Genomic DNA, 144,179 nt, shown 5'->3' on the forward strand with positions numbered 1-144,179 from the left:
CTAAAAGCAGCCTTATTTTATGGAAGTTTTGGTGTATGCTTCGTAAACATTACTGATTTAGAAATTTTTAGATGGAAACTCCAGAGGAATAAAAATAATGTTAATTTACTATTTACGTCTAAAGTGGATCACTAATGACAGCAAACCGCATCATCCTCAGTGATGTGGTGAAAGAAGGCACTAAGACTTTCTCAGATGATAGAGCCAGTCAGCATCAGAATCAAGATCAGAAGCTTTGGATATCTCTCTACTGCAAACAGAGGTATAACTGTGATACTTTCAGGACTCAAAAACTAGCTTTAGAGTACCTATTTAACATATTAACAATAGCAAACCACAGCAGCGTTGACTACAGTAGGATTAGCTGCTTGAGAAGCTGTGGAGAGACTTTGGGAAGCCTCGACAGTATAGGCTAAAATCTTAGCTCTTCATCTTTAACTTGGGACGTCATTTTTCTTTGGCACCTGAAGAAGCTAGCGTAAAGCCTGCTCAGGTTCTTTTACATGTGTTGTGGTGCTAACTTTTAACCTCAGCATCAGCACATCATTTGACTCTTCATTCACAGTTCCTATGACTGAAATGAGGCTGCCTCATTGCAGAGAATTATATAATGCCTAAAAAAAGGACATAAGGCAATAAACATAAAAGAGAAATACTACTATGGTGCCTGAGTTCTACTGTCCTACTATTTCTGGCACTGCAGCAGCAGACAGCATGTCTTTGAAGCTTCAATCTTTGAAGCACTAGAATGTAGATTATGTATTAGATGTATTAGATTCAGTTCTAGGCCACCAGTCCGTTATGCTCTCTTGTAGGATGAGCTTTTAATGAAAGGTGCATGAAAAAATAAAAGAATGGCAGTAGCTCTCTATCACAGATAGATATTCTGTGAGGTCCTTGGGGTTTGATGTCAGCCAGGGTGGAGGTGATAGGGCATACAAGCTTAGCAAGAACAAACATAGCACCAATTTCTTTTGAATGCAGTTATCCAGTGAGATATTTTTATACATTTCTGCTGAAAGAATATCTATTTGTAAACTGACTGCAGATAGTGTAATGTTGTCCTCTGAAATTCACAGGTAGGTTCCCTTTGAAGTAAAGAGGAAATCGGAATTTGGCCCTTTAAGTCTGATTCTGTAGGATGCCGAGTTCTTCTACATTTTCTTTTGGCATCAATAACATTTTGTGTCTTTGAGGAACAATGTCGATAGATCTTGTAATAAAGCCACATCTCTTAACACCCTTACCACTCAGCTCGTGAAATTCACTACAGAGAGGCATATAATCACACTGTTCGGGAATCAGATTTCAACTCTCTCCTTCAAAGATTAGACTTTTTAAAGACTGGCGTAGCCCATGAGAAGTTTATGATTTCCTAGCAATGAAATTTGGCTCTCTTCAGCAATGAAATTTTATCCCCCTTGAGTACTGAATACTTTGCAATAGTCTGGTTAATTCTCCTATTGATTAAAGTGCATGTTTCTAGAAAGGTAATAAAATAAATAAATTTATATTAGAGAGTGAAAAAATATCATATAATGAAGGCTATATCATTACAGCTATAATTTCTGTGGCATAATGCTCCTAAGGCAAAGTCATGCTTTAGCAACAAGGCAACTCCCTTATTGACTTGTCAGTGTTTACAGATTTGGCTCTGCCTGTCTACTTTATTTGAACAGAATTTTTTAACATCATTTTAAGTGTTTATACAAATTATAAACCCATAAATTTCCAACCCATATTTCAGAGAGTTGAATTTCATACTTAATGAGATTCATCTCTCTGGTATGAGGAATACCCTGTATTCTTTCCAAAATTATAAGAACAAGTGTACAATGAGTCAGAGTATAAAGTTTGTATATGGAATATATGTGAATAAATCAGGTTATGATTTGAATTAATTTTAAAGTATATCTTTAAAAAATGTGCTCTTTTCAGTCTCCTCCAACTTTTCATGTAGCTAAAATTTACTGTTATTTTATGGACAAGCAGCATTGAAATACAGTAGGTTGTACTTAAGAAAGTAATTAGTAATAATCCAGCTTTTTATCCAGTTATTATGCTTATATTTCTAGGTAAAAAACATGTTGTCATGAATGATAGCATGTATCAAGACCTGATTTTAAATATACTAAAAGATTACTGTGCTGGCCTTAAGATACATTATATACACAAGAAGCTCAGAGTTTAATCTGGACATTTTAAAAAGTCTAAAGTACACAGTGAGGGCATCTTATCTCCCCAGATTATTTCCTTTTTTTTTTCTCTAAAATATTCATACAGATATGATTACAATATTATATTACGTTTATTTTCAATACAGTTTTTTCTGTATTTCCCCTAAGATTATCAATAACAGTCATTAGTGTGGTGATAGCAACAACATTCCCTTAATTCAATTTTAACTACATTTTAATATATTTTGAGAATTTATTGTTGAGAATTTACTTCGGTTTTGAATTTTAAATGTTATAGATGAATAGTCTATATAAAACCAATATATTTAGTTGTCATTTCTTAGTATGAAATTTCTATACTATATTTTGATAAGCTTAATTTGTCTTATGGAAGAGTACTGTTCTTCAAAACCAAAATATAACCTGAAGCATTAAACCAGAACTGTCATCAACACAATAGATGCAGTCAGACCCTGTCCAAAGCTCACAATTACAGACTGAATTGATCACCTTCTTTCCTCTGTAGCCAATTGCATGTTACAGTTTTGTGGATTGTTATGAATCAGATGCAAAACAAAACAGGGTTAGGGTTCTCACTGACAGACGGTTTGGTCCCAGCTTTCAGTGCTTCTTCAATATCTCCTAACTACATAGTCCTAGTTATTTTGGAGACCAACACCTCTCAAAATCTCCACAGAGTATTCCAAATTACAGGGTTTGGATTTTTTTTTTTTTTTTAAAAGAAGCAAACAACATGCAGCCTTGAGCAACAAAAGATTGTGATCCTCATGTGAGAATTGTTCATTTAGGAATATTTAAGTGTAGACACTCTTGAATGGGGCAGAATTATTTCACTGATCCCAAACTGTCTGTAGAGACCCAGAATCAGTTTAATACGTATATACTGTGCAATAATCTTGTGCCTCTATAAAAAGCAAGCCCTATCTTCCCATTTCAATTCAGAAATGATTCTGTACATCAAATACTTAATCTGTATGCACACTAGGATAATTTTAAATTTCAAAAACATCTTTACATTCACATTTATAACTATATAATATTTAAGTCCATAAAGGAGATCAGTTAAGTATTTTCCAGGAGATACCTCCTACAGAATGCAGAGAGATGATTCCGGCCCTGGTTCAGGTTCGTGCCAAATACTGTCCCTGCCACCATGACTCAGGGAAGTCAGAGGCAGTGAGTTTGATGCTAGCTGCATCCGTTCCTTCTCTACCTGTGACTATAGAAAGTGTTCTGCCTTCGTCATGTCCCATCAATATACTGCTAGGCTTGGGACAGACTGTTCATAAGTTCTGTAAATTTACTTTGGAATTATCATTGATGATTTCAAAACTATAGCTCAATCCAAATGTTAATATTGGCCCTATTTTTAATGCCCCTAATTTTGTATTCCAAGTTTGATTTATTGCACAGCAAGTCCTGAGATAGGCTGCAAGAAATTTTCTTAGGGTATTTAGAATACTTGATATTAAAAAAGCATTTGTCTTGCCCTTACTCAGATATTATTTGTGTTTTAATTTACTTCTAGTCTTCAATGAATTTTCAGTCTCTTTTGATGAAGTTTCTTGTGTCATAAAGATATAAAGATACAAATTCATCACTGGGCTACTCTTAAACATAAGGCACTTCAAAGCACCATGTTACTGTAAGTTATTAATCTTTGAGGGGTGGAACTACAGGAAAATCAAGAAATAGGATAGACAGACTGATTTTATCTAGGTTGAAGTCCTCACCTGGGTGTGTTCTGAAATTAGACTATTTGATATGTTAATTAACCCATTGCCCAGCACTTCATGTCAACTAAAAGAATGCTGACTAAAAATGCGTTTTTCTAGCTGCTTTTCATTCTAAGAGATCTTTAAGAATTAGCAAGTGTGTCTTGCTAATCTGCCTGCTATGGACCCCTCTTCAGCCCTTAAAATCAGTCTATATTAGCCCTCCAACACCCTAGAAAAATGTCACTTCAAGTTCCCATCTTTCCTGGCATTCGATCAGCTTAGATTTGAAAGCAGATTGCTCGACATCTTGCAGAATAGCACCCGAGGTCCTCAGGCTAAGTCACTTCTTCCAAAATGGTTTTTTTTTTCCCCCACTTCACCTTGCTGCCACTGATACAGGAAGTTTTGCCGTTGGCTACACTGAAACAGGATTGGGTCGCCTTGGTTTTGGTCATTTATTTACAGGATGTGCTTTTAGACTATCAGGCAGCACTTGAGGCCTAAAGAGGACTGCTAGACATAGCTAAGAAATTGGAGTACAACAGCTGAAAGGGATAGAAGGCTACGAAAAATACTGTATCTAGAGAAAGTTGGCTAAAGACCCCTCTAGTCTGCTCTGGTGAGACCCCACCTGGACTACTGCATGCAGCTCTGGAGTTCTCAGCACAGGAAAGACATGGACCTGTTGGAGCAGATCCAGAGGAGGGCCACAAACATGATCAGAGGGATGGAACACTTCTCCTATGAGGAAAGGCTGAAAGAGCTGGGGTTGTTCAGCCTGGAGAAGAGAAGGCTGCAGGGACACCTTATTGCAGCCTTTCAATACTTAAAGGGGGCCTACAAGAAAGATGGGGATAGTCTTTTTAGCAAGGCCTGCTGCAACAGGACAAGGGGTAATGGTTTTAAATTAAAGGAGGGTAGATTTAGACTAAACACAAGAAAAAAACATTTCGTGATGAGGGTGGTGAAACACTGGACCAGGTTGCCCAGAGAGGTGGTAGATGCCCCATCCTTGGAAACATTCAAGGACAGGCTGGATGGGGCTCTGAGCAGCCTGATCTAGTTGAAGATGTCCCTGCCAATTGCAGGGGGATGGACTAGATGACCTTTAAAGGTCCCTTTCATCCCAAAGCATTCTATGATTCTATGATTTTTATAGACTTGTGTGTCATTTTAGTGGTGCGTCCTTCAATGCAGCACTAGAAGAAACAATTCCTGGTCTCTAAAGTTGCCCTTGAAAGTGACTGATGGAGATTCAGATACTTCCACACAGTGTAGTGGTTAAATTAAGCAAAAACAGTATTAGCATTCATGTGTTTTCATGTGCAGTGGGTTTACATCAGCTTACATGTACTGTTATGAGTAGACAACTTTTTCTGGATATAGTGGTGCAAATGGAAGAGGTTACACTCCAAGCCCCCTCTCACTCGCCTGTCAGTACAAGCCTACACTTATACTCTCTTAGTGAGGTTAGTGGCTGAGGTTAGTGGCTGAGGTTAGCAACCTCTCAGATTTGTCAGAGGACCTACTTATGTGGCCTCTCTCTGGCTCACTCATGTCAAAATCAATTAGTCACCTCTAGTAGAGGGGCTGTGATGGGCATTTATGTCCAAACCATAAATAGGCAATACATCTTTCTCAGACCAACTGTTTCCAAAATCTGCATCTGTTTACACCCTTCAGCAATTTAAAAGCTGGTTAAGTTTCCAGCTAGGTATTTTGCAATATACAGATAGAGTAATGAAGCAGAACTGGATATTCAGTCAGAAGAAAGACAAGCCCTCTGCAAGAACAGCTTCCAGGCAGTAAAAATTGAAAGGCGTTTCTGGTTTGACAGATGCCTTTCCAGTTCACAGAATGCTTGGTTCCTACCCAACGTTAATCCTTTGTTGTTGTTGTTATGTTTATACACAAACTTTTTGCCAAAGTTCTCATTTCCAGTTGTTCTTCAGGATGCCCAAATGGGGCAAATCTGTTCTTGCTTCATGCCTTTAAAAGTAGACCAGGAACAAACTTGACCCCATATTTTCAAAACCTATATGTGATTTGTCCTTCCTCACCATCTTATTTACTGCTGTGTCCTATGATCTCCCTTTTTCATCTGTTTTTTCACCATCATCCAGGTAATGGATGACTTTCATGCTATAGAAACTGATTCTACAGCTGAACCAACTCCCCAGTGAACTTCCTCTGATAGGCTTGCATGAAAAGGGCTATCATTTAGTTAGGAATCCAGATGCCCCATTCCCCTTGAGGGTGTTTAACTCATATGACTGTGTTTGATAAGGGAAGGTCAGTTTCCATACAAAAGTAATGGGCTTTAGTTCTTTTGTTGTCTTTATACAGTCAACAAAGCAGCAAAAGTAAAAATGAAGGTTGACAAAAGCCAAGTTGCTCCCTTACATTTTACTAAATAAGATTGCCAAATCTAATAAAGCCAAATTGCACGTAAAGTGACCCTGGTATATGAAATTACTAATGCGTGATTGTTATTAAGTGTTAAATTCAGATGCAAAGCTGTAGTTCATGATCTTTTATAATCAATTCCTTTCATTGACCCTAGATTTCAATGAGTGTTTGGACAAAAGCTTGCACATATGATAAAACAAAGTATACCAAAATAGAATAAAATAATTTAGAAAGAAATGTGATAAATAGGTGGATGTTTGTGGCAAAATGATGTGTTGGCCTCACCTCAGTGTACCTTTCATATATATGCAAAAAGAGTAGATTAAATTCTTCCAGGGGAAAATCTGTTGATTTAAGACAGTCCCCATAATGAATGAATGTGTTGCAAAGATTAAAATGGGAAGGATATTTTAAGGCTAATTTTCCTGTTTGGATGGCACTACCTTCTTCCGTAGAAGACAGCAGAAGATTTGTCTTTGACCTCAGAGCACGAATTGGCACTGAAAGCCCTTTGCTACTTCTTCCAGGCACAAAAACGTTAACCTCTATATCCTGGCCAAACTCCAAAGTGGGTGATTACATTCTGCTGCTCTAATTTTTCCCTGCAGGCTCAACTAGATCTAGGATCATTTCCTGATGTGTAGTGTTACTGTGAACAATCAAATCGCTTTTGGCAAGGTTACTGTTAACTTTTTTCTCCTTGCCTCCTGATTTGTCTGCTTTGCCTTATCAGTTGTAGCTTGCTTGAAGGTCAAAATTGTTCAGTTCTGGATCACAGCTTTTATTAAATTGAGGGACCATGAATATATGCAGTGCTACAATGATAACAGTATCTTTATATCACTTTTACTCTCCTATCATATACATAGCATAGCCTGGCTATAAAAGGAAATGAAATTTATTTTTTTCCCCAAGCACTCACACAGTTATGTTTTTGTCAAATATCACATCATGCTGGTCATGAAAGCCAAAAGTCAAAAATACAGCTCAAAATTACAGGGTATTCTGAGTGTGTTTAAAAATCAGTTGCCAATTTGCTTGTAAAATAACACGACTTAACTCTACATTGCATTAAAACAATAATTTATTACACTTTAAAGATATTGCGATTTCCATGGCCATACAATCTAGTAATGTTTGGAAGAAGTTTGCACATCACTGCGAGCAGAATTCATTTAATTCATACTTAGTATTGATGTGAGACATTTACTTTTACTCTTAGAAAAAGCATTCACTAAAAAAGTTAAGCAGCTCTGGTGTAACTGCTGATTTCACTTTGGCTCTATAAAGCTGTAATGCCTGCACTCTGGATAGTTGCTTATTGAGTAACTTAAGCTAGTTAGAAATATCACTTGGTATAACTGCTTCTATCTAAAATAGAGGATGCAGTGCTCCTTCCCCCAGCATGGTCTCAAGTAAAACAGCACTAAGTACAGTCTGTTGGATTACCCATATGGAGAAGCCACACAGATTCTAGCTCTGGGGACATGAATTGATTGCTTAGTCCCAGTACCACAGGGTTAAGTGAAATGCTATCATCACAGTAATTTATTATTAAGAGAAATGGTGATGGCTTAGATTAAGAAGATTTGTCTGTCTATTCTAATTAAGGTTAGGTTCTTAAGAAGCTTTACTATCCTTTGAAGCTACAGAGACTAAAATTAGGACTCTGGTTCTGTTTAAAATGTCACTAGGTTGGTCCATAATCCCATAGTGATTGCAGCAAGGGATCATTCTTCCAGCATTGTGATTCCTTGTTTGGAAGCTAGTGAGCCAGGACAAGACCCCATGAATCAAAGTCTGAGTAGTCTGTTAATCAGCAACAAGTTGGTCCTGCAGAACATTGTAATGCTCTTGCAGTGACCCCTTGAAGACTGCATAATAAATGGGAAGCTGGCAAAGATATCAGGTGTAAGGCATAGTAAATTCTGTTGCAGGCAGAGAGCAAATGGTAGCAGTAAGTAGGCTGTGTACAGAGGGGGAAGAAATTGTTAGGGGGGAAGATCTGTTTTCAGGCTGTAAGTGAAGTCATTTTACAGTGGTATTTATAATCCTGTACATGACAATAGTATCCTAGGCTCTAGTGTCCTCACTTGTTGGTCTACAGACAATGTCAAAACCGCAAAGTAATAGATGGATCACTTCCAACTTTTCTCATTATGCCCCTATTTACACAGCATACAATGAACCTATGGAGCTCACTGTTACAGGAGAGTAACAGCAAAAGCGTAAATTAAGTTCAAAAATTTTTAGCAAATTTCATGCTTGGATTCAGTTTTCCTTACCGATGTGTAGACCTAGGGCAGCTCTGCCTAGATATAGTAAATTACAGAAATGTAAAACTGGTGAAATGGAAAAATCAGAGCCATTTATGAAGAACAAAACTTTCTTTGCCAATATTTAGTATGATAAAATATTCAGAGGAAAAGAAGCCTCAATACTTCAAGTCACAAATCAGTTTCTAGTTGGCTGGGATTAGGAGAATACTTTTCCAATAGGTAAAACATTAAATTATGATTTACTACAGGATGCCTTTCTCTAAATGATCTGATGCTGCATTGCAGCTGAGACAAAACAGGGAGAGTGTGTGGACTAAAGTTCTTCTGCAGTACACCAGGTCTTACGAACCTGTTGGATAGGACAGTGTGCTTGGAGGCACTAAATTGCTATTCAGCAGCTCACAGAGGGAATCATCTTTTAATTTGGTTTAGTGAAACAAAGCAAGTCGATATGTATATTGGTACGGATGAACTGCGAGTTCTGAGTCTCACGTATCTGACCAAGAAAGTCTCTCATCAATGAATTCAGTAAGAGTCTACAAGCTTTTACTGATCAATCTGAGCAATGAATGAAACTCAATTGCTCTGTTGGACTGTGTTTATAAAGCTTTCATGTTACAGTGCATCTCTTTTGCTTTGCCATTCTTTTTCTCTTAGATTAAGTCTGTCATGTTTTTATAGCCAAGAGCATCCAATTAAGCAGCAAAATCAATGCCCTACCATTCAGATGACCACTCATAAAGTCTGAACAGCACATATTCATGAAGGATCTCCTGAGTAAAAACTGTTTGCCCCACAGAATCTTGTGATTAGTTTCAAATGATGACTAGAAGGGCTCAAAAAGATTACAGGAAGTCACTTAGTTCAGTCCCTTTTATGTACTCTTGCTCAGATTAAGATAGGAATGAATGATACCTACCTTACGTGAAGAAAGCAGCAGGGCAGTTCACAAAATATTTCTTATTGTGAGAGAAGGGTACAGTTGTAATCAGTATGGTTTGCTTTGAGCAATTCAGTCTACTTTAGTGTGTCCAAAATCTGGTTTCTATTGCAGCAACCATGAGCAGTTCCTGTGTGACACTGGCTGAGGTCCTGTGGGCAAAAGGAAGCCCTTTGGAGGAAGAAGAAATATGGGCACTCTTGTACCTGGCCACAGTGCAACTTCTGGAGGACCTTCACAAAGGTGAGGTGAAAAGTATCTTCTTATAGTTCTTACTGTTGGAAACTCATTTTTGAGTTATTTTAGCTCTTTTGAGTTTTTGGGTGTTTTTTTTTTTTTTTGAGACAAAAAGCACTAATGGCAATAATAGCATATTGCTAATAAAAAAGAGAAATCTTTCAGTGCTGCTGGGATTACATGCAGACTGCACTGCCTTCATAAGAGAGCTTCACACAGTTTGGTTTTTTTTTTTCAAATTACGCATCAGTATTAATTCATCTAAGTACAACTGTACACGGTGGAACAGGACAGAAGAGTCCTTCCTAGAGTCTGAATAACATGCACACACAGAAAATGCAGTGACAGCTAGGATCATATCCTTCATGTACTGATAGAGGACAGGCAAATCCACATGGCTCCTCATTCAGCTAGTAGGAGACTTTTATCCTTGATGATAATAATGTGACTTATCATAATGGCTAGGCAAGTCATCATGAGGAATGCTTGCCAAGCAGGCCAGCTGTACAAGAGAGCTCTGCTATCTAGTGTAACAAGAGGATAGAACATCCCAGACAGGACAGGCAGTAGGAATGTGCAAAGGAGTGCAGCACAGATACTCACCTGGATAGACTCAGCTCAGGTCCATCACAGCTTATTAACTCAGTGCCAGTCACTAAGCTGACACCATGCTCTCCTGATGTCTTGTTTAAAAAACAAAAAACAAAAAACAAAAACCCAAGACTTCTTGGATGTCTATTGAATTGAGATAATCAGCCTATGTGCCCTATGCTGCACCAGATAAATTTAGGGTATTATGATCAGAAGATGAAGAGTAAAACAAGAGGAAGTAGGGATGTAGAACCAAGCTGGTCTATAGGTCAAGTGCAAGGCTGCTCAAACATGTCTTTAGAGAGCTCGAGCCCAGAAGTGATGCCAAGTTGGACTCATTCTGAAGCTGAATCCCCAGTGCTCCTGTTTCTTGGAGAGCAGCGAAGGTGAACTACCTCTGCATAGCATCATCCCAGCTGACTAAGGCATATCTCTGGCTCCACATCTCTTAATTACAGCTATATTGCTTCTGGAATCAGCCTCTTCTCAGGGCTAGTACTGCCGCGTTTGTGCTGCACTGTGCTTGATGTAATAAATCCTGCTAGACCTGGTGATGGTCAGCACCACTTGCTGTAGCAATATTTCCAATGTGTTTGGGCACTGACTGGTTAGGCAGATATGCTTATTCATTGGCTGGTCAACATTATAGAAGGCCGGGTAATCTTCATCGAGGCTAAAGTATAAGCTGGCTATCTGTTTCTAAAACAGACAAATTTCCCAGCATGTGTTAGTTGTATTTACATACAGTACTACAGAAAATGGGGAAGGAACGAAAGAGAAGGCTAGCTGATAATTCTAAGACCTTCAATTTTCTAAAGAAGTAAATGCCACAACTGTTGCAAATGCCAGTGGTCCATAAGTCTTGAATCTCTGGGTCCTCGGACTATACAAACCTCCTAGGTGTATATGAGTTCCCTGCTTAACATTTTACACATTTTTACCATCCATTTTCCTCATGTAAAAGTCACTATTCATAAGAACTAAGTAGCCTTTTTTTAATATATAATTTTTAAATGCTAAAATACCAAAGCATTTAGGGCATGTTTCAGAGCTCTTCTCCAATGGAGATCTGAATGGTCTGTTCTCATGGTCTAAACTGAACAGAGTGGTTCAACAGCCAACATTTTTTTTTAAATTACCTTTATTTCCAGGAACCCTGTATCTAAATATTGCCATAGTTAATGCAGATTTTCCTCTTTCTAAAATAAACAGATTGATCTCAGATGCTTTTTATTATGCTTTTTTAATGAATATTTTAATGAAATCACTTGGATGTCTTTCTTTGTTCAAATTCACTTAATGCATGTATGCAAGTGCAGATTGTTTGCAGAAGACTGGGACCGACCTCAGTGGATGTCTGCAGTGATATTTTTTAAGAGTACTCAGCCCTTCACAAGAAGAATCCAGTCCCTTACTGAGACACCTTCAAATAGATTTTTTTTGGAGTACAGCAAGGGCAAGCTGATCCCTAAGGAATAGGGACAGACCCAAGCATGGTTACAAGGGAGGCCGGGCAGGGGCTGTGCCAGCCAGGGCTCTATCCCACAGTACACAAATAAGGCAAGCAGGGCAGGTCTGGGGTTGACAGCTGAGAATCCAGACCACCACACAAGTTTGTGGTGACAAGGCAGGTCTGAGGTCAAGCTGGGAAGCTGAGTTAGGATCAGGTCTGGTGTGGGCAACAAGAGTCAGACAGCCCCATGATCACCAGGCAAGTCCATAGTGACAAGGGAAGTCTGAGGTCAGTCTGGGAAGTCAGTCTGTGGGTCAGGATCAGTGAGGTCCACAGTCAGGCAAGGCATGGCTGTGGCTGAGCTGGAGACAGGCACTCCTACACCATCCCTCAAGCAGGGACTCAAGGCCCTGGGCTGAGCTTAACTGGAGCCTGGGACTATGGGCAGAGGTTGGGCGTAGGTCCCAAGTGAGGCTGGTCAGAGCCATTAAGGCCTATTAGAGTCCTCAGGACCTTGTCAAGTTTAGGAGTCTACATTTATCATTTGAAAACACTTCTTTTGAAATATCCCCTCTCTTTTAACAGAACTGACATGCAGACAGAAAAGACAATGAATAATGCTAAACTATCATGGCTGTTCACTTCACTGGCAGAATCTAGTCTAAGTTTTAGTTTGGATAGTTTTCATATTTGCACTCTGGTAAAAAAAAAATCCCAAAGTTCAGGTTAGTTGGAAATGATGTTTCCTCTTAAAGAAAAGCTTAGTAAGTTATAGCACTGAGACTTGGGAAGTTTGTTTCTACTGCTACCTCAGCTTCTGTTGACTGTCATGGTGTAGTCATCAAAGCTGGGCTCTGCATCAGTTTCTTCATCTGTACAATGGAAATAAAAAGATACTGACTCCTGACACTGACTTTCTGGCAAAGTAACTTGGTTTTGCTAGACACAATACACTGAAAGAGAGGTTACTAAAATGCAGAGCTGACTGACTCTAAGCAGCACACAGAACAAAAAAATATCACCACAGAGAAGAGATTTGTACCATGGTCATGCAACTTAATGGAAGCTAACTTAAGGTCTTTTGCAAATGCCAGCTTCAAAGTATTCATGTTTTATTGGAAGGAGTGTTCTACTTTTCTGATATTCTCTTGTGCTTTGCACAAAAAGATCTACCAAAAAAGTCAAGATCTCCAGAATCTACGTATGGAATGTAAAGAATTACATTCTTACATAGCCTTTCCTTAGGCTTCAGAAATCCATTGAAATCAATATATTGTTTATATGTGTGAAATGATGTGAGAGAGAAATCAAGTCTTTAACCATCGCTGAATTCCAGCTGACAAAATCAGCCAGGCATAAATGAATATGATTCCACTGACTTCTGGGTACATCTCCAGGAAACTTCAGTGATGGGTTTGGCTATGCAGGTGAGACACCAGCAATATGATTTTCTGAGCGCAGTGAGTCCAACACTAAGAACTCCATTATCTTCTTCAACATTTTTCAGACCGTGCCATCTGTGTGATTTGTCCATGGTCAGTACTACTGTCTGCTGAAGGAAATTTGTCCTTCCAAAACAATGCATCTCAGATGGAAGATGTCCCTTTCAGTGCACCAGAATTGCTCCACAAACAAAGTAAAAACCACCGCATCAGACTAACAAAGGTGAGGTATACTATGAAATAAATCTTGACAGTACCTCATGAAGACAAGCTTGTGGGTTTTAATGCAGCATACCAGGTATCTACTGTCAAACTCCATTTCTAATAACACTAAACAAATTAGGCTACAGTTAGAAAGATTTACATGTATCTTGCAGCTCAAATTAGATTAGAATGCGTGTCAACATCAAAATCAATTTTGAACATCAGTCCTCAAGGTCTGCAGAAACGTATTATTTGTAAAGGACCACAGAAAGGAAGAATATTTCTTTGAACATGATGTTTGACCAGATATGGTAATTGTAATCCCCAAAGCAGCAGGACTGCAGTATCTGTACAATCAGAGAGTGGAAGCACTCCCAGGAAGTCAGAGATATGTTCAGCTTTGTTGACAATATACTTTTCTTCTCCCTGCCAAATGAGTCTCTCTGGCACGACAGCGAGATACAACACTCAGGTACCTAAAAGTTTTAAATACCACTAGGACCACATCAGTGCATACTTCCCCCAGGCAGAACACAGTAGTTTCAGACTCACACATAACTGATCACTTAGATGCTATGCAGAAACATGAAGCTTTGGAATAGATGGCCCTTACCCCAGTAATCCTCTTCCTGGACACAACTGCTAGTCAGTCCTGCAGGTAGGGGAGACCTTTAATTGCCAATGGGAGAGTTTCAAAACTAAGAAAGGAGTTCAAATTTCTTTACCTACTCATGGCATCACTGGAGAGAGGGCAGCCTGGCTCAGCCCCTCAAGCTGAACAATACTCATTGCATGCTATCTAGTCCATAAGCCAAGAGTCACTATTGTACCTTTATATATGTTTCCTCTAGTCTAGTTTTTAAAAAAATGAACTGTTTGGCTCCTGCCATTTTGTGACCAAAGACACAAAAAGATGGTCTCTCTAGTACGAGGCTTTTCTGTACTTAATGTTGACTTCATAAAGGGTTTCCTTTTCTGTTTTGACAGATGTTGGTGTATTCCTTAGGAATGACCCTCTATTGGTCAGCAGACTACCAGGTTCCTCCAAACCAGGCCAGTAACACAAACATTTTTGTTTTCTTTTATTCTGTTTTATATTGGTAGGTTCAAAGATTGAGAGGCATAATCTCAAGTCTCAGTAATAGGGGCTTTATGTTTTGGACCACTAGAAAGAATTGGAAAGCTTGTGTCAAGGTCCAGACTTCACTAAAAATACCAGTTCATCCAAATCAGGAATTTAGTTAGGCCTCATCTTTCCTTTCCTTTTTTTTTTTTTTCCTTTCTTTCTTCAAAAAACAGAATTATTCCCATTAAGATGAATTGTACCTTGCTTTTAAGAGTCAAGATTATTTATTCCAAGACTGTAATAAGGAACAGGCTGCCCAGGGAAGTGGTTGAGTCCCCATCCCTGGAGGTATTTAAAAGATGGGTAAATGTGGTGCTTAGGGACATGGTTTAGTGGTGGACTTGGCAGTTTTAGGTTTACGGTTGGACTCAATGATCTTAAAGGTCTTTTCCAACCTTAATGATTCTATGATTCTATGATAGGAGGGGCTAAAAGAAAAACATCATGTCAGCATGACTGTGGTGCTGTGCACATTTACGTGCTTTTTCAAAGAATGGGATGCTGGAATAAAAATAAATACCTCTCCTTATTCCTGAGCAAATTTTACCAGCATCTCTGCTAATTGAAATTTCACATTTCATGCTTAACCAGAATCCTTTCAAAGATTTGTAGCACACATTTTGCTTCATTTCTATATCCATGCCTTTGATTGCATGTTTCTGATTTGGAGAGCACAAGCTTTTAGTAGATTTAACCTCCCTTTCACTGGTATACATGGTCTAAGAGTAAAGGCTCTATAAGCTAAATGACTCTAAAATTTATGTATCTGGTCTCTATGGCAACAGTTTTGGCTGGTATAACTCCTCACCTTTTTGAAGCTAATGCTGCCACATGTCTTACTTGCATGAATCTTTAAGATTCACAGTCTAATTAGCAAAGCTGTGGAGCAGACTGACCTGTTGTCTGTCACCAAGAAGCCCCTATACGGGCTGATGACCCTCCTTGTAGACGTCAGTTACCTCCAAGGCTATCCTGGATCCTGGATATTAGAGGCTCCATTTAGTGCTGTTATGCTGCCTGTCTGGAATTTTCCCAAAGTCTAAAGGAATTCAGTGCCCATTTCTCACCCAGGGTGAAAAGCTTACAGAAATTCCTGATCCCAGATTACCCAGGATTTCAGGGAGCTGTACATTACTGGGAGATGTAATTTAACAGTACCTCCATTTTGACTCAGTCCCTCCAGCTGAGTGACCAACTACACATGCTCTTGCTGACACTATGTGAAGATCTGCCACATAAAAGACTTTCTCCTGAATCAATTCTGGAAGCATGTGAGGCACATCAGAAGGAATCTGCTTCCTTACCAGCAAATGTCTACATAAAGAAAATGGTCCAGTTTGCTGTGGGAAGTGTCAGTGAGGTAGGTACTACTCTTATACTCTAATCATCTCCTTTTCTTTGGCGACAGAGGTAAGCAGCAACATGGGATACAGGTGAGCAATTGCCTGAAATTAATGCTTTTATGAATTAAGGAAGTGAGATTTGGCTCTAGACTTCTAAGCAGGAAATTTAGTGGGCATGTGTACAAGCAAATGAGGCAATGAAGCCATCTCTTACACCACTCTTACATTCCTGGAAAATGATACAAATTCAGCTTTTGCACTTACAGTATCTTCATTTCTTTGGTTAATACTGAAGCAATTGTAACCTTTACAGAGACTTCATATCGGCCAAAGGAATGGACTTTACACAAGAGAAAAGATTTCCCTATTGCCACTCTGGTTTCAGACTTTCTTTGTGAAATTCGAAGAAATCATATTTACATAATATTGAGGATTTCATTCATCATCCTTGAGTGGAACCGAACATTTGCCGGGCAATCATGCCTGACCACGTAAAGGCTTTAAAAAGTGAGCACCTGAGTCTATTTCAAGACTCGAAATATCAACAAACATTTTTTGTTGACAAGCTGAACGAAACTGGAAGAAAACACACTGCAAATATTTTTTTTTCTGTTTTCAACCAGTATTCAGTAACATTCCGAGATAACCTTTTCCTTTGCACTCTCTTTTACTCTATTTCCTACTGTAAGAGAGGGTATCCCCTCTTAAACACAGCTAGCATGAGAGCATGAAGCCATCAAAACTCAATCCTGCTTTGTGTTAATCTGAGACGATGAAGGTGCTTATACCAAGCAAATCAGCAGCCTCTGACAAGCAGAGGGCAAGGATCACTTCAGTATGAGAGTCTGAAGTCCATATATCATATGACATTGACTTGCAGTACTACTGTCTTCTAGATAGAGCGGGTAGTCACCGAAGACAGCACAGCCTCTCAGCTTAACAGAAGTCATGTGATAAGGAAAAGACTGCATGAGAAAATATCAGACACCTCACCACTGTCCTCCCAGATGAATTTTCACCAAGGTAAAGAAAGACTTATAATCTGAACTGTCTAATAAGGATACAGCCAGCCTTTTCTGAGTCTTTTCCAAGCTAGGTGAATCGTTTAATTTCATGCTGTAGTGATTACATGTAGTGTTGGATAGGATATTTATTGCTTTACATATAAATGACTTCATAATGGAAAGACTCTGAGGAAAGTCAGCAAGGTTTCTGTTCCTTATTTCCTCAAAGGACAGTAGTCTGAGGGCTGTGAAGCAACGATAACGAATCAGCTTGCACAGATTCGACTCTTAAAGCACTTTGCATAAAACCTGTGCATATGAAAAAAAACCCTACTTCCAAAACGTGTTTTGTACTTTGCATACTCCAGTGTATTTTCGAAGGTGAAGAGTGGGATTCTGTGAAGTTATCCTGCTGCCATTAAGGAATATATATTCATCCTTCCTATTTGATTACTCAAGCAAAGATTTGTGGTTTCTTTTTGATTTTAGTTCTGTTTTTCTCTTCAAAAGATGTTTTATAAATTCACACATGGATTGCTGGAGTGATTTCAAGACACAAGACCAAATCCTGCTCGCTATATAAATAAACCAGCATACACTAATTTCACATTTCATTTGACTAAGATCAAGATTTTATTATCCCCTAGAGTAATTCTCTAACTGTAACTAAATGTGGACTTCAGGTTCAGATAGTTCTTTTTTCTAGTCTCTCTATTGTACTGCTCACTTCGACAGAAATCTGATTTTGGGGCACGGGAAAGGTTGTCCCAAGCTACACACGCTTTTTTTGGATACGCTCAACATTAGGCATATGAACAATCCAATTCCTATTCAGCAAATCACATATATGTTCCATTAACTTCAGCTAGAATTAAACACATGCTTAAATACCTGTGGAACATTTCTATTAAGTATTACTTGTCATAAGAAAAGGATATTCTTTTGAAAACACACAGACAAACCACGCCTCAAATCATATTGGCTCGCTCACTCATTCAGAAACTGAGTTTATAGATTCACACTTGCATAATCTGGTGAAAACTCTGCTGCTGCCAAAAGTGATATTCCCATCTTCAACCCCCTATTAGCCACAAATTCCTGCCACTTCCCTTCTACTGGTTCTAGTGATTATGTAGCTGGGGTGATCTCTGGGTTTTCTAGGGATTCAAGTCACGTGGCTTACACTTGCTGAAGGACTTCAGTGAATCAGGATGTCGACTACATTGACAACATGTGAGCCACACTTTTCAAGGCAGCATTCCATTTCTTTTATTTTTTTTAATTAAAAATTATCACCTTCAGAGATTCTGGAAAAGGACAAGAGACAATGCAACCAAATTTAAGTTAGCGTGCAACAGAAATATGTACTTCCTAATGACTTAGGGTGACCCCTTAATGGAATTTCTGCAGCTGACTCTGGCAGTGGATTGTCTGGGCACTGTCCATCTAGCACACCGAAAAAATACTTTACAGCTGAAGGTTTTGGGCCTCAGAATATAAGGAGAACTTTGCAGGTTATCTGCACTTTGAAACCTCTCAGTTAAACATGCAGAATAGAATTAACATATTAGATTTGTTTAATTTGGAATGGTTGAGGAGAATTATGAGAACTATTTTGGGTCAGAATAAGATTATGAAACTAATAGAATGAAATTACCAAGCTTTCCCCGGTCCTTAAGGAATTGAAGTCAGGGTTAGAAGACAGACAGATGGACGTGGACTATATAAAAATTAGCCAAGCCAAGTATTATTTAAATTGTCATGCAGATACAATGATTTATAAATGAAGTATTTGAGTCACCATATTTCCTTTCTGTTTCCAGATAAAGGGTCCAGGTTAATGAATTACAGTTGGTCAACAGAGGATTACAGACAACTCTCTGTGGACTACAGTGACTCTAACAGTATTTCTGAAAGTACATCTTTGATACTGTCTAACCGAGGACACAGGAGAGGTAAGATTTTCCTGAAAGATTATGTTTATAAATAATGTACTCATCTCTTTTGTCCTCTGAAATGTGAGACTACACACATATAGTCAGGTGGTAGGTGGTTACATGACTAGAGAGGTATGTTTGTGCTAAGCTGCAGAGAAGAAAGACCCTTTTATACTGGATCCCCTTTTACTTGTCTCCTACTGTAAAGCTATGTATTCCCTGGCTACCATGCAGCACCTTCACATCTTTCTTGTTCATGCCCCTTTTGCCCGTTGAATCTGTTCAGCAGATCACAGACAAAGCCTGACAGCATGTTTCTGGCACACGGGGTCTTAAAATGGATGAGAAATGGTGGACTTACCCCACAAATATGATGGGCAATGTCAAGATGGCAGCACTGAAATCAGTTATATCTATGAATAATACCTGAGATTTGAATTGTGGGGAATAATGCTTCTTCAAGCCCATTCAAAACCAAAGGGACTAATTCTGAAATCAAGAGGAAAATAAACAACTGAACAACCCTTTGTTTTCTTTCATTTTTGTCCTAAAGCCATTGTGTATTCCTGCTCAGTGTGTTGTTTTCGTTGTGATAGATGCCAGGTTGCAATGCTGCTTTTCTGATTTACTTTTTCCAGAGAGATCAGAGTGGAATATTAGCTCCACTTTCAATCCTTTTATGGCAGGAACAGCATGAAAGAAACTGTTTGGGAGAGGATCCATTCAGTGAAGACATCAGTCAGGGTCCTTCCCAAGCCACTTAAATCACAGTGTAGGGGGATACTATGAAGCAAAGAAGGGAATTCAGCAGGAAGAGGAGTACTGCTGTGCATGTGTATCTTCATGTTTAAATTGGAACCTGAGCTAGCGACACACAGACGGGACGTTCACACTGCCCAAGAGCAAAAAGTTCTGTTGCCCAACGTCATCAGTGTCTCCTAAAAAAACAAGCTTACCATGTCAGCTCCCCATTCTCAGACTCCTGCCCGTTTCTATTCTCCATTCCACAGTTACCCAGCCTCCCACCTGCTTTCAGCCTTTTTTTTCCATCCTGCCTGGGGCACTTCTGAGCTTCCAGACCCAGAGGTGGAAGTTTACTTCTGTACTTCAGAGTTTACTTCCTCCCACTATGAGCTTCCATGAGAAATGAAGTACTAGGTCCTGCTGTGGCATGGATTCAAACGTGCTCTGTAAGCATGTGTGTTTTTTTTATCCCAGAAACTTCTTCCCTAAGGCAATAACCCTAGCATGCACTACATCAGTTACGATGCAACAAGGTATGCACGCTGACTGGTTAGTTCATTGATGCCATAAATAACAGAAAACTGCTGAGTAGTCCTTGCTTGTTCTCACTGGGGAGCGTTAATTTGGGTTTATGATATCCAGCTGCTGATTGTCATGAAATTTGTAGGAACATATTACCCACGCTCTTCCAAATTTGAAAGGTTTAAAATTTACTAGGCAAAAATGAAAGGCATAGAGCATGATCTCAAGGGACTAATTTCCCTAGGAAAGGTGGCAAAAAAAGTGGGTGCACACTGCATTATCACAAGTCTGCCAGGAGATAATTCACAGAGAGAAAGCAAATACATCCTGGGGAAAAAAAACCACCAACGTGTAATAGCCTCTCAGCCCCAAGCCTTCAGCCCCAAGGATGGGAAGGTGAGGTTACTCATACAACTGCTGTTGACACTCTCCTCCTGAAAGTCATTGCTTTTCTGAAGCTCCAGAATTGCAATCAATATCAGCAGCAATAAAAACCTGAGACTGCAGCTGCTCCCTATGTGACGCATACGCGTCAGTCACATACCTAGTAGCACACAGTGAAGGTAAACTAAGGAGCCTGTTTTGTAAGTCCTTCTTTAAAAAATTTCGGTCATAAACTTTAGAAAGGCTCATTCCAATGAATTTGTGCATGGCTCAGTCTCCACTGAAACATTGGTAGCTGTTTGTACTCAGGATTTTGTAAGACAAAACTCTAAAAATACATGAGAAAATACAGAATGTGAGAGCTTGCTTGCCTCAGACATTCTTTCACGAGATGATGTATTAGAAAAATGCATTCTTCCTGAAAAGAAATATTACCATCTAGTAGAGCACCATTATCAAGGGAGATCAATATCTTTATCCAGACTGTACTTTAGAAGATCATTTAACATATAATAAATTAATCATCTACAGGATCAACTTCTTTGAGGGCCACATGTTACTTAAACATGAGGAACGTGTTGGATTTACGATCAAAGCACGGCAGTCTGGCCACTGAAACTAGCCAACTCGTCCTACTGCCATAACAGCTGAGACAGAAAAACTAAGGGGAATTTTATGTGCTTGTCAAAGTATATTTATACAATTTTGTGAAACCTGTAGTGTAAGCAGAGAATTTTGCAAGGCTTTCTCATTAAAAAGCACGTAGTTTCAGAACACAGGACTGAATGTTAACTTGGGTAACTAGCCCTGAGTATTTGGCTTATCTTAAATCTCACATTTTGTCACTACCATCTGCAGCTTGAAAAAACATGTTTATGCATATTTTAGCAATGTTACTATAGATTTTCTAGTTTTTAAAATTGGAATTGGTGGTTGGTACACTAGAATTCCATGTCATGTTTTCATGTTGGAATTCAGAGTGAGGTCTCAGGGTGTAGTTCATGGATATTTTATCCAGAGAAAAAGCTGACCTAAATGATTGCTTCCACATAGCTCATCTTATCACCTCTATCATTCTGCCTAGGTAATAGTTTGATATGGAATCATAGAATCGTTAAGGTTGGAAAGGACCTCTGAGATCATCGAGTCCAACCTGTTAACCTAACTGCCTGGTCCACCTTTAAACCATGTCCCTGAGCACTACATCTTCCCTGGGCAGTCTATTCCAATGCCTAACCACTCTCTCTGTGAAGAAATTTTTCCTAATATCTAATCTAAATCTCCCCTGGCAATTCTTCAAATAAGATCAATGAAATGATCCAAATGAAGAAAAATTTAACATTCCTACCCTTCCCTTAAGCATTTAAAACATCTCTGTTGTGAGAAGAAATGTTTGTGGAACTACTACTTGCATAACCCTTTCTGGTTCTACCTCTGAATTTCAGCCTTCATGTATTTGGACAAAGCAATGCCTATCCTTTCTGTAGCAGCAGAGATCACTGAAGGTGAAAAATTATACAAATTTAATTTGCTAATGACTCACAAACCATCCTATATTCCTACCAGATTTGTACGATGTAAAAATATCCACAATATATTTAATATAGCGAATAACCCACTGAATATTTACAAACAGGTTTCATTTCAGTGATTTTATATCCTACTCTGATTAAACCAGAGAAGTTTCATGGCTTTCCCCCCCCCGATTTTATGCCTGGAAATAGAAGAACAAAGAATACTAGGGGTACTTTCTGAAGAGCAAAATCTGTTTCACAAATTACCCCCATACATATGGAAATAACAGCCATTGTATCTACACAGCTATTTGCCAAATTACATTCACATGAAGGGTTATGAAGAGGAAGTAACAATAACTACAGAACTGGGAATACTGCTGGTGTAGTATTCACTGAGCCTTATCAAATAGCCATTTATTATGCCCAAGCAAGGGCACAAGAGAGGAAGTAGGCAGTCTAAATTTCCTCCTTCTTGTAATTGTCCCAAGATCTGATGCTGAGTGCTGCTACAATTGCTTCAATTGTGAAATCTCCTTTATTCATTTCAGGAAGAGTTCCACAGACACACAGGTCATGGGACCCCACCCTTAGTGGGTCAAGGACACAAAGTAGCTACAAGCTCTTCATAAACAGGTAATCAAAATTCATATTCCTAAAAGATGGAAGCTGTTTTATTATGAAGTGAAGCAGACAACTAGTGTGGCAATGTCATTCTCAGAAAATGCCTGAACCTGTTTTGATAATAGATACTGCTTCTGTAGAATTAAAGTGGACCTAGACTTGGTTTGGCTCAAAGTGAAACAGTCCAAATGCTCAAGTGAAATGGAGCTTGGGCCCTGAACAATCCATACAAAACATGCACATTCAAGTTTTCCACCTTTACTTTTTACCACTGTGTCCTGCCAGATGTCACTGGCCTCCCAGAACAGCTGCCCCTAGCATGCCTCTGTCAGAATCAGACAGGTAAGCAGCAATAGCTCTCTGTGACTGAAACAACTGGGAAGCAGCTCCACAGAGAGTGTGGAAGAGAAAAACTCGTTGAAAAGGTATGAACAGTCAGTGCTTTAACTGGCAAGGCATTCTGCACACTCCGTATTTGTCTACATTCAGATTTTGGATCTCGTCTTGCATTGCTGTCACATTAGCAGAGGACTGATGTGTTCTGGAGTGGTTATGACAGACCATGTATGGTCCATCATTTTCAGTGGATTATTTGCATTTCCATCTCAGTTCTAAGAATGATTTGTCTCACTTGTGTCAACCATATCCAACCCTGCGCCACCACTTTACAGGAGTTACAGGTAACCCAGGGACGCAAGCAGTAAAGACCTCTGCTCTGTAATGAGGATTAGCCTTATTTCAGCCATGGCATGTACAGCAGCCCTGTACATAGACAAGGAAAGCTAAGAACTGTACAACTGATGCTAACTGCTTTTCAAAAGCCAGAGAAACACCACTGCTGCCAAACAACAGTTTTCTACACTGGGTGTTAGCATAGTGCAGCTGTAATCACAGCTGTTTCCAAATGAAGAAGAGATGTAAGTACCGTTAGCCTCTAGGTAACACAAGACCAGAAACCCATAGTTAAGCACCATGTAATCCCTACAGACATCCCATTTAAATTGAGTTCTTGACCCAGTTAAACAGGAGTTTCTTGTTTTAACCATGACGTGAGTAATTCAGGCCCACAGGAAATGCTCCATTTAGATCAACTCCCAATTAAATGTATCCCAAGTAAACAGTTTGAACTTCCTGCTAAATCAGCCACGATAATCTGAGCAATGTGAGATACCCCAGTATACCTCTAAACCTGCAATAAGAAAGAACTACAAGCAGGTTGCAGGATAGTGGCAACATTTGTGAAGAAAATACCTGTATACAGATGTCTGATGCAGATGTGTACACAGTCTGTGTATACAGACATCTATATATGCATCACAGACCCGCCAATGATATCAGTAACAGAAAATTTATTTACTCAGTATTTTGGAGCAATTGCCATGCCTCTGACTAACAGCCTGGCTATCATCTTGATACCCTTGATCTAAAATCATGCTGCCAAGAAAATGTTCCCCTCCTCTGCTGAAGGATAAAATCTCTTCTCCAAATTTCCAGCCAGCTGTTTCCCATAGAACTTCAGGGACTGTAAACCCCACTTTTGGTTGTAAGCATCTACAACTGAATTTCTACCAAGGTCGCTATTCTGTTTTAAGTACCATGACAACAGTGGAGTTGAAATAATTAGTTTGGAAACCACCAATTTCCCATATAGGAGGACAACCAACACAAAACTTAGTGATGGGTTTACTATCTATAAAGCTTACTAATATCATCATGCTTACTTCTGTAAGCAGTCCAACTCACATAATTTACATCTCGTAAAGTTAAGCTTGTAAGTATATGCAGGGCTATGGCCTATATATATAAAGAAGACACAACTGTCAAGTCTGGCATCTCTCACCTTGCAGGACTAACAACAGGCACTATTTTCCACAGGAAAAGAAATTCTTCTTAATACAGCATCTTGGGTTTTGAGCTAATAGTATTTTTATACCCACAAAAGTCACTTCAGGTCATTTTTAGGCATATTTCTTAGTTAAATGTTCATCTTTATGAGGTTGCATTGATAGAAACAAAAATATCTAGATATCTTTATTGACAGAGGAATGCAAACTAAGATAGAATAGAATAGAACAGAACAGAATAGTTCACTTCGAAGAGACCTGCAACAATCATCTAGTCCAACTGCCTGACTACTTCACGGCTGACCAAAAGTTAAGGCATGTTATTAGGGGCATTATCCAAATGCCTCTTAAATTCTGACAGGCATGGGGCATCGACCACCTCTCTAGGAAGCCTGGTCCAGTGTTTGGCCAGCCTCTCAGTAAATAAATGCTTCCTAATATCAAGTCTGAACCTCCCCTGACGCAGCTTTGAACCATTCCCATGTGTCCTGTCACTGGATACCAGGGAGAAGAGATTGGCAACTCCAGTAACTTTGTTAAAAACCTTTTGAAACTCCCTGAATAGTTCCCTGAAGCAACTCTGCAACACGCAAAAGAAAGGGATAAAACTTCGGGATAACAAAAAAGCTTCCATGTGACTCTGGCATTTGTTAAAAATGTAATTAACAAAAATCCACCTCAAAAAACCCTTTCCTTCTATACTACATAATTGTTCTTTCCTCATTGATAAGAGTATATATTATATTTTAAGTTTATTCCAAGCATACAGTGTCTGCTTTTGTGGAAAACACCAGTAGTTTATGGGTTAAGAGTATAGTAAGACAGCTTTCTGATCTGAGATTTCACGCATCTTTCTCTTAATTAAATTGAAAATTCCCTCAGTTCCATAAGACATTAATTTATTCTAATGAATTAGTATTCAAATAATTTAGTTCCCATTCCTGGAAATTTATATAAATATATATATAAAATAATATAACAAGAAATGTTATGGTTTTCTGAAGCTTTTTTGCTTCAGAAAATGAGAAATGGGGAATTTACTTCATCCTGTGAAATTCCCAGAAAGGCATGGGGCTAAATTCTTTGCCTGTTGGCTTCACGAGACTTAAACCAGCTAGATTTGGCTCACCAAATGAAAAAAAAAGTCTGTTACTGAATTAAAGCATAGTTTAGATTTATTTGTAAAGGGCATCGGTAATATTATCCCTGTTAAATTATTTTTCTTTTTCTGTAAAGAAACATTTAAAAACTTATAACTGACATTGCCCTGGATTTCATCATATTATGCCAGTCAGTGTACCTTACGCTCTTTGTCCTCAAGTCTGTGTTGTTTTGATTGCATGCTATATATATTGCTCACTATGACATTTCCTTTGAAGGTCAGTCAGCGCTGTAGAAGAAATCCCTGGTGGAACTCAGAAGAACAGCAGACAGAACCTGCTAAGTTTAGGTTCCACCTTCTCTGTGTCTACAAAGGACTACACAGCAGCTGCTCCACCACAGAAATGTTTGTTCCACAGGAAGGAAAAGGTGACTAATAAAAAACGTATAAGCTGATTTCAAAATGTAAATATCACTAAAGAGAAACCTCTCATCCAGTTGTCGTTCGCCAGTGACGTGCATATTAGCTACTGAGTCATCTCATTAGTTGAGTATTCTAAACTGACAGACTCCAAATTAGGCATGATCCAGTTGTGATAACTCAGAACTGAAGGCAGTGTCCGTAAAGACTAAGCAAAAGCTTATAATCAAACCCTCTCTGACCTACATGTGTGATTTCTGCAAGCATCAAACACCATATGGACTGTTTTCATCGACCAGCTTCTGGAGCTTCAGAACAGCAAAAACATTTACAGATACACTGAACCCAAACTGTTGCTGGTCAACAGTGCTCAAAGGACTTAAATTTTTTTTACAGCGTATGCCTGGACAGAAAGCATAGGCTAGCAGTGAGTGTGCCAAACCAATAGTTCTCCTAAGGGTCTATTTCTAGTTGCTGATTTGTTGTAGGACTCTGTTAAATGGGAAGGATAATGTTTCTTTGGCAGTTGGATCACAAAAATCCAGAAGTAACTGAATCACAGAAATCCACGATGCTGCTGCCCATGGAGTTTTCTGTTGTGGAAGTAGAAGGGACAGGTTTCAGGCTGGTGAGTCCTTTCACCTGTACCCAGTTCACAAGCTCACGACTGACCAGTGGCAGAACTTTGATCCTGAGTTTCAGTTAGATACTTTGGGAAATTATCTTTTTATATACAAATTTAGTTTTCAATTTTGTTAATATGATTTTTGTGGATAATAACTGATTTCCTCAGAAGGAGTCCAGCAACTATTACAACAAAGTGCTAGTCGCTCTTTATACGTGATACAAAACTGCATTGTCTGTTGGCAGGACAATACTAGTATTATGAAACAAACCATAAATTTTCTCAAAAAAAGATCTAAATCAGTCAAGGTACTAAGTTATAGAGAATGGTTGGAAGGATCCACATCTTACCACTTGCAGACAGTTAGTTATTTCTGTCTGCTTCAAGGATCTAAAAGAATAGATGAACCCGAAAAAACCCAATATGCAAAATTCCTTGAGGTGGGTGCTCAGCAAGAAAAATAGCAGCTTGTGCTGTTAAAGTTTGTTGAAATTAAAGCAAAAGAATACAATGTCCGCTAATAAGAGATATCAGTCAACCTTCATTACAGGGAAGAAAGCAGCTCTGCATTTTAGTCTCGTTCCCTATGGAAGCTGAGCTTATAAAATCACAGTGGTGTGTATGTATGTGTGTACATGTCTGTGACTGTCCTTATAGTAACTAACTTGGGAATCAAACAGGAAAAGGTCTCAGAAGAAATTAAGTTTCTGTAAGTGTCATGAAAATCGGTGCCTTGCAAAGGAAATGGATCTTGGTTAAGTGCCTTTACAGAAGAAAAGGCTTCAGCATGAGCTTACCCCTAGTTAGACCCCAGAGAGTCCACACAGGAGAGAGCCAAAACAGAGAGGTCTTCAATCAGCATTTGCACCTTATTAGACACTGAAGTCAATTAGCTACAGCATACAGATCAACAGAAATGGCCTTCATTGGTACTGGTGTTTGGGATCTTCATTACATTCAGGAGACATTTATTAAAATTCTAAATTGCCTCCTTACAGTTTTCAGGTCCGGAATTTATTATTTTGTCTAGTGAACCACCAGTGACCTTACAGCTGCCTGGATCAATTGTGGTAAGTATGAACATTAAGAATTTAGAACTAATCTAGTGACCTTTTAGTTGAGTCTCTTTGTAAGTTGCAGCTGAGTCCCAACCCGTTACTCTTGCCATGTCCTCCTCCCAAACCAAGTTAGGGTTCCTGCAGAGGTATTGAGACTTGAAAGGAGGTCACTTAATTCTCAGTGCTACGTAGTTATTTCTGTTGGTGTGAAAATAGCTTAATTTATCCTTCTCAGCTAAGAATGCTCACTTTAGCACAAGACTTTTGGGACAAAGATTATACAGCAAATATGCAATGTGACATCTAGTGCCAATGCATTGGAGCCAATGTATTGGACTCCAGTTTGCAGGCACATCCTCTACCTTTCATTAAGATAAAGTAAAAGGCTGACAGCATACAGCAGTAAAAATGAGGGCAAAGAAAATTTGGAATTAACCCTAGTGATTGTAGAGTCTGAGTATGCTCAGCTGTTTTTTGGGGATTCCCTGTTTTTTTTAAAAATTAGAAATGCTTGGGATATTAATTTATGAGAAGGGATGCAGGGAATAGCGTAGTGTTGTGACTAATTCCATCAGGTTATGCAGACACAGGAGACTAGGGGGCCTCAGTAACAAAATGCTGTGGAACTTATATTGCTTGTACTTGGCACTCATTCTTCACTCTTTGTTACATGTTTTTAGACTAAAAAAGGGAAATCCTATTTGTCCCAAAGGGATCTCAATGTGATTCTACTCAATGGGCAGTGCCTTGAGGTGCAATGTGACATCAAGTCCAAAGCAAAAGATGTTTTCAACACCGTGGTGGCGTATGCAAACTTGGTGGAACATTTCTACTTTGGCTTGGCTTACCTGAAAGGTAATGAGACACAGCTAACCACAGTAACAGTTCTCTCCCTCAGTGCCTCTGTAGTCACTTTATTAATAAATTCCACTAAGATCCTTTAAGATCCTTTAAGATGAAAGCAGGTCCAAAGCTTAAGCAAAAGTAAGGTACATTGGTTTAAACTGTACTGCACTGATGTAAAAAGCATGTCTACCCTAGGACTGTGCATCAGCACAGCCATACTGTTACTGGCTGATATTCCCATGCAGAAAAGGCTGTGTCCCAGCCTTGCACTGGAATGATACTGAGCCATGTAGCTCCAGCAGAAATTCCAGGAAGCACCATACTGAGGAATGCTGACTGTCTTTGTTCCTAGATATAAATTGGAGTACAGGCTCAGCTATCTCATCTACAAGACCCACATCTCCCTAGCCTGTTTCTGATGGCAAGCATGGCTGAGGCACTAGGAAGAAGCATACCTTGTGTGTAGGGCATGAGGACTACAATGGGGTGCAGAACCTGAATGGGGAGCAGAATGCAAGCCCCATCAATTCCTGAGTGATTCTATAGGTACCACACTAATCCAGCATCTAACAATTGTAATCCTAAATTACACACTAAGAGTTATCCTAAATTCTCCATCAAAGAAGCAATAAGTTAAGCCATGACACAGAGAAGTAAATCTCAACTGACATCCATTTTATTTTTTACTGCTAGTGATGCACTGAATGAAGGCAGCAGAACTTTGAGCTACTGAAGTATCTCCAGACTTATCACATAACCCCAAATTCTCATTTCAGGTAAAGAATTCTTCTTTTTGGATGAGGAGACCAAACTCTACAAAGTGGCCCCAGATGGCTGGAATGACCAACCCAAGAAGAAAACCTCCATCATTAATTTCACACTCTTTCTAAGGATAAAATTCTTTGTCAACCACTTTGATGTTATCCAGTAAGTGCGTGGTTCTGCTGACTGCAGGAAAACCATCAGCACTTAGGGTGACTGTTCAAGGCTCCTCCTGTGTTCCTAACCCCTTTTGTGTTCCAGGCACGGCTTGACAAGGCATCAGTTTTACCTGCAGCTTCGTAAAGATATTTTGGAGGAGCGATTATATTGCAATGATGAGACTGCCCTGAAACTCGGCGCTTTGGCTTTACAGGCAGAGCTTGGCAATTATGCTTCTGAGGTGTGGATAAATAATACAATATTTCTCAGAGGTCTCTCTCAACAGCTTTTGCAGCTTTTGTTTGTCACATAAAGTTTAAAGAAGAAATGTGAATAGCACATAATTTCAGCTAAGTCCTTCAGTAATCACATTTGAGATTTAATTTAAAAAATTACAAAATTTGCCTGATTAAGGAGCAGTAATGAGTCAGATTAATTTGGCAGGAAATATGGCAGAATGATCAAAGGCTCTTGGTCCTTCATAATTGATAACATAGCCAAGAAACTCCAGAAAATCTCTAGAAAATTTCCAACATAGGCACAGCTTGGATGTGCAGAGGAGCTTAAAGAGACTAGAAAACATGGAAAAGAAAAATAAATAAACACTCCAGAATTCACAGCTATTTTGTGTGTAGGCTCAGATCCACAATCAGCAAAGACAGGAAGGTCACTGATGGTATATCTGAACTAGTTATCCTGCTTTTGAAGTGTACAGAAAATAGCCATTTATGTTCTCTGCCATATCTTCAGTTATATAAATTAGCGTAGCTCTATTAATTGAACTCTGAGTGGACTGATCCAGCTAGTCAGATCCATCCCAGCATTGGGTCCCCCATTGCAGGTTGTACTGATGCAGCTGTAGCTGTCAGCTCTAAGTGCAAGACTGCAGGCATGCCTGTAGGCCCAGCTCTTTTCTCCCTGCTGCACAGAGTAGTGCGTGCTTTGAGCATCCGGCTGAGCACAGGTGAAAGAGGCACATTTAGCTGTCAGGACACTACCTGCTATTCCCCATCTTCCTTTAGGAAATGCCAACAGTGTGACTTCAGCATACGGGTCACGCTGAAAATGGAAATGCACCAAATAAGAAAAGTCAAGAAAGGACAAAAGGCTCCTCTCTCTTTTGTTTTCTGTTGTTTTTTTTTTCTCCCAAAGATGCATGGAAAGAACTATTTTCGTGTTGAAGACTACATTCCAGCAAGTAGAATAGAGAAAATGACCCTGGCATATGTACAGCGAGAGCTTGCTAAATTACATCGTATGAATCATTCCCTATTTGAGGATGAAGCTGAACTAGAATTTTTAAAGGTAACTTTCCATACCCCAAACATTATTTATTTTGAGATAGAAAGCCTCTCTCTATTTATCATTGTCTATTATTTCCTTCTTGCCTGATACAGTGGATTTTAGATAAGGTGAACAAATTTGAATAGTCAACAAAAACCTCAGAATTTCATTCTGCTGTGGATACTGTCACTCTAAATAAGTTACATCACATTTACATGGTAGGTTTCCTTTCACTGATAGTTTATAAAGGGTTAATGCACATTTCAGGGTATTTTCAACATCCTAAGAGTTGATGCAAATTTTCAGCATGTTACCGACATGTCTAGGTTCCAGATGATTATAAATACACCTACTGAATGTATTACAGATGATTGTAGAACATGGGAATAAGCACTTTCTTGACTTCTGAAACTATAGCATGTGTTCAGTCACTTTCTAAACATGTAGTGATTATTTGTTTAAAAATATCTGTGAACCCTGGAAGTGAGGAAGGATTTATCTGAAGTATTTTCTCACATGACTATTTTTGTAGGGCTCTAGGGTGTCACGATGATGTGGGATTTAATTTTTTCCCCCTAGTTTCTCCTTCTCCCCCAAACTTCTCTGCTTTCCATCAAACGAAAAATATCAGGCATTGGATAATGGATAAATATCAGTAGCCGTTTTGCTGCAGTGCCACATGCTTTTATTTATAGCATCATTTTAGTTCAGTTGCTGTTAATTATGCTAGTTCCTCATCTAATGCTGTCAGTGGAATTGAAGAAATAGATTGAAGCTTAGCCTTAATGACAGTCCCATCATGCGTGGCAAATCCAGTGAAGAAAAGCAGCTTTGTTAGTATCTGTTTCGATGAATAAGTCTTTAGAAGGAGCCAACACATCATACAAAGTGAGAAAGATAGCCCCCATGGCAAGAACATGCAAATTCCAAATATGAAAGGGATTAAAAATTAAAACCCAGATTCAGCTAGTGATTATAAACGCCCCAGTTTTCAGGACCTGAACATTGGTGGTCTGGATACTTTCTGAAAAACAGATCTTCTTAAGGTGTTTTATTTTGGTCGCTGAAAATCTCTATTAATGGTTGAAAAGTCATTTGGGGATTCTACATTAGCTTCTCAGAAAAAGAGAGTTTTAGAATAAACTCATATTGATCTGCAGATAACAAAAGAGGATGGAAAAATCTCCTCATATTCCATAGTTCTATAAAGGGTCTGAGTCACATTTTAACATTTTTGTGGCCAAGTGCAGGAGGTAGAAAGACAAGCAACAACACCCAGAACCTCTGGGTGAGTTCCTCAGAGCATTCTCTGCACAGTAAGATGGCAGGGGCAGAAGCTGGCTCCTCAGTCCCTTGAAGTATAATCCTACTTAACTTTTCACCCAGCAATGAGCACTGTGCAAGAAAGAAGCGACACTGAAGATCTGTTACTATAAAGTCTGGCACTGAAGGGAATTCTGGGGCAGTGAAATTCCCTCAGAAGTCACCACTATATTTAGGTGAGATACTTTGAGGTAAAATTTAGCAAACCCTGTAACTTAAGATTCTTGGCAATGGAAATTTATAATGTCTGAATTTAAAAGCTGATAGCCATGAAGGAATGGGTGTATGTACCTCAGTGAGTTTGTTGCAGGCTGGGAGCTGTGGTGTTGCTGCAGTTAAGATTTCTAGTTGGTCATCATTATTGTAGAAAGGTAACCACACAAGCCCGTAACAATGTCAGAGTAGCCCTGGGACCAAAGTATTAGCAGTTTTACTAAGATCATCATTTTTGCTGTGCCTCATGGTTTCTGGGTTCACTCAGGGAAACAAAGACACAGAAAATAAAATGGAAAAAAACAAGTTCTAACAGTACTCAAGCAGTATTAATCCTGCATGGATTTCTATTCAGAAATGCACACAAGTGCCAAGTAGCAGTAATGCTGAGTACCTCAGTGCCACTGTAATGTTTAGAGTATTGTGCAGGAAGCTACATAATCCTCCTACCTCTTCAAATTACGTGTGTAGGGAAGTTTTATTTCAACTTTAAATATGGAAAATGAATGCATGTAATGGCTCTATGACATACCAAAGTAAGGTGATGATTCTGTGAGGCAGTAGGTATGAAAATTTGGTAAGGGCTTCCAAATGTTTCTTGACAGAGTGAAAGAATATTCAGTAAAGGCACTCAAAACCATTTCCCCTCCCATCTACCTACCTTTTCTCCCCATGCCTCTTTTTGAAGAATGCATGGTAAATGCACTTTTTGTCTACAAGGTGACGCAGCAGCTTCCTGAATATGGAGTGTTATTCTATCATGTGTCCCAAGAGAAGAAAGGAGCAGGAGGGGACATCATCCTGGGAATCTGTGCCAAAGGCATCATTGTGTATGAGGTCAAAAATCACACAAGAATTGCCAGTTTAAGATTCCAGTGGCGTGAAACAGAGAGAATTTCAGCTCATGTGAGTTGGAACCAAGTGAATCTTTTCTCCACTCTTTACTACTTTACTCCCCTTCTGCCTGTCACTTTGATAAATTTATTGCATTCAGAGCCAGGATTAGACTCATTCTGTACAGGCAAGTCCTTTTTGAAAACAGTCTAAAATCAAGGCTGGTTCTGGATCTGAAGATATCCAGTTCTTAGTGAGGTTTAGTTCTGGGGTTTTTTGCCAAGGCTGGAGTCAAATTACTATAAAACTGAATAATCTGGTGTTGACTATTACAGAAACTATGTTAAACCTCTTTATGGCATATTCCATATTAATTCCTCTCTCATCTTTACTTCTATCTCCCTTTTCTTTTGTTTTTCTTCCTACGTCACGTCATGGGACCATGTCTCCCTCTTTGCAGATCTTATTACTCCCATCCTCATCTCCCATCCTCATCCCATCCTCATACAAACCAGTATTGGTGACAAGATTGTGACCCCTTCTAAATGGTATTCTGCCATCAGAGGCATATCAACCTACCATCCATACAGTGTAGGTGTCAACCTGCATCGCACATTTCCCAGCCTGTTTCCTCTCCCAAAATGTCCCTTCTGCCCCTTAGAAGATATTTTCATTTTCAGATTAAATTGGTTTAATCATTTTAACATCTGTAGGGCCAAATTTTGCCAGTTCTGTCAACCTGCTCCCCATGCAGTCAATGTCCAAAGGCTCTTCACTTTCAACATAGAGCAGTTACGATCCCAATGACAGACACCTCACTAACAGCTGTTGAATTTACAATAGGCATTTACTGCACCCAAAAGGCACGCAGCCAGGCATAAATAAACTGGACAAACCAACAAGATTATACAAATGAACTTTCAGTGCCTCAGTGTAATGACTGATACATGAAGCAAGCTGTGCTTTTTTTTCCCTTTAGAGAAAAAAATTCATGATTGAAAGCAGCTTCAGTGGCAAGAAACACACCTTCATTACCGATACAGCAAAGACATGTAAATACCTACTGGACCTCTGCTCTGCCCAGCACAAATTCAATGCACAGATGAATTCTAGGCAACTTCGTCAAACTTCATTGGGTGAGCTATAAATGCACTTTCGTTATTCAGGCCATAGGACAAGGTTAAGTGCAAGGAAAGCTGCATTCAGTGAAGCTGAGAATCAGAACCTGCCACATCAGTCTCACTGTGCTTTAGTTTCTCATTTGCAGAGCAGAAAATAATGCCTCCTACTTCACTGGAAGTTAGAGGTGTGCAAGTCTAATTTAGCGTGTGCATGTGAGTGTATGTGGGCAGGGGGTGGAGAGGGGTTCTCTGGTGATAATAACGTATAGCTAAACTCAAATTTGAAAAAAAGCATGATTGCACTTCCCTTCAGGAAACCTGCTGAGAATTCTGAAGAAACGTATCAGACTTACCCCAATGTAACCTGATAAATGTTCCACACAAAGAATAACTTTAGTAGTGCCCAGATATGCTGGAGCTGAATTTAGTTAACTGGTTATCTTTGCATAAGACAGAGGTTCAACCCTATAGCTGAGTCCCAGAACAAAACCACCAAACCAAAAGCACATCAGTTACACCCACTCAACTATGTGGCTGCTAGCTGCTCTTATCTTTGGTTTTGCCATGTCTATAGAAGATATGACTATTACCTCCTTAAACTTCAGATTTACCATAGTTTCTGAGACAACGTTCTGCTCAACCCAGGGCAGTTACATAGCACTTCTCAGCCATGGTTCTCAGCATGCTCTGTAAAGATGGTGACAATCATTATGGGGAAACTAAGGCACATAAGAAATAACAGCCTAAGCTGACAACTGTCACCACTCTTGACTCTAGTGGAGCAACATGGATTTTCACTAGCTAAGGACTCATCCTTTGCCTTGAACAGAATCATCATCATTTACAACTACTGAATATTTGACCCAGTGAGTCATACCGGAAGAATCAAGTGTCATGCCTTATCTGCTGGGATACTCCTTGCTCTAGTAAAACTGTAAAAGTGTTGGCAATGAAATTGTATCATGGGATATAACAGAATGATTGATATATTGCTTATTTCCCACTAAAATTATTTCATGAAAAGTGAAATTCCACCTGCACAAATTTGTTACCATGGAAAAAGGCACTAGGATGACATTTATGTTCAAGGGACCTTTCGTTGCTTGGGCTCCTGTAGCTTCAAACATAACTTAGTGGGACTGTGATTTTTAGCATAAAAATGATTTCTAATAGGGAATCTTAAAGTTTTCTGTGTCACGTTTTCTTTTGGCAGTATTTCTTACTAAAAATTACTACATCCCATATATAAGAAAACAAAAAGATTGAGAGCTAAGAAAATTATAACCCAGGTCCTGATTACAAGCACCTCAAATCACAGAAACCAGCCAGACTTACACAAGCCATGTGACTTCAGTTTCTGAGGTTTGCTGTGTGCTTGCTGTCCCAGAAAAAAATGCTTTGTGAAGGCAATGATAGATAGTAGTTCAAAATGCTGCCTTTGCCACCACAGTGAGACTGTAAGAGATTATAAGGCTCTTTCTGCATGAGGAAAACTCTTCCTTCTGCTGCACTGTTCAGCTGTATAAGTCACCATCTCTTCAAAACTTGCTAGCAACCCCCTACTTTGAAATCACCATGGCAACTCTCAGACTGTGCTAATACTGTGGACAGTTAAGCCTTGGGATGCCTTAACAAATGCCCCTGATCTAAGTCAGTGAGGAAAGTGGGAGCCCAGGTTTAATACTGCAGAGTAATGTTCTAGAAAGTTGCATTCAGGCTAATATTTGTTAGGAAAACATACGGGAGGTCAGCTGTCACATACAAGCAGAATTAAAGCCCATATTTGTGCTAGCCTGTACCAAGCAGGGTTCTTGTTTTACTTTCTGACATGTCCCCAATTTCCTGCTGTCTCTCTCCTTCAAATTCCCTCTCCAGCCCACCAGTTGAGAACATAAATAAATTAACACTGCTTCATCCAGCACTATCTTGTTTCAGGGAAATAAAATCTTTTGAGAGGATAAATTTGTATATAGCATAGCCCAGATATCATCAAGGAAGTAGCAGATTTCACACAGAGGTGGAAAATTGGATAGTAAGCATTGCCAGCAAGATGGTCTCCTACTCAACTTTACTTGTACAAATCACTCAGAGCAAACAGCCAGCTCCTTGGCCGCTCTCTAAACTTAAGATACCATGTGTTAGTAGAGCTCCTGTCTTCTCAGATATACATATATTTGAGTGGTGGGCCTGTGAAGGATGGGAAACTACCAACCTGGCCGTTTCAGTGTCTGACAGACAGATATTTCTCATACACTGAATGTTTACAAAATATACTTTACAGAGATATTCAGGTTTAAATTGTACAGGGTTGTATATTTCATCTGTCTTTGTGGAAAGTGAATTTGCAATATAATTCATAGAAATGAAATCTAAATACAGTGTACACTTTCTATGAAAGGAATGGATTGGAAACCCTTTCCACTCACTCCAAGGCCTAGATATCCTCAAGGACACCGAATCAAATATATCTGTGATGTCAGTCTATTTTGCCATCATGTTCAAAAGGTTAAACAGAAAGCAGCTTTGAGATTCAAAAGATGGGATAATATCAGAGGATTTATCTTTCCTTCCTCCTCCCTTCTCCCTTCTTATTTAGAGGAAAGTAAATTTATGGAAATAGACAAATCAAATTCTGCATATGCAGCTCAACGTGAACACCTTGCCCTCATTCAGAGACTGTCTCGTTCAGAGAATGTGCTCTATGGAGCAAATCTGGAAAACCTTTCTGCTGGGATGATGAGCAAATCTTGTGATAACCTCAGTGTGGAAACCAACAACAGGACTACAGACAAAAGCAATCTTGGCAGGTAGGTTTGCTTTTTCCTCTAAACATGTGTAAGAATACTCAGTCATAGATTATATCATTGCAAACCACGATGGTAAACTGTGAGGCAGAGGGGTTTTTTTGCAGTCTTTATTGGTAACACCAAAAGGCCCTATCAGGCCTGGGGCTCCATGGTGCCTGCAGTAGTGCAAACACAGGCGGGAAGCTAACAGTCTAACGGGTAAGAACTTGAAAAAGAGTGACATTTAAATTTGTACCAGACTCAGGAGTGAAACACTTATTGGGTTATGGAGAAGGATAAAAATAAGGGAGAATAAAAGTAAAATCTTTGTGTATCTTCTCTGGAAATGGCAGTATGTGAACTGAATGCACAGTGGAAGCTGTTTTTGAGCAGGTCTTACCTAACTGATTCCTCCATGTCTAAAGGTGCAAATCATAGAGAATAGTGTTAAGAACGTCTCCCTTTTCATTTGCATTGGTACGTTCACCAGTGTAGGCAGTTACTATAGCTGCACACAGTCTCAAGGCCTTTGATGAATTCTAGTGCCTTTTAGAATACTAAGAGTTAGAATAGAGTCAAGAATAACATGAACTACAAGGAAAACTTTCAGATGTGCTTTTGTCTAAATGGACAGCAGCACTAAATGAAGGCTGAGGCTATGCATTGTTTTCCTGATGCCCGCACTCAGCTCAGAGAAAAACACAGGGGAAAATCAGTCATGATGTGAGTGGTCTAATGGCAGCTGTTATTTGGAAGCAAATGCTGGCAAGGATGAACTACCTCTCCCCTACAATGAAATGTGGCCCAGAAATCAGAATACTCGTTGAAAGGCTATAAACATGTGCATTCCCAACGTGTCTCTGACAGACTGATGACAATGAAGAGTGCTAAATACCATTGCTAATTTGTTATTGTAACGCAGTCTTAATTTCCTGCCATGCAGATCCACATCAGGGCTATCCCAGTCAGAAATGCACATGAATTTGAATGGCAAGCAAAGGAGTTATGACTACCTCTCTATCCACTCAACTCAGAACACAATCAGTGGTGAGTATAATAATCATGAAGAGAGACAGTACCCTTCCATATTTATTGTTTCAATAGTAGGAGACCAAAATATATTCACTTACAGATTAAAGAATATCCTTTTGCACTTCTAATCTTGGGAATTAACCCAGAGTTTAGCAAGACAATCTGTTTTCTTCCCTTTCACTCCTGCTTTCCATCAGGATTAGTGGTAAGGGACTTCATGGTAAAATTATTCTATCAGTGGTTCCTAACACTCTTCAGAGACATAGTTCAGTACACCCAGGACTCGCATGGGGCAATATCCCTATGCTCAGAGGTCATAATTTGGTTTGCAATTGAGATCTACAACTCAATAAATAATGCATGAGACAACATAGGCTCCAGGTCCTTCCTCTGTTCTTGCATTTGCATGACCCTAACTGGAATAAGAAGAACTGGCCACCTAATTTTTTAACAGAAGCCGTATTGCATGCACACAGTGAGCTGATCTATGCTATGATGATTTGGTTAGTCCATTTTAAAATTAGAACTGTACTTTAAACACACTGTGGCAATTGTACAATGTTAAGTAGTGTTAACACTACAAAAGTCACCATCGCAATCAGTGCTGATTGGACTGCACCTACAGAGCCAAAAGGGCCCACCAGGCCAAAGGCTAGAGTTTCCAAAGGAACCCATAGGAGATTTTATGTCTAAATCACCCTCATGTTCAATGGGCACTACATGCCTGACTCTTTAGATATCCTAATCTTAATAAAAACATTGCAGATAAATGTGTACTCTCCCGGAAACAAACATTATAGGAAGAGCTTACACAGCTACTGTACATATTCTTTTCTAAAGAATGCAAATTTCTAAACGGCTGTTTGAGCTTTCTTTCTGCATTATATTGATTCAGAAGTAATGGTAATGTTGAAAACAAGGACAAAATATATTTTTAATTTTTGAAGCCCCAGTTTTGCATACTATATGAATCTACTGTCTCCCTGCATTAATCTGCATTTATTCTAGCTGTTTTGTTTCTGCAGCACCTGGATCACCAGCCATCCAAAAGGAAGTTTTGCTAAGTGGTCTAGAAAGAGAAATCATTTGTGTCAGCCTAAAACGTGACCCTAAGAATGGATTTGGTAAGTAAGGAACATGAATGTTATGTTTGTTACTGGGACTGTCAGATCCTGGTGCTAGCACTGATATTTGCTGACTCAAGCCGAGCAAGATTGTAGCCTTCTTCACCTCATTTATTATTCTTATAAATAAGACTACCAATCTTTGTGAAGGACTTAGAATTTCCACGACTGAAAAGGACTAAGCGCATAAATCAAGACCACAGTTTTTTCAGAGGATTAACTAAGGCCACAGAGGTCAAGGAGACCAAGTGCTAAGAGTAGAATGAAAGGAACAAGGGTCTAGTATTGTATCTGAAATACATGTGCAGTGATTTTATTTACTTTAGACCTTACACAGGGGTAGACGATTTTCTGCAAACCTTTCAGGTATTGCCTGTGGGGCATGATGTAGGATTACATGATGTAAAACAATGTTCACATTTATCTAATGAGCTTTTAAGCCGTTTTCCTCCAGCAGGTGTTAAATACTAAGGTCCATATAGTTTATGACTCTGGTAAGAAAGTAGTTGGAATCTTTAAAAGTCCCAAGCCAGGAATGTATTTGTATTGCAAAATTATATTTAAATAGCCACTGAAGTCAACAGCACACTTTAATTATAACATGAGTTTAAAGCTCTCCCAAATCAAGACCTTGATGCCACGTAAATCAGAGTTTCCCATTCTCCATACCATGTATAAAATTTATGCCATTGGAGCAAGAGCCTTTTGTGCTCCTAAGGTTCATCTTTTCTAATACTGCCAGTGTCTCTGCATTCTCATGCTATCTCATTTTTGCAGGTTTTGTAATTATTGGAGGAGAAAATGTAGGAAAATTAGACCTTGGTATCTTTATCGCTTCAATTATCCCTGGGGGACCTGCAGACAGAGCTGGAAATATCAAACCAGGTCATTGTCCTTAGTTTTTAATTAGAATTAAAATACTTTCATGGTTTAAAGTTAGCTACTCTGGATTTATTTCCTTATTTAGATATGCTTTGTCTTGTTTTTATCCTTTTTTTTCTTTAAGGAGGACGACTCATCTCTGTGAATAACATTAGTCTCGAGGGCGTTTCATTTAATACTGCAGTTAAAATCATACAGAACTCTCCCGATGAAGTGGAGCTCATCATTTCTCAACCCAAAGGTATAAAGGCAAATATCTTTGCTGGCTATGGAATGCTAATAGTTAACTCAAGACACTGGTATTTATTAGGCAGTGGGATGTAGTAGTACTTTCTTGCTACCCAGTGCAAGTTATAACCACCATAGGCTAGCAGTGAAAATAGTCAACTTCTAGTAGGTATCATGTGATCCCTGTTCTACAGTCCATGTGAAAAAATCTATTATGGGCTGCACTGCTGAATACCAAGGGAATTTTGGCATTTCTTTCTCTGATAGAGTCATAGTCCTCTGCAGTGATGAAGCAAATACATTTCTCCACACTTATAACAGCAGCGCTCCATTTTACAATGCCTGACTCATTTTATAGATCTGATTTCACAACCAGTTGATGTAGGAAGTTACTTTGTCCTCCTGTGCTGAGGTATAATAATATTTGCCTTCAAGTTTACTTACGGTTTGCATTCAGCAATGTTTTATTTTGGTATGGCTTTACAGATATGTATGAAGAAGGATTAAATGAAGAAAAGAATCTATCCAGAGGAAACAGCACTAGTGGATCTGAGATCTCTTGTGTAGACAGTGGGAGAAAAAAGATTCAGGATTGTCATACAGCTCTCCCCAAAGAACAGGACATAAATATAGATGAACTTGAGAAGGCTCTTTCCTGGAGTTTAGCACCAAAATTGGGCCCTGGGATTCCGGTTCCTTCAGCTGATAGCCTGGATGTGGAGGTAACTGAGATTTTGATGCTCTTCAGTAATATTACACCCAGCATGTGTCTTGACAACATGCCAGCTATATTCAGAATGGAAAGTAACCGAGAAATTAAAAAAAAAACAAGGAAAGGAGAAAGAAAACCTTGGAAGATGTTGCTTGTTAAATTACATTGGAAATGTCAAAATGATATACGTCTAGAATATGTGAAAAAATGGGGAAACCGTTCCACAAAACGTTATTAAAAATTCTGCTCCCTTTTCCAGTGGAGGTACAAAATTTTGATTATTTTCTTGCAATCTCTGAAGTTTTCAACCAGACACAGAACAGCAACATTTTGTGTCTAATTTCCTACGATTAGACAGCCTCTCTATCTATACTCAGCTTATGTGCATTTAGACAGATTATATTTTGAGTAACACTAGTGTAAGCTTGAAATAATGTCAGGGATATAAATGGTACCACTCCAGGCAGGATCAAACCTTTTATATCTTCTGGAAACTCTCTCATTTTTTTTCTTCCCTTCTCCCATTTTTTATTGAGATACTGTAGTCTCATTAGTGTTTATATTTTTGAGACAGGAAGATGATTCTTTGCACTTACCATCTCCATCTGAAACCAACTCAAAGGAAATCTATACTGTGGAGCTCGTTAAAGAAGATGGGACTTTTGGAATCAGTGTGACTGCAAGTGTTACTGTTAATCTTTCAGTGTGTCTGTCAATGTTACATGACCAAGAAACATATAGGGAATTGTATTTAACTGGAACAAAGATAGAAAATAGGCTCATAGCAAAAACTGTTAGCATGGCACTTTTCAAACCTAAGTGTCCGATTGATTGACAGCGAAAGCATAAAGTACTGGCTCTGCTCATTCCCCAGTTCTTGCCCACAGAATCTGTGAAAGTGTGCCGGCATAAAGCATGTGCAGTACAAGCCCTTTTCATCCTTACTCAAGTTGAGACCAAGACCTACCACTGAAAGTGGAGTTTGGTCAGGGAGGGATACAGCCAGAGCCTCTAGAAAATGCAGCGATGAAAAGAATTCCCCAAGTCATGATTAGTTTTGCTGCTCCCCTGGAGCTCCTGGAACTCAAAGGCTGTGTCTGTACAAGCAGATTACACAGGACCATGGCACGGGCTCGAGCAGTTGCCCACAGGCACTGTCTAATTGTTGACAGCCCCCGATATGGCTTTGGCCTGTGCCTCAGCAAGCAGTATAACAGAAGCCATCCCATGCTGGGTGGCTGGAAGTTTAGCTGTATGGACTCAAGATAAGCTGTGCTTCTTATTCTGAAAGGCCCTAGGCCCCCTACCAGAGAAAGGGCCTTAGCCAGTTTTATTTCCTAATATAAGGAAATACAGTTCTCCATATATTTAGAGGACCAGAGAAGGCAGCAGTGAAAACTATCTGCCATATTTGAATAATAATTCCTTGTCCTGGCTCTCAAAGTTGAATTTACCCCTCCAGGCTGAGATGTCTTTACAGTCCTTGCTGAAATGGAGTGGGAAGCAACAGCCATTTCATTGCCTGCAGAAGAAATTGAAGGCTGCTTTTTCATCTGAATTTGGCCAGGGGATGTAGATGGACAGAACATGATTCTTAGGTTAACCTGGAATTCCTCTGAGCTGTAGGCTCCCAAGTGGCTGCACAAGTTCAGGTCCATGCTTTATATATTGTCTGAAAGGTTAATAATTGCTGAATGGATATTGCGTCGTTTGGAAGCTGGGCTAGAGACTGACTGAAAGATGCAACCCCATCTTTATGTCAGCATAGGGAAAAATTTATGACCATTTAGTAAATGTTTTTATATAGCCGCATAGAAATGCATTGCATTTTTCTGAGAAAATAAAACAAGATTACTGCCTAGGGAAGTATATTAAAACTAGATGAGACTTTGGAGTAACATCCTCTTTCCTTTTTTTCCTATTTAAAAAACAAAATGTAATTCCTGAAGCAGTTGCTTTGCAATGCATGTGTTAGTTGCTTTGATTTTTATTACAGGAAGAACATGTGAAGACTTCACTCTAATCTGTGGGCATCTATTTTGCAGGGTGGAATTAACACTAGTGTGCGTCACGGTGGGATATACGTGAAGTCAATTATTCCGAAGGGACCAGCAGATAAGGACGGACAAATAAAGATAGGTAACATGTCTGGCAATAAAACTCTGGGCTGCAGAACTCAATGTTAGTGTGGAATGCTTGCCACGGGGACAATGAAAAACATTTGGGATTGGAGGTCACACAGCTGTGAAATGTAATATGCAGTCCGTCATTCCTCAGCCTGTCCCTGTAGTACATGTAGATATCCCACTGAAAAACCAGGAGCCTCATACCAGCATTATACAGTTACTCTCTGTAGCTGCACATCAGGCTAGTGACTCTGACATCTACTTTCAGTGTTGCTGTGATAACCAGATACTAGCACTGCATTTACTTACAGAATACCCTGGTGTGTTTTAAGTGCTGGTTATAGAATGCTGTACAACAAGCTGTACTGCTTTCATAAAAAGTAACATAATTTGACACATGTAAGCATGAAGATCTATTGAGACGTGGGTAGCCTCAAGGTCTACACCCATTGAACTTGAACATCAAAGCAATTTGACCTTTTTTTTTTTTTTGGTTGGTTGGTTGGTTTGTTTTCTTTTGCCTCAGGTGATCGTCTGCTGGAAGTAGACGGCATCAGCCTCTGCGGCATCACCCACAAACAGGCTGTGGAACACCTTAAGAAATCTGGCCAGGTTTGTACAACAGCAGAGATCAATAAGATACCCAGTAGAATAAACTGCACTTAGTGTGAAGCACCGTAGCAAAGCTGGGCCAAAAGAAACTTCCCCACCCCATCCAAACCCATTCTCCTAAAAAGAAAAGTAAAAAGACTTAGGGCTCACTGTGTGCTATGTAACTGGAACATGTTCATCATTGTTTTAGATTGCCAAGCTGGTTCTAGAAAGAGGAAACTACCAATTGGCAGAGCCATGCCTGACTGCTAATGACAGAAAGGAGGACCAATGTGCAGTTGTTTCTGTGGCAACATCCTTCACAGATGGTACCAAGGACTACTGCTTTTTGACAGATGGTGAGCGATAAAAAAGGAACTCAGGGTGACTTCTTACAATGTGCAAGAAAGGAATGAATGAAAATAATTCTATGAAATTTCTGTGGGTTGGAAGGAAAACTGCATACTGAATAGAAATATAATGTGCAATATCAATAGCATTATCAAAAATCAATTCTGAACAAAATATTTCTGATATACTTAGAGTTACAGTTGCTAGATATAGCTGAATTTATCCTAGGCATAAATACTGTATCTCTCAGCCTTCACGAGACGGGGCTGGCAGGGGACGTACCTGTCTGTACTCTATAGCACTCCCAGGCAGGAAGCAGCTGTGTTGATGTTGCCAGTCTGTTACCCAAAGAGAGCACCGCCAGCACAACTGCTGATGCTGTGTCAGTGATGAAGCTAGGGTGAACTGCTGCCCCAGGACCAGGACTGGAGACTGCCATAACTCAATTTCTTAAAAGCAGAAGATTCAGAGATCACTTTCACTGAATTTAGCCAATAAATAAATGCTGTATCTTTTACTGTAAGGCTGTCTCATAAACACTAAGTCTCAACCATACTTTCAAATGGGGCAATTACTCCTTTACATTGTCCCTAGCAGAATGGGGTTCAGCTGCAAGTATGGTATTTGGGAAAGGGCTGGTCTCTTGTTCTTGTCTGGAAAGAGCGGTAGCTCTCATTCTAGCTTATGCTGGTTAGTGCAAGACCCAAACTAACATCAGGCAGCTACAGAATAGTAAGATCTACCCAACACTTACAGAAGAATGTCAGAAAAGGATAGCATTTGAACCTTTTTGTGTTGGTACAAAAGGCTTCTTTATTTTATGGGCTTGTACCAGATGGCATAAAGTCTGTGAACACACGGTAGAATAGAATCTAGTTCTCCCCATTCGGCCTGGGCAATTTCAAGGGCTCACATAAGTTAAAGAAACACTAAACCCTTCTTTTACCATTAGTATCAGTAGATCCATTTCTGCAGCACCCAGGGAAAAGGTCTGCTGAGGGTATAATTTACATCAGCTCCTTAGGGGATACATATGCCACAGCTCCCACTCTTTTTCCAATCCCTGCTTTGAACAGATAATACATTTGAAGTCAAATTGACAAAGAATTCTGGAGGCCTCGGATTCAGTGTTCTACAAATGGAAGGAGATGCTTGTGACCACCTTGGAGGAGCTATTGTCAGAATCAAAAGACTGTTTCCAGGGCAGCCAGCTGAAGAGAATGGTGAAATTGAAGTTGGAGACATCATTTTAGCTGTGAATGGGAAACCTGTTCAAGGACTCTTGTATCAGGTACCAGGCAGTACTATCACTGGGCCTTCTGATGGGTAACACGTTAATAAAGACAATGGGATGAAACTGCATTTAAACTTAATTATCACCAGAGGGGATCAGAATTTGCATATAATGAATCTGATTTCTATGTAGGATTCTTCTCTAGAATTTCTCTAGAATTTCCTTCCTAACAGAATTCTTACAGAGAATTTCTTCTGCTATTTAATTTATAACTTTCTACTACTGATGCACAAAGTCTACTGTTAGATGCACACCAGTTGTTAATTAATGGGAATCTTTGTTGCCATTATGCGTAATTGGAACACTTTTTCCCTGTGGTCATTTGTGCTTTGTAATGTCATGCTAAATACTATGCCCCAGATTCATATCTCTACCAGGTGAAGCAAATCCAGTGTAACTTTTTTACCTGGAATGAGAAATTCTATGCTCACATGAAGAAATTAAATGGTAAAAAAGAACATGTGGATTTATTTATTTTATTGCGCTCTTTTCACCTTATGAAAATCCCCGAGTTTTGTATGTGAATGCGCATTAAATAGATAAGATATTAGTAACAAACACAAATGATGAAACATGCAATTTTCCCAATGACAGGTCCTTCATATAATTAAATAGCTAGGCCAAAAGACAAGGTGCTGTAAGTCCTAGACACCTGGAGGGGTACTGCAATTGTACTCCATTTCTTTTTTTCTAACCTGGAGTCTGTCCTTTTCCTGCACTGTCTTGCTCTCTCATACAGCCTTTTAATTCAGTTTGTGCAGAGGGGGAGACAGGGTGTTTCGGCCTACAGCTTTTGGGTTTTTTTCCCCTCTAGATTAAGTATTTCAACTCACGCTATAGCTGAAAGCTGAATACCACTGAATAGATATTACGTCAAGGAGGGGCTTTGAGAAAGTCTACCTTTGGTTATGTCAATATGGCAGTCTGTGGAGCTATGCTGATGTAATTGACTGAAGATGTGTCTCTGCCACATGCAGTTTGAATGCATTTGTCTGAAAATACTGTTTTCTTCAAGAAAAGAAAAAGGATTAATTTAAACCCATGTGTCTGTTGGTGGAACAAGAGACTCTGAACAGAACTGATTTTACTTTAGATACACATTCACATAAAAACTATGGTCCACTGATATGACCATCATACAGTAGTGCATTTTGGCCCCCAGACACTGCTGAGAGGCACAAATACTAGGAATTTGGCATTCACAATAAAAATTGTCTCCATCCCCATTGGTAAAGTGACATGTACTATAGACTGTGTTCCATAAGAAATCTAATACACACTCTTCCTGCTTAGGATGTCCTGCACTTGTTGCGAGGAGCTCCTCAAGAAGTCACACTACTACTTTGCAGACCACCAAAAGGTGTTCTTCCAGAAATACAGCAGAGTGCCCTGGTAAGGCAAAGCTTCTGTCAGTAAACTTGCTTCTGTAAACCTGGAAAAACACTACTACATTTTCTATCCAGTCTTGAACAAGGCAACCTTCCCTTTTCTCCAAGGCCCTCTATTCCATTTCTTTCCCTTCCCAGCTTCAACTCAGTCTTTAGAGTTCAACTGATTCTTCCTTAGCAACCAAAATAATAGAAATCTGATAGATGTGAAACATGTTTATCCCAACTTTTGAATTGCTGTACTGTCATTGGAGTGAAACAGCACATACTCAAACAGATCTTCTAGAGATGCTTCTAAAAATGCTCTGCTAGATCCTCAGCCAGAAACTGCAGATATTCTCAACTGCAGCTATTATAACTTGTGGGCTTGAGGTAGCTATATTACTCGCAAAAGTGAGAGGAAAATGCAAGAGCTTTTCCTATCCAGGCTACCTCTTAATAAACTTAAATAAATGAAATAATGGTTTCAACTGGTTATTCAGCTTGTTATTGACAGTTAGCAGAATCTGGGCTGGGGGGGAGCGGGGGCAGAAAAAAATCTAACAGTAGAGACTGCAGAAACTAAAACTGTGCCATTGGATGTGCTAGCATTATTATTCCTGCTTCTTGAACACAACTCATGGACACATACGCAAGTGCTCTTATAATGAACATGGATTTGCATTACTCTTGCTCCATGTAGAATGTCCCACTCATGATTCCTGTGCCCCCAGGATTTGTAAGTGCTGTCCATGGGCAGACAGAAATGACTGTCACGACCCTCTCCAGATAACAAACTGACTCCTGTTGCTCTCCTGCACTGTGCCCTTGGCTGATTTCTATGGTCAGTCGCACAGGAGTCAAATCTAGAAGGCACTTCTATATAGAAGAGAATATAGATGCAAAGTTGAGGCATGATATGAAAAGAAATTAAAGGTGCCACCTGTAGCAAAGAATTAATTGGGAAAAGTGAACTTGTGTAGTAGTTCCCTGGCTGGAACTCCTGAAGAATGTAGATGATGAGCATAAAGACAAAACAGCTATTTAGTGAGAGAGTACCTCCCTGTATTTTTTCCCTCCCTTCCTTTGATATTTGCACATTCAGAGGCTTATTGATACTGCCTCTTCAAATTACTTTGTTTTTAAAGCAAAGAAGATGGGAGATAAAAAAGGAGTTACACTAACCTTTCTATTATTTTGATAGACTCCAGCACCGTCTCCAATTAAGGAGTTTGTGGCCGAAATGCCAGGCAGTGCAGAGGCAGAAAATAGTCTGGATCAGTCTACAAGTGATGGAGGTAGCACCTCTCCAGACCTCGAAGACTGCCTGGATTCTCCGGTAGCAGCAGATTTCAGTGAGCCTCCTGAAGAGGACAGCTCAACTTATGAAGAGCAAGAAGCTGATTTTCAAGAGAAGCCCGTACAGAAACTTATGACTCCCAGGGAAAGTTTCTATAAGCACCTTTGGAAGTTTCATCAAGAAGCTGCCAGTTCTGAAGTCTTCCACTCCCTGGAGGAAGAAGCGAAGCAGAACTGCTACTCACCATATGAATTTGGATGGGCCAAGAGGTAAAGAATACTGAAATCTGCTCTGCAGCCTTTCCTTTGGCTCTTAGAATTTTGAAAGTGAATTGCTTAGGTTTAAGTACAGGGATATCTGCTTCTAATCACTGCTGATTACTGAAGATTTTGTTTTATCATCTTATTCTGACTATCCTAATCTGCTGTCTCTATTTACTCTCATCTTATTAGAATTTTGCGTGTCTACATTGCAAGACAGTTGTATAAGTGCTGCACTACTGTAATCATTTATGTTGTTCAGCTGAAGCTGGCTGCAGTTTGAAATCAGTGGAAGGACTCTTGTTGACTTAAATAGGAACCAAAGACTTTCTTATTTATTCTATGATCTTTTCATTTCAGTTTTCTCAGAGTTGACTTAAATAGGCACCAAAAATTTCTTTCTTATTGTATGATCTTTTAATTTCAAATTTTTTCAGAAAAAATAAAAAAACATCAGAAGACAAACTGTGATCAAGCAGCAAAAAAAAAAAAAAAAAAAAAAAAAAGTTATTTTCCGGTCTTCAGAAGCCAACAGAAGCCCTGAGCCAGAGGAGTTATACAATAAAATACAGTGCAAATGGACTCGGCCTTCTTTTACATTCTTTTGGATATACCAGACACTGGCACACAGAAGACAATCCATTCCATTTTAATCATCTTCCCCAGTGCAAAAGAATATAAATTATCAGAACAGAAAGGATTGGTAGAAAGACAACTTTAGTAATTTTATCTAGAAACTAATTTCTATTTTTCCACACAGTCACTTGAAATCCTTTTGTTACTTTTGACATTCATCAAGCACAGAACCAGACAGTCAGAGATTCCAGTCTCTGGGGAGTCACAGCACTAGCTGACTGCAAGTCAAGTAGGACCATAATGGCAATTCATACTTTTAGCTCCTCTGTCTTGAGAGAGGCTTCACTCACATTCATGAGTGAAGCTCCTGCTTACATATATGCTTCTGTACTGCTGAGAATAAAACCAGCAGAAATATGTCTGTAGCAAACATATTTGCCAAGAGATGCAGTTTTAACAAAACTAAGTTTCTTGTGGGAAAATATAAATTCCAAGAAAAGTTTTGGATTCTTCCCAAGAAGGAAGTTCTGAAATAAATGTTTTTGTTTGGTACATTCTTAGTATCATTTAGTTTCAACTTTTGCATTTTCAAAAGGCAGCCAGAGCAGTTTAAGACGGCATGAATTTTAAACAATATTTTAAATGTAATCTCAGTTTAAATGACACTTCCAGCTAAAAACATATAAAAAAACCCAGAAGGATATAGTCATTAATGAAGGAATTCCTTTTCATTAATGACAACATTTCTTTTCTTCAGGTTGCTCAAAACTTTTCATGCAAATGTAGAAATCTGACATGAATTTTAAAAGTTCCCTACACAGGTTTTCACATGGAAAATCCTTTTCACTCTTCTTCTCATTGCCACCAATAAGAGGCTTTGAAAAAGCTGCTTTGAAAACCTTTAACCCATAGTTTTCCCTTGTGAAGTCCAGGTGTAGTGGTCACGAGACTCCAAAAGAAAGCTGAGCATGCCTAGAGCTCATGCGGGACCAAGACTCATGTTAGTTCCCGTGGTGATGTAGAGATGGGCTAGAAGCTGTGCTGTGATTAAGCCACTGCTGGCTCATTGCCATGAGCTTGTGTAGCTCTGCCAAACACCTTTCATACCCTTTGAAGTTCAGTCAGCACTCCACTAGCACATCACAAGCTTCAATGACACCCACATTGACCAACATCCATTGAACTCACTCTTTTCTTTCCTGTCTCCAAAAGAAAGGAGCAGATTGCATTTGCTGTCATCCTTAAACATTTCTTTTAATTATTCCAGTCTTCTTCCACAGTATTGTAAGTATCTGTTGTCCAGCTATTAAAGCACAAACTGTCAGCTTCATTCTCAGTTTTGCTGTGCTACTGGAGATGGCCAACTTCTCATTTCCTTCCTGCACAGATATAAGCTAACGGACTAGATTGCTTCCCTCACTGAGGGCATACAGCATGAGCCTGTAAGTTTTACTTATTTTCATTAGTATTTCAAAAATACCATCGAAGGCTACTAGCCATATCCAGCCAATATGCCAGTTTTGCTACTTTGCTTTATATTTTCCTTCTGACTACAGACGACGTTTGAAAAAGAGCTTAACACTGGGGATTTTCTATGATTTCATACAAGACACACAACTTGTGTTCCTTTTAGTTGTATGTGTTTGCTTGGGAGATGGCAGACACAGTTCGGTTCTATCAGAGAGCAAAAGATCCTAGGCGACTGTTATATATGAAATTATGGCATCTTTGCTATGTGAAGCATTAATAAAAGCTAGGTCATTTTAAGTGTTTTTAAGATGAATGAGGTTTAGCAATATTTCAATAAAGATCGATATGAAGAAAACATGCACTTTAAAAAAAAATGTGTTTCAAGCATTTCTGTTAGCTTTAATGGTAAAATTAATGGGGGACAATGCTATAGTAGTCTATTAGAGTTCATTAATGACAACAGACAAAACAATATCAAACACAACACATACGATTACAGTCTGGGCTTGAACATGAAACGTGCTGAATACTGTGTCTCCAATGTAGTGGAATAAAATCAATAATAATTTTAATTCAAGTAATTGAACAAATCCGTTGATTTCCATAGGACAACTCTTATGCTTCAAGGCAAGCATAAGAATAAAAGCAGGCTTACAAAGAGAAGTCGGAACTTGTATTTTTTATGAAGAGACAGGAATCATTTTATATTTCATGTTTCTGGTCTGTGCTCTAGTTACCAAGGAAAGACTTGTAGGAGCCAGGAACGTGGCTGGCATTCCTTTTTCAAGAAAAATGCAAATATGAAAATTGCAGTAGTACTGTAATGTGCATACCACTTACCAGATAAGTTAGTTAAGTTGTTTATGGCAGATGAAATAATTAATGGTCTAGGAATTGTCCAATTATTCTTTTCAAGAAGCAACCAAAGTACTAATTAATGCCTTAAAGAAAAAAAAAAAAAAAAAAAAGAGTGCAAGATTTTGCATAGGCTGTTTTCAAATTCTGAAAGCTTTTTAATCTTTTAACTAGCTTTGCAAAATATTGATTACTTTTTTATTTTTATAGTAACACTGGAGGACCCAGACAGCTATTTAATCCGTAACTAGTACTTCAGTTAAAATTAAGGTCGTGTATAAGCAGTAGACTTTTCAGTGGCCATCTAATAAAGCATATGGAGGAAAACCCCAGCACTGCAATCTTTTTATTTTCCAGCCACATATTTAATAAGAGTGATGATGACCTATCGAAAACAAAATGTATGCCTGAAACTCTCTCTCTAACCCCTATTGATGAAGAGTATCTCACTATCAGCTCAACATCTGTGACCTCACTTTCACGGGGAGGAAGCTCCGAGACACTCTCCACAACCATGGCGACCCCACAACCACATGTTTCTGGTCCTTTCTCATCATCCCCGCCTGCTAGAGAGACACATGACAGTGACAACGAATGGGAAGACTTGGAGGAACTAGAAGAAAGGAAGGAAGAAAAGGAAGATTGCACTAGGGTATGTGATAGGCACCAGATTATTAACAGGTAGAATATGATAAGGGAAAAGGAACAACTTTAAGAATGCAACATTCTTAAACAGTAATTTTAACTCATTATCTATGCTATTTCTGCATGGCTTTTTTTACTTTCCTGAATGTCCACAATCTTCAAGTAAAGCAGACCTTCCTCTATGCCCAGCTCTCCAGAATTCTTTGCCATTTGCCTTAAGGCTATATCCTTGCTCTTTGCATCTTACTATTTCTTCAACTTTCCAGCATTCTGCAGGATTATTCCCAGTGTACAAAGGCCTAAAAGCCCTCTAGTACCCTCTAAAATTAATTGGAGTCAGCTACTTGTTTTTTTTCTGTTGTGTTTTAAACCCATGTGGAAAATCACTTTGTTACAGTGATACTACTGTAATGTCCTGATAAGAAAGTATGATCCTTGTGCTAATTATTATTCAAAATATAGGGTTCAGTCCTGCCAAATGCTGAACATCTTGCATTCCTGCTGACACTAATGAGCTCTGAATTCATACTAATTTGAGAGCACCAAGGACAAAATTTAGGTCCAGCCATTTCCTTCAGTGGAACAGCAATAGCGATAACAACAATAATCTCTGCACCCTACTCTTGCTAATGCATGTCAGCTCAGGGTACTGCAAGCCTTTCTTTACACATTTCAAATGCCAAAATTCCAGTCCCGATGGCATTCTCTGCCTTATTAGACCCTATCAATCAATCACCATGAAGCTCCACTAGGTAAAAGGAAGTAAAATTAATTCTGGAATAAGGCAGTGACAGATCAGAGAAACCCTTATGTATGCTCTTATTTATACCATCTGAGGATCTGATTCCTATCTGCATATAAAACATAATGGAAGATGTTAATAAAGCAACAGAAAAGCCTACATCAAACATATTTTGTGCTTATTTTAATAGGAAATGGAGATCTTTGTGACTTTGTCAAAGTCAGAGAACAACAGTTACGGATTCTCTGTAGTTCTCAACAAAGTGGACAACTGCCTGTATGTTGATGAAATCTTGAATGATCCTGCCCTGTCTGATGGAAGACTAAGAAGGGGAGACAGAATCATTATGGTACAGTAATCCTTTGAGTTTATACAGAGGACAGAATATTTGCAGATCAATGTCATTTAGCTTCAGTATTCTTCCTTCCGTAGGGTCCAGTTTATCACATATTTAGGCATGCAAGTGCAAATGGATCCCTTAATAAATGCAATTCTGCTGACTTCAGTGGGACAAACTTCAGACTGAATAGATTGTATGACCAGACAAATAACATGAATCATCTAGCAGCAATGCAAGATAACCGAGACATTAAATGCCTTCCTAATTAAATGACATAAACTGAATTAATGTAATAAGATAGGTGACATACAAAGGATTGCAGAATTTATGTCCTTTGTAATGTATGAATAAAGCCTGTTTTCAGCCTGGTTCATCTTCAGTTTCTTGCATTAGGCTGTCTTCCTTGTTTTTTGCTACAAGACCTTGAATTTTGAGAAAAAAGAGCTATTTTTATGAAAACTCTGCATTCAGAAAAATAAAAGTTCATGGAAGAAATCTTACTACAATCTTAAATGTTGCATTCACTGGCATTAAATACCACAGCAAAGCAGAAACATGAAAGTGAAACCTAATTTAAGTTCATGTGCAAAATTTAGAGTGGAGGGAGAAGTACACGATGGCACAGTAATCCTTTGAATTCCATGAGATCTATGACATCATTTTACCGGTTTGTCATTTAGGTGAATGGAATTGATGTCACATCTTTACCATGCAATGAAGCCCTGACTTTACTGCAAAGCTCTCCTCCTGATCTGCATCTTGTGGTTGGTCGTGCTGACAGTGATCCGCATCCCTCTATTAGGCCGGATGAGATTCCTGAAATTACTCTCACAAAAGGTGCCAATGGACAGCTAGGTGTGTAGTAGATACTATGCATACTACTTTGGACAGGGATTACAGCAATCACAAGAAAACGATAAGCAACTGTGGTCTTGGATCAATATGATCCTGAGTGATCTTGACACCTTTATACTCTCCTCCATCACCCATGACCAAGGAAGGGAGAGCTTTATTTTGGGCAAGGCCTTACAGGAAATACTAATATCTCTTTATTAGACCAATGAAGATAGTTGGAAAAATTATCTTTATATTATCACCCTATCAACTGAAGTGTCTGGCGGATGCCCAGTGTTGTATTTTTATGTTACTGATATACAGAAGTTGTTGGTAGTTAGATAATAATGTCTACTGCCTGCTGAGATACACAAAGATCTGTTTGGAGGGGAAAAAAAAATAAAAGGCAAAGTTTAAGAAGGATGAGCCACTGGTTAGAGCAATAGTTCTCTATTCAAAAAACCACCGCTGAAATCCTTGATTCACCACAGACACAAGGCTTTATTTACATTGTGCAATACAAGTGATAAAAGAAATCCCCACATTGTGAGTATCTTGGTATTTCTGCAGAATGTGGTGAGTACTGCACACAGATAAACCTGCAGACCCAGGAAACAGTATAGCTATAGTTACTCAGGTACAGCATCCTGTTTCCAGTTCAGAAACTAGCTTGTTCGGAGCTTGCTTGAATATAGTTGTACAATTCTGTTTTGCCCTGTATATGTATCTCCTTAGTTGTCATATGCCTCTGTTCCCTATGTCACTCTAAAGATTGCAAGGCACTTAAGCACTCTGGTAATGGAGGAGTTACTGCTATGCAGCTAAGCATCTTATTCAAATGACTATTCAACATCAGGTGAAATAAAGCACTGGCATTAAATACCACAGCAAACGTTGGTGATTTGTTCAGCCTATCTTTCAATGACCCACATCTATTCCATTAGGCTGTATGTCACTGACAGTGAAATTCAAAACATGCTGCCACAAAAGATGCTTTCTCTGCATTATTCTAGGCTTGAAGCTGACAGGAGGAGCTGGAAGCAAGTTACAAGGTATTTATGTGCTAGAGATAGTGCCTGGCTCTCCTGCCAGTGTGGAAGGCAGTTTGCAGCCACGAGATCAGATTGTTTACATCTGCGGACTGTGGACTGAGGGCATTAGCCTGGATGATGCAGTGAGAGCATGTGAAGCTGCCACCCAGAATGTCCAAATTAAAGCCACAAGGTAAATCTGAGCATACTCGATCTCAATCCTAATGTTAAAGCAGGTTTCTAAATTTTACATCAGCAAGTCAAACAATAAAAACAAGACAAACTACAAGGAAAATGCTTTACCTCAGAGGTCTGCATGTTGCAACCTGATACATAATATCCATAAGGTATCTTAACTCCTTGCAATTACAGCAAACACAGTGAACACAAGTAGACTCATACGACACAAACGAGAACTCTTCAGACTTCATCATCCAAACACTAATGTGAATCCTTTAACTGTGAGGCTGGCCACCATTTTCAGATATCCTGTTCTCCAGGGAAAAGATTTCCACCACTAGTGCCAACCTTCTCCATACCTTCTCAGATTCACAACTACAGGCAAGAAACTACCTCTGATGGGAAACTCTGAGTAACTTCCAACAGCCAAATGTTTTAGAAAGGTGTTAAAAATGCAGCACTTAATCTGCAGCAAGTTAAGAATTTCCGTCATCAGTTCTTGGCTGCACTTTAGATTTATTGTGTTCTACAGTCTGATAGAGCACCAGCAGAGGTCCTGGACTGACATAGAAATAGCTTCCAAAGATCTCAGAGGAACAGTCAAATAGTAGCCCAGAAGTATGTGACCAGCTAAGTTACATAACCAGAGTTAGCAATAGTGTGTCTGTCACAGCTGTCTTAAAGCAGTTCAAACTTCTACCAATGTTTTATTAACTTGCGCTGCGCTAACAGATGAAGAAACTGCAGCCTCATTATGCTACTTGCTGTACAAGCAGTTAGTAGGCAACACACCCTGATCGTAAGAATTTACGATCTAAGGAGACAAACAGAAAAAGAGTAAACGAAATTACAAAAGATCATTCCCACTTTATAGGGGGGGAACCGAAGCTGAATTCGAAATGTACCACAAAGCAGTTCTGTATTGGGACAGATGGTTTAACATGTTCTTTCTTTCCCCAATCCATTTAAATAAAACATTTCACTGTTGTTAAATGCAGTCAAATATTTTATATACTGATATAAATGCTCTTCAGGAAAGCACCATTAACAAAATCATAGAAGTACAACTACAGTTTAGACAACTGACTTTCTAAAAATATTTTTCATATGTGCTTTACAAAGCATGCAGCTCTTAATGGCTCATATATTTCACTTTTTCTGCCCCCAGAAATGGCAATCCAGTGGTTCCTATAGAGCAGGAAAATAGTAAGTAAGGCTAATATTTTTGGTTTTTAGTTCAAAACTTGCTTCTGATTTTGGGAATAAGCATAAGGTATTGATTCACTGCATTTAAAAAGTTATTAACAGATTGTAACTTGGCATTCAGTGTTTCTCTTACAACCATTCTAAGGGTCTGAAGAAAAATTGGTAGCTCTTTAAAGACAGAAATAAAATGTATAGATCTCTGTAAAAAAAAAAAATTTATTCCATTTTGCATAGTCAGTTTCTATTTTTTTAATTTGTTGTTGTTAAATGGGAACTTTACGTGGTCTCTTTTGACTGAAACTACTCTCTAAGGGGTTTTCCAGCACTTTTTGAGCCACTATTTAATATGAGCCACTACATCACCTAGACCAACTTTTTAAACTGTTATCAATAAATCTATAGAAAATCAGAAACAGGCAGCACCAATATCGCTTAGTTAATATAAGAGCATTCCTATCGGGGACGATATTTAATACTATAACCGACACGAAACTTCAGTAATCATCTGCACTAAGAAGACTTGATCAGAATTACTCTAGTGGTAGAAGGAGTCTCAGCAAGCAGAGGTTGCATCTGCATCATCAGGTGGAAGGATAGGTATCACATCTACATCACTTCACAGAAAGTGTATTGGCTATGCAAGTAATACTTTCCAGTGTTCATTTGGCTGGAGTGTTAAATCAGGTCCAACCCACAGTTTCATTTACCTGACTGGATATCTGATTTTTTTTTAATCATGCAAGGATGACCTGAAAAAGTAACCCTGGACCAGAATTGCTCATATGCCTACACTCATCTGAATACTGGCATATGGCTACCTGAAGAAATTATCCCAAGTCAAGCTAGTTACAGATTTCCTATTCTACAACAACTAGCCACGCGTTTGGTTTTATAAACTGAAGCAGCTTATTTGTCTTATTGAAGTACAAGCTTCTTTGAATTTGCTACAAGACACAGATAAAGTTATGTGTACTCTCAGTTACTGTGGTGTAACTAAAGCATGGTAAATGCATATCCTTGTTAGGACCTTGTTTACACATCCTTGCTCCATAAGCTTTGCAGATTCCAAGATTTCTCAAGACACCTTCAAAATAGGTTACCAGATCTGATCCACCTCTGATACAGATTTTTGAACTCTACAATGGTACAGTTACCTGCCAGAATCTGGTACAAGATTCTTCCCATTTATAAGGCACTTTTAAAAAAAAAATCTATAGTAATTTGGTATTTGGTGTTCTGTTTGCTATCACCTCTGATAGATTTATAGATAAATCTATAATAATTTGCTATTAAGGAAGCAAGCCTTCATTTTATAGACTCTCTTAGTTACAAAAAGGCATACTAAAATTGTAAATGCAACAGGGAGCTCATTTTCTATAATTCGTACATTAAGAGTACTTTGTGGAAGACAACTAAGACCACGAAGGTATGATAAAGCAAAACCCCAAAACTGGGGGTGGGTGGGTAGAGGTGGGAGTGTCAAGAAATGCACGTTATCTTCTTACATATCCATCTCTGCAGGCACCCTGCTTCTTCCTCTGCCTGATCATTGCCACACATCTAGAATGACTCACTCTGATCTCTGACTGTTGTTACAATTTTAAAAATAGCAATGACTGAGATGTAATATTTCTGCAATTCATGACAGAATTGTTTATATCCCTGTGCAAATAGGCAAAATTAATCATGCAGTAGTAAGTGTCTCAAGCTGCCTCATATAGTATCAATATTGGATATTGATGCTTTGTTTGATAATCTAAGCACAGTGTTTACATTCCCTTGTGTATATGAAGGTTAGCAGGAGGCCTGTCAGAACAAACCTACATGTATGCTTTTAGGGCCACCTGCTGAGGCAGAGAAAGCCAGTATTTCTTTCTCAAATGAAAACCTGAATCCCCAAGAACAGCAGCTGCTGCATCAACATGGTAAGGATCTTTGTATTTTGCAATTAGGGTTTGTAAAATTTTGTGCTCTCTTTGAAAGAAAATAAGCCTGTAGGTGGTACTGGCAGCACCTGGGAAAGATTAATTCTTCATAAACAAAACTGCCTCCTCAGAGTTTCAGAGAACATTTTATACATTACCTCTTGTCCATCTGGTGTCTCTGGCCCCGTAACATGCAGGTTTTAAAGCTTGCTTTGGAATCTGCTCACTGGGAGGTAAAAAGTCTAAAGTGATAATGCGCAGAAGGCTCAGTTCACAGTTCAGGAGTGTAAGCCCACATAAATTCACAGGAATTTTTTTGTATTTTACATGTCAAATATAATACGTTTTATTATGTCTCTGGTTATGATTTTGAGTGTTATACTATAGAACATTTTACCAGTACAACTGTGTAAAAATTGTTGCTGCTTTTTCACAGAGAAACATTTGGAGGAAAAAAACAGTGGTGCTCAGAAAAACACTCCCGATTCTCCAGAATGTAAGGTAAGTGACAATTTTATCAAGTGTGAGACAGCCCATCAAGTGAAGTGAGCTATATGGAGTGAGATTTTTTCAATAGCAGTATTTCATGTATTTGCTTCTTCTCCAGTTTCTTTGAAAATGTGAATATAATGCATTTGGAGAGTGTCCTGTGAAGTGTTGAATTGTTTCAGCATTCATGGACTAGAATGGGCTGAGCACTTCCTGGGGTCAGACTCTTCTACTGCTATTTTTCATTGTATAATATCACTATTTTACCAGCTTGGTAATACAAGCACGACTCATATGATGTAGCCCCTCCATTAGGTCTTCATAGTACTCCTAACAGCTTACAAGATTAACCCTTAGCTTAGAGAGAAGATAAAGCACAGGAAAAAGATACAGAATGTCACAGCATGGGATCTGGGGAAAACAACTGTAATTGTGAAGCCTTTTCCACAACAACCTTTGAAACCTGAGATTAATATATTTCATTCTGAAATTCTCAGATGGAGAATTTGAAAAGAGGGTAAAACTACTCCAAACCATTGGAGTATTATGCAGCATTGACATAAACCATAACAGTTTGAATTTGGCAAGAGTAATGCCATTTTTGAAATGATTAAGTCCTAAAATACACGTGTGTTCTTTGAAAAAAAGAAGTAATTTCCATGCTCAACATACAATGCTTCAAAATTCTTACAAGTGCAAACATCACTTCTGTTTGTGCAAACATGTTACTTGAAATTACCCACATTGGGACTGACATTTCATGGGAATAGATTTACTAGTTTTCTCTCGATTGTGGTTTGCAAAAAAGGCCTGTATCTTGTTAAAATTAGACCTCCAACCTGGCAAGAAAATTGGAACAATTTTCTCACTTTTGATTAAGTCATCACTATTACTGCTTTTTCTGCACCATTTAATCCATGATGGTTTATCTGTTCAACTTGCTAAAATAATTTCTGATGATATTCGCAACATTGGAACTAGTCATGCTGCAAGTCATAAACATTTCTAGGTTGCTGCTATTTCTGACATAATACTTGACCCTAAAAAAGCAGCTGATTTTAAAACTGAATGAAGTGCTAAAGCTGAACAGATGAGTATGTTGGAGCTGCAAGGTTAAGATTTTCATCATAGAACGATAAAAGAATGGAGTACATACTGCTGGAAATGAAAGTGACTTGTTTGTCAATGAAGGTGATGTATCTGATGTATTATAAAACGATTACAAAACTATATGTCTCCTTGCTCTTAAGAAGTTATTTTCCCCTCCAGCAATTATTAAGAAAGATTATGGAAATAAGTATGTACTGTTTTCATACTGTTACATACATGCAACTGCTATGTTAATCACTGGAAGTTCTATTACACCTATTCAAGAGAAGGATATATCCCATAATCTACATCAGCCAGTGAGGACTGTGAAGCATAATGGGATTCTTTGGTATTAAAAATGCAAACAAAACACGGCCCTGAATAAACTCCACTTTAGACTGTATCCTTTTCTATTGTAGGACTTCATTATTAAGATTGAGCTGGAAAAAGCAGAAAATGGAAGCCTAGGATTTGCACTGGTAGGTGGAAGAAATGGCAGGGCTATCCTAATAAAAGCCATCAGCCCAGACAGCATTGCAGATCTAGATGGGAGGCTTCAAGTTGGTGACATCCTACTTAAGGTAATGCTTGTTCTTCATTATTTTGGCCTACATTTTCTCTAGTTACTCTATAATGAGCATTCTGTTCAGTATAAAGGTTGTGCAGATGGGAAATGGGGGCTACTTGGCACAGCAACATGTAGAAGATGGTGTCCCTTGGGTCCTGGGGGTCAGAGGGCTGTTCTGCTACCCACCCCTTGCCTAGAGTTCAGCTTCCTGTGGGATTGGGCCTCTCTACAGCTGGAAGGTGGCTATTGGGCACTCCAGCAGATTACCAGACCCAGAAGAGCAGGGCAAGCGGCAAAGGGCAACTACTCCATAGTGTAACTGTGCCCAATGAAGATTACACATGAAAAAATCAGGGAAACAAGAGTTAACTGACCAAGCGTGCAAATAACAGCTAACCAGGAGGATACTGAGAGGAACCTATCATCAGTGCCAGGTAGGTATTACAAAGACAAGCAAAAAGCACTGGTATTAGAGCTTTTCTGTCTTTATTTAAAACGTTACTATGTTAACCACCTTTTAACATAAAGAATCTTTTTTTTTTTTTTTTACCTCAAATTATTTTTTTCTTCCCCCTCCAGGAGTTTCAATATTTTTGTTTACTTTTCTATTTTTCATTTACTTCCATCTTCCTTCAGAGCAGTGGGGGAAACAGTGCCCTCTTAGTGTCTCAGAAGAGATGCAGACTATCCTTTTGTGGTGTACTCCTGGCAATCACAGTATAAAGAAGTAGAGGAGAGGATCAAGCAAGTTACTAAAATGGGAGGGGTTGAGGACACATGAAGTGCAAAGAAGTTATATAAAGAATGCTCAGTGCTGGGATGTGTGATTAAAAAAAGCTTTCTGTTACAGGAATCTGGAAGTACACGTCATTGTATTTTTCAGGTGAATGAGACTTTCGTGTCTGGTCTGCCACGCCAAACAGTTATAGACCTGCTGCGGAAGGCTCGAGGCACTGTTCAACTCACTGTCTGCCGAAGCATGGCTTTGCATTGGGCTTATTTAGGCAATCAGAGCAACAGGATACCTTCTCCCCCAACCACAAAAGCAGAGCCTGGTAAGCAGCCACATCTGCTCAGTACATTACAAAAGTGGGATTACGTGTTGCCTGAATTCAACTTTCCTATTAGCAAAACAATTCAATATTGTTAATTTACTCTCGATTCATTAAGTTACTCCCAATTCATAGCTGTTAGATACAAACGCACTCTTCACCCTGATCTGCAGCTCTGGCTAAGCTACTCAAGACATAGGACCACAGGGAAGGAATGCCCAAGTGTGATTTTTTTAAGTCTAGTAATAGTGGAAGCAAAGCTGCAAGACCCTTAAAGGTGCTTTAGCTCAGCTAATGTTTCTAAGTCACGAAGGTTCCTGATCTGTGCTGATTTTACCCAATTTTATACAACTTACTGATGGAATCACAGCCAATTACTGACCCAGCTGCTAAAATACATTTCCCACAAATTTCACATCCCAGCACTCCTACCTTATCTCTTGGAAGTACTGCACCGCCTGTTCTGCCTGGCAGATAGCTCCTCTCCCTTCTGTGCTTGTTCATATTCAAATCCAGAAGCCTCTGCTCCCAGGTTGATTGCTATTAATTTGAGAGCACACCCACCTGTATAAAGCAGTACTTAGAGAGCTGACTAACTTGAATGGAAGAAACTTGTGCTGTAGGCTCTGCTCTACTGAATACTCAAAATTTAAATACTAATTAAAGCTGAGAGTAGAAGCAAGGGTATACTAGTACCAGTAGGTTATGGGTTTATATTCCTCAACTTTCTATTTCTTTGAACACTGAAATTCTTCCTATAATGTGGAGAAACTTCAATGAGAAGAATACAGAATTCCTCCTTAATATACCTTCTGGCCTGCTGGTTACAAATTGGAGGCTTTGTTTCAAATCTTCTCAGGCAAGAAGCCACTGCCATTGCTATTTGCTTTCTCCCCAGCTGACTAGGGAGAGACACAGAGCTGACTGTGGGTTTTGGATATATTTTACAGCAAACATTTGCGCATCTAGTCACCTTTACTGATGCAAACTTACCTGCATAGATATTTTAGGCAATTCTGCTGTTAGGTAGCAGCTGCCTCTAGGGTTTAAGGATCTCATTTTTTTCAGTATCTATTAGACTGAACCTAATCCTCTTGAACTCCTAGGCTGTGTCATAAGCACTGGACACTTCTTCACTTACTGGAAGCTACCCTGTGTATTTCAAGAGCAAAGCTTTCCCCTAAGGATGAGAAAACTATGCTCAGCACTGGCCTGGAAGGAGGATGTTCACTGCCCCATCTCTACTCTTGTTTAATTTCGGGGGTTAACAATGCAAAAGAAGTGGAAGGACGGCCAGTTATAAAAAGGCTGATTGAAGCTCTTGCCTTATTAAGGGCTGTGGAAATGTTCCCATTCACTTCAGTGAGACTAGCCTTTTCTCCAGCTCTGCAAATTCAAGGAACTAGCTGTGGGGATGTTTATTTGCATCTCACATGACATTGGTGAATTACACAGTTGCTGGAATGTTTAAATTGTTTTCCTGGACCAGCAAAACCCAATGGTATTGTAGAATCACTGGCATCTAAGTTAATCTATGGTATTTGTCCCTTAGCACTGCAAAGGAATGGGCTGGGTTAGAGAGGGCAGATTTAAATTCTGTTTCAGGTTTTTTATAACTGCTGTTGATATAGGGGTCTGCTTCAGTGTATCTTCTGGCAACCTGAATTATGCTGGCTTCTTCAGTGGTGATATATGGCATTTCTGCTGTACTAACCCTCTTAGAGCACCCATGAAAGGGATATCCCGTGCCAGTTTCTGGAACTATACCTCAGTGCCTCTTCCAAGATCAAAGTCCTCTGGTGTGGGTGGCACAAAAGAAATGGATGTATATTTTCATGCTTTATAGGCATTTTACTTTGATTTTGTTTTCTGGTATTCAGACAGTGCTGAGGGAAGCCTGCGAGCTCAGCCTGTTTTCACTTTCAAGGAAGAAGAAGAATCCAACCAGGTGTGCACCAAGGTAAAATCTGAATCAGGCTTCTAGACGTTATCAGGCAATGTGCTCATATGTTTGTTGACAAAATGGGTTTGCTGCAATGTAGGCAAGAACCACACCTTCTTAATGAAATAAGACTAATGTGAGGGAAGGGTGCTGCAATGACTGGAACTGCTAATATTTGAATGAGTCAGGGGATTCCACCAAGATAAGAGCATATGGTTAGTATAATATGTATGCTAAAAAGGTGGGGGGAAGGAAGGTTGCATATACAAGTCCAGTTCTCGTGCTTTATAATATTGGAATGAATGATTTATTAATTTTACCATTCTTTCAGTATTTTAAAACCATATATTTTAAAAGATTCAACTGTCTGTCATTAATATTCATAAATCCAAGGCAACCAAAATCCTTCAAACATGGTTATGTTTTTGAATCTTAGTAAGTCCTGCAAAACATTCCACATCAGATTTTACAGCATCTATTATTTCTAAGTTTATAACTGTAAAACCTCTCCTCAGAAAATGTGATATAGGTCTTCTTATCCTCGAGCACAAATAAAAAAACCAAACCCTTCCTCAACCAATATAATCAAACTAGAAAAAGGAAGATAGAAGAAATCCTTGATTTGAATAAGCTGAGGAAACCTTGAAGAGGAATTTGTTTGAGGAAGTTTTAAGTACACTGTTGGAATGGATGTTGGAACTAAACTGTTACAGATTGGTAAAATGTAATATCAAAACAAGGTCATGTCTATGATCTGACAAAGAAGTACACCCAAGAAATAATACCAATGATGAGAAGTAGTAGATAGTACTAAGGTTACGGGTTCCTTATTAGATTCCTGAGTTAGCAAGGTATTAAGGCACACTTTTCGTTTTAAGCATGTGGTTAAGTCTATCTAGTTCAGCACAGCACATGTCTAACTTTAAGCACATGCTAAAATTTTTTGCTGACTTGATTCCATTAACTCTCTCTTCTTCATTATTTCCAGCTTGCCTTTAGATGTCTCCTATGAATAGAAGCTATTTATGCTTTACTTTATAGAGCACAGCTGCCATCTACTCCAAAGACGTAGACTTTGAAAATGACAAGCTACTGAAAAAACACAGATGCAAAAAAGCAGCAGCAAAATACCTTTCCTTGGCAAATAGAAAATAAAAATCCATATAGCATTCTCCAATCAGTGTAGTCAGTAGGTGCAGAAACTGGGTAAATGAATTCATGGTTAAGTAGTCAGCCATGAATTCCTCTATTCTAATGGGGAAATACAAGCACAAAAGTAAGAAAATAAAGTGTAAGTGGCAGCTACTGTTAAGATTCTGTGGGGCATTCAGTAGTTTATACTGTGTAACACGCAAGGGTGGTTTCTGAGTGCATGTGGAATATTAAACAGGGAAAGATGAAGAAACACCACTTAACTAAAATTTAAATAATTATCTGTCAAGTGTTACAACTGAGAAGGAGCCACTTCCACATACAAACGGCAGATGTCCTGCATCATTATTTAAATGCAGGACCCAGTTATCATTCTCTAGGACAGAAAAACAGCCACCAATACTATTGCTTCTACTGTGCATGGAGGGCGATCAAGGGTCTGCCTTCTCTGTTAGCTGAGTGCTTCTTCGCAGAGCAGCTGCACCCTGCTTCTAACAGCTGGCATCGTTGTGTCTGAGATAAAAAAGGGAAATTATTACCAGCAATTCCATCTCAGACACTGGTGCTTTCTGCTGCCAAGAGCTGGGAGGTGAAGAGTAGAGTGTGACTCATGATTCCTGTGATTGCATTTTCTTTATGAGATCAGAGAGGATATAACTGACATGAACCTTTTCAAAGTTTAGTCATGCATGCTAAGTTGTAGAGATGTCTGAAAACTGTATTGTTATGAAACTCACAAATACAGCTGATGTGGCTTTTTAATCCTAGTAGATACTGCAATGCTGAGTCAAGGTTATATATTTTCATCTGAAAGTGAAAACTAGTCTATTTTTCCTTTCCTTCTTGAGTGAAGGACACATTTTTGTCAGATATAAGAAAGATTGTTGATGAAAGTAACTATATTCTTGATGTTTTTGTGTACTAAATTTCCATAGCCTTTTCTTATTTTAAACCTGCAGGATCCAGAAAGTACACACAATTGCCCTCTGCAAGGTCAGCTGGCTGGACAAGACTATAAGGATATCATGAGTAACATTTCAGACAGGTAAGTCTTTCAAATGCAGTAAAACTATTAAAATAAATAGCATGGATAATTTATTTTTATATTTCCAGAGCTGTCCTAATATGGTACGCAATTGCACTCGTGTCCTAATTGATAGAAATACAGTTCTATTGGAATGCAGCTCCATCTGCAGTAAGAGTTGCTAAACAGCTTCCACACAATTACTAAGACAAATGAAACAGAAGCTTCTAGGTGTAACAGCTCATGCAGACGTGCCTAAGCTAGCTTTAGCCTTTCTAGCTGAGGAGGAGAGAGAAGAGTGGTAGTGCTATCGCATTGGTGTGGGCAGGGTCCCTGTGGGTTTTACTAAGTGTTCCAAGCAGGTTTTGCAGCCTGGGCTGGGCCCTGTGCTACCATGGCTATAGTGATACAGATGTTGAACTCCAGACATCTGGGAATCAAGAGAATTTGAGGATGTTACTCCAAGGAAAGTATATAGTACAAGAAGAGAAGAATTTTACTTCAAATTTTAAATCTACAGTACAATGGGAAATCAAATAATGTAGTGTTGATAAGACATGGGCAGTTCTGTCTATTATGATGATGCAGAATATATGAAATATGATTATTTTCTTTATCACTTATAACCCACAAAAGTGAAAAAAAGGACTAAACGTTTACATTTAAAACTTAAAATTTTGTAAGAACAGTATTTAGCCAATCAATTAGGGGTGCAAATCTTCCCTAACTTACCTGCTTGCAGAGATAAAGTTTGAAAGAAGCTTTGAGAGCATCTACAAGTGAGAACATCCATGTGAACATAGGCTCAGTGCCTCTTGCTATTATCTCATTGCTAATATAACATTATCTTGTGATATACCAGGTAATCAGGTGTGATTACTATTAAATTATCTTGCTCTGTGTGCAAGACACACAAATGCATCTATGGCTAATACAAAGTTATCTTATCATATATAGGGATAACAAGTATCTTTTCTGGTTGTTTTGCAAATAGGATGGTTTTCTGGCCCCTGTCTTGTAACCTGAATCTTTTTACTACCAATGTTTTCCGGTATTTCTATTTTCTACTTGCAAAAGCTTTGTACAACTTGAACTCTTATTCTCCCTCTTAAGTGTACCTTTTATTATTTCTAACATTATGTATTATGATCATACATAGGATAGGATAATGTAAGACTGTGATATGCTTAGGCCTACTAACATAGTTAAATGTTAGGTCTGAGGGTTTCGGAGTTAGCCAGTAGAAGAATATTTGACCCATTCTGCACATGGGTCAAATAGTTGTATTCTGGATTGCAGGCATATCTTCTACCTAAAACATATTTAAGTGCTTTAAAATTTTCTGAATACTTTAGGAAACAGTAACAAGCAAAGCGTATTTAGCTATGATTGCCTAACAACTCAAAAATGTCATACATGAAAATTTGTCTATAACTGTGACAAACCCTATTTTCAATCATTTTTGGGCAGCTTTTTATACAAAGCATGTTCTTATCTCTTTGAAAAAAATAAAAGCTACATACAGATAATAGTATTCACTAGCTATCTTTGCAAACACTACTCTGGACAAAATGCTACTATTACTCCTTGAACTTATGTTCTTCAGAGCTCACACGAATTATTGAAAACAGTTGCTCAAGAAAGTTAAAAGTGACCAAAAATAGATTAAAACCAAAACCTTTCTATGGTTCAGATTATGAAAGCTTCTGCCACTTCCATAAGACCATTCAACTAATGTTGTTTTACAGGTCACAGAAATATGCAGAATGTGAAGGCTGCAGTAGAGAAAGTCATCAGTCTGAGTCAGACAGCTGGAACAATGAAGATGATGATATGCCCCATGGGATTTCTGTTCTACCTAGAAGTAACCATGCAAAAACTTCTCTTGTTTCTTTAACATTATAGACCAGCTCCTCCATATATGTACAATGAGAACAACAGTAGTCCCTTGTATACAAGCTAAGAATTTGTTCTTTGTGTCTTAAAGAGCAGGGCACTCATGACACAATTTTTACTATTGATGCATATGAAGGCCATCAAACCTTTGCAACATCCACAAGAAGAGGGCCTACATCAGGGTCTCTCGAGCTCTTGGCGAACTACTAGAAGGAAGGAACATGAGTCTGAATGTAGTTAACTGAACCCAGGGAGGGCAGCTCTGCTGGCCATCACCCACTCACCACTGCTCTGAGCACCTCTGCCTTGGAACTCCAGTTTCAAAAGGATGAGCAACTTTTTAGGGGTTTTTTTTGTGTTTGTTTTTTTTTTTTTGGTGCCTTTTGTTTTGGTATTTGATTGGGATTTTTTTTTCTAATGTTATAGATCATGTCTTTCCCCAAAGGAAAATCTCTGAATACCTTGATTATACTCAATTAGGTGTACAAACTGATCAAATAAGAGGAAAAGAAAGGTGTTGAATTAATTTGAGCAACATCATGACATTTGTTCAAATCATGCACTATTGGATAGTGCAAAGAAATGACACATTGGCTCAGTGGCTGAACAAAAAATATGACCACTGCAATCTGGGTCAGAAGCAAACTTGCAGGAGCTTCCCAGTGCATAATTAAAAACTTGAAATTCTTAGTTTGTCCCAAAATGAATAAAATAAAAGCAGATGGATTATCTTACTGACTGGATGTAGTAGAAGGCCTTTTTCATATATGAAAGGCAATGACAAAGGCGGCTTTGAGAATTAATGGAACAAATTCCAGGAACATACTGCAAAATGTGCTTGTTATCACTGCATGCAATAGGTTTTTGAAATCATTCTCCTCTCTCCCTTACTGTTCCCATACAACTCCTCAAAAAGTAAATGAAAGCTTACACACAAATGTAGAATGAAAGGGTCAAATTCAATCTCAAGACTTTGCTCTCAGAATCACCAAATTTCACTTCATATAATAACTTCATTAAAACCTCTAGAACTGATGTGCTTAAACACATACTGAAGCACTTTCACAGCTCAGGTGCTAAAGGCCCTCTGATATCAGAAGACAGTTTACAGAAAGAATCTGCCTAGTTGTTCCTATAGGAAATTAAGCTGCTTCTGCCCCAAACAAGAATAATTTGTGAAAGGAATCATACTGAGGATGTTGCAGTATCCCATAGATTCTCTGAAACAGAGGCCTCTCCCTGCTTCTTCTTGCTCTGTAGAAGCAATGAATTGCTGATGGCTTTTATCAGAAGTAAACCACAGTTGTCTCCCTCACACTACCAAGCTGTGCTGGCTAGCAAACAGAAAATTATAACCAATCTATCTTCTACTACCTGCTCAAAGTTTGGGTTTTTTATTCCACTTGATCTGGAAGGAAAGAGAGGTATATGGGAAATAGCACGCTCTGTCTGGAGCAGGGGATCTATCTTTACTGGCACTCTCAACTAGTTAATAGAGACACCCTCACATCTGTGAGGGTTAGAGAACAGAAAGTGAACAGAAAGTGTCTTAGAATCTCGGGCAAGGCAAGTGTAAGCTGTAGCCCAAGACGAAAGCATAGCAAGCACAACACTTTTGTAACAGAGATTAGTTGAGAGTAGCAATGACATTTTACAAGAGGAAAACAGAGCATTGCTCCTTCAGCCTACAACAAACCTGTGGAACAGATCATCAGGTTTTCTTTCAGACAGTGGTGTGTTATTCTTCGCCAACAGTAGCCTGTGACTAAAAGGACAAATTCCATAATTCCTCTGCCTCAAACCATTATTTTTTACCAAACAAACTACTGTTTTTACACTACATGGTAACAAAAGCTTTTCAATTGCTCTAGTGCAGTAGTGATATTTCTGGAGATACAAATGTTTATCCATCTTCTTAGTCTGTCAAGTTTCAGACCAGAACATATACTTCAGGATGAGCTAATTAGTAAAACTGAATCCTGATTTTGGTGCATCAAAAATACTTCACATCTTGTTCTTGAAGGGGAGCGTAAGGTAAGATGAAAAGAACAGAAGATATTTTCTTACTTCAGGGAGGAAGGATTTGCAGTGATTATTCCTAGCAGTGGGTTGTGGCAATACTAATTTTCAGGAAAGTGTTGGAAACATGAAGATGATTCCCTGTGAAGACATGGCCAGAGTCTCCTATACGAATATAAACTAGTGTTAAAGTTTACAATTCTGCAAGGCAGTTTATTTAGAACAGGCTGTATTTAGAAACTGTATGAGGCAATAAGCTGCAATAGTTGGATCTGCTTCTAAATTACATGAAATGTGGTGCTGGTTGTATCCATGGTGCTGACTTATTCTTCTTTCTGCTGTGAACATAAGTAAGCCAAAAATATTTTTGCATATTTCACTTCCACAGTATGAGCATCAAAATGTACTTAAGTACTGCAGTCTCCTAGGTTTTAAAACCAAGATTTTGCATAATGAACAATAATCATTAAAGGCCTTTGTTTTTTTGTTGATATATAGGCAGAACCTTTGCTTCTGGAGATGAACTGACTCAGTTAATTAACTTTAAACCATCACTGACTGGAGTAGGTCCAAGGACTGGCATCACAGGTCTTATTCGAGGCCTTCAGTTGCGGATTGAGAATCAAGAGGTGTTAAAGGAGTTTATGGTAAAGTGTGATACGTTTTTAAGATCTGAGGGTTTAGCAGAGCTAAGAAAGTGACTTTTAGCAGCCTTCTGCATACTGTAATGGAGATCCACTTGTATATCTTTACTAACTCCACTTTCTCAGAGAATTATTCCAGCCAGAATGGGGCTTCTACTCTGCTGTTTGGGTGATGTTGCAGTATTTGGATCTCTCTTTTTCCACACAGGTCAGGCTTACACTGTTCCCTGTCCAAAGATACTGCCCACATGGAATGAAAAATAAGTAATACACAAAAGTAGAGTATGAATCACTTTTTCCTAGGCTGACTTCTTCCTATTACCACCTCAGCTCTGCTGAACATCTGCCTAAGAACTATTCTAGAGGCTGCATTAAAACAAGACATCCATGCTGCTAGGGATTCACTAGTGTTGAAACACTTAGTTGATGAAAGGAAAAGGCTTCACAAAATGTTCCAGTGATCCATGGAACTCATTGCCACAAAATACTATTAAGGTCAGGAATCTTGTGAAATTAAAAAGAAAAAGTAACATACTTCCATAGATGATGAAAACACATAATTACATCTGATGGCATATAAATCATGAAAAAGTGTAAAATTAGGAAAGCATATAAAATCTCTTTTTTCAGGATATAAATAGAGTACTCGGTTATCAGCAAATTCCCAAAGAACGGATTATTTCATAATTCTTCCACACAGTACTGGAATTTCCTTTAAAGGGTGTACTCATCAACACTGAAATAGGTTGCTACCACTTTTCCATAGTAATTACAGCGCTATCAGTTTCTTTCAGTTGGCTTTATATCTCTGACTTTCTGGGTACAAAATCCCACAGGCTCAAGTGTATAGGATTTGCTGACTTCCCCTGAAGGCTCAAGGGCATGTATTAATTTCTGTTCATTCCATTCCATTACTGACGTAAGCATAGCATACTATGAGCCAAGTCACGCGTCTGCACAGAAAACATAAAGATCTAATAGGGAAAGCACTGGTTACCAAAGCCAATGGATATTTTATCTGATTAAAAGCTGTAGTAACTGATGAAGAAGTTAAAGAATGGTCATGTGTTTCAGTCCATATACACTGTGTAGTGGCATAATGTGATAGCTGAGCATTGTGCAATGCATACCAAAGAGGTAAAAGAAGAAAGAATAGTGAAGGTAACTCAAAACTGTAAATGAAATTAACTTGTGCATTCCTGCTTCCAGCTACACTGCATTCTGTTCCCCTAAATCTGCTATGAAGTACTTACAACCATATGATTTGCTCTTAACATCATTGATGCTGTTCCCTATATCCATCACTTTCTCTGTCACTGAAAAGTATTCACTGACATTCACTACCTGTTAACAGTGCAATAGTTGGTGCTTCAGTCAGTATGTTATCAATTATGAATGCTGACATTTGGCCAAGACACTATTCCAGACATCTATTTTACAGCAATATACAACAGAGATCTGTAATGACAGGGGCTGAGGATGTGGGTTGGAAATCTCACTTGAAAACCCCAGAAATTTTGTGCAGGCTGAAAAAAATACAAAAAATTTCAATTCCTTGCCTAGAAGTTTAGAGAATGATGTACTGATTCTCTTCTGTAAGAAGTCTATTTGCCCGTCTGGGGTCACATATAGCAGTGAAGTTTGCTCACACTGACTCTGTAAAGGTTGTCTGTAGAGGATGTGAACAACATGGATTGACTATTTCTCTTTGATCTAGGCTTTAGAACATGTGAAACCAACAGATGACTGCAGAACTGGCAAAGCACCAGAAAATCAGGATAAAAACAGATACCGAGATATTCTTCCGTGTAAGTATGCACGGTAATGAGAACATACATTCAGTGAACAAAGACATTGGAAAACCGCAAAACAGCTGTAGTACTGAGATGTAGCAGGCAAATCCCACCACATGCTTAGTCACAGAGAGCTCCACTAATAATGAAATGTGTTGAGATTTTTCCAAAGGAGGTAGAGTTCACATAAGCATGTCTGCATTGCACAATATGTAATTTTCTGAAGTATCATCTTCCACAAGGCAGGACTTGGTCTGGTAGGGGGCCAGCTGTCTTGGTGTTTCCTTCTCTCTTTCTCAGAGATATTGATCTACTACGTTTCTGTGGGCAAGTGTAAGTTGAACTATAATAGCCGTTCTTTAAATCTATTTAAGGGTACAGCTACATCTACTGCTTGTGACGCAGTGGAATTCTGAAAAGTACAGTGGAAATCATGGAGTTATGTAGCTCTTGGAAAGATAAAGATTCTTTCGGAAGTATTTGAAAGTATAAAATCCAACCAGAGCTTTCAGCTGCTCAGCTCTGATCAGAGTCAGAAACAAGTTTCATCATTGATGAGAAGTCATTTTAGCAGGAAGATTTTGAGTCCAAGAGCTGAATGACTGCTGTTAACAAGGATTTCCAAAAAATAATATACTGCCCGATGATTCCCCGAGAGGTATCATGACAGAAGGAAAACACTTTCTAGACCCTTGATGTCTTTCTAAACTGCAGCAGCAGGACAACACATGCAAAATTTGTAGCACAGTTACGTCTCTATATTAGTGATACAGTATACATTCTCAGAAGTTTCCTGTTTTATAACACAAATATCCGATGACAATGTTCCCATGCCATACATTAAAAGTAATGTTGGATACACTATTTTTAATTACTGCCAAACAATTCTATGGTAATTAGAAGGCTTGTCAGAGTGTTACACAAGTATCTTAAGAGAAATAAAGCTGCAGTGAACCATACAATTAATCTGTGGGAATTCCTATTAGCAGTGATTAATATTGGTGCTACTAACCAAATGTATTCTAAAATTCAGAGGCATACTTTGCTGCTAGAGGCTGAGGTTCCCCATCTCCTGCATGCTAGAGATGGTAGAACTGTTTCAGATCTACAGCTGAAATAGCAACTTTCTGTTTCTGTACAGACGATAAGACACGAGTTCCTCTGGGAGAAAAGAATGGCTACATTAACGCAAGTTACATTAGAATGAAAGTTGGAGAAGAGGAACATTTCTATATTACAACCCAAGGGCCTCTGCCATCCACTGTGGCTGATTTCTGGCAAATGGTCTGGGAGAGTGAATCAGATGTGATTGCCATGATGACAAAAGAAGTGGAGCTAGGGCAAGCCAAATGTCATCGATACTGGCCTGAACCTCCCCATGACTCTATAGACCTTGCTCATTTCCATCTCAGGCTAGACAATTACCAGATTCTGGAATACTTCATAATTAGAACAATAGAAATGATCAACAAGCAGGTGAGTTGAGTGTACTTAATACTTTCACATATGATGAAACTGATTAGATATTTTACATGAGTAAATGCTAGTATTATTGTTTGCTTCTTCTTTAACATTTGCTTGCTATTTTTTAGGAATGCAAAAACCTGAATAACAGGCATGAAATTAGGATTAGTGAGATGATGCTTCTTTGCTCATTGCACAAGCAATGGATCCAACATTACATACATTTGGACAAGAATGTCCAAAAATTAGTCCTTTAATAGTCACAGAGCTGGTGTATTCAGTGTTTTGCAGAATTTCTTACTGTTCTCATGAAATCAAATCAGTAAGGGCTGCCAGAGTGGGTTCATATTCTGTAATCGTGGCTGGAAGGAAAGAGGGAAGAAGGTGGTTTCACCCTAGAATTTAGAACAAATGATACTTCTTTCATGCATGAAAAGACATGAATACACAGAAAACTACAAATCTAGCAGCAAATTTTCAGAAACCTAATAAATACAGAATCCAGGTGTAAGAACAATGGAAATCAGGACAACTATAAGTCTATCAATGTCTTGCCTCAATATTAAGTAAAGCTTTGCAAAAATTTCTGCAGGACATATTAATTAATGGAATAATTAAAAGATTCGTACTTGTGCCAGACTAACGTGGTGTCTTTTTCCATCAAGAAAATAGTTTCTCTATATGAAGAACACACAATTCATCTTATGTCACTGAGTGCGAAGCATCATAAAGCATTTGATATGAGTCTTCCCAAAAGATTATTAAGATGGGAATATGGGCCATTTTATGTGATTGTTTCAATGAACATGTTATGTTTACTATGTTTGTCTTGGACTGGTATCAAATTACTACAGAAAGCCACAGGTTTACTTCAGCAGAAATCCAGACATGCATTCAAATTCTTCTGATGGTAAAAATCCAGGTAGTTCTTTTGCATTCAACTTAACACATTTTGGCAAGCTGGCAAAAAGAAGTACTGTCCCAGACCATTCAAATAATAATACTCTTTATCTATCTACATTATGATTATTCTTGTAAGCATTTTTTAGTTCATTTGATTTGTATGTTGGGATATCTAATCGCAAATTGTTCTTTCATATCTGATAGCCAGAATAACACTTACGATCTTACTATCGTGGCTATCATGTTACTACTCTTCTATTGGTACGGTTTAGTTCAGTTACAAAAACAATTTTAGTAAAGAGTACTGGAATGTTCTAATTTAACAAATGTTTTTGTTTTTCCATTCTAACCAACAAATAAGATAACTACATCCTTCTGGGGCAACAGAGTAACTTCAGTGTCTCATCAAAATTATATGAAGTAAATTTCCTAGGCCTGTGTCTTTGGAGTGCATTTCTGAAAACCTAAACGAAACCTTAATAGTGTCAAGTATGAAAAGCTGAAGAATTGTAGGGTAGACAAACAATTGACTAAGAATGAGGCTGAAGGAAATTTTATCAGTGGAGTTCCTTGAAAACAGGTCTTAGGACTGATTATTTTTAACATTTCTGGTCTTTCTCTTCCAGACTGAAGAGAAGCGCATTATAAGTCATTTGCAGTTTACCACTTGGCCAGACCACAATAATCCCAAACTGGCTGAGCAGCTTGTAAAATTTATTTGTTACATGAGAAAAGCTCACAGTACAGGACCTATTGTTGCTCACTGCAGCAGTGGCGTTGGAAGAAGTGGAGTTTTGCTGTGTGTTGAAGTTCTGCTCAGCTATATAGAAAAAGATCTATGTGTAAGTATCAAACAGATTATCATTAAGTAAGTATTACAAATTTGTATGCAGGTCAACAACGTGTGGGGGTATCTTAGACCACAGTAATTCCTGGTAGAAATCTTCCTAACAAAATGGAATAAACCCAGCTTTTGTTGTTTTAAACAACAAAGATAATAACTACAAATATACTACCTGTAAAAGAACTGAGTCACAGCTTCCCCATCTGAACATGCTTAAATTTTTCTTTATAACTTGCACGTCAACAAAATAAAAACTGTTCTCTTCCGATAGTTCAGCATCAAGCAGATAGTGAGAGATTTGAGAGATCAGCGTTTTGGCATGATCCAGACTAAGGTAAGTTCTCAATATTCAACTAGATTATGATTTTTAAAAGCCTCAATTAGTGGTATATATCCACATGCTTTGATAAATCTGGGGCTTAAAGCATATTTTAGCCCTATCATTTGAGGAAAATAACAGCCTTCCAGGCAAGCGATGTCTAGATTTAAATATGAAAGATCTGTCCTTACTAACTAACTGAAATAAAAGCAAAGCACAAATATAGTACAGATACCAGCCTCCCCCCCCGCCTTTTTTTTTAAAGCAAAAAGAAAAGCAGAGAACGACAACAAAACCAGTGAGATACCATAAACTCTACCCTGCAAAATTGCAGTCTTCAGCTGAATTCTTGCTATTGCTGCGTTATCATCACCTCAGTAAACCCTTCTACTGCTGAGTTAAACCTACCTCTGAAAAGAGTTTTCACACAGGAAAAGACAAGATGTGGCTAACTCAATTTAGAGCAAACAGGTGGTAGGAAGAAAAGCAAGACAAGACTAGGATAAGTTCTTCCTATAGGCAAATATTTTAGCAGATGCTTCAATATATTTTTCTTCAGGATAATGATTGAGCATGTGATTAAAATTAAGCAAATAGATAACCTTCATTGACCTAAATGAGACTTGAGCACATGCTTACAGGTACTTCATTGAATAAGAAAGTGTTCCTGAACTTTTACGAGTGATGGAACAAGAAGAACAAGGATGCTTTTAAATACCTAAGGTTGTGTATCCATGTTACAAAGATGCTGATGTTATAAACAGCAACTCAGCCAGTCCATCCTTCTTGGTCTAGAATTTATGTTGAATGTAACCAGGTGTTTCACATTGGTGTCTCTACGTACAGGATGAGTATTTATTCTGTTATGAAGTTGTGCTAGAAGTCCTTCAGAACCTTCAAGCAAAGGATTCCTACTGACTGCAATATGCTTCTTCCCTGTTCCTGTCCCCCTTGGACTCCAGGCTCCACTCAGCAACTGCTTTAAAGAGATGTCAAGCCAGCACAGACAAGTGTTACATTACATGCTTTGTTAGATTACTCTGATTTCTAAGGCATTTCAAAACCTTGCTTAACATATCCTGTGTAAGTCATTTAAATCGCGGAGAAAGTTTGGAAAACAGCCACCCAACACTGTTGCACTGCTGTTAAGTTGCCATGGACAATTTGTGTGTTCTGTGTAATAACTTGTTAATTGTTAGGAAAATATTTTGGGACTGTGACAAGAAGTTAGCAGCCTTTGGAATTAGCTTTACTGTCCAGAGAGCAACTATAAAGATCTAAGATTCTGTTGGTGTTGGTGGAAGATTAGTTGTCCCTTACATATCGTTGTGCACTCTTGGCTTCTGGACTGCAAATCAGTATTTTCTACAGTAGTTATGCTTTTGTGTGGAAGGACTCGAGTTGTTTCCCTCTGGTTGCTTGAACAATGTAGAACCATTTCCAGTCATCACTCCAGCCCAAGAATTTATACCACCATCACTAGACATCTTAAATCAAGAAACTGACAGAAAAATAGGATGCCTTTAACCCTACTTGGTTCTCTTCAAAGCAGAAGAGCATTCTAATAATTGGATGGAACATTAATTTTTCCCAGCAATATGAACAGCTGAAGATAGCATCAGTATTCTTTCACTCTGCATCCATGTAAAAAGGAATGCAATACTAAGCCAGATGAAATGACTGTGTGTGCATTGTGGCACGCATATACATTTCGTCTTGCCCTGATCCTCTTACAACTACCTTGTAATTCTTATCTAGGATCTGAACCAATTGATGGGAAGTCCCACTGGTTTCAGTAGGGGCTGAATCAGATCTTTAAATTAGAGTAAATAATTCTCTGTACAGTTTATTTCTCTTGTAAAAAGTATTTCTGTTAGTGAGAGTTTGAGTGGATTTGAGCAGAAATCTGCTATTCAAGTTTGTAAGGTTGTTCCTGTTTCTATAGTACTACTTCTAAGTCCTTTATCTAGAAGGTGATATGTATGGAAGTGACGTTATTAGATGTGCATTGGAAGAGTAACTTTTAAACATAGGAAATTATAACAGCATTTATTTAATTGAATTGTACATATTTTTAAAACTTCTTTGATTTCAGAAAAGGAGAAAAATATTAAGAGGCATTTGAATATAAAGCTGCAGTAGAAACAAGACAATAAAATAGCTGTTTATTTTCATTACAAATGAGAGGTTTATGGTTCAGAAAGAATCAGGGATTAAATACAAATTAAAAGTATGACTTTTAGAAAAAGCCACTGTAATACAATCATAATTAAGGCCAAAGGCCATTTTTTCTTTCTGCCCTCACATGATCTGCTGGAAGTCAGAAAAAGATAGAAATGAAATTTATGATGTGAGCCAGATGCTAATTTCAAACATATTGATAGAAACCCAGAGTAACTCTAAATCAGTGGAGCAACCCTGGACTTATATTGGTATAAACATAAACATAATTCAATGTTTTGTCTTAAATTAATTGAATTTGAGCCTTCCCAGAAGCATTACTCTCCATACATTCTGCATTTGCTATCTTTATGTTGCATATAAAGGACTATTTGCACAGTTTTGTCAAGTGTCATCAGCCAAATTTTCATTCATAACTTTGTTACCTTCATTTGGTATTTGGCCTTTCGCTTTGATTTTAATTACTGCACATGTAATACTATGCAATGAATGCACTACACTGCACACGAATGCACAATTCACTTTTTGTACCACAACTTTAAAAAGCTTCTCAGTGAAAATATTCCTGTACTTTATGCAAAGGTGTTTTTTCTGTGGTTTAGAACAAGCATTCTGGATTTAGAAGACAATCTTCATGGCATTATTTGTTCCTCCACATTTGTGCATCATCTTTACAGTTCTTCGACAGAAGTGTTTGCTGTTTGACAGAAGTTTTTCCTGTTTTACAGGGATATTAAAAAGATTTCTGAAAACACTGAATTGTGTTTCATTTCCATTCCTTTTTATGAAAAAGCAGCTGTAATACTTAACTGCTAACCAGTAAGAGCTCTAGGGAAAATAATCTTTTATTAATTGGGGCTTATATTTAAACTTCCTCTAAAGGCAGATTTTGTGATGATGGTACCTTTTGGACATTCCCCTAAAGCAACTATTACTGACCTCTGAGACATTCTGCCATATCCCATGTTCTTATCATTTAGGAATATAATAATTAAATGTTTTTAAACAGATACTATGGTTATGATCCCCATAACAACATCCTCACTCAGACTGAACTTGTTTTGGAAGAGACATACACTTTTACACAGATCTAGTCCTCTAAGGCTGCTAGCAGAGTAAGATAAAACAGAACTGTCCTTCCAGATATTTCATAATCTGCTATATAACAAAGAAACTTTCATCCACAGAAAATCCCAGAGCCTCTCAAACCAACTTTGAGTGGGGCCAGATAGATGCAATTTACCACACGCTTGGTGACAGGCCCTCCCTCTGTCACAGTCCCAGAGTGATCCTACAGAGCAAGTCTCTCAATCCACAGCCTGAAAACATTTTAAGAAAACTGCAGACTTGCAAGGGTTCTGCACGTGTTTGAAGCTAAAGGCTGGTCACCTCAGTACTAGTACCACTCATGAGCTCTGCTGCTGACAGTCAGCCTAGACAGCAGATAAATTTTGAGGAGGGAAAGACTGAAATGATAGACACAGCTTCTTCCTACAATAGACACCATGTTTGGAGAAATAAACAATGAGTCATCACTGGAAAGTGCTTAGCAGATGTGGCTGCTGTATACGCTCTCTTGGAGATGCTAAGGAACCACCTGTTCTCAGCTTCCCCTTTAAAGGCAGATTCAACTTCCAGCTCTGCTGCAGACTTCCTGAATAAGCCAAACCACTTAAACAGGATTATCTGCGCCTCACAGGTTTCTTCTTTTAAACTGCACTATTGGGGTATACTCATATCCTTTATCGATCGGGCCACTGAGCAAAAAGTGTAGATAAACTGAGAACAGCTAGAAGACTGTTAAAAAGCGTTTAAGTCTAGGGGAATCTGGCTACATTCAGCAGCTCATACACCATTTTCCCCCACACATAGCACAAATGAGACTCCCACTTCTGTGTTCTTTATTCATGCAAAACTCCCGTGGAGATCAAGGCTCATTGATACACATTCATTTGGAACAAGAGATAACCCACTCCTTAAAGAGCTCACACTACTTGACAAGTCAAGCTAAACTGGAAAGAAAAGAAGACCTACTGTCCCATTTTTGTCATAGGGAAGTGAGGCAGGGGTTGGTGATTTGTCCAAGGTCTACAGAGTTTTTGGAAAACTTGGGAACTAAACTCAGATGATATAAGCTCTGATTTTGTGCCTACACACAAAAGTATCTTTCCTCGGTCAGAAAATAGGATCATACTGCTCTGGACCATTTCTGATGTGATATTATTTAGCATATAAAGTGGTCTGACTGGAACTTGCACACATCCTAACATGCAAGAGATTTATTATGGTACAGAATCTCAGTCTGTGTCTGTGTTCACAATACTTCTAAATCGTGTTACTCTACCACCTAGTCACCAATCAGGACAAGCTGCTGCGGTACAAATGCAAACAAAAAGTACACATTTGTTGGAGGCAGTGCCTGCCATAACAAGCACTCACAACAAGTAAACATCTTCTAGTTCTCAGATTCATACTGTAGCACAAAAACTTGTCAGTGATACTCTATGTTCAGACAGTAGCTCTGTCCACGGAACAGCATACCTCGTCTTCTTACTCTGGAGAAGCGACTGTTTTACTGCCATTGAGACTGCTGCTAAGTTTTTTACGTCCACCATTTCATCCCAATTTAAAAGCAAGTATAGCAAGGACAACCATCTTATAGCTAGTAAGTTACAAAATCATGTGAGTAAGGGAAACCAGTGCCCCCATTCTTTCCCTTCACATCTTCATTAAGTTCCATGGACTCAGAACTGCTTCACGCTGATGGTTCCGTGTACTCTAATCCCCCATCTGCAAGGGCAAGATATCTTAAAATATCCACACATGCCAAAATGGATGCTATTGGCTACAAGAACATTGTCAGGTTTGAGTAACTGACTTTTTGAAGTACTAACTTGTATTTTTACAACTTGTACTAATATAATCAGGCTTCCTTTTAATATTCTTAGAAAGCCTGAGAGATGAGTCAGTAGGTTTTCTCTTACTGTCCTTTTGATTGGAGTTCATGGCCTTACTGAACAACAGAACCTTCTGTGATGGAACAAATACAGTAAATGAAAATATCGCTAGTATTGCAAAAGAACAGCAAATGCTGCCATCTATGGGCAAATCGCTACTGCAACAGCATTAATCGCAACTAGTCACTCGTGCCGTTGGCACAAAGCCACTCCCTGAACTTTCACGGAGGTTCACTCAGAAGTGTCACCGCTTGGCCGGATGCAGTGCTCTCGCTCCAGCCTGGCAAGTGCCTGCCGGGCCAGGCAGGTGCTGCATGCTGCTGACAACTACGTAGCCATACTGCTGCTGGTCCTACAGATCCTAAAATAATGATAACGAAGTACTCAGTTAGCCTCAGGAAAGAGTACCTAGAAATCTGATAGCATCTGCCCAAATCTGAGGAGAGCCTAACTTGTGAATAAACTTGCTCTTGACCTTAAAGCAGGGGTGCTTTTGGAATGAAGCACTTTCTTCATTGACTGAAAGTTATGGGAAATCCTCCTGGAGTTTTAAAAGAACTGGTTTTATGAAACACTGTGAGCAACTGAATCTAATTGGATTGGGGTATATTTAGTGTAAGACAATCCCTGTAAACTGGTTTCTTTTGTCAAGTATGTTGCAAATTCATCTGCAAAATGAGGACTGGAGATAGTGTCACATATCTCAGTGTAAAGATCCCGATCATTGCACATCAGGGAATGTGATCCACATAAGAGTTAACGTGAGTAGGCCTAAGCCTGTGCTGTGCTGCACATACAGCTTAGCCTTCAAGCCTGTGTTGTGCTGTGAATATATCTTAGCCACAGGGTAAACATAGCCAGCTAATTGTAACAGAGAACCTGTAGGCAGCTCCCACTTGCTACTGGTGATTATGCCACCTGCAAGTCCTTGCCTTTACCTAAAAGTGCAGCAAGTTCTCATGTGAACATTCTTGCTGTTGGACAGTAGAAATGCTGAATGGAGTTGTTTTCTTGTGAGAAAATGATATAATCATTCAAATGACCAAAACAGGGTAACCCTTCCACAGACAAGGTCTGCACAGTGTGCTGTGCCCTGATCAGATGCCTGTTTGATGCTGCACAACTTGGAGTTCCCAGCACCTGAAGGGACACAAGACTACCTATAGTATCCTCTCTTCCTTTACAGTGTTAGTGCTAATAAATAGCACTTTAAATGATACTTTGCGTAGTCTGAGTGCCTTTCTTACTGGAATTATAATGGAATAGCACCTCCAGGTGCAAAACACTCAGTTACCAGTGAAGGACAATGGTATTTCTCACAGTTGTTAAATCACAAAGCTGGGCTCAACATGAAGATTGCCTGCCTACTGCTTGCAAAGATGACTGAATATTGTTGCAATACTACAAAAAATAGATGCCATCTGAGATTTCTACACTGAAAAGAGAGCTCACCTTTGCAGTCTAAGCAGACCGAGGGTGACAGTCCACTCTTAGACTGATCTTTTAAATGTCCAGTAACATGTGTGATAGAAGAGCACAGCACTTATAAAGATACGTGTAACAGTAAAGAGTGATTTGCACTGATGTAGCTCTGTAGGTTTAGAAATAAGCTTGTGAAGCCAGAAGAGTGTTCTGTAGAGCCATACAGGTACCATTTTTCTTGTCTCGGTCAATTACCTAATGCACACCAGGAATAACAGAACCTCATACTTCATTCATGCTTCTCCAGGCCCAATAGCATGGAACAATTAACACCGAACCACAGAACCACAAAACCACAGAATAGCTGAGATTCCTCTGGACAGCATCTAGTCTAAACCCCCCAACTCAGAGCAGTGTCATCTAGAGCTCAGGACTGTGTTCAGTTGGGTTTTGAATATCTCCAAGGATGGAGACTCCATGACCTGTCTAGGCAATTTGTTCTTATATTTGACCGTCCTTAGAGTAAAAAAGTGTTTTCTGATTTTTGAAGGGAATTTCCTTTATTTTAATTTGTGCCCATTGCATCTTGTCCCATCACTGGATACCACTAAGAGGAGTCTGTTTCTGCCTTCTTTACTTCTTTACTCCCTCCCATCTAGGAATTTTTACATATTGATAAGATCCCCCCTGAGCATTCTCTTCTCCACGCTAAATAACCACAGGTCTCTCAACTTCTCCTTATATGACAGACATTCCAATTTCTTAATCTTCTCAGTGGCCTTAATATGCCAATACCGATTCAGAGAGAGGATGAGATTTCATCCAACAGCTGCAGGTCTACTGAAATTAGAAGATACAGTTTTTTGGTGCCTACTAGTATGAGAAAGTTGCTGTTTTAATGCCACTTATGCACTGATCAAGGCCTGAGAAGCCAATATGGGAGTTTAAGAGAAGATGCAGAGTCTGGAGTATCTCTTGGATGTCAGTCTGCAAGATCTGCCAGTGACTGGCTCTACTTTGTAGCTGGTCTTAACTCTTTGGTGTCTTTCTTTGTGTAACTGAGTTCTGTACATAGCTGCCTCCCATGGGAAATAGGTGGCTGTTCAGAATTCATTGCCCCTGCTGTGCAGCACTAGATACACATGCACGCCTGAGGGACAGTTAACTTTCTGAGATCCTGCTCTGAATTTTACAGCTATTTAGCTTGCTCATTAAACCATTCAAAAACAAAAAAACAAAAACCAGCTAAAATGCCCGAGAGCAGTACACCCCCAACCAGGCGACAGACACAGTGGGCACTATGCAGTAGCTGTCCAGCACCCCAGCTCATTACACATCCTAGCAATTAACTGAAGTTGCCTGTGCTCCCTCCCCTCCCTGCATTTGTTCTCTTGAGAGATGACAATTCCTTCTCCTCCTTCCTGTTCAGCCCTCTTGGAAAGGCGCCCTAGCGATTGTAGGCTTTCCTTTCCCATTGCACTGCTGTAAAAAAGCTCTTAAATATTTCCCTGACCACTTCCTTCATTGTTGAAGTAGATTTAGCCCAGGCAAAGCACCATCTGCAGTACCTCTTGGCCCATTCAGTACACCTGCCAACAGCTCCCAAGGAAGAAATGACATGCTGTGAGCTTGCTTAATGCCAGCATCCTTGGATGACTGACAAGGACTCTATGGGAAATAATGAACATTAGGGAAATATAGCTATAGCAACACTAGTATTCACAAAGCAAATCCCCACCATAAGTGCAAGGAAACTGCTGTTATTGTATATGTAAAAGTGCTTATAAAGCAGGAACTTGGGCTATAGCATCAGCAGAGAGCATGCCTGGCCTGCAGTGTTGCCACAACCAGTAACACACGCAAAAGCACAACTATAGGAGACAGAAACTTAGCTCACACACTTTTGGAAATGTTGGGTGAAACAACAGATGCAAAACTGTTGAGTCTTTGCAAGGAAATCCCAAACCTCACTCAGGTGGCTCCAGATTTCACTGCAAGTTTAGCACCATGTCATCAAAGGAACCATCTACTGATAACACTGTTGTGGTGATCAGGAAGTTGCCATTGTTCCAGAGGCAGGAACTGAACCTTGGTCTCTCACTAAACTATCCTGCCTCCATCTCACACCTATTTTATCCACCAGGCAAAACTTGCATTTGTGTATTCAACAAGAACACAGACGGTGCTTTCTGACTTCTTTTGGAATCCTAAGCTGAAATAATTGAATGACTCTTGGAGGATTTTGACTTTCAGTAGATAAAAGAAATAAAAAGTTAGTTTATTTAACTTGGAATAGCACTACACATATTCCTCCAGAACTCATGGGTTCCTCTCTTCACCATATCTATAATTCATTGTAAGACAAGTTCCTTAATAGTATCATGCCTCATTTTCCTCATCTACTGTTTTCCCGCCTCAGAGGAGATGCATGAGTCATGGGTAATGCTTGCGAAGTGTCAAGGAAGTACTCAAGGAAAAGACAATACAAAGCATAAAATATTTTTCATGCTTGCACTTTTCAGTAACGAAACATTCCTCTCCACCACTCACACTGTGCGTGCGCTAGGGTACATGTAGCAAGGATCTGTCTCTATTATTAGGAAATTTGTGCAGCTTCATTAAGGGAAACATTTCACGTTACTGTGAGTTATTTCTGTTGCATGTGCCTGTCCCCTGGAAAGAGTAGGATTCTGCTAATATATCATTTGAACGGTGAGTAGGAACACAGTGGTTATTTCACAGCTAGAAATTCTATTAGTATCACCTAACTTGAGCCACTTTTAGTACAGACTGAGCATCACTCCTTTTGCTTGATAGCAATTTTAGATCAAAAGATCTAAAACTGTTCCCATAATCAGAATCCAGACAAAGCCTGGGATGCCAGCAGCAGTGGGATGACCACACCTCTCAGCTCAATACAAATGCTCAACTCCTTCTGAGCAAGATTGCTCTAGGCAACAGCAGCTCCTTCCAGAGCACTCCATGCCAGCTCCTGCTGAGATTTTCAATCCCATGGAGACTTCTCCACCTACTCCGCTTCTCATCAACATTCACTTAGATCCCTAGCTAAGAGTGTGGGTGGCTGCTGCGTTATGTTCTTCTGCTAGACTTTGTCAGCGGCTCAAAAGGCCAGGTTCAATTATCCAAGGAGTCCTCCTGGGGATCTTACATAACACTGGTTTGAGCTCTATCAAAGTGTCTGGTGAAAATCAATTATCTACTTGGGGTTCTGAGAAGGACACAGAATAAGCTGGGAGCACCACCAAGTAAATATGTTAAAAATATCCATTAAATAAAACTTTTCTTCCTCCCGCTTTGTCAACAGTTCTCCCCTCTTAGTTGTTTAGTTCATAGGGCAACAGGTTTGCACACCCCACTTCTGATTGTGCACCTTTACTCCCAGTTTTTTGTAAAGTCCTTGAGGAATCCAAAGTTTAGCTAGGCTACACCCAGGTGGTCAGGACTGCACTGGTCAATGGCCTGTAGCCAGCTGAAGTGATTACAGCCTTGGGCAGGGAAGAGAAAACCTTATCAAAGCTGGTGCTCTCTGTAGCTTCAGTCAAAGTTGCCTCAAAATCATTACACAGATCAGCTCCCTGAGAAGTCTTCAAAAAGCAATCCATATACAGGACTCAGAACAGACAATAAAGTTTCTTACCACAGTCTAGGTCACTGCTTAGCTTTTCTAGGACCTGTACTACACCTCTACTGACAGACAAGGCTGGGCCTTAATCAAAGCACCTTAGGTCCCATTCACTTGTCCGCTCCTTACTAACGCAAGGTTGGTAAAGTTTAACCTCATCGCTTCTTTTCCACCATTTACACCAAAATCATCTGTGACTAACGTGTTTGTGAGATGTGTTCTGGCTGCTCTTCTCCTGGTCCACCAAAGGCAGGACACTGTCCTCTCCACAGCTTTCAGCCACAGGGTTTACACATGTTCAATTACCTTTGAGGTTTCCCTTCAAAACTCCAGTATTTCTATTCCTGTCAGGCTGTTCTCTGAACACTGTGACTGATCTGCTTTTAATTCTCAATTACCTCTCCAATAGCTGGGGGTACCAAGCTGTATACTGCAATTCCCTTGGCTTCTGGAAGACCCATTCCCAATCCATCTCATATCACAAACACACGATCTCTACTGGTCTGGGAGAAAACTGGCAGGATTGGGAAGGGCATCTGCATTAGTGTGAATGCATTCACCAGACTACAATGCCACAGGAGCAGGCTGATGATGGATGCAGGCTGCCAGCAAATTATGCAGGAAATGGGGCAGGCAGGGAGAATTCCCACTTTTCTTTAACTCCTTGGAGTAATGTCCTCTTTTCTTTGTTCTCACCTTCTGCCAACTCACAGAATAATCTACACTAAAATAAGACATCTGTTCACTCCTCAACCTAAGACACAGTAATGTGTGTGTTTGCGAGTGAGTGCACAAGTATGCACGTATGTAACACTGCTCTCTACAGAACAGAATCAAAAACATTAAACTGAGTGCCCCTTTACAGCTACTAGAGATTTTGTCAGTGGGTATTTTGCCTTCATTCCTGTCTGTGCTTTGCGCAGGAGAATCTTTCTGCCCCAAAAGATGCCATGTGTGTAGCATGGTGGTGAACATGGCTTACTTTCTGGGTATGGACTTAACAGTTTATCACTCTGTCATAATAGTACCATGAACACCTCAGTATCAGCAGAACTGTTTCCTGCTCCAGTGCTGGTCAGGGAAGTTAAAATAATGGGCTTGCTTACCCATCACTAAACTCCAAAGACTCCATATAGTCTGCTATGTTAAAGGCCTAAGGTCTGTCCAAGTAGCTTTAGGCTCATGCCCTGTGCTCTCTATGCCCATGTAAATACCCACTAACTAGATGAGGTTTTAGTAAGGGCCCCATCTGTGTGTAGTTTTGTGTTTGCATGAACATGAGGCTAGGGCTAGCAGAGTACTAGCAGGAGGGATGGTGACAATGGCGTGCCAGACAGGAAAATCACCCTGTGAGGATATGTGTCATGGACCCACTGAAGTGAATTAGGTCACCCAGTGCTGTCATAAACAATAGGGCCAGAGCTCATACAATGGCAAGCAGCCTCCTATATGAAAGTCCTTGGACAATTGGCTCTGCTAATAAGGTTACCAGCAGTGATACTACATGTCATGACATCACTGCAGAGATGAGCTGGCATGGGCAGGGAGGCAGAGGTCTGAGGAGCTCCAGGCAGGCAACCTGAATCCTTAGAGTGAAAATCTTTCTCCTAAGTAGCTAAGAGGATATCTGATTTGGACTTGATGGATTTCACCCTGAAAATCCACCCTGCTTTGTCCTCTAACCTAACTCTTTCTTACTGAAAGATGAAAAGATAAGTAGACTGCAGCATCAGGCTGTGACTGTTTAAACTTACCAGTGACTTTAAGGTCCCAGTTCAGCATTCTTCAAGGGGGGTTGAATTTCAGGAAGTGCTGTGTATCCACATTCTGGATTCTCAGTAGTAGCTGGATCTGTGGTGTAGCACAGCTATATGCTTTCTTTCCCATTACAAATCCTAAAAAGGGATGAAGGAGAAAACGAGATTGATGATTGGTAATATTTCAGATTCTTCCCCCTTTATCAAAGGCCTCGCAAAACCCTTGGAAAATGCACAGAATCCTATCTTTTGGGGGACATACTGTTCTGATATCTAAAAGACACTGGGAGAAAATATTGTTGGTTATTACTTGCTTCATCTTGTGAAGCTGCACAAATGCTGTACACAGCTAGATCCAAAAAGCGCACTTGCAAAAATGAGAGCAAAGGCAATAGTGCTTATGGTTATAGGATTAAAAAGATCTAGAAAGAAATGGAAAAACTCATTCACATGCATCTGCATGCAGATCCAATGGGATAATTCATTTGAACTTCAAGCAACCCATTTCCACTTTCCTTACCAGAATTAGCCTGAATATAACATTAACTTCACTAACCTTCCCTTCACTGAAGTTTTGTGCTCATTGTCAGACCCACACCTAATCCAAACTCTGGGCACATGTGTCTAACTACTCACAAGTGGGTTGCTGAACATACCCACAGTGGTACTTTCCAAGCTAAGGCATGTACGTGCTTTGTGCAAAGTTTAAACATGATGGAGAGTGGTTATATCACAGGGGTCTGGCACTGCAAGATGAGCAAATTGACCTGCATCATTTGCTTTTTATATTAACATTCTGACCTGACTGATAAAAAGATGGCAGTTACATGCCTGCAAAAATCCAATGCCAAATCCTCATATTTCAGCTCTGTTATGTCCCATCAGCATTTCAAACCCTTTGATCTCTAAACCATACCGTGTTCAGTATGCATCATTATAGCATTATGTTTTGATTTTGTACTCTTGTGATTCTGAGCATAAAATCAATAGAAATTTTTATGGCCTTTTGGGGGGGGAATATTTTTAAAATTTGTTTTATAAATTACTTGGGAGTGAGGGGAAAGCTCTCAGTGCAGAAGAGGGTTGGTGGCAGAAGATGGAACCAAAAGGCTTGTGAAACTTCCAGTTCCCACCAGATGTCACCAAGCTCTCAAGGATGTCTGGAGTCAGGGCAGCAGAAGCCTCCTGCTTGAGTGCCAGTCACTTACAGTGTTTTTCCCTTTTAAAAAGAACAGGGTAAAATGGCAAACATAAGGAGCTGAGGACAGAGCCTTTCCTTGTGTCAGTGGATGAAACACTGCTGAATCGCTACTGAGCCAAAGCTGCTATGATTTCACTGCTGTCAGACAGTTTAATCTGAAAGGAGTCAGCCTCCCTTCACTTACTACTAGGGAACACTACCATCACAGTTCTGCTCTCCTCTACCTGAAACACCCGGCAGAGCAGGCAGGAGGTACAATAACATGCACAAGAAGAAGTTAGTGTTACTATTTTACAGGCTGCAGACTCTGAGATGAACTGGCCTGCCTGAAACTGCATAGGGAGTCATGAGCTAAACTGGGCACTGAAGCCAGCTTTCCATACCCATCTTGAAAAACACTTGCCAGTAAGCATCCTGATTTTCAAGGCAGTGGTTCTCTTCTGAGTTTTACTGAGTGCTGAGCATTGTGGTGTCTTGCACAGCATAAATGCCTGAGGTCTCATTACTCAAATATGTGTGATCCCCAAGAATAAGCCAGCTTGCCAAGAGGATCTCCTCAATGCATCCCAACTGGCAGAATAGCACTCTTAAGGCTCTCCCATCAGAGGAAATGTTTAGTCTCAAAGAGATTAGATGCGCAGACTAAGTAAGATGAATAGAAGTTGACAAATATCCAAGATGTATGTTTGAGAATGAAGAGGCTGAACTGGAAATGAATGGATTTTAATGAGAGAAGGGAAGGAAATTCACCATGAATTGCAGACATCTATTGTCCTGAAAGGGCATTGTTCCCTGTGGGCCCAGAACAAACATGAAAGGCACACATTCCATGAGGTATTGTTGGGGCTGGCTTGACTATGGCAGCTTGGGCCTGTATAGCGGGCTTCAAATCATTTCACTTCTGAGAGGCTGGTAGCATTATTCTGGGCTTTTTACGGACACTGAAGTACGCACTAAGACAAAAGGACTTGGCCTCATGGTGAGCAACTCCCAGAGCTGGGAAAGTGAATCCTGATCAGTATAAATGAACCTCTGGCCTATTGCCTTATTTCTGCAACCTTGCTCCTAGGGAAGCATGGCAGTTGGTTTCTATTGCACCAGCTCTCACAAATGACATTGTAATGAAGAGATCCTTGTCCATAAGAATAGCAAAGCCTGTTTGTCCTTGGTAGTTAGGACTAGAGTGCACGTTGCTCGCTACAGCGCACACAGCAGCCAAGGGCATGCAGAAGAATGAACACAGTTTGGCCTTACTCTTTGGTGCCCTGACAAGCTGACAACAGTCACCAGGTGATTCAGCTCAGGAGTCAGTCTTATACGTTATTTCTGTGACTCAGCAGGTAACCCTAGTCTTGTCTCCTGCCCACTGCCGCTATCAGTGTTACGTTCTCCTCCTGGCCTTCCAAAATAGTTTCCAATGTAGACCTGGAATATCCTCATTTTTTAAGGTGTAAGCTGTCTGTATTTTGTGTTGTGTATATCTTTTTGTGTTTGAGTTGTGTATATCTTTTCAAAATAGTTCATGTCTGCAGAACACACACAAACCATTCACTGCTCCATGATTACATGGTCCAAATTCTGCTTCCCGTGGAGGAGAGGGGAACTATGATCCCAGCCTGGGCTTTCTCTCCACTGTTTTTCCCTACATCAACAAAAGTGATCTACACAGTTCTCACAAACTCCTTCTCCTGGGAACTTTTTTCCCTCACCTGGGCCAATGACTAAATACAGTATCATAGCATTTCCAATGCTTCATTTTCTGACAGAATAATAGTATCTCTTCCTGCCATAAACATCTTGCTTTGACAGGAACATAGAAACACCCACCATTTAAAAGACAAGGTGGACATTGTAACCCTTCCCCTTCTGGTACAGAATCAAATTACCCTTATTTTCTTCCTCCCATCAGCATTCATTGTCATGCACGCCCATGACAAACTCTACTTATAGACACATGAATAGGAACTGACTGTAGGATTGGAAGCACAAACCTCTGCCACTTACAGAATGCAGCTTCTCTCTTCCACTACAGACATGATCACAACTGACACAGTGCATTTGCTCACTCATCAGCCAGCCGTGTTCAGTTTATGGTGCAGCCCGTGCTATTGAGTGTCCACTGCTTCTGGTACCCAACTTAGCTAGACTTAGTAATTCTAATTCTAAAGCTGGCAGCACTTTTGCAGTTACCTGAGCTGCAATCACGTCCATGACCACAATGTTGCTGTAAACTTGAAAGGCCATCTGAACATATTGCCTGTTAACTGTTTTGTCACTAGTGGGAAATTTTTTTTCACCTTTGGGGTTATTGGAAGGAATTCAAGTCATAAAGCAGAAGGATAGCAGGACTCTGATCAGCTGAACACTAACTTCTAATCTAAAAGGCCTGTATTTTACTTCTGGCTCTTTTCTTGATCCATTTGCCTTCTCAAGATTGTTCTACTTCTCATCTGTTAATTATAGCTTCTCATTTTTTTCCCAATAAAAAGAACAGATGAAGGGAAAAGAATGAAAAAAAAAATCAACAATGAATTTCAAAATGTATCTGAAAAGCCAAAACCTCTTTGGTTTCCTGAAATCTAGACAAAACTGCAGAGGCCCCCAGGAAGAATTCTTGTTTCCAAGCAGTTCAATAAGCAATCGGAGCCAGGGATTACTTTAATTCTTCTCTAAAAAAGATTCCTTAGAGGGCAACTAATCTTGAATGGTTTTGCTATAATAAAATATTAATGGATAGCAATCAATCTTCAATATCACTGCCATGCCATGCTCCCAGAAATAGGTGCACATACCATGGCTCAGGTTTAGTAACTTTTGGTTCTGCTGTAGAGACGCAGCCCTACCTGTTGCCTGGCCCTACTGCAAAACAAAACAGCACATGTCATCCTAAGAAAGCAGATGATAGAGATATCTGGCTTCTTAATTGCATCAATGGTCCTTGCTTGACTGTGTGTACTTTCTTGACTAAGAAACGAGTCTCACGGAAGCTGATCATAAAAATCTTCCTATAATGAAGGTTTGTGGTTTCTCCCAGTCATGCAGTCCCTACAGGCATAGTTGCATTCCAGCCTGTGTTTAAAAAATTGCTAATGGAAAATACTTCCACACCCAGTGGCTAATTACTTTCTCCCTCAGAAGTAAAATCTTGTTTTTGTTGTGAATGTACTACCTTTTAACTGTTAGTTTCAAGGGATAGCAAAAAGACCTAAAAGGGACAAGGGTGATCCTGTAGTGCCTATAGTACTGCTCTTATTATGCTTTTCCCTGTTAGACCCTGCTTTTAAGTAACTGATAATTAGGGTTTAAAATCCAGTTCGGTTTCCTGTTGATTCATGTCTGAAAATCTAGAATACGACAAATGTATTAGTGATAATTCACTGAACTTCCTATAACTCCCTATGTTCCCTATAAGGTTCAGCGTTGCTGGCATCAAATGCCTGAAAATAAGAGAGGCCTTTCTTCAAAACTGTAAGATTCACTTAAAAATAAGTATTTCTTTTTCAGTGAGGTGTTGACTTGGTGTTGCAGTTGTTTCAGATAACATGTTCAGATTTTCTTCCCCAGACACAAGCATTATTTACTTCATAAACACCCGACTCCATGAGCCGGGTTTTCAAGGGAAAAAAAACACAAAGACTTTCCTTTAAAGCACAAGACCTAGTGATGTTGACAATTCCTACATAGTTCCAAACAGAACTGCAATAGGTCACAGGTTGTAGGAACATTTCTTGCTGGAATCCACAAGTTCAGAGGATCTGCTCTCCTCCCTGCCCCACCCCCACCAAAAAGGAAAAAGATATAAATAAATATAAATATAAATATAAATATAAATATAAATATAAATATAAATATAAATATAAATATAAATAATATAAATATAAATAAATATAAACTGTGATTGTGTTCTTGGAAGGAACCATAACAGGTTAGCAGGTAGGAAAGGGACCACGGTGTTCTTCAGAAGGCTCCTTAATTTGGATTATGAGAGGCATTGTGGGTCATACATACTCTAATTTTGACATAGCAGTTGTGATCATCTAAAATGACCTGCGCAATATAGCCTAGAGAGTCAAATCCCCTCATTCAGATCCACAGTTTGGGGGTGAACAATGATACACATTTTAGGGAAACACTGCAACTCCATTCCTTCTCATTCTCTCCCTGGACTTTGAGGTGCTTAAAAGCCAGGATCTTATGGACCACATCTCTGTCCAGATTTTGGCTCAGCTGCCTCCTCCAGCATAAAAAAAAAAAAGCATAGTGAGCTCTGACAGTCCCTCAGTTGCCCATCTTATCTGAAAGTGGATCACTCCAATTGGGACATCTGGCAAGCTAAAAGTAGCAGCACAGTTTTGGGAGTGAGAAAGGCGATGCTGAGAAATTGAGTCATTTGGTTCCTGAGCACAGCTGGCTGCCTTCACATCCCTGAGAGGGCTAGGGCTTCGGGAAGGGGTATAAATTGCTTGTTTCAAACTGTCCTTATTAACTAGACATTTCATTTAAATTGTACTTAGCACCTGCCTCCAATTACCTGACTTCAAGGCCGATGCGTGACAGAAGCTGGAGCTCTGATTAAATCCATGCTTTGTACTAGTGAGCCATTAAGCCAAATCAAGGCTCGCCGCTCCTTTGAAGGAGATCATTTGTCTTCATTAAAAGTGGCCATCCTTGATTGCACTGACAGATAATAAGGTCTGTTATTGTTGAGAGGTAAAATAATGTATTGCAGTCCCCTGGAGAGTGATTTGTATTTATTAATGTTCTCACAAATTACTGTACCCTGATTAACACGTGACTGTGACAGGTAGCAGGGTGTGTTGCTCATCATGGCCATTCACGCCGGCCACTGTCTCTCCTCAGATCACTACATAGTAACAGAACATAAGGTAGCTGCCTCCTGCCCTTCAATGATGCCTTGGTTCTGTCAGGGCGTGATGGACAGGGACTTTGACAGGCTGTGAAAACCTAACTAATCACATCTCTGATCAGGCCCTAATCTTCAGTCCAGATGCAGAAGACTACACAAAAGTCACCTTCTTTGCTAATAATATAATACTCCATATTCTCATCACTGTGAACCAGTATCTTATACTTCTTATCTACAGATTTTAAAGTGTTTCACAAAGGAGATCCAACTTCAGTCATGGGGAAGGAGAAAAAGAGGAAATTCATAAACTGACTTTCTCATGATTGCTTGGGAAGCCAGGAAAAAAGCAGGTGCAGGATTCAGGTCTTTTGAACCACTAGCCCTGCCATTTGGCACATTGAAAACTGTACAAATCCCAGTGCACTTTACATTTGTGACAATCAAAATTGAACTAGAATTAGTGTAACATGTTTTTCCACAATAGTATCGTAAGTAAGCCATCTCCAGAGGTCCTGTGCATGGGTGACAGGAAGCATACAGGAGATTTAGAAGTAGATAAATAGCTGCAATACGTACTGCAGTGGGACTGTTTGCTAGCCCATCTCTTGGTTCCAGCTCTGGGTCTCTTTCATCTACCTCCTTGAAATTCAAAGGTTCTAGTTCGGGACAATAGCCTATTCTGGCTAAAATAAGATCATTCCATACGTTGGCCTTAAGGTAATTTTCAGCATGCCACTGTGCCAGTCTGAGGGAAAACAGTGGTAGACAAACACTTCCTAGTGCCCAGATCAGAAAACAGGAATGTGTCTGAATAGCTGCTCTCATCTGTATTATCAAACTTTTGTTAGTTCAGCAGAGTTCAAATAGGGATGTTTGATTCAGACCACTATAAATGAAGGAGATATAGTGTGGGGAGAAGTTGAAAGAAGGCAGAACTTTAGAGCAAATTCAAAAGGGATTTTCCATTGAAGCTTTAGGATGTAGACAGTTCCAGTTTTTTCTACTATTTATGTATCTATCTACTATATTTCCAAGTCAGAGGAGCCTATGATTATGTTACCACAAATCCAGAACCAAACTGAGCTGTTGATACAGTGACAGAAGCTTGCAAAAGCCCTAAATGGATTTATGTTCTGAGTGCTCTAAAGCAGAGATGGGAACTTTCCAAGCAGACAAGCTTCATAGCCGGTTATGGAGGCTAGGTCTGTTGGGTAACTGCAACTATGCCCACTGAGCAAGCAGAGGCCAATATCCTCCAAATAAGCACAGTCAGTAACATCGCAGAGCATGTGAGAATTCTGGTCATGTAACATACATGCCCAGTCTCACAGTAGAACTTACACTGCTATATGGGACATGACTTTCAAGGGGACCCATCACATGCCCTTCTGTAAGATATTCTTTTCATCTGTAATAGAAGAAAGCACTTGGCTGCCCAAACAGTTCATTTAGTCTGTCTCAGTATTATCTCTAAAGCTGAGAGATGCCCAGGAAAAAGAGAGGTTGCAGTAGCCTGCAGGCTGGATAAACTGCTCTTGCAGGCTGAATCTCCATCTGGTTCTAAACTTTGGATCTCTCTGATTTTGGCAAGTCGTCTCAATTCTTTAAATACATACTTAAACAGTCATGTGTTTAGAATTGATTTGCTAGTGACATTAGCCAGATGAAGAAGCAGAGCACGTGACCTTAAAATTCTTCAAATGTCTCTTTAAAACTGTCTTCCATGAAGATCTCTACAAAACATTGGGCAACGTTTAGACAGCTGAAATGTCCTCGCACTTGTTTTAAGTAACCCACTGTCAGTTCACAAAGAGTCTGAGTTTGCTACAGCTGTCCCTTCTGAGTATGACTCTAATTCATTAAGCCTAGCAGCTCAGAAGCTTTTATTTTTGATGATCAAATTGCCTGCCGCACTAGCCACGAAAATAGCCCGCACCCTGTAACTGCTGTTTATTACACAGATCCTTATTGTTTAACTCTCACTTTGCACATCTTTCCTTGTGTTTCACTTAACTCGTGCTTCACAAGTGATATTTAGATGCCATATAGAACTACTTGCAACATTTCCAGTGGAAGAGTTTCATTGTTACCTACTGACTTCAACAAAGTAAGTAACACCTGAAAAGTATTCAGGGGGGGAAATCTTATTCCATAATTCCAACTTTCCAATTAATGAGTTTTGACTTGATAATTTGTATTAATTTCATCCATCTTATGCGACACATGCACATGTCTGGGCAAACAGATATATGAAATAATTTAAAAGTATTGTCTTATAAGTTATGTTTATTGTTCTGCAGTAGAAATTTTCTATAATTCTCTTTCTCTGGGAATTTTTGAAATGAAACCTGAGCACCACCCAGGGATCTAGGCCACTGAGCCCTGTTCTATGACAAATCACATACATGAACATTCTTCTACTCTACATATTAGCAGTAGAAGTGATATGGGAAGGCATATCTGAAAGTACATACTGAAAAAAAATACATTCTGCATTTTCATACTGTATTTTACTCTGCCGTTAGAGCTCTTTGACCGAAGATAGTCAAACAACTGACAGGTCAGCAAGAAGAGAGCAAAGTCTGACTCACTCACATGTGGCCTGTCAGTGCCTCACTGAGAGCAAGCTATGTGCTCTCAGAAGCTGCCTGGCTTCCTCATAATTCCTCACATGCAAGGTAAAGCCTGTCATCTCTCTTAATGTGCAGCTGAGAACATCAGCCACTTATCAGAAGCTGGATGATCTGGCAGAGGCATGTTCCTTGCGATGTAACGATCAGGTGGCTTTGATCGCGCCTGTGCCATTAAAAATGGGGTAGTGTTGCATATCCTGTGAGTCTCTCTACACCACAGAATTCTGGATTTCTCTACTCTGACCTTGAAGTCTTTAATTAGTCCATTACACCAACCCTCTGTCATTTCCTCTCAGCCCAGGAATCTTTTGGTATCCTGCCCTGTTATCTCCAAGGCAAATATGAATAAGGGTCTTGATGATTAGATAAATAGTGCAGAAAACAGATGTGAGGGGCTGCAAACTGTATACATTATGAATAGTATTGCAATAACATCTTTAATCCTTTAATGAGGGTACTTTGTCAGGGTAATGGAAGATAGACAGACTGAGGGATTTTGCTGCTGTATACAGAAGCCCAAAGAATGCTCTTAAACTAACAAATGCAACCAACGTCATGACACGTTCTTACTTCTTACTTTCGTACTCCATGAAACTTGCACTGATTGGCATGTGTTTTCAGAGATGCCATTTTTATTTTCATGCAAGGGTCCCCTTTCATATATTAATACATGTCTGTGACTTTAACAACAACATACAGGGAGAGCTGTAAATTGCAAGACAGTTGAGAACAGCCGAGATCTACACATCACTGTTGAGCATTTTGGGCAATACTTTTCATGATCTGCTCATAGAAGTTGCCACGAGCTGGCCCAGTTCTGTGTTTGGAAAGCCCTCATGTGCTGTGTAGATTTGCCTGGGAAAGTTTGCTCATGCCCAGTAACCAAGAAAGTACAGTAAGGAGCTGACGGCCTGACACTACACTACTTCCCAGAGCTCTGGGGGATGCTTGCTAATCCTGTAACACATCTAGGCCCTTCTTGGGGGCAGGCCAGATTTCTGTCCATGATCAGAAGTAGCATGCAAGAAGCTTGTCTTGTGGTATTATGGCATTTCTGCCTCCAGCCCCAGATGGAAACCAGACATGAAAAAACATCTTATTCTAATAGCTGAGACACTCCAAAGGTTTGGGTTATATTTGGTACTGAAATGGTGGGAGGAAAGCGGGGAGAGAGGAGGAGTGTTGGCACACATATTTTTTCCCTGTTCCCACCTAGACTTGGGTTATGGTGAGATGTTTGCTTTCTTTTTTTCTTCTCTCCTCTAAGTTATACATTTAACATGTATAACAGAATTTAACGCTACTGATGTCTATGGCTGTTAGCCCATACTCACACATCCCTGCTGTTATCTGACAAATTAGCAGTTTCACTCTTTTCACCTTACAGGCAGCAGCAGCCTGACACTTGACGTGCTGCAGATAAATGATGCAAAAAATGTTGGAATAAAGAAATAAGGGTAGCTTTTTGTGTACCAAGCTAATATCACAAGCCAGCGTACCGATCCACACAATTGTTCAGAACAGTGGGGATAAATAAAGTACTTAAAGTTCCTTGAACTCTCAACACTGAGTTATCTTTAGCCCCCTCCTTACAAGTGCAAAAGGCCAGACATGGAAAAGATGAAGAGTTCTGCCTCCGTAGTACATTGACTAGCATAAAAGATCTGGCACAAGAGGGGAGCCAGCTACCCAGAGAAAATGATTGGTAAAGTTTAATGCAATTTTAGTATAAAAGAGAAGAATGCACAGCCACTGTTTCCCCTTCAAGCAACAATCTGTTTCCAGCCTTGGCCTTTACAGCTTTGTGCCATACCATTCTCAAGATACACTGCAACCTGCCAGTACTAATCTTATGTGGAAAGCGTAGGGTAAAAATTGGGAAAGTATCTAAAAAAGTTGTCTGTCTGTCTAGATCGTAACCAAACGATCTTAATCTGAATGTGTGAACACAGGAATGGTAGGGGGCATCCAGATCATCAAAGCCAGTCCTCCGCAGCTGTAGACAGCCAAGCAACAGCTGAGCTGGCAGATATATGCAGGCTCTTTTGCAAGATTTCCAGGACTTCCAGCATCTTGCTGGGCTGGAAAGCCCCAGCCTGTGCTGTGGAGCATTAACACAGTACTTCCATCTCAGACTCCAGCTGGAACTAGGGGTCATAGAAACAGCCATGAAAAAGAATCACTATTAACAAAAAAGGGACCCTTTGAACCAAGCTTTTCCAAGCTGCCAAGTTGAGCCACAGAATCCATTTGACCAGACACTGTTTCAAGCAGAACAGAACTGGAAAGACTGGAGTCTGCATCCATTTGGGTGAAATGCAGGCAGGTGGTTTATTGCCATGTCATGGCACTATCAAATACAGAAAGGCACTGATATCTTCTTAGTATGAAAAGGTTTCTGGAATTCTCTGCTGTATGTATTATACAAATTGTCTCCAGTCAGGATCGGGACTTGATTGTAATGGGTGCTGTGCAGTCTCTGCTTTCTAAAATTAATATATGAAACATCATAAGAGATCTGATTTTATGGATGTTTGCACTGGAGTTACACCCAACACCAAAACCCTGGTTCCAAACATTAAATTTATAGTAAAATTATCTCCCACTTTCTTTGATTCTAAGAGCAACCAAAACTAGAAGGGAGCTAGGAAAAAACACTAACATTTAACTCACGTTTGAGGAGGTGGCTTCACTCAGCATAACGCTTCTTGTTGCTAACAGACAGTTTGCTAATTAGTACTAGTGACACTGCAACCCTTTTTTCTGAAGGTTTCAATTTCTCCATTCCCTATTCTCCCAGACATATAGTCTTCAGAGGTGAATTATTATAAATCTCAAACCCCATAAGTTCAAACCAGTGATTTCGGCCCTGCCTATATTCCATTAGCGCCTTAGTGAACTCAAGGGAAGTTGCAAGTCCTTAGCGCTGTCCAGTTCAGAAAGAGAAACAAAGAACCAGTCCAGCCATTTGTACTATTCTACACATCATGAGAAATAATCAACTTCTAAAGATTTCCCATGTTTTATCCAGTCAGTGCCTGATCAGGTTTTGGGGGCTTTTTTGCTATGCTGAATCCACACACTATGTGGATACAAAATGTAATTGTAAAAAAGTTGCCTTTATTCTTGTGAAAAGAGGATTTACAAATCTCAGCGTAGGAGACCTTTCTTACCTGTGGTATTCAAAAATATTCACCCTTTGGTTTTCCTCCAGTTTGTTTCAAATGGCATGAGGGAATAAACAGGCATTAGCCAGTCAGCCCCATTTCACAGCTTTGATCAGTTTGTAAATGAACTTCAACACAGCTAATCATTCTCCAAGTGGGGAAGCTCAGCATCACCAGTGATGAATGCCTATATTTTGTGACAAGGTCTACTTCCATCTGCGCTGAGACTTCCTGACAGCACACATGTGGCAACTTGTGCACTGCTGCATAATGAATTGGATTGGAGAAATTGAAAAACTTTTCACTTCTCCTATATACAGAGTGGGCACAGCGCCAGACCTGGGATAAGGAAAGGTGCCAACTTTCCAGTTGTCATGAGTCACTACTGCTAAAAAAGAAAATGTGCACACATATACATATATCTATATACGTATGTATATGTGTGCATGTATATAAAACGTACTCTGCGCTTTCTCACTTTTATTCAAAGTGGCCAAATTCAGGACAGTTAATTCCTGTCTCAATCTACTTCTCATCCAGTTTTGTATTCCACAGAAGTGGGTCAATAGCACCTGTTTCCAAATCCTACAAAGCAGCCATGGCATAATGCACATTGTCTACAATATCATGGGACTCATCTGATAAAATTACACCTGGTACATCTGATAAAATTAATGGAAAGCAATGATTGCAGCATGACTAAGAATAGATTTAAATTTAATTCCAGTCACACTCACTTTTGCCTTTATAGATAGATAGATACATGGACAATTTCCTGTATTAAAGCCTAAATTCACTCTCTGTTTTTGCATATCCCTGTAGTAAGGCTACTCTATGATGAGGGAACAAATTTAGCACTTCATTAATCCTCAGCATGGGCCCAAGTATGCTTCACATTAAGAAGATAAGTTAGTCAGTATATTCTGCCCAGAAAAGCATCATCACTGTGTTTGCTAAGGGATAATAGAGTAGGTAGGCAGCCTAGGTTTGACCTTTTTCGTGTCTACATCACACTGAACTGAACTACAAGCACCCTAGGTCGTAGTGGTGCATAATATAGTCAGGTCAAGGAGCTTGCTGTGCTTTAATGTGCTTGCTTATTTGCATTTTGTGAGGCAAACTAGCAGTAGCCTGTATATAACCCTGCGGATGTTTACACCATAGAATGCAGCTAGCATCGTGCAAGCTGGTGCTTCTAAATGATGCAGTGTAATACTTATTTTAACATAGGCTGATACTGGACTGTACTTTGGCTACGAAGACTATCACTCAGCAAGACACTTAGTTTAACTGAGTGCCACTTTTACATGGCTTTATTGTTTCCAGTCCCTGAAGCTTGCTCAAATGTTGCTGGCTTGGGCTATCTCTATAGGACAGTAGCACAGTACCTTGGAAGACAAATACACGCTTAATGCCACTCTGAGTTCCACATCTGTAAAGCAATAAAATTCTCATTTGGGACATTAAGTGATTAATTTACTCTAGATTCACATGCTGTAGAAGAACTCAGAATTTGATTATCATGTTCAGTTGTAGAAATATCAGTTTAGGCTCTCTGAAAATGATAACCACACCAAACTCAGGGGAGTTCCACCTGGTTTACTCCACTGTGTGATGAGCGTTAATTAAACTGCATGCAGATCTGGCAGTGCCGTGCAGCAGTTACCTTGAACATGTGACAGCAATTCAATTGATCGCTACTTAAAAATAGTGTGTGTCTCTGAATGTTTTGACCCAGCAGCAGTACAATGATTCCCTCAGAGTAAAGAGAATAAATATTTTCCTTTATTTCTGGCTGGTAATGTCTCTTGAAGAACTGTAGTAAAATTAAACTTGAAAACTATGTGACAAAATACAGAGCAGGTGATTACTGAGCAAAGAAAGCTTCACTTACAAAATGAAGCAACCAGTGATTTTCAGCAACATACCAAACTCTCATAGCAGCAAAGCATCAACATAAACAAATAAACCCCATTCCTTGTGAATTCAGAATGGAGCTCTAATTATACCACACCAATGAAGTCCATGACATTGTTGGAAACATAGACCAAAGAGACAAAATGTTTTGCAGTATTTTTTTTATACACTGTAACCTTTTCTGTGGGGAAAAAGAGAAAAAAAAGAAAGAAGAAAGAAGAAAGAAGAAAGAAGAAAGAAGAAAAAAGAAAAAAGAAAAAAGAAAAAAAAATGCTTCTAAGTAGGGTGAGAAGATGAGAAGGAGGAGGGGGAGTGGATGGGTGAGACCCCAGACTGAGTGTCTCTTCCCTTTAGAATTTGTTGCACATGTCAGCATTCGACAAGCCAGCGGTATTGTTCAGGGCAGACCTTATTAATTACTGTTCAGTAGGTGGCACATGATAGCACCCACAACTGCAATTGTCATTGTGCCACCAATCATCCCATTCCATACACTTGCCAACGCAGCAGCCTTTACATGAAAAAAGCAAGCACAAGCAATGAGCAGACATCTGTGATGACCTACAGGGGCTGCCCTGGGGATCTGCTTCTCTTTGGATTCTCCACCTTGTGATTTTTGATGCCCAAAGAAGAGCATCTCCTCTTACCCCACACCATTCTTTAAACTAATGGATTTTATTCTCATCAGGGGGTGCCATACTCCACTGACTGACTGGATTGGCATGATAAGTTTTCGTTCACATAAACCTCTACTGCTCATACAGCAAATATTCTTCCACAACACTGGAATCTAGAGGAAGCCAAAGCAAATGGAAACTCTAAACACTATTGTTGAGTGCAGGTTTCCAATTTTTTGGCTGTGTAACTGGGATGTTTATTTTTAGAAATGAAAATACTGATTCCATCCCGCCCCCCCTCTCCCCCAAACAGATGGAAAAAGAAGTCATGCCAGCCTATACTGATGAAAAGCATGTTCCAATACTTTGGGGAAAAAGCTCAGGAACAGTTTATACAAAGAAAAATATTAGTCTTGTGCTTTCTGGCCAAGTCAGTGGCAGCTTGGGTTATCTGCAGCAAACATGCCAGTTAGACATGCCCAGAGAAATGTCAGGCTTTTCCAGCCTGCTAACTCATAAACATAATTCTGGTCAGTAATACTGATTTTTCACTTGTTTATGCCAGGATCTCTTTGCTTCGCCCTTCCGCTTTCCACACAGCAAACAGATTCAGCCAGTGATGCATTCTGATATAATTCCAGGATCAAGTCTAAATGCGATACCTGCTCCAAGCCAGCCTTCCACACTGGAATGAAGTCTAACCATACCTCATGAGCAAACATTATCATGACCTCATTCGGCATGCTAGAGGAAATGTTCAAAGACAACCTGGAAACTGCAGCAGATGGTGCTAATTTTTTTGTGGTAATAGTTGTCCTTCTAGTTTCAGGAATTAATCTAATACAATATACTAATGAGGGCTCTGCTGCTTGGGTTTTGTGAGGATAGGCATTTTGGAGATAAAGCACAGTCATATGATCATGACTGCAGGAAGATTCCAGTTTTTGAATTCTTAACCAAACTCTGGTTATTTAGAGGTTCACCCATTACTTGCAGACCAGATGGGATGAGGAATTAATTTGTATTGCCTGAAAGCTCATACCCTGGGAACTATTTGTTGTATTCACCTTTTTTATTGCTAAGTTGTTCTTCCAGTTCTCAGCATGCTTTTCTGCTGTGTTCCAGGAACAATAAGAAAGTTCTCCCATTGCATACTGAACACACGACAGTTTCCGTGCTTGTAACCTAACCCCATAAAGCCTAGAAAAAGTCAAGCTGGTGTGGCCAATGATTTCCTTGAAATTTACATAGTGCTGCTTAGGTTCTGGTAAGCAGTTTCTTAACAACAAATCTCTTGTTTACTGATCATGATGAACATCATATTCAAGTTCGTTCTTTGTCATAAGACACATATGTGCTACTGCTGAAGCCTGCTTTTACCCTTCCCAACACACCACCATGTCCAGAATCTTCTGTTGCTGAAACAGGATTGTGGGATAGACTTTTTTTTCCAAGCAATACTGTTTCATGCAATACAGTTAGTCTCTCATAATGATGGGTTGTAAGATGGCAAAGGATGAGAGAACAGTTTGCCAATGCTGCTCCATTACAGCATACAGCATAAATATAATCCAATTTACACCTCCCCAACTCTTTGCTTTACTTTTAATTTCATAAGAACAAACTTAAACTTCCAACTGGAACTGACTTCTCTTTCAGGGCCCTTTTGTTCTGGCATCATTTTGATTTGCTTCAGAAGCACACACAAACCTTTTTACATACTGGGGGGACAGTAACAGGACCCACCTGCTGTGGCTGTCTAGATAAATGTAAAAAAGGGCTATGCTTCTCCTTTGTATTTACTAACTTGCCCTGTACCTCTGTGTATATGAACTTGAACATTACACTGAGATCAACATGTAAAAAGGTTTAAAACCACAGGGATTTCACTAGTCTCCATAGAAAAGGAGGGCTGATCCATTGAAAAATATTATTCCTTCTCTGCCTTCATATTGAAAAGTATTTTTGGAAATCTGCACATAGGAAAAAAGCAGACCATGAGCAAGCTGTCCAAGTGGATAGACTAGGAATAGTTTTGGCTTGTGAGCACAAGAAGACACATAACCCATCTTTAGGTGATATTATGCCAAGAGAAATGTGTTGAAAAAAAAAGCAGAGTCACTGGGCTTTTATGCAGACAGACCATACCTCCTAATAAGCACAACCTGTAAAATCTATGAGGACTGCAGACCCCACAATGAAACAACAAAGGAGAGATTTCATGTGATTCCTCTGGAGAATTATTACTTATCTCAGAAACATATAAAGAAAAAATGTCAAGACATCCAGTAGCACTGGATGGATGACAGAAACAACAAGAAGTAGGGCTTTTTTTTCTCCCTGTAACTTGTTAAAACTACCTAATCAATGGCAAGGTAACCTGGATTTTTTTAATTTTTTTTTAAATGACAGATGCCAAATATCAAAGACCTGATTTTTCATATCATGCTAGTGGACTATGAAAATTTAAAACTAGATAAGAAGATAAAGATCATTAAGAAGGAATAGGCAGTGGGCTATGGAATCAGAGTAGTAGGGTGTAAATTGGGAGGGATTCTGGAATATTTCTGTGACTGACCTATTTCCTAATACATACAAACTATTTGAAATTAACCATCAATCATCTCCACTGCAGCCAAAGGCTAGAGCAGTAGCAGCATGCTTGGGTTTTTCAGATCTTCAGAGAGGACAAAACAACATGTTCTGCCAGTCTTCTGGCTTCTACTTGAGAATTATTTTTTGGTATTTATTCTCCTGTAGTGCTGAAGTGATACACGGTGTCTGCCTTTTCTGAGGGCAGCACGGTCCACTTATGTTTAACTCTCATTCCAGTAAGAGCAAATAAGAATCTTTTCAATGCTGCTAAAGAATATAAACGTGTATCCCTTGAGAAGCCCAAACCAAACCTTTCTCTTAATTTTTTGTTCTGCAATGCAGCTACAAAGAAAGGTGGTACTGACTAGATGTTAGTTCGCCAGTCATAAAGTACTGACCAGCTCTATCCATGTAGCACGGACACTCTTATAGCCCAGTGGAAATGCTTTTATTAGTCTCCTAAATAATCTGAATCCATAGATGTACATAGTAATAAGACAGCTTTTGAAGCCTTTTCTGTCTTTAAAACTGAGAATTTTAAAATACATACAAGTAGGTATATTTGAGAGTTCCATAGCTATTTTTAAGCGAACTTTTAAAAAAATGAATAATGTAAAAAATTGGAAGTTATGAGGAAAATTAAGAAAAATAACATGGAAAGTATGAACTAGATTTTGAACAAGCTTTTCAAACAGCATGATACAGCTTTTCTCTCATTAAAGTGGATGTTGTTACGGTACTGTTGCACAATCTGGCACTACTGTGGGATTCACCACTTTTAGGCATTCTCCAACCTGCGTGGTGGAACATCACAGCAAGGAAACAGATGGATACTGGCTGCCCAATACGCCAGTGGTGCCTTGCTCCAGTTCACACTTAGTTGTTTAACTCTCTTTAGAAAGCACAGTTTTGACCTTACTCCTCCCTCTGTGTTACTGTGCAGCTTAACAGGTTGTGCTGAGTATCTGACAGGAGAACAGAAAACACATTTTTAGACATCTAGCTCGATTTGCATTGTGTAGGAAGTCTGATCACCTAACTCAGGACTGTAATTCCATTTTATGACCTGGCATCTAAGTTAGACATTGTAACACTGAGTCTTAGCTGCATCGTCCTTGGGGTGCAGCTCAAAGTGTATCAGTTCTCTGTACAATGGCAATTTGCACAGCATTACATAGCATTATAGTATTACCTAACTTCATGTGAAAGAACGAAAGCATTAAGAATTGTGAGATGGCTATGCTGCAGGGGAATGGAGCTGTACAAATGCCTTCAAAAGGTGACAACCATACTGAAAAATGACTACTGATTTACCAGCATGTAAGGTATATGCTGGCAGAGTAGAAGGGGGAACTGTTTTTCCAGTGTCCCTGCTTTTCATTTCTCCACGTCCTAGTACTTCAATTCACTGCTTTCAGTACAAAGTTCATTAACGTTTGCCTGAAAATCTTTGTGGTTGTTGTTTTGCTGGTGTTCAAAAGCACTTTCCATTCTTGTCAAATGGTTTACATAATTGAAGGCAGCCAGACATTCAGGTGGCAGAATATAACACACTCCTGTCATGGCTTCCTTTTTCATGCTGCTTCCTCCTAGCTTTGTTTTGCAAGTACTGATCTGTTTTACTTGCATCTGGGATTTCTTTCTTTATAAGCTATGGCTAACACATGTTCTTCTCCAACTGGGAACTGGACGTGTCTTTGCTAATGTCACTCAGATGCTGACTTACTCCTACATGAAGTTCTCTTGGATTTTTTCCAAAGCAGCATGGTTATCATCATTTCATATTGCCTTCTACAAAGTCCTGAGTAGATTCTCTGTTTGTAAAAGATAAACAGCTCCATGGACCTCAGTGAACTGATACATACTCAGGTAGAGGAAACTGATAGCTGTTTTCGCATGCCTCAGTAGACTTCTCACTGTTCCCTGTAAACTGCTGTTTGGTAAATCCAGACCATATATGGCATGAAAACTGAAAAAGCATGGTTCTGCTTATTTAGTCTAGAAAAGGGAAGCATTATGCAAAAAAAAAAAAAAATCAAAGTTACAGAGGAGAAGAAAATTAACTTGCCATCATGCCATCCTTTCACCCCATTTCATGAGATGTGAACTGGGGCTGTCAATGAAATTCAATGGCTTGTGACATAAATCTAAAGAGAGATTATTGTATGCAATGCATAGTCAGATGGCAGCGTTCACTGCTGCAGGGGGCACAGAGCTAAGCACTGAGACAGGGGTTTTAAATGGCTAGACATAACCTCAGTGATGTGGTCTGAGAAAAAGAGGATAATCTAATTTCATGCTTCAGGACATGAGCTGATTATTTTCTGAACCCTGCAGGCTACCACACCCTCTGCAGCACCCAGCCTTCTGCCGGATGCTTTTTGTAAGCTTCAGTCTGATTCTCCAGGGCCATAGTTGAAGAGAAGACACTAACGTACAAAGGCGGAGGAGAACATACTATGATTAGCCTTGGCATCCTCTTCCAATCCTGAGGACAAAACAGGTATGATCTTCTAAAGGTTGTTCATATTTTCTTCATGAAGCAACTTTGCTGGAAAACAGCCACACTTGGAGGGGGGAAGCCTCAAAATATGTGCAAGTGTGAATAACCTTTTTCTAATTTTATTTTCTTCTCAGTGTGAAATTTTGTTTTGAAATTTAATTTCTATGTACAAAGTGCAGGCATTTTAAAACATCAAAGTGAAGCAATGTTTTTAAACTACTGAAACAACATTTCAAGAAACTCAATCTTCTTTTTTTCAATTTCCACTAGCAATTTTCTAAATTTCACTTTTTCATTCCAGTAAGATGAGAAAATAATAGGAAATACCCAGTTTTCCTGTGGAATAGAAGAACAAAATTTCCTGTTATTCCTGTACTTGGGAGAACACAAGTACAGCTATTCCCTGTTACCTACTGAGATACGAGGAAAGAGGACTAAGGCTTCAGTCTCAGTCTCTCAGCTACCAGCAGATCAGACTGTCATACAGGGAGATGGAAGTAAAACAAGTGTAACACACTCTGCATTGACAGAGGCAACATTGCTCCTGGATTTCTTGAAATATTGATTCTTGAAAATCAATATTTTTGTGAAAGAGTTGAGCAAAAAAAAAAATCCTCAGTCAAATATAGACTGAAGAATATTGACTTTTAATCAGCCCTAGAAAGATGGCAGCATTCCTGCTGAGGGTCTTGACTCAGAAACATACAGACAGATTAAAATAAGAGCCAGAGTTGTCCAGCTGATTTGTTTCTCCGACATACGTACTGCATGAACAGCTAAGCTGATAGAAATGAGCATCCTGAACCACTACAAATTATAGCTTGGTATATCAAGGAAACCAACAGAGATTTTGGTTATCCTCAGTATGTTACACTAACTTGCAACAATACAGCACATGTTTCAGGATCAGCTAAGCTACACACAGAGTGGTGTAAGGACTCTCCAAGGAGTAAGGAATCTCCAAGGGAGAGAAGTGAAGCAGACAGAAGCAGGTGATAATCTCTGTAGCCTATGTCTATGAGTCAGAACACCATGTACTTTGCTATAGGTCACTGAGAAGGAGGAACTGGTAGACCTGCAACACAAAATCTGTTCTTCTGGGTACCAACTCACTGCTTTACAAAGCCAACGTTCTTCTATTGACCTTAAAATGTAAGTTTTGTCCAACAGCCTCTCTCATTTCCCCTGAAAAAAACCAACCAAACAAAAAAAAACCCCAAAACCAAAAACCAAACCACAGCAGAAACAAATCTCTCTAAGTCTGTATAACTGCTAAAGGAGATAAGAGTTTATAAGAACTGAACTGTCATAAAGATGCTAGCTGCTGACATGCAATGTCAGAGCAAGGCTTGCAGGCTTTTCCATGGCAAGCATTAGTAAGCACCAGAGAAACAAAAGGAGGTTGGTTTTAGTATTTGGAATATTTCTCAGGTTCTGTTCTGAATCACTTCGAACTTCAGAGGCAGCAGCCTCTTGCTAGGTTTCAACCGTGATCAAAACAAGCTAAATGGGACATTGTGAGCAGTTTCCATTTCAAAGCATTTGAAGGTTTTGCACTATGAATTTGATTCTGCTTAAGTAAATCTAGTAAAACACTAGAACATCTTGTAAAAGTTGCAGAGAACAGAAGCCTGTAGTTCAGTCTCACATTCCTCCTGCATTGCCCTCCAAGTCCCTAATTGTGTTCTGTCCCCACAGTCCGTCACAAACAATGCCTCCACAACCTCCCAGCCTCTGCAGGAACAAGCAGCTTGAGTCCAACTCTCATGGACTCCAGCAGAGGTTGGAGAGGTTCAAATATGGGTCTAGCTGTCAGTAAGTTCTATTTCACATAAATAAAACTTTTATTGACATTTAATCACTACTGAGGTGAACAGACCTAATTTGTTTCCCCTAAAGCCTCTTCTGGGTAAAGTCAGAATTTCCAAAATTTTTGTTGTTTGGACAAGAGAAGTGGCAAACTGCAGGATCCTTCTCATCTTTATGTGCCAGGAAAGGATCTTGGTGAGAGAAAGGAAAGGAGACATCTGTGGTAAACATGGTTTGGAACAGGCTTCCGCTAAGAGTCTCTGGCAACAGATGAGAGCCTTCCACCACAATATCATTATTTCCAGTTAGCAAATTCAGATTTCATGACTGCTCTCAGGAGACCACTGTCCTGCTACCATGAATCACCAGCATCACTGAACGTCCTTCTGCAAGTCCAACAGCAAGCCTCTTCCTTGCATTCAAGCAGAAAATAAGGCTTCATTAGCCACTCTCCATGTCAAAACCAGTAGCACAAGAAGTGCAAGGCTTATTACCCATTTATTTGCTCCAAGGACCACAAAAGCATAACTTCATTCCTCCTCCTTCTCTAACACTAATTTTTCCCCCTTAAATATTATCTTTACTACATTAGTCGCCCATAGTTCCAGTTGAGATCATTGTCACATTGCAGTAAATGGTCTGTAAATGCACACAGTAAATACTCACTGTAGACTTAACTCAGACTTCTATTCACGGTTGCCCCATACTGGGCTTGTGTCTGCACAGCTATGTTGTGGACTTATCAGCTTAAGCTAAGAGACCTAACTGAGGCTCCCTGATGGATTAGGAAGGTCCCAGAGGGGAGAAGCTAGCTGCACGTAATTTGCACTAAGTCAGCTAGTTGGAACTGGTATGGAAATTCAGTTACTCTGGAGATCAAATCAGAAGACGGCATTGCATATTCACACAGCTCTTTCTGGAAGGAATCCCCTTTTTCATCTCTCTCTCTCTCAACCTCTCAGACTGCCTATTCCTTTTCTTCCCATGCAGTCTTTATTTCTTGTTTCCTTTTCCTTCCTCCCACTTAAAGACTTTCCCCTCCTCCCCATTGTCTGTCTTCTCTCCTAAACTTCTTTAGCAACAGCCTTTTTCTTCTCTTCCCACTCCAGCTCTGCATTGACAGCTCACATCTGTTCTTTCCAAAGCCTCATTAGTTGCTGGGGTTGCAACCATCTTTTCTGTCTTTTTCCTTTCACACACTCACATAACATTATAGATGTCCTGTTCTGTCCAAGAATCCTTGGTGAAATCTCTGTGCTTCTCCCCTCATTCTGGGTCTGTTTTGCCCTGGGCCCAGTGATCCTGCTTGAGTGATAGGGAGCTGCTGCTGTATCCAATCTCTTCCTCCCTCAGAAGCTGTGTTTGGGAGGGATGTGTAACAACCAGTTGCCAGGCTGGAAGAGGAACCAGTACAGCTGCCCTCCTTACACTCTTTTGCCTTCTACGCTCTGCACTTGAGGGGCCATTTCCTGCAAAACTGATTTGGAGCTGTTTGTAAATGAGGCTCAGAAGTATATGCAATACTTTTCATCTAGACAGACTAAAAGGCAAGGAACACAAGATGTCCCAACTTCTAGATACATGCCTGTTTTCAGCTCCTTCCAGAACTGACACAAGGAGCTGGCATCATGCTTAGTTCTCAGTCCCCACAGAACCTCTGCTGATGGAAAGAGACGTAGCAAGGCAGCCACATGGTTTTTGTTTATTTCTCTTTTATCAGTCTCTGTCATGAACCTCTCCCACCCCACAAACAATTGAAGTCACAGAATTTCATCTAAGGCTTTCCATCCCTTCTTTTCAAAGGCTCTGCTCTCTCAACACTCTCCAGCACATCTGCAGACTGAGGTTCCCCTGGGTCAGCTGCCAGTCTGCATAAGTATAGGCCTATCGTAAGCCTAGTATTATAACTGATCGCAGTTGTGGTAGGGTAGCAGGAAGAGTGTGATGTGGCTTCTCTGCTTGCTAGAGACCTAGCCAGCAAGCATAAGACAAGGTCTATTCTGTAACAATATTTTGGAAAGTCTTTAAGAAGTGATCAGCTTTGAGTCAGGAAAACTGAAATAATTTTTTTGAGTTTGTTCTGCAAAAAGTACAGACTATTTCATTTTGTTGAACTGCTTCAAAACATTTCAAAGCATTTATCTGCTGCCATATGGTTATATGTATCTTTTTCAGATAAGATCAGGCAGAGAAAAACATGAAATGTTTTTGTTTCTGAAGGCTGAAATGCTTTGATTGAAACAATGACAGTTCCAAATATTTTTTTTTCAGAATTATCATAATGCAATGTATTTTCTCAGCTTTTTATTTCACTTTGCAATCAAATTAAATGATAAATTTTTCAGCTAGTTTTTATAACAAGGCATTGTGGCCAAAGGGAGGGAATAATCAGACACAGGACACATTTCCTCTCTCTTTTGTTTTTAAGTGCTTCTATAAATTTGACCAAGAAGATTCACATTATGGGTTAAAGACGGTTTGAAAATTAATGTCTATTTTTATATTGCAGAGAATTACTATGCTGATTAGGTGAAGTATAAACTCCTGTCTGCGTATTTTTTCAGTGAATGCTCTTGAAAATCCAATCATATTAATGCAACAGTAGGGTTAGGGTTTGGGTTTTTTAATGGACTAAGCCAATACTTGTCATCAGCGTTTTACCACTGAGGCACCAGATTGGGTTGTTGTGGGCCTGGTTTTTCTCAAAATCACATTCACTAATGCTTCTGAGCAGTCTACAGTCATTAGGACTTATCCTCATACTATCCCTGTTTGCCAAGGGAATACTGAACCCATCCCGGAGACATGAAGCAATCAGCCTATGGTCAGAAATTGAATTTCTGTTCTCTGAATGCAAGGCCAGACTCCATTCATAATTCTTTCCTTTCTATTTTGAACAGGTTTCAGCTTTCAAAATTCTTTATCTCACATATTTTACCCACATTTAAAAATAAAATTTAGAAATCTCTTCAGTATGTAAGCGAAAACATTTGTCTGCTTTTTGTTAACTATTGTGATCAAAGCATAGAGATACTGAGATTTTTCTTGTATAAGAGAATGATCATCGTGACTTGCACCACCCCTGTCAACAGCTGGGATATGGTGCAAGTGGAAAGACAAAAAGTCATCCCCTTACCTGTTCACCATCTCACCTGGCCTTGAAAACACCTATTTTGCTCTTTGAAAGTAGCTCCTAAATACGCTGTCGGCAAAGAGCCTGAAGCACAGGTTGTTATAGGCGAGACTTTTGCCATAGCTTCAGTAGAGGGAGCTGTTTTACCGGCTAAGGAGGAGAGAGGAGGTTGGGATTGCTTATCTTGGTAGACACAAAGGAGTATTTTCAGAATGAAGTACATCAATTATTCCCTTTGACAGTTGCATCATTCTATTGTTCTAGACTATCTGGACTATTAGGATCCGTAGGCTGTAATTAAGCACTGAATTCTGTTGAATATTAACTCCTTACTCTTTCACTGGTACAAATACATACAATAAGACAACAGAGTAAGAAAAAGTGTTTTTCTCTTAGTGCTCTACCCTGCAAGTGAATCCTGCAACATCCAACTGCTTGATATTCTAGATACCAGCTGTCAGATATCAACCTAGAGGTGTTCATCACCTCTAAAGGATGGAACAGCTACACAATGAGACTGTGCTACACAGTGAGACCAAGTTCTGCAGGTGTTTCCCTGACCATGGGATGTCTTTCTGCAGGCAAGGACCTGTGCTTTGTGGAAAACTGCAAAGAAATCTAAATCTGTTGCAAGCACAAACATCTTTATAGTTATATAGGAGGGGAGGTTATGTAACTGGCTACTGCAGAGAGGCAGCTCAGAGATCACTGCTACTATAGCAGCATACTTCTCCAGCTGATCACGCTTTAACTTAAAGGCCACATGTTTGGCCAAATGAACTTTGTTTTACTCTTAGGACTGTGATCTGCTAACGTCCCTAGCAATGTAAGAAAGCAGAAAGAGGGTGACACAGAAAGGGCTTGCAAGGAGCTCCTCCTTGGTGCATTGCATTTGATCCACAAGAGCAACAAGGTGAGTGAACTTCAGTATATAAGAGAGGAAATGCTTCCAGTGTCAAAGTTCTGCATGGGATCCTTTGTCTTCTGTTTCTCTGATGTACTAGTTTTATTTGTATTCCTTACTTCTTCAGATGGAGAAATAAACAAAGTGGAAAAGTCTCTTGTGGAAACAAAGTATCTTGCCATTCCTTTCAAAGAATGTTTTAAATCTTATCTTCAGTATTGGACAGTGAGCTTGCAGTCAGTGAGATTCCACAGCCTGTCTGTATCCTGGCCTTCCTGAAGGGCAATGCTGTAAAGATGAGGAGTCCCTCTCCTTTCCTTACAGGAAAATGACAGAAGCTAAGCTCTGAAGGATGGCACTTAGCCTAAAGAATATGTAGGTATACAGAATACTGTGTGGACACAGAGATCCACGTAAATATATCATTGTGTACGTTTGGGAATGCATGACCTAAGTCTCTATAGCAGTGGTATCTGTTCGTTTCAGATATGGTGAAAGAAAAATAACACCATGTGAATCAATGCTTCCACTGATAAACTGCAGTGTTACCTGTTGCCCACAAGTTTTTGGGTATACCCTGGAAATTGCTTTCAGAGATTATGCCAGGTACAAAGTTTGGAATTTATAGTGCTGCATCTGGTTCTTGACCCAGCTTGAGGTTGTTCCAGCTCAGATAGATACCTTTTGAAAGAGTCTGAGGATCTGAATTTAGCAAGGCTTTTTACATAGTACTGTGATGAAAACCTGAAATCCAATAGCGATATGGGCTTTGGTAAACTAGAGTAGATTAGGTACCAGAAAAGTAGTGTATAATGTGCCTTAATCACCAGACAGGTGGGGATTGGCCTTTATCCATTATCTACATATATCGTACACATAAAATCAGAGGCCAGTGGATTTTGCTGCAAGCAGTATGTTAAGAACAATAGCCCTATCCTGGTCCATTCATATGTAGCACATTTGATTCTATTAAACTGTGATATCATCAATTGATAAAAATCAGCTCTTGGATAAAAAGCAGTGGGATCAGGCCAGGATAGAAGCAAAATAGAAAAAGACTTGGGAAACAGCTGAAGAGACATTCGTCTGTGTTGAAGTATTGCCACTTCAGCATCCTCTTGGTCTCCTCTCCCATTTCTGGGCACCAAAACAGTACCAATGGCCAAGAATGCTTTTTATATATCACGAGCTGGCTGGTAGAATATACTTTTCTTCCTGGAATCAGTCATAGCACAATAGTCCAGGATTTTGTCTGCACTGTTGCAATACATCTACCTGTGACCAACTGCACATGGGCCACCCAGGAGCTCCAGCTGAATCAACAACACATAGCAACTTCCCTCTTTCACGGTAAGGGAAAGACAGATGACAATGCATTGCACTGGGGCTTCTTGCTATATATTGGTACAACATGGACGCACTTAAAGGCCCTGACATTGATCTTAAAGGGTTCAATAAGTAGGCTATTTACTGACAGATGATGATAATATCTATCAGTGAAGATGGTTAGACTCTGCAGGAGGAAATAGAGCTAAACTGGGAATCTAGTGTTTATTGCATGGTTTTCTTAGAGTTCAGGAGGGTCCAAAGATGTTCTGTTCTGTTCTGTTCCGTTCTGTTCTGTGATGAACTGGAATCACATGAAAATTTTAGGTCAGGGATCCTATTAACTACTACAAAGAGATATGTGAAGGGTCTTCTGTTAACACGACCAAATTTGACAATTTAAATTCAGCAATATGTTTAGTCTGAAATAGGTATAGATGAAAAAAAAAAAAAAATCAAGACACTTTAAATATTTTGGATTTTACTTAAAAAAAATAGTTTTCTTGTTTTTCACTTTTGAAAGTGTTTTACTTTTCAAAATGACCTTAAGGGTTACATACTTTCAGCCAAGTTAAGATATTTCAGACAAACAAATATTATTTGCACCACTTTACTTCATGGCCTCTGGGCAGTGGATGTTCAGAATGCGGTTTGCTTCTCTCCCCACCCTTCCTGACCTGCTCCCTCAATCTACGGCATTTCCCTCCCTTGATGTAAACATGGTGCCAGAAATCCATGTGCTTCCTGCTTCTTGCCACTTACAAAAAAGGTAAACCACAGAAACGCTCACATGCACAAAATGAATATAAAATAAATTTGGTTGATCACATATTTTTCTAATAGCTTTTTGGCTTAGTTGCTTTGGGCAGAATTATGAAACAAAAAGGACAGACCCAAGCTGAAATGACTAATTGCTGGGCTGTACAGCCTGATCCCTATCTCAGGCTAGTGTAAATCTGGAGTGGAGTCTAAGAACCAGTTCCAGGGACACTACACATACGCAGCTGGTGAAGTACAATGATGCGCTTATGGCTTTGGGCAGACTGACTTCTCCTCTCCTGTGAGCTAAAAGAAAACAGAAAAGCTGGGCAGGCTGCACACAGTTTCCTAGCAGTTACCTACATTATTAAGATGCTGTTCAAAGATAACAAATCACTAGCCAGAGGTGTTCCAGTTTGACAAATGTCAGAGAACTCAGGAGACTAAGATGATACACTAGATACTTCATTTAGCTTCCCCTGTAAAACACCTGAAGAAGCCTCATACAATGAAACCTTCCCGACCTTTTTCAAAGGATTACTGTACAGCCAAATAGCTCTTCCTTTCTGATCCAAGTCCATGCTCTCTCATTTGGCAGCTGACACCCTACTGATATTTAGAGGCCAGTAATCCCAACCCTCACATAGTTTCTAAGATATTTACACATTTACATGGTATAATAATTCCTCCCAGATCAGTGAGAATTTCTACCTGTAGATGCCCTTCTCTCACCCCTCACAATATTCCTTAAAGCCAGCTTCTCAGTATTTTTTTTTTAATTATAGTTATTTTGATCATGTGCCGCCTGGAACAGAGGTTCAAGTTTCACAGAACATTTACATGCATTACTTAAGTCAATCTCTGTTCAGCAAAACATGTCAACATATGCTTAATTGTAAGTATTCACTCAAAACCTCTGCGGAGCACAAAAGCACTGCTGGAATGGGGCCTGCCTTCAGTACTCTTTGTACAGTCTCTGTGATACGGACATTTCTAGTGCAGTTCCTGGTTATTCAGCGTGATTCATTTCACACCAGAGCTTTACTGTTAATACTCCAGCCCTCCACAAGAGATAAACATAAGCTGTGCCATTTAGATTTAAGGCAACATTTAAAAAGAAGCAGCAAGTCAGAACATACCCTGGTAGAGCTTTGTGTACCAGTTCTTCTTTTAGTCTTCGTTGGATTTTCAGCTCGACCTGAGGCAGAGCCAGTGAATGCTGCCCTTTTGCCTACCATTCTGTTGGCATCACAGCAAGAGTGTTAAGCCTCTGATGCTCTGCAGCACCACACACACATTGCAAATGCATGAAGTGAAACAAGTCACTCCCTGCCAGACATGTACATAGAGTTCTGTGAAGTGCATGGTCTGATATCTGGTACCTGATGAAGCGCAGAGCTTGGGGGCTTACTGGTGTCTCAACTTTACATAATGCACAGCTTGAAATGATTTTCCTCCTAGCAAAGCCTTGCTTGCATTCTTTGAGCAAGTAGTACTACCAATTTACAAGCATACTGTTCTCCTTAGAAAGGTGAACTCAAAATATATTTCAATATGATTTTTCAGAATGGGAAGAAAGAGCCTCAAGAAGTGTTGCACTCAGATTTTGTATTAGCCTTTGTCACTTGTATGTGAAAAAGATTGTGTATACAGTTTCATTCTTGTATAAAATTACACCCTTGGGGAAATGAAAATTAAGTCCCATCATTCCTAAGAAATAATTTGCATGTGTAATGTCCATGAAGAGCTGTGGGTTCTAGTAATCTAAGTATCTCATTATCTAAGCCTGAATCTCTAATAAATTAAACTTACAACAAAACCATTTAATCAATCCCAATAATATTATCTGTATTTTAAACATCAGTTATTTTCTGGTCTATAATTCTGTTTGTATGCACAGATAAACAGTGTATTCTGTCAGGCAGCACGTAGCCTAGTAGATCCTAATTAATCACAGACCAAGAGATAAGCAGGATAGAATCACTGCAAAATCTCCATCTTGGAAGGAGCTTTTTGCTGCACTCAATTTTAGAAAAAAGTTGCTGACAATGTCTCATCTTTAATCAGTGCTTAGAAAACACCTCTGCCCTAAGTCTTAAGTCATGCATAATTCTGGTTGCTACCAACTAGACACATTTTGTGTGTGGAATTTTAACTTTATGATTCTTACATGCTCTTCAAGCTGGAGTTCTGAAGAGACAGAACTGGTAAATTTCATTAGTAATCAAATAAAGTTTAAAAGATCCTATTGATCATTAGGAAGATGGTTTAAGTAAGTGCCCTCTCTTTTCAAATGTGTGTTTTATAATCCACTGCAAATTTAAAAATCAGATTGAAATAACTTTAATGCCAGTGGAAAATTTCATGAACAGTTTGTCCTTGCAACTCACTGCTGCCGCTTCCATGCTTAGCCCCCAGCTCTCCCACACACTCCCATACAATCTCAATCCTGACAACACTCCAGCCACATATCACTGTCAGTGGAGGGAACTGATGATAATATACAACCTCTCCAAACGTACCTTGAGTTCATTGATAGTAGCAACTGTTGAATCCTGACCCTCTTGGAGACACTGAGCAAGAGTTTGCCTTCGTTGCTGCCATCTCTTCAGTAGAGGAATCATTGTGTGCACACACCCCATCTCCCTACGCCCAGCACCAACTACATCCCTGCAGTGATTTCTGGAAAAGCTAATCTTGAGAGATCAGCTCCCTGATGTTGAGAGGTGGCACCATTTCAGGTTCGATCTTGCATTTGGAAATTCTTGCAACTGAAATAAATAAATAAACAAATAATCCCAAATCCATATAGGACTTTGGATTTGTCACCTTAGTAAAAGTTGCAGCTGTTCAAAACTTCTCCACAATCTTGAACATATCTGTAGATCCATAGCTATGGAGAGGCTTGAGCAGCTATAGAAAAGTGGAGCTCAGTGGCACAAGCAGGTATGAAAGCATGGATTTCCTGAGATGCAAAAGAGAGCACATCCCCTGACGCCAGGGTTACTTTGATTTTTCAAATGTTCACAGCTGACAATACTGTCAGATGGCCAGGACATGGGGAAATGTCCCCAGCAGGGACAACTCAGAATGCATCAGCTGCTATGTGTGGTCCTTTAAGGATTTTTTCATTTGCCAGGGAAGAAGCAGCAAACAGAAGGCAGTGGTGAAGAAAACAGTAGTGACTTACTGCTTACATGCAGATTCCAACAAACAATAATGAGGTGTGTGTGATCCAAGAATGTAAGGGGACCAAAGAAAGGGAAAGATACCCATCCTGGGATGCACTGCCATGATTTTAAGGAACTTTGCTCACAATATATCTGCAAAGGAGGTGAAAAACACAATTTGGACTTGACAAAGCTAGATTGGTTAAAGTTAAAAAACACCCCGAGGCAGAGCTAAGAATAAGCACAGGAAACCCTATTTGCTTACATGAATAGTTGTATAATAAATATAACAAACGTATACATATATCTACATATGGATACAAATGCATGGTGAAAACAGTGAAGTGGCATTGAAGTGCATTACATGGTTGATCAAGCATCAGCAGATAAGGAAAAGATGTGAAAGAAATAAAGGAAAAGATGTGAAAGAAAGATAGGAAAAGATGTGAAAGAGTGTCCAGACTTGACTTCTAACATGGTTCTTGCTGACTCCCCGTGTACTCTCTTGGCCCATCAGTCTGTCTGCAATGGGATGTTTCTAGGAGCTAAGAAAACTGAAAAAGTCAGCCCCAGCACCCCCAGGACTTACAGTGGCACTCACTTCTCCAGAAAGCAATGTGCTACAATGCACAGACTCAGCAAAGCGCCCCATCAGTTAACTCATGGAAGATGGTGACTTCCTGACCTCTCACCTTGTGTTCGAAACTCACCATCATAGAATAAGCCGTTAAAAAACCAACTCAAACCATTGTAATAGTGACCATCATGACCACGGTGTTTGGGGTTGCCCAAATTATGCTACGGGAGGGAGGGATAGATGGAGGGAAGGAAGGGGAACTTATCTAGTTCATATAAACTAACTCAGAAATAAGAAATGAAAAACAAGAACCTCATCTACTTTTTATGGTGATTAATTTTTTCACAGAAACTTTTTGTCAAAATCTCAAAGTGCAGTGTTGCTCCAACTGAAACATTTCACAAACATGTATTTGGAAATTTTTTCTTCTCCCATTCAGAACTTTTTTCAACTAGAAACAGCACTTTACTTGAAAAGTAATTTTATTTCACAAAATTAAGTTTTAAAGCATCTTAGAAGATGCAACATATCATTTGATTCTAAAAGAAATAATAATCTCCCCTTTTACAAGTAATGTTAGAAAAAATGCTGGAGGGGGAGGCAAAACAGATTTTGGTTCATGGAAAAAAAAAAAAATAAACAAATATTTCACAGGCCTAAGCAAGTTATTTGGGTTGAACAGCTCTCATTTCTTATTGCAAAGTGTCCTACAGTCGAGTTTTTTGACTAGGCAAATGGGTTTCTTTAGTAGGCAGCATACGGTGCTAGCTGCTATCGTGCATTAATGCCACCATACCTGAACCCTGACAACTGCATTTTATAAGCAGATCTTTATATTAGGTCTTTGTGAAACCACAGAATCCCTTTCTCTTCCAGGCTCAATAAACAGCTTAGTTAAGGTTTTGACTATCATCTGTTTCATTTAATTACATATCCCTTGATTTATGGTTCAGGAAAGGCTGTAAATGAGGACATCACATTTTCAATCCAACCTCAAAATGTTTTCAAAATCAGTAACAAAAATCCTCACATGAAGTCTTAAGAAAACAATCCCTTGGGGAACCACATGCAGTGCAGTCTAGTTAGCTTCTGTGGTTACCGAACAGGAGAGATGAATGGCTGACTTTGATTTTTTCCTAGGTGTGCAAATAAGGAGCATTAGACTTGCTTATCCTGAAGTGTTTACCTTCATCTGTCAGTGTTGGGAGCTGAACACGTGGCTTCATGCCCCAGGAGAGGCACAGGCCAGGAGATGTAAGGCTGAGTTAATGTGGTTTGGCAGAACTACATGGTACCAGAAAGGCAGAAGGTGGCAGACTGTCAATTAGCAAGGGTAATAGGCAGCAGAAATTATAAAACAGAGTTTCTAGATGCTCAGTCATCCCACCTCACTTGGACATCAGAGTCTCCAATGAGCACATAAAACAAGAAAAAAAGGAGAGAGGCAAAACCCCTAAGGAAATCCACACCAAACCCCTGCTCCCAGCATACCTGAATTTTGGGGCCGTTGAATCCAAAGCCTGCCTGAGGCTCCATATTTATTAAGTGACCTGTTATATTCATAGTGAGAGAAAGTCCATCTTTAAGTTTTCTGTTCCGTAAGTGGTTCAAGGCACATGATTTGTGTGGTCAATGACATGCAAAACAGCAGTATATCTGGAAGCCCCTCCATCCAGAGCTGTAGCAAGGTACGTTATGTACTCTGGCCTGACACCCCCAGGTGTACAGCTGGCAGAACAAAAAATCCGGGTAGGAATAATCTCAAATATTTAATCTCATGAACAGCAATTCTAAGAGAAGTTTCAGGATATGGGATAAACATGTAGACAGTCCTGCAGGATATGTAATCTTGCATTATCCGAGGCGTATTTTGGTTCATAGACAGGCAAACTTTAAAACCATATGGGACCACTATGATCATCTATACAAATCCACACAATGATTTATGCAACAATGTTACAGCACGTGGTTAATCTGTAGTGTACCTTTTAAAGTTAGCATGGGTGTCATTCCAAATGCCTGCCAGTGATAGAGAATCCATCACACTTCAGGCAAGTTATTGCACTAGTGAATTATATTCTGTTATATAAACTGTTAAAATATTTTTTTTTACTAACAGATTAAAACAGAAATCTCTCCCTCTTGTTGGTGTTTTAACTTAGATTAATATTTTGAGCTTCTTAAGCCTTTTGATCTAAGGCAGGTAGTCAAGATTTTCAATCATTCTTTTCAAACTTTTCCAAAGGACTGGAAAAAGAGACACAGTATCCTCGAATGAATCAGCACAAGCACTAGTCACACTTTGAGCTGGTCAATACATTTATATTTTTTTCAGTTAGAAATGTTTTGCTGCGAGTTACTGATTCACCCTCAGACAGTGCAGTGGTTGAGGTGGAACTTCAAGCAGGAAGGTCAGGTCCAGGATGGAATTTCTGATCAAACTGTGAAAGCAGCCTTTAGCACAGGCAACAGTCTATAATGGGGCCGCCATATGCATGAGGAAAAATGACACTGAAGTTTCTCCTCTAGGACAAACACATGAAGGATGTGAACTTGGCTCTCACAAGTCCTTGGTAAGGTTTTTTTGAGAGGCTATTTTGGAATGTTTCATTTGCATGGCAATGTACCACAAAATCAGAATTTGAAATATCTTACCTATTTTTAAAAAATGGAATTCTTATTTGCTGATCAGCCCCAGATATTTGAGTGAAGGTTTCTTAGGTTTATAAACAGAAGTAAGGAACTTCCCTTATCCTACTTGCCATTTCTGCAACTGTATTCTGGCAGCAAGCAGAGATTTAAAACAGAAAGTTTAAAACAACTCTTTCAACTGCAAAGGTTTTCTCAAGAAAAATGTCCTTTTTATCTTTCTTTCTAAAAATCAAATGCACTGTTTCTGTCTAGGTCATTCTGCACTAAATCACTTGATCCACATCTCCCCCAGAAAGAATGGAGAGGAATCTTATCATTCCCACACTGGCTCACTCACCCTTAGGTTGACAGGAAAACTTAAGCCCTTTTCATGTGGCTTATGAAATGGCTTACGGGCAGGAGGTGCAGAACAGAGGCCAGAGAGTATGATGGCCAGGGTAAACCTGCCTGAAGTGCCAAGCAGCTCACTATACTGAGTGCTGTGCAGCGTCTTTGTACACAGTAGTCTGGAGATGGAGGCACCCTGCTTCTGTTCTCACACACTCTTTATTAAATGGGCTTTTGTTAGGCTTATAGTTAAGATTAATGCAGCTCAATGAAGTACCAGCTCACTGACTCTTCATTTGATGGGTAAATTTCAAAACTGGACAAGTAATTAGAATATCTCACCCCCTACAACTTAATGTATTCCTGAAATTCAAAGAACTATTCAGTAATAAACAGCTGTTGCTGATATTAAAGTTATTTCCCACATATTGAAATGCTTTTGATTCAGATATACAGGGAAAATTAAGGGAAAATTATGATTTAAGATGCTGGTTACTCTGAGACAGGAAAAGCTACGTTTTACCATTCCCGTAGTACCAGCCACTGTAGGTCAAAGGCTTATGCAAACAGCATCTTTTTAGTATTTGCGTTCATACTGCCTTTCTGCGTATAAAAGTTTGGGTCTAAAATCCAGTCCTCATCTCTTTTTCTTCCTTTGTAAAAGAACACAGAACCCACACTGGGGCTAGGCTCTTACACCATGCTAATGAACACCTCACCTCTCCCACTCATGACAAGAGAAAACTGGGAGATGTCTTCCTCTGTGGCGCACCTGCCTAACATCAGGAGCAATTTAGCCTCCAAAAGCCTTTTTTATTTCAAAATAGCAGTGGTAATAACATGAGATGTCTTTAAAAGCACACTGCAATTTCAGGTGAATGTCATTGCTGCATCTCATATTTGACAGCACTATATGTATTTTCCTAGTAAGAAATGGAAAAATGCACTCAAGCAAAGATTCCTTTTGCTTGTTGAACCTCTGTGTGCCTGAGAGAGGTCATCCTCACCATCCCTGTCGCTGCACACTCTCTGCTACACCCTTGACTGTGCTGCTTGTAACCTCTTTGGCTGAACCAGCTGCCTAATGAACTTGCAAGGAAACACCAGAATAGGTTGCCCCCCTGGGAATATGCTGGATTTTGGCATGCTATTCCAAAATTCCTAACTCAATCACTTTCCAAACATGCTTTTCAACAGCCTGAAGACTCTATTTGGTTCAACGGCCTATTAGGGTCCTTATAGTACAGCCTACCAGATTTTACATAGCACTCTAATGTCTCTAGCTCGGTCTGTTTGATTGGTAGGCCAGGGCAAAGGGGGAAAAAAAGCACTGAAGAAATTTGATAAAATACCTTTCTCTCCCCCTCACCAAGTTCTGCAACTTTGAAACAGCTTGTTCAAATAACTTCAAATTTGGTCAAATTATCAACTGCCTACAGCCCACTCATGACAAATTTGAAACTCAACAGAGTAAGAATAAAAGTGCTTTAGCAGAGATGCTAGTAAAACCTGTATTTACAGAGGAAAGCAAATTTTGTCCTCACCTAATGAGTCTAAGATTGTGAGTTAGATTTACAGAATGGTATTCACTCAGTTCTGAGTGATCACTATGTCCTTCACATAAAAAATCAGATAATGCACTCAGTCCTACCAAGTTATCTTCTGAAGACATAGCAAGAGATTGTCTCTGCTTCCAAGATCCTGCAGTACAAATACACAAGATGCACAGAGGAAAGCAGTATTCACTTCAGTTTACATCTAGGCACAGGAAGACCAAGTGAATTATCCATTGTCACTGAAGGAATGGAATTAAACTCAGATCTACTGAATCCTATGACTGAACATTATCTGCTTTCATGTCCATTTGCATCTTTTCTTTCACATTTATCAGTATTTCTAAAGCAATTTGAGATCTCTTGATGAAAAAATTAGCAAAATAGAACATATTCTTACTTATGCTACAGTGGAAACATACATTTATTAAAGGAGTAGGAAATATTACATGCAGATAATTCAGAAATTATAAGCATTTCTCACATTGCCCATTGATTCACCTTTTTAGAAGTCAGTGAAATGATTTTTGTGGGTATTGCAGGGCTTGCATGAGCTGAAACTTTATTAAAGTTTCCAGAGGGATGAATCCACTCCCTTTTTGACCCTAGAAATATCTGTATCCTAACAACTACACAAAACAATAGTGAAGTGTGACTAAACGTGAATGGCAATGTACTGCTGACAAGCTCTGACCATTAACATTTTTCTTTCTGTTTAACTCAGCAGGCGAAAGGCAGCTAACAGAAGCTGTCTGCTGTTATGAGCACTCACAAGCATTTCATTGTGAGCACGCAAAAGAAAATGAGTGCAATTCTCTCTGAGAATGCTACTTTCTAGGTTTTCATTATTTCTTTATAGATTAATTGTGGATAAATGCAAACAGCATATTTAGAAACAGGACACTTTATTCTGTTGAGATCTTCGAAGCCTACGATCCAAGCAGGTGAAATAATTGAGACATATGAGGCCAACATCTGCTGTGCGATTGTACTAATATGATTAGTTTTGCCATGGTGTTACTAAAAGAAGAATATAGTCCTTTTATAGCTTAATTGATCACATTCAGATGTTTGGTGAAGTCTGAATGCAATGGGAAAGCTTCTGCAGGGGTCAAAAGTGACTCCCCCTCATGCTAGTACATAGCCTCACTATTAACCAATATGCTGAACCCCCTTAGACTTCAGCAGGGTGTGGGGAGGCACAGAACTCAGCTCTCCTCCTTTCTGGGTGAAATTACTAGCTACTCTGTTGTTACATAAAAGGCATGTCCTGCTTTGCTTGCAGTTGTGTTGTAAAAGAAAACAATGAGTCCTGCTCAGTTCTCTGGAAAAAGACTTGTAGGTGCGTGTATTCAGGAGATGATTCATGGTGCTGGATCCTGAATGGATGGAAGAACTGCTGTGCTGTCTAGAATATGAACCTCTGTTTCAGAGAGGGCTCCGTGCTTAACACTTCCAAGTGGTTACTCAACATGGCTTCCCGCTCCCAGCACCGGTTGCTTTGACTCCCATTCTGAGACACCTACCTTGGCCCACCTATTGTACCAGGAGCTTTGGCACTTAACACTAAATTTGGGATTCCACCAAGGGGACTTGGCACTTTCATTTAGGGATTACAACACCTTTCTTTTGGGTGTGCAAGCCTGGGAATTCTTTCTGTGCCTTGACCTCCTATAATCAATGAGACCAGTGGTTGTTTATTACTTCCCTCTGTAACGTTACAGGATCAGTCCACAAAAACTATTCCAGACAAATTAACCAGTTAATAAAGGGGCATTCCTAAAAATATTGTTACACATTTCTCTGTCTACAGATATGACAGGAATCAGATTAGACTTTGGCTGCTGTAAATCAATGTTACCATTGAAATCGGTGCAGATGTGCTGAATTACACCTGATGAAAACATGGCCAGTAAGATCAATTAAAACAATTATCTTAGGAGAGAAATAAAGACTGTACAGCAATGTTCACCTACAAGAAAGCCTCTTCTTGTAAATGTCATGTTGTAGTTCTCTGGGTTGTTAGTGGAGGGTTCTATGGTACTTAAATATAAAGGGGCAATTTTAAAGCACAAAAATTTAAATAAAGAAAAGCAAAGCCCATGCTCAGTGAATTATGGAGAGTCCATGAAGGGTGGTAAGTGTGAGAATCCAATCCCTGCTCATAGAAAGAGCCCTACTGTATGTTCCTACAAATATTGATGTTTGAAATCCAAAGCACATGTGATGCATTAGTGTGAAACAGGGATTACATACATGCTGCTCTCTGCCCTGCAGTTCAGGAAAAGTCCTTATGTAATGAAGAACTGAAAGACTTATGAGGGAATCCAATGGACTGTTATCGTGTAAAAATACCAGTGCTCTCCAAAGTCAACTCACAGTTGCTCAAATGTATGCCGGTATGTGTTTTGTTTTCCAATAGGCCTGAGAGAGAAGGAGCTCCATTCATGTCAGACCCTGTTAATCTCATACCTACAGCTCGGTCAGTGTGAATGAAACAGTGACTTGGGAAAGCCACTGCTTTTCTTTCCAGTCAATTTTCAAACATATAAAACCTACCGCAGGAGATCCAAACACACTCAAACAATAACAGGCAATTTTGCCAATTACAGAAACTACTTGTGGGCAATAAGAAGGGAACTTTTCATCCAACTAGGGGCTCTGATTTTGGGTGTTTGAAAATTAAGAATGATTTCTTGATGCTTCCTTCATCTGCTTCTCTCAATAGCCATCTGAATCCTGTAAGTTTTAATCATACACTATACAAATGCCTGGAGCAATTCTTGATTTAAGAATTTAAGAACAAAAAACCAAGAAAATTTAAGAACAAAAGCCCAAGCAAAATGCAACAACAGAACTCTGAGGCTGTGTAGTCCCAACATGTTATAGGTGAAAACATAATTCTATTTTACTGGGCATACAAAGAATAGGACCAAGCCCAGAGTTTTTCATAGGCCAAATTCCGTGCTCTTTTCAAACTAATCAAAGCTCCTGTTAACTTAATGGCAACTCAATAACAACTGTAACTGCCTAAGAAGGGCTAAATAGGAGCTACAAAGAGACCTTCATATTCACTTCAGATACAGCAAATGCTCACCTCCGATACTTTGGGATGGTTTGTTTTACCCATCATGCCTCATCCCACATGTTAAAATCCCACTGCCTCTAAAGAATATTACTGCTATAGAAATAAGACCTTTGCTTTTCAGAATTTCTCAGAAACTGCATGCAAATCCTTGGCTCTGTTTCAAATCTCCAGTACGACATGATTGGTATTGTCACCTGCAAAGTTTAACACAATGTGTAATTGGGTATCAGTATGACAGAATGTTTTAATTCACTCTTGTTTCTGTAACCAACCTAGCAGCACCATCTATGCTTCTCAATCACCTAAGCCCCAGTGATATGGTGTTGGTATGGAACAGTCATAGAACACCTGGGATAATGGGGCATCTGACGCATCCAGAGATGGAAATTTGGAGTGAAATAGGAAGAGTCCTTTACGTTCCATTCAAATAGATTGGGTTTGGTGTGCTTTCATTGAAGAGTCAGGGTGGAAACTATTCTGAGTCTGTCTGCATTTCTAAATGGCTTTTGTGAAGGTCAGTATCTTATTTGTAGCTCAACCTGTGTGTTCTTGCATTGTTAGGTCACAGCAGTCCCGTAACAGCAGCTGTTCGATCACACCTTTTTAGGAGAGGAAGGTGCAATCTATGTTATGGTTGCAACCAAGAAGCAGAATAAGCATGCCATGTCTGAAGATATTAAGACCTACACACAGGTAAAAACTTTAAGAAATAAGTCCTGGTTTTCATTCTGCTTCCCCACAGGCCACCAATTTCCTCAAGAATGATCTTATGACAGTTTTTACATTTGATTAGACTTCCAAAGAAAGATTTATTTTAAATTCATGCAAATTTTGCAAAAGTAGAGGGCACAAAACTGCAGGATGGTATGATCCATTCAATAAATTCTCCTATTGGAATAAGATCGACATTCTGGAAATTTTCCAGTAATATTTTTTTTTCAAGAGCAAAAGTTACTGTACTTTCCATTACCACTATGTAAGAATATCAAGTACTTGTACTGAGGAGCTCTCTGAAATATTGTTTTGGTACAAAAAAAATACTGAAACATTTCACAATGCCAGGAAAAAATATGCTATATACAATACAAGTTCTGGTCTTGACATGGGACTCTCCAGATAAGATTATATGGCTTCATTACTCAAGAGGTCACAGTTGTGTTAAAGCCTTGTCTGGGCCTCCATGGAAATCACACAGAATTTCAGGTCTTGCTTGAAGCACTGTATGCCAAAAAGAAAGAATGCAGGAAAGGAATGATCAGAGCAGAAAGTAACCAGCTTTGCTTTAATAGCAAAAGGCAATTGTAAATTGAAGAGAACTCTCTATTACAGTTGGCTTATTCTACAAAGCACAAGAATTTTATATTGCTCGTAATTTGCTCTGGATGTTCACATTCATCTAACTGTTTCTGAAAACCTAGTAAACTTTTAGTCTCCATGACATCTGTGCCAATGAGTTCTTCAGATCAATCATCTAGTACGTAATTTTTACTGTATTGCCTTTTGATCCCTGCTTTCAAAGAAGTGTCCAATACATTTTCACTGACTTCTTCCCTAAACTTTTGCCAGGCCTTTCCTTGCTCATTGCCTCTTGAAGTTTACAAGTCTGAGATATTTACAAGTCTGCCCCAGAGAAGGGCAACGAAGTTGGTGAAGGGTCTAGAGCACAAGTCTTATGAGGAGCGGCTGAGGGAACTGGGATTGTTTAGTCTGGAGAAGAGGAGGCTGAGGGGTGACCTTATTGCTCTTTACAACTACCTGAAAGGAGGTTGTAGCGAGGTGGGGGTCAGTCTCTTCTCCCTAGTAACAAGTGATAAGATGAGAGGAAATGGCCTCAAGCTGCGCCAGGGGAGGTTTAGGTTAGATATTAGGAAAAACTTCTTCACCGAAAGGGTGGTCAAGCATTGGAACAGGCTGCCCAGGGAAGTGGTTGAGTCTCCATCCCTGGAGGTATTTAAAGGATGGATAGACATGGTGCTCAAGGACATGGTATAGTGATGGACTTGGCAGTGATAGGATAACAGTTGGACTCGATAATCTTAAGGGTCTTTTCCAACCTTAACGATTCTATGATTCTATGATTCTATGATTTACAGCTACACCTAGTAGGCCTTTGGTAGCTGGGCTTGAGTTTGCAGAAGATCCTTGTCTGGTTTGTTGTGTGTGAATTGCCCATCAGGACAAAAATCAATCATGTGAACAATAATTAATCATGTGTCAGTCTGTGTCCAATGCCTGAGTTCATTTACAGTCAGTGGGTTCACTCCAGACCAGAGCTGGAATAAGAAATAAAATATAGCTCATGTGGACAACTAGGTCAAAGTCCTGCCCGAAGCTAGCATGACATTATAGACATTGCGTCAGTCTCTCCACATATAGAAGAGACTCCTGCCTTATAAGAATAATTCTTGTGAAAAAATATTTAAATAACCAACACCTGTAAATAAAGCATGAACCACTGTGGACAAGGGATGAGCAGAAAAAGCAGGACATGCTTTCTGGGAAACTTTTTGCATGTTCCTTACCAGTCTAGTACCAGATGAAAGTGCAAAGAACACCTGAGGGAAAGGGTAAGGGAGGAAGAGCTCTGAACAAATAATTAAAGACAGATAGATTTCTAAGAGCAGCAAGGAGAAAAACAGTGGTGAGGGGAAGTACTTAGACGGTGTAATAAGCAAAGCAAGGAACAAGAGGGGGAAGCAACATGTAGACTGGGGCACCAAGGTGAGATCGCTTGGTGAGCTGGAGAACACATGCAGAGTGGAACCATTCTGACTTACTCTTGAAATATTTAGCTTATGAAATCTACTATGTTATTTCCTCTACAAGGTCCTCTGCAAAGTCCCAGCAGACTCCTTCCTCCCCTCAGCACCAGGATGCCATTCTGCATCACCTCTGGTATTTTCTGTAGATGTGCATGAATTAAGAGTCTCCTTTGACCCACAGCCCTCAGAGCTAGATCGCTGTTCTCCAGCCTATAACAAAGGGATATTCAGTGAGTGCTTGTTGACCAATATCTTAATCATAGGCAGGGATGTTTACTGTGGCTACTGCAATAAAGACTTTTGCAGAGGCTCGCTGCTTCCCTTCCATGCTGACCCTACTGTAACAGGAACTGCTCCGGCCTTATTACTGCTACTGCCACCAGCTACTCTAGCTAGGTGGCCCTAAAACTTCCAGGAACCTGGTGTCTGTAGCTAAGGAAAGCCCAGGTCTCCTAGCTACAGTACTGAAGGCTTTTAGTTGCAGTATAGCTGGCAGGAGTACTTCCTGCCCTGGCTGCTGCAAGATGGGCTGAACATCCTTCTGCCCCTTACAAGACATGGAGACAATTGCAGTGCACTGGGCAGCTCACCAGTCAAGGAGTTTTAAGGCCAGGATCTGAGTGGGAGCTGACAGAAGTGGAAGGAAGGAGAGGCTTGCGTGATTATTAGAGCCCGCCCCTTCTGAATCTATGCACATGCCTAAGAAAACTCTCCAATCTGTACTTTAAGCTCAGAAGATAAGCAGGAGGGGTTTGTATCACACGTGCTGCAAAGCCTTTGTAAAGAATGAAAACAAACTGGTGCTGACTTTGTCTATGAAAAACAGGAAGGCCTCAACCATGCCGACGTTTTGTCAAAAAATATTGAATCAATTAGTGACCGTAACATTTTCAAATAGCTCCAAACAGCAAAACAGATTTTGGCATAAATAAAAATCCGCTCCCTTTATTGAATCCTTATATGGCAAGTTTCAGTGCAGAAGGAATTCTTAGCAGCAGAGTCATCAGGCTGGACCTTTGCAGTAGGGGTTCACTCTCACAAGCAGGGGGAAACTTTGGTAGCAGATGGCGCACAGAATACAAAATTGTCACTCCACAGTTCAGGCCTCACTTTAAGGCCAATGAGAATTGCTAAATGGGTGTCAGTGAGACTTCATTTATGCAAAGAGGATGAATATTTCCGCTTAGCACAGTAGCTGTACAGATCAGGATTTTGTCCCCTTCAAGGTAAGTTTGCAGGAGTCACTGTAATTTGGCTTCAGTCTTCCTTTGTCAGTCAAAACCCATTAAGTGATTCACATGGTGACCTGATCCTCTGAGCTGATTTCCAACCAGCTTTCTTCCTTCTTGAGAATAGCACTCAATGGCTTCTGCAACGTTAATCTTCTCTCCAAGAACATTTTAGGTTTGCCAGTTTTGGGGATTCCAATCAAAGTGATTTTTCACCCTAAGCTGTACAAGTTGACCAGTATTCATCTTACAGTCATTAGGCATATCGACTCCTTACATTTTTTAGGATACTTACAAGACCTTGCCAAAATTAGGTGTTAGAACTGAAATTTCACACGCTAAATGTCTGCCAGAGAATTGTTATTATTTTATTTTGCACACTGTGCTGAAAAAGGTTAGCTGTTCCCAACAATAAAATTAGGCAGGAGATGTTGTTTTGTGCATGTTAAATATATTCTCATATTTTTTTTTCAGAAGGTTCTGCTGAAAAAGGGATTTGAAATTTAAATGAGTTTCTGTTACATCAGAGATGAGCCTTTTGTCTTCCCTACCAAAAACAATTCAAAGTTGGCCAAACCCTAAGTCACCAGGGGCAAAAATGAATGTTTGCATATATGCAATAGCGTGGTAGAGCTTGACAGTTAAATTCTAGAGTAAGTATATTTCAAATGAGGGATCCAGGGGCTGATCAGGGTTTTCGCCACAATTGCTGTTTCAGTCTGCTGGCTAAAACATCAAATCTGAGATTAAGGGAAATCTTTTGTCTGCAGGGCTTAATTGTGCCCAGGTGTCATGGGACATAGAATCATCGACTCATAGAATCATAGAATGATTTAGGTTGGAAAAGACCTTTAAGATCATCAAGTCCAACTGTAAACCTAACACTGCCAAGCCCACCACTAAACCATGTCCCTAAGCACCACATCTACACATGAAAGTAGCCTGACTCAAATGTAAGGAGAAGAGAAAAGCACGAATGCATGGAACTAGAAATACCCCAGGAGACAAGGGCACATGGGCAAGGTGATCAGGAGCAAAAAGGAGAAAAGGAATGATGATGATGATGATGATGATGATGATGATGATGATGATGATGATTGATGATGATGCAGCAGAGATGGGAAGGCAAGAGCTGGAAAGTACGTCAGAGAAAATCTCACTCTTGGAGTGATAAACAAGAAAGAAGTACCTGTAACCAAAGATTTCCATAACTCACTATTCCTTTGATGTGAGCAAGCATTCTCAAACTGTACTGGCTATTTGGTGCAATAGAGCTTTGGAGACTACTGAGTTGTTTTCTTTAGGTTTTGTCCTTGTTACCATTGTTTAATAAAATACCAAAGACATTCAGAGAAAGACTACATATAGTACCTAAGGGCTGCACAGTCAAATGTCAGAGAAGAACATGGAGGCCTGGCTTAGACCTCTGCTTGCCTATTTCTGTGCTACTTTGCTGTGTGCTCCTGAATCTGTTTTCTTGAAGGATATCAGCATTTCCCTGAAGGAACTGGAACGATGAGCACAACAAGGAAAGTTCCAGTAAACAACATTCACTGTTGGCAACTAAATTTTAAATTAAAGCACAGGTAATTTAGGCTAATTAAAGGATTCTGCTAGCTCCTCTACTCTTTCGCCAGCTAAATGCAGTGGGATGCTACACACATAAGAGGCCCACAGAATTCAAGAGATTCAAACAGAATCCAAGAGATTCAAACAGATTGTTTCTAATTGTTCTACCAATACCTAAAATATCAGTAAGAATCAGTTGCACACTTTGGTTTGACAATAGTAGTAGCACACCTCCAAGAGTTATTACAGAGCAGGCTGTATCATATCTGGTATTAACTCACTCCCCTAGGAAACTCTTAACAATGCAACGCCCAATCAAACAAAATGAAAGATGTAGAAACATGAATGGGCTGAGCCACTTCTTTTAGATTTCTCTGTTCCCTGCTGGTATCACCCCAACAATGGCAAGTGGGATGCTGCTAATTATACAACAGAAATAACACAGTAAAAAATTAAGAATCACAGAGTAATCAATTTTATAATTCCTTAACTTCTGATCCCTCTACCAATCCTCACCTGCCTGACACTAATATTCATCTACCCAAAACTCTCTTGCCATTTATTAAACTAAACTTTCAGCTTCTTGGATGTTTTGAAAATTATGAAGTTCTATAGAGATGATAGTAGCTGAAAAGATCTCATCAAAACTACCAAAAAATCAGTGTAGAATTCCATTGATCCTACTAAATGTATATATAAAAAGCTAGACAAGTGTTTAATAACTCCACAGGATATTCAGGATATATTCACCTAAAAATTATCTGCATGAGCTAGCACTGGAGTCAAAATTTTTTGTTTGTCTTTACCTGTGTTTACTTTGTGATTTCTACATTTTTCATTTTTTAGAAGTGTTTGTGCATGCCTCTAACTAAAGAATGTCTTTTCAGTTGCATGAAACACTGATTTTAAGATAGGAAAAATTTGGTTAAAAAGTTGTAACAATCAGTATTAGATCAATATGCATCTGCTATTGCCTGTATTGCAGACATAGTCTCTTAATGGTTTTTCTTTAAGCTGTGTTTATCCTTCTGTTTTCTGTTCCACAAAGCTCTGGTCTTCCTGGTCTCTTCATTTTATGACATCTTTATGGTAAAATCTTGACATAACCACTTGCTGAAGTGGTGTCCCAGCATACATACTGCCCTGTGCTCATGTATGGTAGGCTCGAACCCTGGATATGTAGATACCCGATCTGTTTTCTAGAAACTTGTTGCTTGGACATGATTCTGACAAACTGGAATGTCAGCCCAGGTTTTTTGGCAGTGTGCCTCCGTTTTCTGTTTCTGTAAGAGGCCTTTACTTTCCCAAGCTCCTTGTCCCACTGGTAGTTTTATAAAAAAGCTCAGCAGGTCCCTGGAAGTTCACAAAGCCTTCTTCATTCATAAACAAGCTGCTTGCGAGCCCCTGAACAGAATGGCTCTATCCGTGACGTCTGATTGACCTTCAAGAACTGCACACATGACAGAAAAAATAATAATAATAAAAAAGGGGGCAGAAAGTTTAAGGAAATAGACAAATGAAGAACAAGGGGTCCATCAGTGTGTTAGTAATGTGGTGAATGCAAGAATTAAAGATAAAAATATCATGATGGGCTGTATTTGCATTGCCACAGTCTGGTTAAAAGAAAGAACCCCAGAGCTAGGAACCGACGCCTCTTGCATCCCTAATGGCTTCTATATAAAAATTGTCATTTTCTTTGTATGATTAAAATAAAGAGCATCAGCAAAATAAACTCTCCCTTCCTACATGTTTCTTTAGTGAATCTACTGCTGATAGAAGATGCCAGTTTAACAAGTCTGCAGACAGAGGCCTTCTGTCTGCAGAATAGGTACAAGACAAGCAGTGGCAGGGAGAGGGTCTCTGCCACACACACAGCTCGCTCAGACCAGCGAGACCACCCCAAGAGGGAGAGGAGCGTTCGGTCCTTGGCCTCCCTGCTAACAGCAGCAGCCTGGGAGCCAATCAATGCCCGTTGCCAGAGCAAGTTTCAGGCAGTCTGGAGTCTGAGCACTTGTCACTAGCCTGAAGTTAACAGTTCTTTTAGCATGATTTTCTACCGGCTGCTACTGACAACTGTTCTTGAGAGTGTAAGGCATGTCATACTGGTCTCTACCATATGGGTCATTCAAGCAAGTGCCATTCCTAGTTATTCTATTAGTCACCATTCCCTATCCTCTCTTCGTTTGTCTACCTCCACCAATCACCTCTTCATCCTACTTTGAATCAGGGGGTCTTTCAAAACAATCTCAATGCTGTTTTATCCTCCCCAGCAAGCTCACTTGCTCTCTATCTCCTTCATATTGGAATCTTTGTGCCTTCTTTTCCTTCCCAGTTGGCACTTTGCTTATCTTCCAGTGTTGCCATTCACTTCAGGGGGATCCCAACACAACAGCAAGGACTTTCTTGGCTTTGAGCTGTTAACAGCTGACCAACACCCTCTCTCTCCTTCAGTGAATCCCATGCCCACACATTTCTAACTGTACATTTTGAACGTCAAAACTTCTAATTCCCTTTTCCCCTACACACTGCCTTCTGACTCTCTGTGACTCTCTGTGCTGATGATATTGCTGTGACCTCCACAGTGCAAAGCCTCTGATGGCAGGCAGCAAGTATGTGCTCTGTGATATTGAGTATAGGAGAAGATATTGTGCTATCTCTTTTCTCCCACTTGATCTAATGATTTATTACAGTACCGGAAAGGATGCTATGGACTTTCATTTTATGTCAAATTCCAGCACTCTAAGCAACATTATGACTTACAAGACTGGCAATGGAACAGAGTTCAGTCCTGACTAAGGGTGATTACAAGCCAGGATCAGGTTCTGGCTGTAGGTGGCCTTATCTTAGATGAACTTCTGCACTGGATGCTGAGTTTCCAACTGTCTGAAAAAACATCATAATTTTAAGTACCATAGCTGATAGTTCTCCATCAAGATGCCTGCCAGTGAATTAGTCATGGAAACTAAATTAGGCTTTATTACTCTAGAAGCAGTCGCTCCAGTTTAAGACTAAGTCATGCTAGCAAGGCTCTGTAGAGAAAACACTGGCATTTCTTATACTGTAAGCGCTCTGTGGGTAAACAAGAACTTTCATCTTTAGGAATGTGAATCCAGAATATCTCAGCAGTGTTCTCATCACAAGAAAATTATCTTACAGGCCCTGAAGGACATAGGCAAGGCCAGGCAGCAAGCCAGTGAAAGCTGTGGGTGGGGATCTCACAATGACTCAGATCATGGTCCTCTTTTTTAATGCTGCTTTGCCAGCCTGGTCTCTAAGCACAATTAATTTCCCCAGAAGCATTCAGGTAAACAAGCTATGATTTGCTGCTATTGAGATTGATTTAAGCCAGCGTGTGGCTTGTCTAAGAGAGCTAATATGTACCTGAGCAAGTTCTTTGGTACTCATGTCAGCTAGAATGGAACAGTCCTCTTCCATGCTATTAGTTTCACTTACCCCGTAACAGAGTGGCCACATCCTAGCTGTTTATTGCAAACTTTTAACTCCTGAACCATGCCCATGAATTGTGTAGGAGATTTCCAGGTAATGGAAGTGCAGCTGTGCCAGGAACTTTTCCAACAATCTAATAGCACAGAGAACTGAGTTCCAGTGCTGAGGAATGCTTCCTGGCACTGTTTACTTTACTAGTAGATGAAGCCTATGGGGACACATTTTATTGCTAGTTTTGCTGGGCTCAGGCACCATTAGCAAAAATGGCAATGTGTGAAAGTTTTCCAACTGTAGACATGGCTCTGGAGTACTTGAACATGTTCCCTTTACTGTTAACAGAGATTTCTAGAAGATACCATTTCCTCCTCTGATTCTTAAGAATATAATTGTTTTCAGGCTACAGTAAAAAGAAACAGCCAGGTCTTTATCCCCACCCTTGTGTCTTTGGTTCAGGACTTATCAGCTTTATGCAGGTGATCATAGGTAACCTCTGTGTTTACAGATCCTGATCCTTTATCATTAAAAGTGAATTGATCTCCTCTCAATTAATAATTACAGGACCTAATTTTTCAGCTGATGTATTCTTCCCTGAATCTATATGAACATCAATGGGATTTCTGAATGCAAGTTGAAGGCAGCAGTTTAGAACAGGAAGCATGAAAACAGACTTTTAATGAGGCAACAAAAATCCCATTTTGAGATCACTTCCAATATTTCACAAATTTATTTATATTCTGCACTGGAACAAAATTAAAAATATTCAAAGGTGGACAGCAAATGGAAGCACTAAGCCAGCTGCATAAACAAAGAACATTGTTTGGAGCTGGAAAATAGGCAAAAAATAAACTTGCAAAAGAAGCAATAATGGATCATCAATATCTGTAGAAATCAAGCAAGGCTCTCACAGAGCAAGACAGTTCCTCCTGCAATTGTCTTAGTCTTGGCCCTTCTCTAAGTGAGTATCTAATATGACAATACACTGCAATTTCTGGTTCACTCCCCTCTGCTTGCAGATCACATTTTTATCTTCAGAGCTGGTAAAGCGCAGAATTCAGGTGAACTCCTATTTTGGGGAGTGCTTCATAATTTGTTCTGCAAGTCCAGCTGCAGCAATTATTGCTTTGATGACTGAATGGGGAGCTCACAGAAATCCATCAGCTAGGCTGCTGCCTTCTCTGATGTCAACAAAAAAACACCTGGACATCATCTGCTTGGTTTACAAAAGGTGTTCTGACACTAGCTCTCCCCAGAAAGCTCAGCACCATGCAATATCCCAAACAGAATCATTACCCTCATGAATGCTTACCAAAAATAAACGTATTTTTTCCATTTTATTTTATTTCCATTCAATAAAACAATTTTTCCCTGTTTTCAGCATCCAATCACTCCAAACTTCAATTAGTCCTGGTAATCATTCATTGCAGGCACGTTTGGTGATATTCTCATGTCTTCTAATCATCCAGTAGTAATAATGTCTTATTATTGGTATACATGAAACTGTACTGATTTTCACTAATATACCTTCAGTGTCACATAGGAGAAAGGCAAATGAAGCCTGGTCTAATTGCCTGACTCCCCAGAAATGGTGACAGGGTCCCATCCATACATAACCTGGAATCCCCAAGAACTTGGTTTCTTCTCTCTATCAATAGATGACTATTGTGACCTCCCTGACACACAGAAGAGTCATCAGCTTTGATATCACAAGGTACAAAGTCTTGGAAACAGTCCTCTAAACTCTTTACTGTGTGTGAAAAAACAGAGGATATCACATGTAGAGTCTGAAAAGCCATTTAAGTTCTGGAGTATCTTGACTGAACGTAGAATAAGCTGGTAGGTGAAGAGCTACTCACAGTCAGAACATCAGTATTTTAACTATTCTTTCCACTCATCATTTTACACGCTCATTTTCTGCTAATTGCGGTTGGAAAAATTAAGTCACTACAATTTCCAGAGTTGGTTTTATACTTGGCTGAAGACTGCTTTGTAGCTTCTGAGCATTTTTTACTGAAACAGGAAGTGTGGCACAGAGTACACTGCAGGTGACAATGCAATGGGCAGTGTTACATGGAGGTGGAGAAGATCACCTACACACATAGTGTAGCAACTTTTATTAACTGGTGCACCACTCCAAAAGACTCATCATTCTTTCCAACCTCATAGAAAACCGTCAGAGGTTTTATAGAGTACTCATTCTACCATGCATCTTTTGATTGCGTTGATCCATCACTCACTGCCTCAGAGCCACTGAGTTTTATAGTCTTGTCTCAAGACAAGTGTATTAAAAATTGCTATGTAGTTCCATATGTAATGAAATAGGGCAAAGATTGTGCTTGAATTTTGTAACAGATTTTTACCCACTTAGTTTGTGGTGATGCACTAAAACTGTTCCCCCAGGCACTGGAAAGAAAGTTTTTATCTTCTTCAGGAATGTGCCTAAACTGAAATATTTTGAGACCTCAGCAAGCCCAGACAAAATTAACTGGCACTCCGACCTGGTCACAGTTTTCCATTTGCGTATTTGTGGAGCAGGACATGTACATTACTACATCCAAGTCAGAATACAGAGAGAACTGATGAAGAATGCAACTATCTTAATGAGAATTTGAAGACTCTCACTAAGGCTAGTACCTGCCAGTTTTTATGAACATCTTAAATGACTATATTTGGTAAGAACTTCAGTTTTACCAATTATGAATGGTATTGGTTTGCTTTTAAAATATTTTAAATGTTTTTTTCAATAACCAAACATGTTTCAAGTCTTTTCTATGGTTCAGGTCTCCTTTTGAAACCCAGGCTTTGACCTTTACCTGTTGGAACTATCTCAGCTGAATAGCTGAACAAAGACTAGGTGCACCTCTGATTTTCCCGGATGTTCAGCAGTAAGAACCCTACAATTTTTAGCAGCTTCAATGCAACCTTCATAACTCTCTGATGTTGTCTAGCACGGGTTATGCACACAACTGCTCTAATGGTAACTTCCTATCTCTCTGTCTCTACCCCCCTTCCTCCCTCTCCTGGACAATCAGAAAAAAATACAAAGGTCATGAACCTAACCGCAAGCATCTCTTCCTGCTTCTTGTGTGGTTTTCACCCTGACCTTGATAGTCTTTTCTGTTTCCCTAGTGGCATCTCATGCTCACACCACCCCCTCATGCTTTCTTAAGAACAGGAACAGCAGAAAGAGGGAAAGAAAGTCTGACAATTAGAAACATACCCTGAGATTTCCTGCTTCTAATGCCTATTGCAAAGGGGCTGCTGTTTCTCAATTAACAGAGACTAAAACAAGAGAAAATTAATGAGCTTAGCAAATTGAGGACAAATTGAATAAAATGGGCTAAATTCATCCCTGATGTCTTTTCTTTGAGGGCAACAGAGGGATAAATTTATCTTGATATTTTTAACCATTTTTTAAGGACACAAGTGAGGACTGGGGTTTTGTTGTTGTTTTGGGTTTTTTTAATCATGCAGTCATTTGGTACTTGCTACCTAAACTAATTCATTAATCATCTGTAACTAAATATTGTTATTATGTTCATGTAACTGATAGGATAGAGAGTGGAAACAACACGATTAAACAGGTGAATTACTATCACTAAGGAGTGAACCAGCCACTGAATAGCAGCATGACCTGAGACAAGTCAGTTTTGCTCTCTGTGCCTTTGGATATCCCCAGCCTAGATCATTCCCTTAACACAAGCTCTTCGATACAGATACCATCTCTTCACTATGTTTAAGTAGTTATTAGAGTTTTCTGCTTATTGACTTGGTCTAAGTGAATGTTTACTACAATGAAATATTTTTATGCCTGGTTTACCACAGAACTATAACGAGGACACTTCCACAGTATTCAGGTGCAAAAAACTGCTATGATGTACTATATTCAGCACTAAGAGGTGTTGACAATACTGTCACTTAGCAGACCTACTTGGCCTTAAGAGAGAAACATTTTCAGCTTGGAATTATTACAGAGCTTAAATACGCAAATAAATGGAAAGTCCAACAAGAGTTTCCAGTGAATAAAATATTAATTTACATTCACCACACTTAAACTGTAAATTTACTATTACGTAAGTCACATGTAAATGAAAAGTCTTAAATCAGGTGTGGAATGTACCTGTAGACAAACATTTCTTAGCAATAAATTCAAACAAAGCAGCAATTGCCCTGTTGTGGCCTAGGTGGAGCGCCTGCAAGTGCCGCACACAGAACTGGCTATTCACATGGTTCTGGCACTCCTTCCTAGTTTCCTGCTGCTAAATTACATTAAGAGACTCTAAACATACTTTCTTAATATCCCTGCCCCCTGCAGGGAATTATTGTGGTTGCCACAGGAACGTTACTTTATCATGATGGGGCAGGAAAAAGGCTTGGTACAGTCCTGAACAAGCGATACATGTAACCATCTCTGGGGTCCTAATGCAGCCTGCTGTCTCTACTCATCAAAATACGTGGCCCCTCAGTTTAACTTACATAAGGGTTAGGTAAGATGGACTGCAATGAGAGCTAGCACGTTTTCAATGTTCCCAGTGATGTCAGTGGAGTGTTGGAGGTTACCCCAGGCTGTACAACTGGGGCTACAGACAGTAAGCTCTGCAGAGTATGGACTGGATATATAATTTTCTTTTCCTAAAATACTTCTTATCATTAGGGTCTGAGTTTTAACTGTGGCTCCTACAGTGCTACTGTAATACAGCATCACATTTCCACAGAAATATAGATGTGTTAAGAGATGAAAACAGAAAGCCACAGTATCCCAACAGTTTGATCATCACACTGTTCTGATGCCAGCCAGTGAACTGCCATGTAGTTCAAATTAAGTCACTTCCCTGTCACTTCCCTGACAAGTGATTAAGTGATTAAGTCACTTCCTTAAGTGATTAAGTCACTTCCCTGTTCCTGGGTCCCAGCTTGGCCTGTCTTGACCAGGTGGATCAGGTTCTTTGGATCAGTCTTAATCAGAGCCTTACTTGCTATAAATTGGTCAATGGAACTAGATCAATTTATATTTGATGAGGACTTTATCCAGCAAAATGTTTTATTCAGGGATTGCAGCAGTGTCCATATATGTGTTGGTATAAACATACACACTTCTTACAGAGGGATCTGGACAGGCTGGATCGTTGGGCCGGGGCCAACTGTATGAGTTCCAACAAGGCTGTATGAGTTCCAACAAGGCTCAGTGCTGGGTCCTGCACTTGGGTCACGACAGCCCCACGCAAAGCTACAGGCCTGGGGAGGAGTGGCTGGAGAGCTGCCTGGCAGAAAAGGACCTGGGGGTGTTGGTCAACAGCCGCCTGAACATGAGCTGGCAGTGTGCCCAGGTGGCCAAGAAGGCCAATGGCATCCTGGCTTGCATCAGGAATAGTGTGGCCAGCAGGACCAGGGAGGTGATGGAGCCCCTGTACTCGGCACTGGTGAGGCCGCCCCTCGAGTACTGTGTTCAGTTTTGGGCCCCTCACTACAAGAAGGACATCGAGATGCTGGAGCATGTCCAGAAGAGGGCAACGAAGTCGGTGAAGGATCTAGAGAACAACTCTTATGAGGAGCGGCTGAGGGAACTGGGATTGTTTAGTCTGGAGACAAGGAGGTTCAGGGGTGACCTTATTGCTCTCTGTAACTACCTGAAAGGAGGCCGTAGTGAGGTGGGTGTTGGTCTCTTCTCCCAAGTAACAAGTGATAGGACAAGAGGAAATGGCCTCAAGCTGCACCAGGGGAGGTTTAGGTTGCATATTAGGAAAAACTTCTTCACCGAAAGGGTAGTCAGGCATTGGAACAGGCTGTCCAGGGAAGTGGTTGAATCTCCATCCCTGGAGGTATTTAAAAGACAGGTAGATGTGGTGCTTGAGGACATGGTTTAGTGGTGGACTTGGCAGTGATAAGTTAACGGTTGGCCTCAATGATCTTAAGGGTCTTTTCCAACCTTCATGATTCTATGATTCTATGAAGGCCTGACTTAGGGTAATGATGTTTCTAAAGATTGTCTTCTGAAAACATGGAGCACCCTCAATCTGTGCTGCTGCCATCTATGAGCTTGTAATTGTAGCAACTACAGGTTCTGTCAGTAACAACAGTGCAGGATTACAAAGGGCAAAAATGTGAATTTTCAACCTTCGACATGTCTGTGCTCTCTTGAGTTATCTTTGCCCTGGTTTCTTACATTGATCTCAGCTAGTAGAAGTTCCTGAGAGGTTTTGTACATCTCAAAACAGAACTGTGCACAGATCGTCCTTCCCACTGAATCTCAAGTCAGATGCAAACAAGGCAAAGCAACTACATTTGTTTTGCCTAGAGTCAGAAGTGCTCCTTGCAACTTTCCCTACTGTGGCTCTTCTAGTTACTAACTTGTATAAACAGACTGTACTTTGCACAAATTCCCCTGTATTCTGGGACTTACAGTGTCAGACTTGAGCATGCTTTTCTTGTTCACAGTGTCTTATTTATTTTTTCCATGTCTTTTACCAAGTACTACCTTGCCTGACAGAGCTGAGGAATAGGATACTCTAATGCCATTCTCCTGGCACTTGGACAGATGGACAGAACAGGCACTTCCCTTTCACAGATGCAGCTAGAGAAAAACGAAGGAGTTACTCAGACGCTGGCTCAAATATTGAGGAAACACCTCTCATATTGCTGCTGTTGGATTCTGGCAATGCTGTAAAATAGCCAATACAGAAGTCCTTGACTTATAAGCAAATTTGATGCTTCTAACTGGGTGCAGCTGGGATCTACCAACCTGTGTTTGGACCAAATTCAAGACAAACCAGTCTACTAGCTGCTATGACGTGCATTTGCTGGTCTCCAGCAAGCTCCATTTCTGTTGTTCAGACTCCTCTATGCTGGATCTGAGCCTCCTCACTGTTGCTATATCCTCTGCAGTGGGGACCATAGAAATGAGGTGCAGGAGGGTTTGCACTGGGCCCATGCATGATGAGGACTTCCCCACAATGGTTGAAAGCAGTAATAAGGACTGTGTTCCTGCTCTATTGCATAAGCAGAACGTAGAGCGGAGAGAAGGAGGTGGATGATAATCTGGTTTTGAAATTAATTTAAGCTCCTTTTTCTTCTGTAATCCTTTATTCAAGCTCTGGTATTTTCACATGATATCAGAAGAATAAAAACACTTAAAATCCTTTGCTAATAGACAAAGAAATGTAAATTATGCTCAGTTGGAAGCTTTTCAAACCAAAGGCATCTTTTGGACTTAATTAAAAAGGAAGGTACCCCCTTATGAGATTTAGCAACATGTAGCTATTGACTGCTCTATTAACAACGTATTGCCACATGCCTATGGAGCTGAAAGCCAGATGTGCTGTACAGCTGCAGCACACAATTTCTCAATTCTGCTTCATCAAGGTACTGTGCCCAGAATGTGGAGAACCTGATATTAATATACTAAGGGTCACAATTATTGTGACAGAACTAGCAGCTTTATTGAAGGCACCTACTCTGGCTGCGCATCCAAGTGCTAATTTACGCACACACATTCTGGTATCTGCATGTGGAAGGCCTCATGCAAATCATCAGGGTTGGGTTCTAAAGACCTAATCTGGCCTTGGTTAGGATGAGATCTGTTTTACTTAGTTTTACTGTGCAGGGCAAAACTCGCAGTTTTTGAAAATGTGTGTGTGAGACAGACCAAGAGACACTTATCTCTGATGGACATCATCTGGTACACTGATACAGATATATATGATTATGCACATAGAAGGCTACAAATGTGTGCATATAAATACAGATCTTACATGACAATATATGTATTATTTATCTTAAGTTTAAGCAAAAGTACTCTTACTCCCAATGAAGCTAATAAAGAAGGGAGAAAATACTTTTTGATGGTATTTTTATATGACTAAAGCTTGTTAATTAATGAAAAGAAGAGTCTTTTAATGAAAAAGTTATTCCTGACAAATGAGATACTGCTTCTCTGTATGAAAAATTACACAATTACTTTTGCGTGTCAAACCTACTCATCCCTTTCTCTCTAAGCATACATGTTATGCTGCTCCTTGCCATATGAATGAAAAGAAGCTGTATCAGTGTGCAGCCCACTCACTTCATCATGAATACAGCTGAATCTGGCCAGGGATTGCAGAGTACTTTGTAAGAGACTGGTAAGTCCTAGCTGGAATTCTATGGTTGCTTTATGCAGGAAGTTGGGCGAGATAAATATAATGATCCCTTCTAGCTTTAAAAAAAAAAAAAAAAAAAAAAAACAAAAAAAAACCAACCTGCAAATCAGTAATTCTCAGTTTCTAAATTAGGAGATGGCCACACAAAAAAAGGAAGTGACTGCTTAGAATCATGCAACAGGCCTGCAGGAGATGGCCAAGTAAAATCTTGTTGTCATGATTCCTGTCTGATAAGCCTTGCACCTTGTTTCCTTCAAAGCAAAACATGACAGGTTTAACACTTTTTCATACGGAAAACAACTGCTTTTACAACAGCTTATGCCAAATCATATGCTTGATTTTCTCCGTTTAGCAAGTTTCAGAGGCTGCTGTCATCATTGCCAATTCAGCATACTTCTATACAATTCCAGTTCAACTTTTTGCATTAGTTATGATCAGAAAGACTGTATCTTCATAGGAGTTAACTGTAATTGGAAAGGTGCAATGCCTTTGACTGTACCCTCTGCCTTTGGTCTCATCGTGGCAATTCCTGTATCATTGTACAGTCAAGAGGACAACTAATTATGCCGTACTTCCATAGGAAATTCCATGCAAAGATCCAAATCCATTTTGGAGAAAGTGAAATTCTGATTAGGAATACTGTTCTGGAATACAGTGATGATCAGTTTAGTGGCAGAATCATGACTTGAGCCTAGTTGCTTCACACACTACATGGAGCATGGACCTGATCTAAAACTCACTGAACTTAGTTCCTGTGTTCGAGATAAGGTAGGTAGATGAAAATGGCTCAGGGCTAGCATAAGTGTTGTGCACCAATTGGGTCCCACAGGATCTCTACTAATCAATGCTTAACCTTTGTAGTGTTGTTCTGCAAATTGTTGAATTTCACTCTGAATCTCACTTTAGAACTAAAAAAGTCATTTATCTCTTGCAAGGAGGATATAAGGAGAGGACAGGACAAGGTCCC

At 39.6% G+C, this 144,179-nt stretch overlaps 1 protein-coding gene across 1 annotated transcript; it reads left to right on the forward strand.

Annotated features, from left to right (window-relative positions):
* Positions 1 to 15,924: 15,924 nt before the first annotated feature.
* Positions 15,925 to 76,233, forward strand: FRMPD2 (FERM and PDZ domain containing 2; the record flags this gene model as incomplete). Its single annotated transcript, XM_082309287.1, has 43 exons — positions 15,925 to 15,957; positions 16,837 to 16,963; positions 18,768 to 18,899; positions 22,597 to 22,681; positions 25,893 to 26,043; positions 27,659 to 27,730; positions 28,399 to 28,573; positions 29,341 to 29,491; positions 29,588 to 29,726; positions 30,638 to 30,790; positions 33,026 to 33,211; positions 34,119 to 34,275; positions 36,857 to 37,067; positions 37,990 to 38,093; positions 39,104 to 39,202; positions 39,980 to 40,087; positions 40,209 to 40,325; positions 40,799 to 41,034; positions 41,599 to 41,703; positions 43,070 to 43,163; positions 43,677 to 43,762; positions 43,953 to 44,100; positions 45,169 to 45,383; positions 46,680 to 46,778; positions 47,958 to 48,322; positions 51,572 to 51,866; positions 52,792 to 52,950; positions 53,622 to 53,796; positions 54,789 to 54,999; positions 56,155 to 56,192; positions 58,031 to 58,117; positions 58,554 to 58,618; positions 60,115 to 60,276; positions 61,147 to 61,318; positions 63,196 to 63,275; positions 65,369 to 65,454; positions 67,182 to 67,297; positions 69,847 to 69,995; positions 71,710 to 71,800; positions 72,927 to 73,261; positions 74,779 to 74,994; positions 75,268 to 75,330; positions 76,162 to 76,233. The coding sequence occupies 43 exons, from the start codon at positions 15,925 to 15,927 to the stop codon at positions 76,231 to 76,233; spliced, it is 6,120 nt and encodes a 2,039-aa protein (XP_082165413.1).
* Positions 76,234 to 144,179: the final 67,946 nt, after the last annotated feature.

Source organism: Platalea leucorodia (assembly GCF_965183815.1).
Source record: "Platalea leucorodia genome assembly, chromosome: 4".
Classification (NCBI taxonomy): domain Eukaryota; kingdom Metazoa; phylum Chordata; class Aves; order Pelecaniformes; family Threskiornithidae; genus Platalea; species Platalea leucorodia.